Genomic DNA, 138,843 nt, shown 5'->3' with positions numbered 1-138,843 from the left:
CTGGTCGAAATTTCAATGTTCTGTGTTATTCAATTATTTGGCTTTGCACTATATTTTGTTCAGTTTTTGGTTCTGACACTCGGATCCTTGTGTGAAATAATCCTTCAGTGGTTGGACTATTGAGAGGGAAAGTTTCAATTAAAGTTCATCATTTTCTACTGATTCATGAAACTTGATCCTTGTGGGAAATATTCCTTACGCGTTTGGACTGTTGGGAGAAAGTTTTGATTTTTTCTTATTAAAGGTTTATCTTTTTTCTACTGATTCATAAAAAGTTTGGATTTTTTAATAAAAAAAAAAAGATAAGATAAACACAAGGAACTGCGAAAGATTACCCTTCTATAAAGCTTTAGCATTTTTGGTTATTAGTATTGAGTAAGTATTTGTCAGTTTCTCTGTATTGTTTCGTGTTCTTCAGCTTTCTTGTTTGAAACTCTGAATTTCTACTTCCTTGGCTTATTGCCTACCCCTTTTTTGTTTGGGTGTTGGAGACGGAAATACTGCTGACTTGACTGTGTTCCTTCTCCCTTCATGCAACTTACAAATTTGGAAACTTATAAAGAGCAGTTATTGCCCTTTAGTCCCAAACTTTTGGGTTTTATAAATTGAAAGCTAAAGGTGTGAAATTTCGACGAGGGAAGTTACGTCTTTGTTGGGCGTGTCTCTCTCCTGGTCATGTCTCATGTAAACGTGTTTTTCTTTTAGGTCACGTCCCACATGGGTATGTCTCATTTTGTTAGGTCACGTCCCATGTAGACATATTTGATTGTTATACTTGTGTAAATAATTTTAAAACGATTACGTTTACGTAATTATTTATTAAAAAAACAATATTTAAATTTTTTTTGCCCTTTCCTTTAAGTACCTAACTTGTTTATTACCGCATTTAACCCTTACTAGTGAATTACACCTAATGTTAATTATGATAAATCTTAAGCTAAATTGTTTTGTTAAATTATGGGGTGTCACAGTAGAATGACCCTTCTTTATTTTTATTTTTTTTACAATCACATCGTTACATCAACAACAGTATTGTACGTCACTAGTTAACAAAATAACTTGAAGGGGCGTTTGGTTGAGGAAATTTTTTTGGAATAGTAGGAAAATATAATAGATAGAGAAATAATTGGAAAGATAGATAAAGTGAGATAGATAAAAAAATGTAAAAAAAAGTTGTTTGGTGGAGAAAAATTTTACTGGGAAAATTATGTAACTTTATGAAATCAACAGTGCATTAAAAGCCAGATAACCGGTTTTTCAAAAAATCTCACCTTCAAATTGGGTTTCTAAACAGTGCGGATATCTATGTTTCTCATAAATCCAGACAAATTGGATATATGAGTTTTTGGTGAAAAACGTTGAAACAAACATGATGTTTCTAAAAGCCATACTTGAGAAAGATAGATATCCGCTAAAAAACTCCCAATCAAACACCACCGAATAGAGAATTGAATTAAGAATATGTAATTAATAAGTTGATGAATCAAAATGAATTAGTTAAAAAAAAAACAAGATCTTAAATTGATTCAAAATGAAATTGTAAGAATTACAAACTTAATTAAACATTCTAAGATAAGGCTAGTTTAAGATTTAGAAATCACCATATGCATATTTTGCGTTGTCCTTGACGGAATGAAGCTACCATGATATCATCTTTCCCTCAATGTGAGTTGAAAGTCAGGTCAAGATGCCTATAGGTTGCCATATAGTATTATAGGAAAATATTTGGTGAACATACTTTAAGAGCACATATCTTACATATGGAAATTATCATCATTGATACTGATTAATAAAAGGGATATAAGAGGGATGGAGAAATGAACAGTGATGATTGATTTTTGTGATGTATATGAGAAAAAAAAATAGTCTTTTTAAGTGAATAGGATTTATATTGATATTTTTAACATACTCACTCACTTAGAGTTATTGGACTTGAAATATGAATAATATGTCCTAAAAGCTTTGACATCACGTAATATAATTATTTCAACCCAATCAACACATTAATGATTTTATATTAATATAATGGAAAATACAACAATAATGTTATAGGATAAAAGAAAAGTTTCTAGCCGAGACAATAATAAATAGAGAGAAAGTGGATTGAGGAGAAAGTAAAATTAACTGATGGACCCTACCAATTTATTATCTCTGTAAAAAATTTGTTTTTTAATCGCGTAACATTATACATATAAAGCCCTAATATAATATTACCCAATATTATAAGGGTTAATGATTTATATATTGTACTTCTTTTTCTTTTTTTGGAAATAATATATATTGTAATTCTTGTTATATTAAAGTTCAGAAAATGTATCATCAATATATTAGTCAGCTAATAAGTTTGGGGGATATTGGGTGGTTGGGCTCTATGGACCTCGTTCAAAGATTATTTCAACTTTTAAAAATCCAAACCCTCAAGTAAAATTGATTACTAGATGTTTAAAAGCTTGGGTACTCATAGGTTTGGCTTAAATAAATTAAATTTGTGTAAAAAAAAAATAGATTTGACTTAGTCTGACCTGTTAATCTGTGCAGGCCTCAAATTATAAAAATAAAGCTTTTCTGCAAATATGTAAAAGTAAAGCTGGATAAAAAAATTACCTTCACCCCTATTCTTGTTCATCGGAACTCAATGGGGAGTGATTTATATATTATTTCTTATAACTTTAGAAAACGCTATCACAGGCTAGAGTAGTTTCATAGATTCCAGATAATTACACAATACAGGAGGTTGTATGATAAATATCAGCTGACATAGGATTCTTGTATATAATTCTTCCTAAATCCTGGTATTATTAAAGTGGGCGGAAAAGCTGATTTGGAAAGAAGATAAGAAACATCAGTAGTCGTCACAGTCCACTAATTTCTTGAAGCATCACTAAATAGAGTGGACTACTTTTTCTTTTTGGTAATACGTGTGGTGCTACTTTCACTATATATATTATAAGAGTATAAGGCCTCAACTGAATAATTGAAAACAACTTATTGAGTTCATATCTGACTAATAATTCTCAAGCATTTTAGTTTCAAATGTATACACAGGCATTTATGCAATATTGTGGTGTCAATAGTGGGAACACTTACCAAAATGTCACATTTTTTCAAAAAATTTATCTAAATATCACGCGAATAGTATTTTTTACCAGACTGTCACGTGTCATAATTCGTTACCACTGATAGCGAATTTCGTGGCCAATAATTTTGTGACACGTGGTCATATTGCAGACCAAATACGCTACCAGTAGTAACGAATTATGACACGTCAACTTTTTCCTGCGAAAGTATGCCACGTGTTAAAAAATCATCCGCGAACATAATTTGCTACACAGTGTAGCGAATTACGTCCTGTTTGACACGTGTTATTCTTGCTGGATGTGCTTTCTGACGTGGCATAATTCGCTACACAGTGTAACGAAACTTGCAAATAATTCGTTACACTGTGTAGCGAATTATCCCACGTGGCATTCTGGGAAAGTTACTGTTGGCGTGACAGTCTCGTAATTTTTTTGGCTAGGCGTGGCAAAATGATCTCCGTTCCTCAGTAGTGTGGAAATAACATTTTTTTAGCATTATTTAATAGATTTAATTTATGTAATTATGAACATTATCAAACTTATAATATCAAGATAGTATTAGATGACAATGCAAAAAGCCAATCTGTTTATTTTTGCGTAGATAGCAGAAAATAGCACAACAAAAAAGAAAGTGGACAATAAATGAAAGTAAAGCTGCGTTATCTTTCCGCTTTAATAAATTATCTTTAATATTTACCAATTAAATCGTTTAGTACCCCTATTATTATGAAAGTAAAGTAGTCCAATTTGTTTCAACCTTTCTGGTATATGAAAAAATGCATGCCCTCCAATTAATAATTGAGACGTTATCCGTTCTTTTACTTTAATCTTTCTCATTTCCATTTATCTTCACTTAGAAGTAACTGAAACTGATAAATCCCCCATTGGTTTCAGTTTGAGTTGTGGCTCTTAGACACACACACACACACTGACACACACACATAAAAAGATGTATGTAACTAGGCCTTTGTCTATGTACAGAAGATCACCAAGTACTCTTGAAATACCAACACCAGATGCTCCATATTCAGGTTATTTAGTCATCACAGATGAAGAAGCAGAAGCAGAAGACACGTGTTGTTGGCGTTTATGTAGGCGTAAGAAAGTTAAGAAACTACCTTTCCCTCAAGACAAATTCTTCTCAATAACTCATGCATCAGAGTATCAACAAACTTCAGACACCAAGGTTTGGTTTCTCCCTGTGCCTGATCAGCCTCTCTCTTCCAATCGCTACTATGTCATCAGAGCAAAAGGCAGAAACAAAGGGTATGTGCTTATAGGGTTCTTTCTAAATCTTTTGTGCTAACCATTTTTGCTATTATTATCTTATCTAACTAGTTATGTTTTAGATACAATATAAATATGTTCGAGATATAATAAAGTTATTGATCTACCTTCATCCAATTCTTACTTTTTGGCGGAATTGATTCGTGACACATTATCAAATCAAATGGTCTAAAGTTTGATACTCATTGCCTCCATTAAACTAATAAAAAATCGAATGCATTATTCACCCCTCAAGTCCAAATAGCCCTTGTGTTTAGAGATAATAATAAAACCATTCATAAGGGTCAAATAGTAAAGTTGGTTGTGGCTTTTGACATTATGTATAAGCTATGCAATATTCACATTTCAAACTCAAAACGAACCCTGTGTTTAGAGATAATAATAAATCCATGCATCTTGGGGTGCAGAGTTAGTTACAAAACTTTTCTTAATCACTTGTGATTTGACTATATATGAATTCAACTAGTCCCATTTGAACTTTTTAGATTATATGTCAAACTCAAATGCAACCACAACATTTGTTTGTGTACAATTTTTTTATGAGGAAAGTTTGTGCAAGTAAAATTTATCATCTTACAATGTCAGATAGCATGTGCTCTAATATGTATTTAATAGTCACAATGTTGGAATTGTTCTGATTTTGTAGGAAAGCATGCAAATGCTCAAGAGAAGGGGATATTATCAATTGCTGCTTCAGTGACATCTTGAATGACAAAAAGCCAAAGCCTTTCAGTCTAAAAGACTTGTACCAAATTTTCAAGATTCATAGCCACCAGAGTGGTGGATTTTTTGCTAAGTCAATTGCTCCTGATGGCATTCCTCCAACATTCCTAAGAAAAAAAGGATGGAGAGTTAGAATATCAGGCTCATATAGATCTTGCAGACTAAGTGAAGCTCTTGGTGTTGATGCTCCTCTTAGAGAACAGTTACCAGATTTTAATTTCCCTATCTCTAGAAAACGTTCACCTCCTGTGATTGTAGGAAAATGGTATTGTCCATTTATATTTGTAAGGGAAGGAACTAGACTTAAACACCAAATGAAGAAGTCCATGTTTTATAGCATGACACTTGAGCAAAAGTGGGAAGAGATTTACTCTTGTGGCAGTGATGAAAGTGAAGGGGATGTAGTGGTTGTGAATGTAAATGTGGAAAGAGAGGTGGTTTTGGTCTCAGGCATGGAAGCCACAAAGAATGGAAGAGTTGATTCTAATGGTTTCTTTTGGTTCAGAGCATATAATCCATATAATAAGAGAAGGGTTAATGTGGGCTTAAGTTCAGCAATTATTGAGCATATGAAATGGGTGCAAGAGGAAGGAGGAAGGACTCATGGTCATGGAAGAGAAAGGGTTGTAAGAGTAAGAGAAGAGGTAAGAAGCCAGGGTGAATGGCAGAGGTTTGGTTTTTATGTGTTAGTGGAGAGTTTCTGTTTGAGGACACTTGAAGGGAAATTATTGCTCAGATATGACTTTAGGCACACTCACAAGGTTAAATGCAAATGGGAGTAAGGACTATGCATTAATTACAGAAAAGTTTTTGGTGCTATTGTGTTCCTGCTCTACTCAAAGTGAATTAGTTGATTAATTGATAAATCTTTGAAGAAACCCAAAACTTCCCCATGCTTAAATTGTTTTTGTTTGTAGAGGAATTTATATGCTCACTTAAGATTTAGGACTATGCATGCATGTCTTGTGACCATTTATAAATTAGTGATAGTTGAGCACACTAGAAATTATCTTGGCCAAAAAAAAAAATCCTTTAACTTTATTCTGTGTATAATTTATCTCCTGAAATTTAATTATTGTAATTTATTCCAAAAATTTAGTATTGTTAAACCCAGTGTTGGTCAGTTTAACCAATGGCTTAGTTAAATAGCCAAGTAATTAGTTTGAATTGTTTTATGAAAATATTAGTTAAAAATACACAACTTAGTTTAAGTAGAAAAGATGATCTTACACTAAACATGTCAACCAAATGGAAAGAATTTTGGATAACTTAGTCCTGTTTAACTGTGTTATGTTTTTTTTTGTTTCCTAAAACTATTTTGTTTAATATTAAATAAAGTCTTTAATATTTCTATAGTGAATGTACTTATCTACATTCGTTCCCAAAACAATGTCATTTTGGGTTGAAAAATTAAAAAATTGTTATCAAAAAAAAAAAAATTTAAAAAATTATAATAAAAAAGACTATTATAATCCTGAAATAAATTATAATTACAAAAATACCTTAATTTCCGTCTTAAAATGACGTCGTTTTGAGCTCAATATAGATAAGTTATCTATAGAAAAAATAAATCCTTAAATGAAATGAGTGTGTTTTTTAATTTTTTGAAAGTTAAAAGTCAAATAACAAATTTTTTTTTTTTGGGAAACAGTCAAATAATAATTCTATCTTTGATTCTAAAAACTAAAAAGTTATATAATTTTTAAAATTATTTTTACAAAACAGATATTATTATAAGGATAGGTTATTGTTTCTGCCTACCTTAATTTACCTACCTCTCTCAATACCGTTAGATTATAATCTCATCTAATGGTAAAGATTTGTGAGATAAAATAAACTCTTTTATCTTCTTCTTTTTCTCCTTCCTCCCACTCCCTCTCTCTCTCCTCCCCTTTCTCTCTAGTATTGTAGAACTCACTCGACAGAGAATCAATACATAGGATCAAAAGGAAAATTTGCAAATGATTATAATAGTTTCTAATAAAAGATAATTTGTGGACGGCTAATTTGCAGTTTGCAGTTTGCAGTGATGTGTTTGGTAAACAAGTCTCATTATGTTCAATATATAATTAAATTCTCCATATATCGTGTATTATGCATTCATATTATTAAGGATCAGTTAGAATAAGAAAACTAGAAAACAATTGGTATGTGTTTCTCTATTTTCTGTCTTGGTGGTAAATAGAGAAAAAAGGGGAGGAGAGAGAAACGGTACAAGAGAGTGAGAAAAAAAGAAATAAAATGATTTATTTTATCCTGCAAATCTCCTCTGTTGGAAGAGATTATAATCTAATACTGTTAGGAGGGATAGCCAAAGATAGGCAGAATAACTTATCTCTATATTTTTTAAACAAGTATTAGCACAAGAAAGGCAATAGTTACGCTAGAGCTATAAAAAAAGGGTTGGTTATACAAAATCAGTTTACGCTTATTACAAATTATTGTTATTTACTATTAATTTAATTTTAATCTAATAATAAAGAAAATAATTATAAGAGGTTATAAAAAAATTGTAAGTATAATCTCTATCTTTATTTAATAAGTTTAAAATTTAATAATTAACTAAAATTAGTATCTAAGTTAATAACAAAATGTATGTATTCTTAAAATTTATAATATATATATATTATAATGTTTCTAAAAAATTACATATTTTATTAGGTCATATATGAATTATTTTAATTTTAATATTTCAAAAGTTTAATGATTAAAACTAATATAAATCAATAAGGGTTTTTATATATTTTAAATTCAATAATTAATTTTTAATAATATATAATGTTATTAATTACTTTTTCAGGTAGTTTTTTAAATTCAATAATTATTTATAATGCAAATTGTAAAATTCATTAATTACTTTTAACAATAATTGGTCAATTGCAACTTCAAGATAGCTTTATCTCTAGTGTTATGAAGGTGTCCGAATCCTAAGACTATTACTTTGTAGAAAGGGTGGGCAAAAGAATAAAAAAATTGAATTTAACTGTGAACCGGATCAAATTGCTATTAAAATATGTGGTTTTTGAAAATCAATTCATAAACCGAACTGATTTTAAAAAGTCAGTTCAAGAATCAAACCAGTTTTTAAAAACCAGTTCAAGAACCAAATCATTTTTGAACCGAACCAAATTGATTTCAAACTGAACCGAACCAAACCGTTTTATCTCTTTATTACTTTAATTTCTTTTCTTTTCTTTTCAGAAATGGTTCGACCCGAACTATTTTCATACCAAATTGAACCGGTTTCCAATCGATCTGAACTGAACTATTTTCAATCGAATCCGAACCGAACCGTTTAAACCATTTCGGTTCATTTCTTCAAAAAATTAAATCAATTCGACTCATGCACATCACTACTTTGTAGTATACATACATATTGAAATTGGATAATTTTACGTAAATTATAATTTCAATCTTAATTGTTAATTTAATTTATATTTAATGACCTTAATTTAATAGATATGTGAATTAATAGATGTAAATAAATTAATAATTAAAATTTAGTATAAACTTTTTTGTTTATATATTAGTGTAAGTTTATGCTGCCACTGAGAAAAAAAAATGAATCCAACCAATTTGACGAGTGATATATATATATATATATATATATATATATATATATATATATATATATATATATATATATATATATAGGGGAAAGTACTTCTTATGTGACTGCAGAAGGGAAAAAGTGCAGCAACACTTACTTTTATCAGGATACGCGTCTGAATCCTGGTTTTTTTTTTTCTTGATAGAATCCGCACGTGTATCCTAGTGTTAAAAATTTGCTGCAACTTTTCTCATCAGCAGTCACATGAGAAGCGACGGACCCATATATATATATATATATATATATATATATATATATATATATATATATATATATATATATATATAGAGATGAAATGCCATGTTATATGATATAACAACATTTTTTTACGCACACAATTGAGAAGAGAGATATGCAATTATTCTTATTCTGGTATAAAAATAACAAGTTTTATACTGAAAATTAACGGTTAAGATTTGGTGTAAAATTTATTATTATTACATCGGTGTGAGTTGATCTTCTTCTCTCTCTCTCTATCTATCTATCTAGGGGTGTGCAAAATAACCAAAAAACTGAACTGAACCATGAACCGAACCGCCCCTTAAAATAACCAGTTTTTAAAAACCAGTTCATGAACCGAACCGGTTTTTAAAGAACTAGTTCATGAACCGAACCGGTTTTTAGAACCAGTTTAAGAACCGAACCATTTTGAAACGAACCGAACTGTTTTCAAACCGAACCAAATTGATTTTTATAACTTTATTTTTTAAAATTTTAATTTTTTTTATTTTCAAAAGAGGGTCGACCCGAACCGGTTCCGTACCTAACCGTTTTCCACCGAACCGAACCACTTCCGAACCGAATCACTTTCGAACCGAACCATTTAAACCAATTCGGTTCGATTTTTCAAAAAAAACCGGTTCAATTGGACCCATGCACATCCCTATATTTATATATCTATCTATCTATATATATAGAGAGAGAGGTAAATGATTTCTTCAATCAATGGAGATAAGTTATCTCTAGTGAGCCCAAAATGACGTCGTTTTGGGACAAAAATCAAGGTGTTTTTTTAATTTTAATATAATGCAGGATTATATTAGTCTTTATCATTATAATATTTTAATCTTATAATCCCTAAACGACGTCGTTTTGAGCTTACTGGAGATAATTTTATCTCCAGTGACTGGAGAAATACTTTTCCATATATATATATATATATATAAGATTTATTGGGTATATTAATTAATTAACATAACTCAATAAATTTTAACCGTAAATATACTGAAATCAGCGAGTAAAATTTGGTATAAGATCTATTATTCTTACATTAATATAAATTAATCTTATCCTCTATATATATATAGCAACTATTCTCATGTTGCAGGATATGCGCCGAGCTTTTTACAAACTCAACTTTGCGTGAAATCCACAAATGAAAGGATTTTTTTATTTACCGTTAAAGGAGACATGCATTTTCCATATGTATAAGTTGTTGGAATGTATAAATATATCTTATGGATTATAAATAAGAAGTAAGTTGAGGAAGAAAAGAAAAAAGGGAAGTTGAAGGGGTGTGTGCATGGTAGTTTAAATTCCGATTTAAATATGCACTTTTACGATTTTACAATTTTTTTTAATCAAAATGACATACATTTTCCATATGTATAAGTTGTTGGAATATATAATAATATCCTATGGGTTATAAATAAGAAGTGGGTTGAGGAAGAAAAGAAAATAGGGAAGTTGGAGGAGTGTGTGCATGGTAGTTAAAATTCCGATTTAAATATGCACTTTTACGATTTTACAATTTTTTTTAATCAAAATGATTTCATCAAAATTCCAAACGCTTTTACGTTTTTATGATTTTTTTACGATTCTTTTACGTTACAATTTTACGTTTTACAATTTTGTATCCTCCTTCCTATTTTAGGTAAAATTTCGATTTTAACTACCATGGGTGTGTGGATCTAAGGAGTTTCTCACTGAACAACTAATAAGAGGTAAGAGGGTATATAAGCTCTCACCTCACACTCATAAATTGTCCCTTGGGCCACTACACTTTTTTGGAGGGGAGAGGAGCTAGGTGGCCTTTGGTCCACCACACACTCGTGCTGTTGTCGCCGTCCGCCCGTCCGTCCGGCTCAGCTCGGAGAAGATCAGTTCGATTCTTTTCGTCGATACTTTACATTTTGAACCGTATCGGTTCTTACTTTTCAGTTTGAACTGACGCGTTCATTCAATATTGAACCGAACCAGTCACTGGTTATGCCCGTTCACAGCCGTTAGTCACGACGATTCATCGTGACCAGTCAGTGTCTATATATAGACCCTGACCCCTTTAGAAATTTCATCTGATTTTCTGCAATGTTACTCTGCCGGATTTTTTCCTTAATCTGGTTTTGCATTCTCTTTACTCTGCAGCTTTGGAGACACTTTCTGTGAGTTCGGATTACTTCCACCATTCTCCATACTTCATTCATTCTTCTTCTGTATTATTGATATACTGTAAGTTTGTTCTTTGTTCTTACTATATCACTGTGTTCATGATTTATAATTTCATATGTCTTCTACACGGGTTCAAACCTCTTAGAGATTATTAATATCACCCACTGTCTATTAAACAACATAAGTATGGATTTGGATTCTCTTATGAAAAAATAGTCACATTGTCATGTTATTTAATCATGATCACTTATTTAACAATTATATATTTTTATCTCTCTTATCCCATTATCAATAAATGATGGAGAATGTTATATTTACAAACTTTTTATTTACAAACTAATATTACTGATCAGACTTAATATAATTTATAAATTTATAAAAAAAATTATCAATATAACCCTAATCATAAATAATTATAGGGGTTTGCATTTGTCATTTTTAAGATGACACAACAAACTTTTCTACACACAATATTTTGTGAGGCCCACACTTTTTGAAGAAAAAAAAAATTACGGCATGCAAAACGAATCTCTATAACATTACACAATCACTTTTTTTACAACATAACGGGACAGTGGGCAAAGTGCCACTGTTGGCAAAAAAAAACACCAAAATGCCACGTGGCATATTTCGCTACACTGTGTAGCGAAATATACCACGTCAGAACCAAAAATGTCACGTGTCAGACTGTGAGAATTTGAGAATTTTGCTACACAGTGTAGCGATATTCTCCCTGTCTGACACGTGGCATTTTTGGTTCTGTGCATTCTGACGCGGCATATTTCGCTACACAGTGTAGCGAAATATGCCACGTGGCATTTTGGCAAAATTTACTGTTAACGTAGCATTTTGGTATTTTTTTTTTTTCAAAAATAACACTTTAACCACTATTCCGAACATAACTCTTATAAAACTCATAATTATAATCAAATAACAATACAACACAATCACTTTTTCATAATACAAATTCATATAAGTATCAGTTTTTAGTCAAGGGAGCATTGAATGATTTTATCTTCCCAAGAACTCAGATATTTACGTTGATGTCCAAACGAGCGAGGAGCATCGACCTAATACTCTATATTGAGGTGAGCAAGTACAACTCTTGCTTATTTTAAAGTGAATACTGCCTCTAGCTTTCATGGTGAATATGGTAGTTGATGCTTGTTGGAGCCTTGGAGGACAACACCATAATGGTCCATGTTCGAATGCTGGTATAGTCCAAAAAAAAAATTTGAATAATGCCAAGTGCGCTTCACAAATGCATAAAAAAGTTAAGTGAAATAATTAATAAGTGGATGATAAGAGTTGTACAAATATAAAATAACAACAACGTTAATGTCTGCAAATAAAATTATTTTTAAAAAATATCTTTTGTTATATTTATACCTTATTTCTTTTATAAATATTAAATTTCACTACTCTAATAATTGTTTTAAAAGTTTTTATAAAATATATAGTCTAGTTAATGAAATTTCATAAAATTATAAAATTGAAATTTAATTTAATTTACGTTATTTTTTGTAAATAAATTTAAAATATAAGTTTAAGGTAAATTTTACTTTTTATAATTTTTGTTCACTTGAGTTTTGACACTTATAAGCTTGAGTATAGGTCTTTATAATTTTATATCCTTAATTTAAAGTTTCGATCTAAACCAAAACTTTAATAAATTAAATTATAAAAAACATTATTCCTAAAAAATAATCCTTTACTTTTATGAATAAAAATTACAGGTAGTTAAAATTGAAATAAATATTAAAAATTAAGATAAATACAATGAATGAAATCTAAATAATTGAAAAATACAAATGTACGGATCAAAATTTAAAAACTAAAAAATTTAAATATTATAATTTAAATATTAAATTATAAAATTAATGTCATTTTCCAATATTTTACGTAACTAATACAATTAATTTAAGCGTAATTTACCAAAACTTGTCAGGTGACACTAAGGGTGGTCAACTGCTCCATTGCACGGACACGCGATATTTTTTAAAAAATACGTGTCGGACATCGACACCAGTGGCGGAGCCACTTGAAAGGTAGGCACCACCTAATTTTTTAAAATGGTATAGATTTTCTTAAAAAAAAATTTGATACAGCCTTTATATTAGTTGGATCTTTAAAAACAATATAACTTTGGCACCATCTAATTCTATTGGCTGGATCTTTTCGCACTACCTAGCTTTTTTCTCTGGCTCCGCCACATTCGACACACTCCAACACGTTTCGACACGCATCCGACACGTGGTCAATGTTTTATGACAGGTGGTCAATGTTTTAGGACACGTGATCAATGCTCCGACACATTTTTTAGAGACGCGGTCAACTTTTTCCATCACGCAATCAACGCTCGGACATGCATCCAATATTTTTTTTTAAAGCTTAATTTTATTTTATTAACTAAACATAAAAAAATAATTTAAAAATCAATTTTTTTCTATTATGAAATTTGACATGAAAAATTAACAAGGCAAAAATTATTTTGATTTATATTTATATTATAAAATTTAGATATTTGATTGGTTATATGACTTATTATGGGTTGTTATATGTATTAAATATAAATTATATTATATATATTAAAAATATTATTTAATATCAAAATATGTCTCAACGTATCGAAATATGACATTTTTTAAAATTAACATATCAGCATGTCGTGTCGTGTCTCGTGTCAGTATCGGTGCAACATAGATTACCTATGTAATTTAGACTCGATTTAGTGTTAAGTGGCAAACTCAGAGAGTTGAGTCCTAGATGTACATTAATTTGGGCGTAACTTATCTTGAAATATTTAAATTACAATTTTTAAACTTTTTTCCCAAAATTTAAATAATTGAACATATAGCTACTGACAGAAAAAAAAGAATTAAAAATTCTATTCATCTTACCTAAAAAAAGAGAAACATTACATAAGCTAAAAAAAAGTCAAAGCCAGGGCTTCCCAACTAGTTTTTTGTTTTTAGTACAAACTACAAAGGAGTATTCATAGTCTGCATTTTCGTGGAAGGTACAAACTCTGCAACTCTTTCGGAATAGCTTTCCATGTTTTGAAGATCCAAACAGAAGACAAAAATGATTACTCATTGTATTTTCTCTGTTAATCCACTTCTGACTTCACCCTGCTTCCACTTTAAAGGTACTTTCCCTTAAATGACCATTTTTCCTTGTTCTTTTTTTATGTCTCATTATTAGCTGTTTTAATTAAATCAGTGCTAGAAACAGATGAAAAAGGGTATGTATAATTATATTCCCAAATATATATCTATGAAAAATTTTCATGAAGGGCAAAGACAAAGGGTTGAACCTCCTAAGCATGATTCTAAAAGTGGTTTAAATCATATGGTATCAGGGTGAATTATTATAACTCTAGAGCTGGTTTGAGTTATACACATTTCTTGGTTTTAATTAATTTACTTAGGCAAATCTTTTATCAATTCATTGCCTTTTTCATATAAAATGAGTTAATTGTTAAGTTGTATAACCAAATTGGTTTTGTGATTTTGTTTTTATATCTCATTGCTGATTTTACTTTCCTCAATTTAGTAGTATAGCTTGGTTATCACATTTTCTTGTTGGTTAACTTCAGTTGAAAAGCAATGGACTCAGGGATTTGCCTTGAATGTAAAGCCTATGCATGTGAGGCTTTCAAATGCCTGCACAGTGAGAGCAACTTTGGATGCGAGTAAATCAATTGAAATTCCCCACCAATGGTACAATATAATTGCAGATCTTCCAGTTAAACCACCTCCACCATTGCATCCTAAGACTTATGAACCAATCAAAGCAGAAGATTTGTCACCTCTTTTTCCTGATGAGTTAATTAAACAGGAAGTCACCAGTGACAGATTCATAAACATACCACATGAAGTTCTTGATGTCTACAGCCTTTGGCGCCCAACCCCTCTCATTAGGTTTGATTATCTACCGTTAAGTTATTTTATACGGGTATAAGTTACACTTTTGATCTTTGTAGTTGATCTCACTTATATCTAATGGCTCGAATTTATTAGTTATGTGAGCCGTTAGATACAAGTGGACTGATGGCTAAGATTGAGTATAAGACTACCGATGAAAGTTGATCCTCTCCCTATATATGTATATTTTCATATTTTTTGTCAGTTTGAACTGTAATTAGAAGATTCTTATATATCTCTGGTGAATTTAGAGCCAAGAGACTGGAAAAACTTCTTGACACACCTGCCAGAATTTACTACAAGTATGAAGGTGTAAGCCCAGCTGGATCACACAAACCTAACTCTGCTGTTCCACAAGCCTGGTATAATGTACAAGAAGGTGTCAAGAATGTTGTGACAGAAACTGGTGCTGGACAGTGGGGAAGTGCATTAGCCTTTGCATGCAGCATATTTGGCCTTGGTTGTGAGGTAGTGGACTATGAAGATTAAATTCATGAAGAATTTACCCAATTGACCTAATGGATTTGCTCATTGCTCAATCAAAGATGTCTTGAATTTTACTAACTTCTTGCTATTATTCTTACATTTAACTATGTGTCTAAACTAAGAAGTTATAATGCATGTCTGTTTACAGCTAATTAGAAAAAATTTAGTTGAAATTCCATCCAAGTAATTTTGTGTTCTGAAATAAGTCATCAAGTGATTGATCAATTCAAGACAATAATTAGAATTGTGCATATGATTTTATTCTAGCTCTGAAGCTATAAAAGCCATGAAACTATGATGTTTAGTTGAATAATTTGTGTAGGTGTGGCAAGTTCGTGCTTCTTATGATTCAAAACCATATAGAAGATTGATGATGCAGACATGGGGTGCAAAGGTACACCCATCTCCATCTATGATTACTGAGGCAGGCCAGAGAATGCTTCAAAAGGATCCATCAAGCCCAGGGAGTTTAGGCATTGCTATATCAGAAGCTGTTGAAGTTGCAGCAAAAAATCCTAATACCAAGTACTGCCTAGGGAGTGTACTCAATCATGTTTTACTCCACCAAAGTGTTATAGGAGAAGAGTGCCTCAAACAAATGGAAGCTATTGGAGAAACCCCAGATGTCATCATAGGATGTACTGGTGGTGGCTCCAACTTTGCAGGACTTAGTTTTCCATTCCTTAGAGAGAAACTAAATAAGAAAATTAACCCTGTTATAAGAGCAGTTGAACCTGCAGCATGTCCTTCATTAACAAAAGGAGCATATATATATGATTATGGTGACACAGCTGGGATGACTCCATTGATGAAAATGCATACACTTGGGCATAACTTTATTCCGGATCCAATTCATGCTGGTAATTAATTGTTATGCTGAGAGAGTTTATCTCTTCTTCTTTTTCGGTACACTATCTCTTATTTATTAGTGGTATGTTTTATATTAACATTTTTGCTTACTTGTAGGGGGTTTGCGTTACCATGGTATGGCACCATTGATCTCACATGTTTATGAGTTGGGTTTAATGGAAGCAATTGCAATTCCACAAAATGAATGTTTTCATGGTAATTCACATTTTCCTATGATTCATAACAATAAGCAAGTTTGGATACAATCATGCATTTTTTTCTTCTCTCTTATTTCACAAAAAGAGGGCAAGCATGATTACTGAAAAAGTTACTCCTTTGTGACTGAAAAGGTCACGGATTCGAATCCGGGAACTTGTATAAAAGCCACCTCACCCTCGCTAGTAGGGACTTAATGGAGAGTGGTTTCTTTTTTTCTCTATCTTCTTTTGCTTTTTATTTGACTTCATTGGTCGAACTTAATTAGTTCGACATAAAAGTGATGTTGATGGTTACAGGTGCGATACAGTTTGCAAGGTCTGAAGGGTTGATACCAGCTCCTGAACCAACTCATGCCATAGCTGCAACCATTAGGGAAGCTCTTCATTGTAGAGAGACAGGAGAGGCCAAGGTTATTCTGACAGCAATGTGTGGACATGGCCATTTTGATCTGCCAGCTTATGAGAAGTATTTGCAAGGTACTATGGTTGACCTTTTATTCTCAGAGGACAAGTTGAAAGCTTCATTGGCCAATGTTCCTCAAGTGACAACTTGAATTGTCCCATTTCTATTACAAAAGACTTTGAGGAACAAGGAAAGCATGTTAGTGTTTTCTTTTTAATTTCAAACGTATGGTTCTCTGAACACAACCATGTATCTGATTTTGTTTTAATAATTAAGATAGAGTTATCATCTGAAGATCGAATAAGGTACTCTTTAGATTGTGCAAATGATTAACTCTCTCTTACTCACACTTTAATTCCCAACTTGGTCATATTTAAGTTCTTAAAATCATAAAAACCAAATAAAAATTTAGAAATCTAAATTTGACTTTGAATGTATTATTTCTTCCTTTTTAGTGGGTCTCACCCACTTTTGATGTGTTGCAATTTGTTTCATGCAACATAAGAAAAATAAAACCCTTTGTTTTTTGTTGGTTTCGAACCGAGAACATGTGGATGGTAAGAACGACACCAAACCAACAAGCCACTCGAGAAAACAACAGCCCTTAGTACTAGAAGTATTATTTTATATTTTTGTACACAAGGGCTAAATGCTCTCCGTATTGATTTTATTTTCACGTTATTTTAATATTGTGATTATGTTGCTATTTGTAGTTGTTGCTTTTCTTTTCAAAAGGTGGAGTTGGTCATTTCATTATCTATTAGGGCTCATTTAGAGGTTGCTGATTTGTCTTTCCATCAATTAACCTTAAATTGGACCACAAGTATTAAGTGTGTGTTTGGATTCTCTCTTTTTTAAGCTAGAAACTACTTATAAGTATAAGTTATGCCAAACAAGTTTTAGGAAAAACTCTTATAACGCAAAGCTCTTTTTTTTATAACGAAGAAAAAAACTGAAAACTGAAAGCTTCTAGGAGGAGCTTTTTTTTAAGCTCTTATCTGTTTTTCTTGAATTGTGTGTTTTTTTTTTTAAATGAAGAGTGGTAAAGATAGAGAGAGATAATTTTCTTAAAATATGTGTTTTTAAGTAATTTTTAAGCTAAAATTTTTATGTGATTTTCAAACAGTTTTTAGCTTTTTCTTTTTAAGCTCTTTTTTTTAGTTTTAGCTTATAAGTAGCTTCTAGCTTAAAAATAAGAGGATCCAAACAGGCTCTAGTCTCGTTATCTTCTTTTTTTGGTAAATAGCCTCCTTATCTTTTAACCAGTACTGTGATAGGGTTTTTTTTTTTTGACCTAAAAAGCCCTCTCATGTCAAAAATATTAGACACCTCATGTTATTTTAATGCTTTTAATTAAAAACTTGGTTAAACTGTAAAGACTTATTGAAAATGTTTTATATATAGAGGAATCTTATTTGTCCAGTTTTAAGACCACTTTCTTATAAACCATCACCTGTAAAAATTAATGATGACGCTGAGGTGCAAGTAAATGAAATCTTCTTATTATTTGGTAAAAAAAAAATTCACCTGATTGGTCAATGAGCCTCCTTTTTCTAATAATTGTCGACTATTATTTATTTATTTTTCTGATCTTTTCCTTTGCAAGTTAACGAGTGTTATGTTATTATTTAACATTTAAAAAAAAACGATAACCCTAGAAAAAGTTCATTGAAATAAAAGGTATTTTAGAATACCTCTTATGTCTTAACTATAGCTTTACCATGATGGTGGTTTCGATCCGAGCACTGCAAAGATATAAGACTTGCTTTAATATTTTTCTGATTTGTATAACAAATATTATAAACGAGCGTTTGGTAGAAGAGAATTTTTTTTTACTCGAAAATATGATGAAATTTTTTTTTCCCGGTAATGATACGGAAAATTTGTTTGGCAGATCAAAATTTTTGCATGAATGTGATTTTTTTTTCTAATACTGTTTGATTGATTGTAAAATATTTGTGAAAATATGAACTAAAATTATAAAAAGTAATATCTTTTTTGGTCCTGAACATATTTTACGATATCCACTTTAGTCCCTAGCAAATAAAAAGGTCCATCGTGGTCCCTAAGAAATTCAAAATAGACCAATTTTAGTCCTTTTGAGGGCTAATATGAGCCTCTTTTGAATTTGTGAAGACCACGATTTTAACTAAATGAGTCTATTTTTAATTTCTTAGGGACCATGATGGACCTATTTATTTGTTAGAGATTAAAGCAAGCATCGTAAAATTATAAAAGGGTTAAACATCCGTCCTGTTACCGAAAAATCAAAATTTTGTCCACCTGATGTATCGATTTCTGTGCTTTCTTTTATTTTTAAAAACACGTGGGTCCATCTATTGTTTTGTAGTTTTACCCATTATAAAAATAGGCAGGTGTTCGTTTTTGTTCTGTGTCATGTAACGCTCATTTTATCTAAGCTATGTCTGTCTCTCTCCGTGTTCGTTTTTGTTTTTTTTTTCTTCATTTCCCATCACATCTCTCCATGGTCAGAAGCACAACAAATATCTTCAACTTGTACACAAGATAATTGCTGCCTATCTCCATTGCAGACGTTGATTGAGTGAGAGTGATCAATTAACAGTCATGACCACACTTGATTATCCACTACAGATGCTTGGGAAAAAGCATCAGCAGGCTTCAGATTTCTCCCAACCGATATTGAGGCAGAATCAGATCTAGATCTACTTTCGACCACAGAATTTACTATTTCTGAAAAACTTTTTGGAGCTAGGGCTTAACCCAGCCGCGTAGCCACATATAAAGTGGGTGTGATTTCACTCCGAACTAAATTTTAATAAATTGTATTTATTATATATAATTAATTATAATTTGGTTTAGATTAAAATTGTAATTTGGTTCGGGCTACAATTTATAATTTGATCCTATCTAAAATTTAAAATATTTTTTGTGAAAAATTTGGATAAGTTATATTAAGTTATGTGTTCAATTTTCAATTAGATAAAACAAAAAATACTTAATAAAATTATAACTCTTATTGGTGCTACCTCTCAAGTGCTCTATATTTAATATAATATTATGATATGAATTATGTAAAATTAAAAAAAAAAAAAAAAAACACATAATTTTTTTACCCGAACTCGAATTGTACCCCAGTGTCCACCACCGGCTTAACCCATCCTCCACATTCCGACTCCATCTTTTCTGCTTTGAACTCGAAGAGACACGAGATTTCATAATAGAACTAGATTGTGCCTTATCGAAAATCGCAGACAAGGAGTCTTCCATATGTTGATAAGAAGAGTGCTGCAATTGCATGCCATCACCAAGCAACAAACCCATCCCTTTCTCATCCTTTGAGGTGCTCATAGATTAAGGGTCTTCATCAATCGATTCAAACTGCGATGATTGAACCGAAAAAATGAAAAAATCAAAAATTGAATTAACTGAAAAATTGAAAAACAAAAAACCGCAAAATTTAATTGGATTGGATCGGTTTTTGGATGGCTTGGTGAAAACCGAATCAATCCAAACCGATCCAATTATTCCTCAATCTTACCAGTTACGTACTTGTGTCATTCCTCAATCATAGCCCAAAAATCATATAGCAAAATTTTAAATCCAAGACCTATTAACCCATCATGGTGGAGAAAGTGAGTTATGCTTCATCTATGTTATGTATTTTTTGGTAAGATACATAATATATTTTTATTATATAGGTTATTGTTGTACATCATCTCTTCTATATGATGAAAATTTGAGTTACTTTTTTTGTTGGAAATAAAAGATGATAATTTAACTTTTTGTTGTACAATGTTTCTAGATTGCAGAATAATCATCATACAAACTTTACAAAGCCGATGCATATAAAAGATATGTTATTTGTCAAATAATTATCATACAAATCTTAGACTTTTCAAAAAATCAAAAACCGATCCAATCCAAACCGAACAAAATTGGATCGGATCGGATTTGAAAAAAAATTCAAATCGAATGGATGATGATATGATTAAACCGAAGGGATTGGATCGGATAATTTTTACTTCCAAAATCAATCCAATCAAGACCGCGAACACCCAGATCCACAAGCAACCAAGTATTAGGAAATGGAAATGGAGAAGACGAAGAACAAATCGAGTTAGAGCACACGAAGAAGTGTTTACGTGCAAGATTTTTTCACACAACTCATATTGTATTCCAGGGCATTTTCGTCTGACAACCGATTTTTTCCTTTCCCAAACCGTGCGAAAAAAAATACCATGTGTGAGATGGTATTTTCATTTGAGAATCTGTAGTTAAAAATGAAATAATGGGAAAAAAAATCCCTCACCCCATTTTCCCAGAATTTCAAGCAAAATTCGCATACCAATCAACCCCTAAGGGACCAAAAGAAAATAAACTTCGAAGGGAAAAATCACAATAAACATATTTAATATTACTCATACTTAAATATTTGGTAAAACTTTAAAAATATCCCCGTAATTTTTTCTCAAAATCACTTATCCATTTCTCGAGATTTTTAATTATTTACACTCTTACCTAAAATTTCCTTATCACTTATCCTCTAAATTTGATTTTCAATCCAAAACTAAAGTTAACAAAGTTAATTTTCTTAAAAAATACAAAAACTACCCGTAAAAAAACAATAAAGAAGAAGCTAACTTTGTGGGTATTTGTATAAAGATTTACAACCTACACATGTGAAAGTTCAAAATTTGTTTTCACTCAAAAAATTTCATTCCATTAACTATTAAAAAGAGTAATCGGGAAAAATTTCAACTTGAAAATAACTATTGATTCACCACACACACACACAAAAATACACAAAATTCAAAATAAGTGTTGATTACGAAAAAGATCCAATTCACCGTAAAGAATGGGTTATGTTGTGCGAGAGTTTGCGTTTGGAGAGAAAGAAGGCAAAAGGGTCTTTAAAATCACAAACACAAAGGAAAGAAATCACATAACCACAAGTTTTAGACAAAGAAAGATACACCCAGATCTATGAAATCCAACACAACAATGCTTACAAATTTTTCTCCTCCTCCTATTTCGGAGTTGTTGTGTAGTGCTATGCTTTGCGTTCTCTCTCTTACTCTATAGAGATAAAGAAGAAGGCTACGACGCATCAGATGAAGATAAGGTGATGCAAGTCGCAGCCACGAGACATCAAGAGTTCCTCTACGTTGTATTTTTTGTTTTATTTTAAGGGTAATTGAGGTATTTTTCAAAAAAAGATTAATTCCGTTATTTTTGGATGAAAAATTAAGTTGAAGGATAAGTGATAAAGAAATTTTAATAGTACAAAGGATTCAAAATTTCAAGAAAAGGATAAATGATTCTGGAGAAAACTTACAGGATTTAAACATATTTTGCATCTTGTTCAACTAATTTTTCACTGACCAGTTCTGTATAAGTTATTTAACATTAATAAGATCGTAACGGTATGTGTTGAAGTTTTATGTTTTTTATAATATTGATGTCAACGTAAAAGCCATTATGGGAAATAAACTTGGGGCCAAATTTGTTTTCTTCATCCAATTAATAATATTTTTTCAATTTTTATATTTTGAAATTTTGAAAAGTTTTAGATTGACTTTAGTTTATTCTTTCAATTTTTGTTCTTGAATTTTTAGAGCTTTTTATGTCATTACCATCAACACTCAGATGATATAAATAAAATTAAAATATGAGAAAAATTTGATTGAATTCATATTAATTGATAGATAAATTGAATTGTTAAACATTACATTAGGCCTGTTTGTTTGATGAGACATCTTATAATTAGAATCCTACGGTGTTCTTTATCAAAAGAAAAAAAAAATCCTACGGTGTTAGGTAATAGGAGAGCGGAGAGCCTATGATAAGGGCAGATTTATTGCAAAATCGGGTAAGCGACTCTCTACATTTCAATCCAAAATCTAACATATTTTTAATGGGAAATCATGCTCTCATGTCACATAAGAGCATGATTTTTTTCTACACAAATTCGTTTTTCGTGTCAATTAATTTTCTTTTTCTTTTATAATATAAAATGTGGGACCCACATTTAATTTGTCTCTACTTTTTTTATCTCATGCAATTCTACAACATAAGAAAATATGAACCCATTTTTAATCAATGTAAAAGTTCATCCAAACGTATAGTATCATTGGCGAAGTTCTCATTCAATTGCCGCAGTTGATTACTTTTTGGATCCAAGGTAAAACTTTAAAAATGATCGATGTCTTTCTTTTTCTTGCAATTTGGAAACGCGTATATATATATATATATATATATATATATATATATATATATATATATATATATATATATATATATGGGTTAGGATCATTTTACACCAGTGTAAGTTACACTCTTAATCTTGTCCACTGATCCCATTTATATCTAAGGGCTCAAATTTTTTAGTAATGTGAGCCATTGGATACAAGTGAATCAATGGTCAAGATTGAGTGTAAGATTTCTAACTCTTACACCAGTGTAAGAATATCCTGCCCCTATATATATATATATATAGAGATAGGATCATTTGACACCGGTGTCAAATTTTAAGTTTGACACCTCATCTGAGAGCCGTTAGATTGAAAAAGATCAATGGTGTCACATGCTTATAAATCAGAGTCGTTGATCTTTTTCGATCTAACGACTCTCAGATGAGGTGTCAAACTTCAAATTTGACACCGGTGTCAAAGGATCCTGCCTCATATATATATATATATATATATATATATATATATATATATATATATATATGAAAATGTTTTTCTTATGTTGGTGAAATAAAATGATAAGAAAGACTCACAAATAATTAGAAAGAGAAAAAATAGAGGTGTGACCCACATTTGTTATGTGTGTATAGAAATTTGGTTTATCTCATATTGAATGAGATAAATATTATCCTATATATATATATATATATATATATATATATATATATAAGATTTACATTTCTGAAGCTGCTGTACGTGCAACAATCAAATACTTGACATATGTATACGTGAAAGCTATGTTACACCGACACGGGACACGACACTACGACACGTTAATTCTAAAAAATGTTAAATTTTGACACGTTAGTGCACGTTTTGATATTATATAATATTTTTAATTTATGTAGCGTATATTATATTTAATATTCAATAATTTAATAAAAAGATAAAACTAAACTTATAATACCAATCAATTTTGCAAAGAAACATAAGATGTCGCAAATATTTATATTAAACTCAATAAAATAGTAATCGTAATCCAACAAATCTAATAGTTAGAACTGAAAATGCAACGCAACGTAACCTTTAAACCTTTTTTGAGTCTTTGCAACGAGTATTAGAGTGTCGAGAAGTGTCGGACACGATACGTCAGAGATTTTGAAGTGTCGGTGCTTCATAGCGTGAAAACATTAAATACGGGGAATCATAACCATACAAAAGATGAAAGCATTAAATGTGAGGAATCATAACCATACACATGTCGTTGTTGTACGTAAAGCGGTTGTAGAAATAATTTTACCTATATATATATATATATATATATATATATATATATATATATATAGGGGGTTGAGTTTCTCCTGTTGCAGGAGAACTCACCCCCCGTTCCAGCACACACGCTACAGTATCACGTTATATTTTTATTTTATTTTATTTTACTTAAAGTGAGCCCCACATCAAAAATTTAATTGCAGCAGGAGATGTCAACTTTATATATGGGAAAAATATTTCTGCAGTTACTGCAAATAAGTTATCTGTATTTATTCCCAAAACGACGTCGTTTTGGTATTTAAATCTTAAAAAATTATAAATATAAAGACTATTATAACCCTGAAATAAATTAAAATTACAAAAATAACATGATTTCAACCCCAAAACGACGTCGTATTGGGCTTACTGCAGATAACTCATATGCAGTAACTGCAGAAAAAGCAAACCCTATATATATATATAGGGAAAACAAGTATCATGTTGTAGGACGATCCTCTTGTCATGCTATAGAGACAATCAGTGTGGGATCCACCATTTTAAAATAAAATAAAAAAAGAAAATACAGTACAAATATCGATGTATGTGTAGGAAACTAACTTTTGTCATGTAACATGACAAATGCAAAACCATATATATGTATATATATATATAGAGAGAGAGAGAGGCAGGATCCTTTGACACCGGTGTCAAATTTGAAATTTGACACCTCATCTGAGAGCCCTTGGATCTAAAAATATCAATAGTGTCACATGCTTACAAATCAAAGCTATTGATATTTTTTGATCCAACGGCTCTCAGATGAGGTGTCAAATTTTAAATTTGACACCGGTGTCAAAGGATCCTACCTCATATATATATATATAGGGAAAAGTATTTCTACAGCCACTTTAGATAAGGTTGTCTACAGCTACCCCTTTTTCACTAAGTACGACCGGTCGTACTTAGTTATAACAATAAAGCTGTTCTTTTTTTCTCTTTCCTTAGACATTGTCGGTTGACGTGACGGAGAGAGAAAATACAATTTTAATGTACGATCGGTCGTACTTAGTGAAAAAAGGGTAGCTGTAGACAACCTTATCTAAAGTGGCTGCAGAAATATTTTCCCTATATATATATATATATAGGGAAAAGTATTTTTTCGGTCAGATAAAGTTATCTTCAGTGAGCTCAAAACGACATCGTTTTGGGGTTATAAGATTAAAAAATTATAATGATAAAGACTAAAATAACCCCGCGGTATATTATAATTACAAAAACACTTTGATTTTCGCCCCAAAACGATGTCATTTTAGACTCACTGAAGATAACTTATCTTCATTGACCGGAGAAATCATTTACCCATATATATATATATATATATATATATATAGGGTTTAAGTTTTCTTATGTTGTAGGATTGTAGGAGATAAAAAAAGTAGAGAGAAATTAAATGTGGGTCCCATATTTTATATTAAAAAAGAAAAGAAAAATTAATTGGCACGGAAAACGAATTAGTGTAGGAAAATGATGTACTCTTATGTAGCATAAGAGTATTATTTCCCATATATATATATATATATATATATATATATATATATATATATATATATATATATCGAAAAATCTAAAATCCAGTCACTGGACTGTCCAGTGAGTGAATTTTGACTATATTCTCCTGCGAGAATATAGTGCAAAAATATTACAATGGTGTTCTGCAGGTCCATATATATATGGTTTAGTTAGTACATATTACATTGCAAAAACATTACATCAAGTCACTTGGTACTCACTAAACCCATATATATATTAAGCGGGTAAAGAATATTTTGAGCATTCTTGCTTGTTTCTCTTGTCAAGCCTTTTATGGTCAACCTTGTACATTTTAATACTATATATTCATATAAGATGGAGGGAGGACTAGTCTTACAGCAATGTCAATGACCGAATGCTATTCCAGTCCTAATGATTTTTCTTATTTTGGTCTATTCTAAATCCTTTTTTATGTTATTGTTGTATATGGCTAGTACTTCTTATATATAGATATTGACTCTTGTTAATAGATCAACAGAAATCATAATACTATCACGAGTATTGTTATTAGCCTCTGATTTATTTTATTTTTATTTTATTAAAATTTGGGCTTAGCCCATGAATAACCGTCGTTAGGGTTTCTAAATCCTATTTATATATTTTGTAAACTGATTCCTATTCTAAATCCAATTTAGGCTATAATACAAACCAAGCTGGACGTGCGTTGCGTTGGGTGAATAGGGTAAATTGCTATCTCAAATTTCTCTTCCCTTTCCCTTGTTTTTTCTATTTGTGTATGTCGATTTACAACAGTTGTTATATTATATGTTGTTGTAACTTTGGTCGTGTTCAGCTAAATTCGTAGGTTTATAATCATTCGATTGATACAGTTACAACTTTAAAATTTTAACCTCGAATTATATGCAGGGTGAAACGAAACAAACAATGGTGCAATATAACTTCAAGAAGATCACTGTGGTACCAAATGGGGAGAACTTAATTGACATAACCTTCTCTCGTACACAGCGTCAAACACCAACTGTTATACACAAAAGATGTGCAATTTCCAGGCTCCGTGAGTTTTACATGCACAAAGTGAAGCATACACAGCAGAATTTTCAAGAAAAACTCAAAACTATAATTGATGAGTTCCCTCAGCTTGATGATATCCACCCATTTTGTAGTGATCTCTTTCATGTGCTCTACAACAAGGATCACTACAAGCTTGCACTTGGACAAATCAATACTGCAATGAAGCATATTGGTAAGATTGGTAAAGACTATGTGAGATTAATAAAGTATGGTTACTCACAATATCGATGCAAGTGTTTAAAGGTTGCTGCTATTGGCCGCATGTGCACTGTGATTAAGACTAAGAGGGCGTTTGGTTGAGGAGAAATTTTTTGAATACTAGGGAAATATAATTGATAGGGAAATAGTTAGAAAGTGAGTTTGGTAGGAAAATGTAAAAAAAGTTGTTTGGTAGAAAAAAATTTACTGGGCAAATTAGATAAGATTTATAAAGTCTATGTTTGGTTTGAGGTAAAATATAGATGGGAAATAAGTTACAATTACGAAAATATATCTGTTTTTAAATTTTTTTTAATCACCTACCCTTTACTCTCTTTTTTCCAGTACAAAGCCATATATGTTGTCGGTGGTTAATGGGTCATCTAAGGGATCTCATTCAGCAACATCTCAAGCTCTCCATCATCATTCACGTTCTCTATCATCTCTTTCCCCATCTTAACACTTTCACACACCAAGAAGCCAACAAAGAAGTGAAAGAACAACAAAAATAAAGATGAAGAAAAAAAACAAAAGAAAATTCACAGCAGTCCAAGAATCAGAAAACCCATTTGAGATATTGATTCAATGAGACTGAAAAACAGAACCCCATGACAGATTACAACTCTTTAGCCATCTGGGTTAGGTTCAGAGGTTGCAAAAACTCAAAAAGTTGATTCCTTTGTGATGAGAATTCCAATTGCATTTGCATTTTCAGAAAATCATATTATTTGGGTTATGGTTATTGTTTGTGAGGAGTTGGTGAAGCATGCAAATATTGAAGATTCAAATGCTGTTTTGAGAACACTCAGCACTCGCCATTAAAGCTGGAGCAAGAAAATACAGTTAGAAGAGGGTAATTTTGGCATCTCCTTCATCATCTTTTTTTCATTTAGCTGGCTAACGTCAAATACCACATTGGATGTGGGATTTAAGCATAGTGTATTTCATCTGATTTTGCAAACAATCATCAATAGCTGGGTAAATTGGTTTGCTAGGAAAAAAACTTGATATCTTGTACCAAACATGGGTAGCACACAATCCCACTTTCAGTTGCCTGGCTATATTTTAAGAAAGCTCCAACCAAACGCTCCCTAAGAGCATTCGCCTAAGCTTGGTTTACTTAGAACATGTTAGACAACACATGGCGAGGCTTCCATCCATAGATCCAAACACAAGGACTATCTTGATTTGTGGGTACCCCAATGTTGGAAAAAGCTCATTCATGAACAAGATTACTAGAGCTGATGTGGATGTGCATCCTTATGCTTTCACTACAAAGTCTCTCTTTGTGGGTCACACAGATTATAAATATTTAAGGTACCAAGTTATTGACACACCAGGGATTTTGGATAGGCCTTTTGAAGATCGTAATGTTATTGAGATGTGTAGTATCACTGCTTTAGCACATTTGAGAGCTGCAATTTTGTTTTTCTTGGATATCTCTGGGTCTTGTGGATATAGTATTGCTCAGCAGTCAGCTTTATTTCATAGCATTAGGTCTTTGTTTATGAACAAGCCATTGATTATTGTGTGTAACAAGATTGATTTGCAACCACTGGAAGGGTTATCTGAGGAAGACATGAAGTTGGTCATGGAGATGAAAGGTGAAGCTTTGAAGACTGTAGTAGTTGGCAAAGAAGGGGGTAAGCCTACAAATGATGACAGTGTGTTGTTGACCATGAGTGCTTTGACAGAAGAAGGGGTAGCTGCAGTGAAAAATGCAGCATGTGAGAGGCTATTGGATCAGAGGGTGGAGAGTAAGATGAAGTCAAAAAAATTTGATAACTGCTTGAATAGGCTGCATGTTGCATTCCCAAAACACTGTGACCAGAATGATAGGCTGCCATGTATTCCTCCAGCAGTTTTAGAAGCTAAAGCTAAACAAGCAGCAGAGAAGGAAAAGAGAAAAACTGAAAAGGATATGGAGAATGAAAATGGTGGGGCAGGTGTATACTCAATGAACTTGAGAAAGATTTATATTTTTGCCAATGATGAATGGAAAGAAGATACACTGCCAGAAATTTTGGATGGACATAATGTGTATGATTTCATTAATCCTGATATTCTACATAGGATGGAAGAGTTGCAAAGAGAAGATGGGATAATAAGACAGACAGAAGCAGAAGATGATGATTTTGATTTAGATGGAACTGAATTGACTCAAGAAGAGCAAGAAGCTTTAGCTCAGATTAGGAAAAACAAAAGCTTGCTCATCTAACAGCACAGGATGAAAAAGAGCACTGCAGAGAGCAGACCAACTGTTCCAAGGAAATTCAACAAGGACAAGCAATTCACATCAGAAAGAATGAAAAGGAAGCTTTCATCTTTGGGGCTTGATCCCGAATTGGCAAGTAAGAGAATATGCAGTAAATCTGTCTCTAGGAGAGGTAGGAAAAGGGAAAGATCACCTGAAAGAAGAAGTGCTGATAATGGTGGAGATGGGATGGATATTGATGGTGACACATCTAATAAAAAGAAGCGTTTGAGTAGATCATTGTCACGGTCCAGGTCAGTGCCACGCTTACCTAATGAATTTGTGCTTGGAGAAGGCTTCAAGGACTCTGCTCAGAAGGACAAGGCAAGGAAACTTGCAAAAAATTCTGGGAAGAAGAGAAACAAGGATGCACGTAAAGGAGAAGCTGATAGAGTTATACCTAATCGGAAGTCTAAGCATTTGCTTGCTGGGAAGAGCTCCAATGGAAAATCTGATAGACGCTGAAATAGGTAATGTCTTTGCCTGTGTAACATGTCAGCACACACCAAAATTTTCATTACATATTGACATGATCATGCAGACTTTGGATGCTGATATATTGTCACATATGATTACTCAACTTAATTCATTAGTTGTTGATTTTCCTTTGCAGTAGTCCTTTAAGATATACCTAATTAAATATAAATGTTTGATATTAGAAGATAGTTTTCTGTATTAACAAACCACTCAGTGTCAGTAAAAGAAATTGTTTTTTCTGCAGGGGATGCTGATTTATGCTTTTCAGAAACATCTTTTGGGATTATTTTGGCTGCCAAGAATTTTGGTGTTTTATAGAAGTTGCTTTTTTTGCTGGAGTTTGAAGCATGGTTGATGGCACAAAGTTTACTTGGACACCTCTTTATTATTGTTCTTAAATTTGCCTTTCTGTTTGGTTGCAATTTTACAGTTTGCTTTGTTAGTCTTTGTTTATTTAATTGGATTTTGTATGAGTGGTAACATTGTTTGCTCGAAAACACTGAGGCATTTGTTTCACATGTTGCGACCACGAGTACAGGTTTGAAAGTTGATTTTTTTTCAAGTTTGATGGTTGTTTTAATTCAATTCTTTCAAGCATTCTCAATGTCGTTAATCACTTGCACAGTAGTGGTAACCTTGCCATAGCTTGGTGTGGGAATTCTTGTTATGTGTTTCCTATTAGAAATTTGCATACTTTTTATGTGGTCCTTTGGATCTTTCTTTCTCAACGTATTTGTTATGTTGCTGAATTTACAAAAATCTTCTTGTTTCTGCCTAGTTATCTTCAAGAAAGAGTTATTAGGCGTATTTGTTTTTCTCAACCTATTTGTTTCTCACCTATTTCCGCCTACAAATTTTTTGGATCGTATTTGTTATTAACATGAATAGCAAAATAGGCGAACTCAGTTCGGCCTGGCCCAATCCATTTTACAACCCGAAAAAAGAGGTTAGGTTAGGATTGGTTCAAAAAAAAAACGAGTCAAAAAACCCAACTCAACCCGACCAGAGCTGAGTTAGGGTTGGCTCGAAAAAATGGGAGGAAAAAAAAGTCTTTGTCACACTCATCCAATACATGTGGTGAGGAAACTAAGAAAATGGTTTTCATTTGATATTTACTATAAAGGAAAACACTTAATATAACCGCTGCTTATTAGCCACTAAATACGCTAAACATAGCACCCATGCATACTCAAGTTTCAAGTCCAACAAGACATAATGCTAACCAAATCAAGTTTCATGAGCACTAGATTCCCACGAAGAAAAGCAACCCAATATATGGGAAATACCATCATCATTTGCAAAACACAAACCAAAAAATGTTATATGCGTTTGGGATTTAGCCTTAGGTTTCTACTTTCTTAGAACAGATTTGGCCCCCTTATTATTCTTTTATATTTTTTTTAAAAATAAAAAAGGGATAACTCGTGAGCTGACAAGTTTGACCCGCGGGTTGATCGATTTTTTTCGAGCTGGATCGGGTTGTCAGCTCATTTTTACCAACCCAACCCGCCTCATTTTATATGGGTTACGACGGGTTGGCTCCTTTTTGTCATCCCTAGTTATTAACGATAATGATAGCAATTATACTTGGATATGTAATATTTTGGGTTTGAACATTGTTTCTTTATCTAAAAATGTCACCATTTATTATCATTTTGATTTCTTATGTTGTTATTATAATTATAATAATAAAGATTTAATTAGGTTCATATGCATTTGAGTGATGTATGAATATCCCTATGGTACAATTGACCAAGATATGTTCAATTGCAACATAAAGTATAGAAAACTTTTGAAGAAATTTCATTAATTAACAAAGTGATAATTGTTCGCATAAAACATTGCCACCTTGTTCTTTTTCTTTCAGGGCTGGGCTTCTCCTTCTGGGACTTACCTTTTTGTTCTCATAACCTTGCGCATTCGCTATTTTCATTTGCTCGAGTTCCAGATACTACTTTGATCGGGTTCTGAACTCCTCCAACATCATCATTGGATCTTTATAGACTGATTTCGCCAATCTAGATGATCCATCTAAACTGGCTACAATGAGGTGGACATGGATATTTTCCTGTAATTTCGGTACTTACAAGGCTGCATCTTTAAACCGGTTCATGTACCTCTGGAGTGTTTCTCCGGGTTGCTGTCGTATCTTTCCAAGCACGAACTCAGATTTTGGGTGTTTTTTGCTTGTTGCAAAATTCAGCAAGAACTTCTCTCTTCTCTCCAAATTCTTCAAAAGACCCAATCGAGTTTGCAGGCAAAGTTTAGAACAATGCCTGTGTAGCCCCAGTTAGAGTTGTAGCAAATATCTGGGATATGATCGGTTCATCAATTCCCCGGATATACATATCTGTGTCGAACGCATCTATATGGACCTAAGGGTCCTAGCTTCCATTATACTTCGACAGGTGTGCCGAATCAAATTCCTCAAGGAATGGAGCATTTAATATTTCTCCAGTAAAGGGGCTGTTATTGTACTGCCCTATACCGAACTTCCTTCTGTAAGCACCAGGCTCCACGCGCCCTCTGACAAGTTGGGCATCTTGATTATGATGTGCCCCATCCCTGTTTCTCTGCATATTCCCTCTTGTTGAAGCATTTTGTGCCAGAGGTTGCGTGTTCGCATTCTGGTTGTTCATTCCATGGCTTCCCAAGTTTGGGTCCACAATAGCTCCAGCGTTTTGCCTTCCCTGGTTTTCAGCTTCTGTAACCCGGATTTGATCATTCGGGTTGCGATCTGTTGCGATTACGGCAAGTATACCGATTGTTTCAAGTAATAAAGTGTGAGTAGAGTATCGTCCCACGAGGATTAATGCACCAAATATTATTCTCAATATTTCCTCTAATTTGGACAAATCAATTTGATTGTTGAGAATAATTTTTGATTTAAAATAAAAATAAAAGAACAAAAAAAATAATTGCAAGAACAATTAAAGAACATGCAAGAAAAGACATGAGTAAAGAATGTCAAAAACGGAAACTGCAGTTAGGAATTATTTCACCTCAGATTTTAATTCAATTATTAAATTATCTCAGATATTTCAGACAATTCATCTTCTAAAAAAATAGTTAGTTAAATCCTAATGTCTTAGTGACTTTAACCCTTTATTCTAATTAGAATCCTAATGTCTTAGTGATTCCTCTTAAAATAGGCATTACAATGAATTATAAAGTTTACTACTCAAGCAAGCCTATGTCTAGATCATTCAAGAATTGGTATTTTACCCCTGTCAGAATTAAAACCCCAATATGTCTATTATGAGCCCTAACCCTCAAATCCCTATAAGCACGATTAATTCATACAAGGATATAGAAATTCATGCAAGGTAAAACACATATAACTAAAACAATTTATTAAAGAAACCAAATTAAACCACAACTAGGATTCACGTCAGATCCATAATCCTAACTACAAAAGAAAATTAGCCAGACATAACTGGCTTAAACAAAACAAAGAAATAAAAAGAAGAAGAAATCACGAGGAAGAAGAAGAAAAGAAGAAGAATCAATGTTGCTCCATCTCCTTCAAGCTCATATCTCTCTCTCTAAAATCTCTAACTCTGGACTGTAGTGCTCTCTTCTCCTCTCCATATGCTTGCCTTCGTCGAATTGTGTCTCTGTGTTTCCAAGAGATGCCTTTTTATAGGGATGAAAACCATATCTTCTAATTTTCCATACTATCTTCAATGGAATCTTCACTATAATCTCTAATCATATCTTTGATCCAATCCTTCGAATCTTCCCCTTTTTATTTAATGGAAAACTTTCCTTAAAAATATTCAAACGAAGATTTGATAAGATCTTGAATGATTCAGAAATCGAAAGTAATCTACTTGATCTCTTCAATTTATCTCTTTATTGAGCTGAAATCTAGTACAAATATAAGAAATCTTATGAGTATATTATTGAAAATAAAATAACAATTTAATTATAATTCTCATGACTTTTAATTACTTTTAAATCAATTTCATGCTCATATTGATCCTTAATACATAATAAATTGGAGACTCATCACGATCCCCATCGCAGCCATTATCGTATCGGCCTTGGACCCTTTCTGATCCTGGTCTTCTCAGCCCCAATAACCGTTGCTCCAAGTCTTTCATCCTCCTCGCATTTTCCTCCTGAAATCTTCTCGCGGTTGGAGGTTGTTACGATTTTCCATATCTTCCATCCGTCACAAGATTGCGACGAATGCATTTTGGGCAAGGCGGGAATCAGGATCTGCATCCTATGTAATGCGGGAAGCAACGTCTGCCGGGTTTTTAGGAAGAGGGTTGTTCGGAGCTGGATCACCAACTTGGTTGCGAGGGGCTGACGTAGAGGCGGTGTCTGAAACACCCTCGCTTACATGGACCGCATCATAGTCCACCCTGTTTTTCGGTTGGTTCACCTCTTCCAGAACTGGATCCAGTGGATGAAAAAGACCACTGCAGAGAGCAGACCAACTGTTCCAAGGAAATTTAACAAGGGCAAGCAATTCACATCAGAAAGAATGAAAGGAAGCTTTCATCTTTGGGGCTTGATCCCGAATTGGCAAGTAAGAGAATATGCAGTAAATCTGTCTCTAGGAGAGGTAGGAAAAAGGAAAGATCACCTGAAAGAAGAAGTGCTGATAATGGTGGAGATGGGAAGGATATTGATGGTGACACATCACATAAAAAGAAGCGTTTGAGTAGATCATTGTCACGGTCCAGGTCAGTGCCACGCTTACCTAATGAATTTGTGCCTGGAGAAGGCTTCAAGGACTCTGCTCAGAAGGACAAGGCAAGGAAACTTGCAAAAAATTCTGGGAATAAGAGAAACAAGGATGCACGTAAAGGAGAAGCTGATAGAGTTATACCTAATCGGAAGTCTAAGCATTTGCTTGCTGGGAAGAGCTCCAATGAAAAATCTGATAGACGCTGAAATAGGTAATGTGCTTTGCCTGTGTAACATGTCAGCACACACCAAAATTTTCATTACATATTGACATGATCATGTAGACTTTGGATGCTGATATATTGTCACATATGATTACTCAACTTAATTCATTAGTTGTTGATTTTCCTTTTTTGCAGTAGTCCTTTAAGATATACCTAATTAAATATAAATGTTTGATATTAGAAGATAGTTTTCTGTATTAACAAGCCACTCAGTGTCAGTAAAAGAAATTGTTTTTTCTGCAGGGGATGCTGATTTATGCTTTTCAGAAACATCTTTTGAGATTATTTTGGCTGCCAAGAATTTTGCTGTTTTATAGAAGTTGCTTTTTTTGTTGGAGTTTGAAGCATGGTTGATGGCACAAAGTTTACTTGGACACCTCTTTATTATTGTTCTTAAATTTGCCTTTCTGTTTTGTTGCAATTTTACAGTTTGCTTTGTTAGTCTTTGTTTATTTAATTGGATTTTGTACGAGTGGTAATATTATTTGCTCGGAAACACTGAGGCATTTGTTTGAAAGTTGATTTTTTTCAAGTTTGATGGTTGTTTTAATTCAATTCTTTCAAGCATTCTCAATGTCGTTAATCACTTGCAGAGTAGTGGTACCCTTGCCATAGTTTGGTGTGGGAATTCTTGATATGTGTTTCCTATTAGAAATTTTCATACTTTTTTATGTGGTCCTTTGGATCTTTCTTTGATTTAAATTTTTTTTTTTTCTAAACGTATTTGTTATTGTTCCGGATGGCCCAAACACTGGTACAGCCCAGCTGGCCAGGCCCAATCCTGAGCCCCATCCCACGTCAGCCCTAGGGCTGACGTGGAGACGCGAGCCCTCCAACCTTACAGCATGTCCAAGGGATACACCGAAATGCCCTATCTCGGGATACTAACCACCAAAGGCGCCAGCCACAGGCACCCTAAAGGAAAAACTACCCTCTGCTCCGTGCTGACATCGCCAGACGCAGAAGGCGCAGCGCTGCCCAAAAGGCAGCGTCTAACACACCCAACACTGCTTTCATGGTTGTACATCCCAAGGAGGGTTGACCCCTCCTTACCAACCCGCTCCATATCCTCTATAAATAGCCCTCATGGGCACAACTTAAAGGTATCTTATGTATCGTAATACTGGCCATTTACTTTGAGTCTTATTGCTTAACTAAACATATCTATTGTCTTGCTATTGCTTGGCATAATACCTCTTAGCCTGGTTTGTACCTAAGCTAAGGGTATCTCCCATACAGTGACTCATCCCAAAAAGGGAACATAGTGGGCTTATAGATCCTTACGGTACATTGGCGCCGTCTGTGGGAAACTATAAACTTCTATTCCCATTCTCTTACCCAAAGGCCCATCTGACGGGTCATTTCCTCTAACTACCAAGTAAACACCAAACGCATTTTACAACTGAACATGGTGGTCACCAGAAGAACGGAGCACGCCAGGGCCACTACACCAGAAGGACACGTACAGACAATACAACCAAGCTCCCCGCCATCCATGCATTCAGCCCCAGCTGAGCAGACCGTTGGAGAGGCCCCACCTCTTGTACTGCAATCCGTTGGTCCACAGTTACCAATGACTGGCGCTAGGGTCGCCCTGCAGCATCATCAAGTACCCATGCACGAGATGCAGGGGGAAAATATAGTTCCAAACCAACCACCACCCCCTGGAGTTCATTTTGGAATGCCATTTCCAGCAGCCGTTCCATGAACTGCTCATCTCACCCAACCTCCACTACCAGCCCAAAGTCAACCACTGCCAGTATACAACGACCATTGTGTACCCATGATCGCCCCTTACCCGCCTAGGCCATACACGCATAACATGGCTATACCTTTTCAACTACCTCATCAAGCTGGTTTCCCGTTCCACGGCTACGCCATGCAGCCCCATAACGTAGTCGTTCCACAACCTTTGGCATCTTGTCCAAATCCCAATCAACAACCATATGGCGCTCAACAAGCCCCCCACCACGCCCCAACCCTTTCATACTCCGTGGAAGCCCCGCAAATGCCTCGACCACAACAAGGTCAACACATCAGAATAACGCCTGCTCAAACATCAGGGCATAACAAGCCTTTGACCGACAGCTTGCGACTAACTCCCATACCCCTCGGTTTCAAGGGTCCCTCTAACATCGCTACATACGTTGGCGATACGGATCCTTTCGAGTGGATTCAAAAATTCAAAGCAGCAATGACACTCCATGGTGAAACAAACCTACTCATGTGCAGAACTTTCCCAACGCTGTTGGGAGGGAGAGCTCTCACTTGGTACACCACCCTACCAACAGGCAGCATCGCATCATGGGACGATTTAGCAAGCAAGTTCCAGTCCCATTTTGCGACTAGTCGCCCCATGCCAAAATCCGTGCACACCCTTGAGAAGGTCCGACAGCTTTCTGGCGAGTCCCAATCATCAACTACTTGGCGGAGGGAGTTTTGCCCAACGATAAAAAAGAAGGCCAAAAGATAATACGACGATGCGCACATTTCTGCCTAATAAAAGGGCGATTGTATAAACGGGGATTCTCAACCCCACTCTTGAAATGTTTGATCCCTGATGACGTTCAATACATGATTGAAGAAATTCATGAAGGTATTAACGGCCACCTTTTAGGCGGTCACTCACTGGTAAAGAAAGCATTAAGAGCAGGGTTTTACTGGCTAACCATGGAGCATGACGCCCATGAACATGTCAAGAAATGCGAAAAATGCTAAAGATTTGCTGATATACACAGAGCGCCACCAGAAGAGTTGACGTCAATCACATCACCATGGCCTTTCTACAAATGGGGGATCGACATTATAGGCCCTTTCCCTATGGCGGCTGGCCTAGTCCAATGGCTGATTGTCGCCAATGACTACTTTACTAAATGGGTAGAGGCAGAACCCTTGGCCACCATCACGTCCCAAAAAGCAAGAAGGTTCTTTTGGAGAAGCATCGTCTACCGATTCGGTATTCTGGGAGAGGTCATTACTGATAACAGCAATCAGTTTACTGATACAAAGTTTCGTGAACTAATGAGCAGTCTGCAAATTCGACACCATTTTTTCGCTGTAGAACACCCTCAATCCAACGGATTAGTAGAGTCAGCCAACAAAATGCTGGGGAAAGGAATCAAGAAGAAGTTGGAAGCACACAAAGGAGCATGGTTAGAAAACCTTGACAACGTCCTGTGGGGGTACAGGACTACTGCCCAGTCTTCCACCAGAGAAACGCCCTTCAGGTTGACCTATGGTTCCGAAGCCAGTCCAAAGAAAAGTCAGCCACTTATTATAACAAGAAAGTCATTCCACGAGTTTTTGAGAAAAAAGATCTAGTTCTCAGAGGAGCGGACGTTGGAAACAAGAACGCCCGAGAAGGAAAGCTCGCCCCAAGCTGGGAAGGTCCCTACCGAATAGCAAACATATTGGGAAAAAGAGCTTACTCGCTCGAAACACTGGATGGGAAGGCGATCCCGAGGGCATGGAATGCAGACAAACTCAAGAAGTACTATAGTTAATTTGCCATGTAACATCACCTGCACTATTTTCCTTCCCTACGTTTTTGTCCCAATGGGTTTTACTAGGGTAGGTTTTTAATGAGGCAGGGTCCCGCATTTTTAATAAAATGGAAGCCAACATTAGCCTTCTATATTTTGTCAAAGTCAACAAACGGGATGGTTCTCACCCCCAGCCAACGCCCAACTAACGGGATGGTTCTCACCCCCGCCGCAGTTGGATTGGGATGGTTCTCACCCCCAGCCAATGCCCAACTAACGGGATGGTTCTCACTCCCGCCGCAGTTGGACTGGGATGGTTCTCACCCCCAGCCAACGCCCAACTAACGGGATGGTTCTCACCCCGCCGCAGTTGGACTGGGATGGTCCTCACCCCCAGCCAACGCCCAACTAACGGCATGGTTCTCACCCCGCCGCAGTTGGACTGGGATGGTCCTCACCCCCAGCCAACGCCCATTTAATTGGACAAAAAACAATATTGAAGAACAAAGCCTAAAAGCAAGAAAGGAAGTTCATCAACAAATACCAATTACTTGTCATTCATTAGAAGATCAAATTACAAGACTTTGGTTGACACACCAACCATTTCAAATTACACCAGGACTGTAAAGGGGGGGAGGGCCTAAGTCTATGTCTACAAATTTGCCTTGGCCGCCTCAACGCGTGGCGCCAGATCAGTTACACCCTCCTCCAAAGCTTGCGCACCCACCGCCTGCTCCACCGCGACCGATCGAGCAGCTTCTTCACCAGTCACCACGCCGGGATCAACCACATTCTCAATGACAGTATCTCCCTCCTGGGGTCCATCCTCACAATCCACATCAGAGGCTGGAAGCATCCCCCGCGCACCTTCATCATTGTCAGTCTTTGGCGCCTCCTCAATAACCCTGATGGTGTCACCATCAAGACGTTGAATAATCTTGCCATCCTCGACCTCATAATCAGGAGAAAATCCAGTCAGATCGGCGTCAGGATACCTAACAGAAACCTGCTTCAGGGCGTTGTCAAAAGAAAGGTACATCAAGTTTGCAAGAGCCTCCTCCAATTTCTCTACCTGTCCGGAGGCCTTCTTAAAGTCCCCATCTTTGGCGTGAAGGCACCCTTGAACGGCAAACAAGTCGGCGGCCAGCTTATCCTTCTCAACCTGGAGAGCCTCTTTCTCCTTTTTAGCATCTCCCAACAACTTATTGAGGCCATTTTTCTCATCAGACAGCTGCTTGACATCATCCTCTAACTTTTTCAGCCGCTCAGACAATGAGTTAATGGAGCTTTTCTTGTCAGCAACCTCCTTGCCAAGACGCCCAACGTCAGCAGTTAGACTTTCCATCTGTCGCCCAAACCCATCAAGGCGATTCTCCTGCAAAGAGCACTGCTCGCCGATAGCAAGGGCGATCTCCTGCATCCCCACGATACGACCAATAACCACTTGGGTACAGTCCATAATTTGCTTCCGATCCAGATGCAGAGAGGCCACCATCTTTGGACGACCAACGTTAGGAAATCCCCTAACAAGGTCCCCTTCTGACAAGGTTAAGGCCCTACTAACAGGAATTGCAGCATCAGGAGGGAAATCTTCAGCGCTAGAAGTCACGCGGGCCTAGTCGCCCTGGGATGAAGGTGGGTTGACCGCCTGGTCACTCCCGCAGGTGCTACCTTCTAACTGCCCGCCAGATGAAAGATCATGGCGTGCAGACTTCGAAGCTCGAGGCGGCGTTAAACTTGTGCACGCCCCTCGTTTCTGACCCGACGTCTCCAGGACAGGCGATCCGGATCCCAGACTTGATCCGCTCGTGGAGGAGTTACCGGCCACGCCCGTAGGTTCTTTAATTATAGGACGATTGGACCTCTTCCTCAGTTCTCCCGCGGGAATATCAGCAGCAGAACGAACTTTGGTCTTCTTGCACACGGTTTGTTGAGTTTTCCCCTTACCCGCATCCCTCAGAATAGGGTTGGGCCGAACGTGTGGAGCATCGCCCTGTTTGGCTTTCAGCCTCGCCGCCGCCTCGCATGCAAGCTTTAGCATCTCCGCTGCCATTGACCCAACTACAAGAATTAAAGGAACATTAGTGAAGCTGCATAAAGGAGGAGTCAAACTCAGAACGCCCCAAAAAAAAAAATACTCAGAACGCCACCACACCTCCATGACACAATACTTGCTTCGTGGGCTACCGATCCAAAATCCCTTTTACCTCCACAAACCAATCAACCACCTTTACCTCCTCAGGAGTCAAGCTCCCAAACGAAGAAGAATACTGACCAGCGGGTGTCTCGTAATGGGCCTTAGTCCAATACAGGGGAAACCGGCACTCTCTGCTCGCCGGATCAATAAAGAAAGGAAGCTCTCCCTCGCCCAACGTGGGTTCAATCCAAAAAAATGTGTGTTTCCAATTCTTGTACGAGTTGGCATACTGAGCAAATATCACTCCTACCGTAGTTCCCGCCTTTAACGACACCCATCCAGGTTTCTTCTTCGAGGGAGACACTTGGAAGAATTAAAAGAATAACCGAACAGAGTACCCCCATCCGAAGTACCGACATATGCTTTCAAAAACATGAACGAACGGCCAAGCGTTTGGATGCAACTGTGAAGGTGCAACCTGCAGGTGGGATAGCACTCTCATCTCAAAATCAATAAGCGGAAACCTCACTTTCTGGTCTGAAAAATGAGTCTTGTAAACCATGAAACGCCACCGTGACTTTGTCGCATTACTGGGCGCGTCACAAGCCCGTCGCTCCCTCGTAACAGCAAATGTCTGCCACTCCGCCTCATGAGCACCATTTTCAGTAAGTACAAAGCTCGGCTCAGAATTGTAGTGGTGACGCAAAGTGTCCTGGTCAGCATAACTTGATGACGAAGTAGCGATCTCCAGGTCAACCCATTCCCTTGCCTCGAGGCAATTTTTCGATTGATCAACCTCCATTAGTCAAGAAAGAATCCTACCTGGGAGTGATAAACACGCAGTCAATCCTCAATACTTCACCAAAGCCAAGAAGACCATTGCAAAGAGAAAAGAGATGCGGCCTCGCCCCACCCCCCACCTCTGTAATCACCAACGCCCTCCTTACTGATCACTACAAGAAAAAATAACTCGGACACAAACTACTTACCATCAGAATCAGAAGCTTCTGAAGAGCTCGAAGAATAGAAATCTGAGTAGCTTAAAGGAGAAGACCACCAAGCAGGCGGTATCTTATAAGGACCCAGGTCTTCGTGTATGGCGTCCCACACACCATACTTCACAAGGCGTCCATCTTAAGGATGAAACCTACAACCGGTTCTCCGTGGACTCGTCATATTTACGGCAATGAAAAGATGAAGAAAGACTGGGTATATGGCCCCAAGAGGTGCTCAAAGCAACACGGGAGTCAACAGTCGGAAGGGAAGGCTTTTAATAAAACTCTATGGGACGATTTTGTGGAAGACGGTTAATAGAAGACAAAGGTTGAACAAGTCGCCCTACCACCAGGGCAGAGCGCCGTGAAGCATGGCGGTAAGAACCATCCTTTCGTCCAACCGCACGAGCCGAAGACCCTGAACCGCGACGACGGGAAGGGCGAGTCCTAACTCCCTCACTGGGACCCCTAGACCGTCGTCCTCGAGTACTAGCTGGCTGACGCCCGCCAGACACAGAAGCATTCTCGCCTCCTGAATCCAGCCGCTTACCACGCGGTCGAGAACCTGATGCTTCACCCAAGTAGGGAAGCACGGGCCCTAAAGCCCGTTCTAGCAAGAGACTTTGAATCTCAGTTTCAGAGAAGCCCAGAAGCTCTGGAACCCTACCATGGGGAAAAATCTCCACCCCGGGGACCAAAGAACGGTAGGAGGGAAAACTGCTGCTCCCTCCACGCTTAGCAAGATATTCCTGCATAGCTGGCCCCACTGAACAGCCTTCGAAAGAGTCGAAAGCTTCATCAAACTCCTCCTCCTTAACCTCTACCCCTAACCCAGGAAGATCCATGGATTTTACCGTGCCCAGGAAAAGAAGAAAAAATGGTGTACCAAGAAGCACAAGAATATCAAAGGAGAAAGAGTGAGACACTATACCTGAGAAGTTATGCGAATAGTGAAGAAGCTTTAAGGTAAGGAAGAAGAAGCGCAGCGTAATAGAAGTATCAGTAGATCAATAACCAGCGTAAAGAAGACCTTCAAGAAAAAGCATGCCCCCCTTTTAAAGAAGAAAAGAGGGCAAGGTGGCACTCGCACGAATTACCCCTTGGTATTCCGACCGTCAGATGTCGTAACCGTCATTTAGCTGGCGGTTGTGATGAGGGGCAGGATGGTAATTTCAAGGTGATGCGACACCTTGCACGTCGCGTTAATGCACTGTGTCTCGAAATAATACAACTGCTTGTAATGATGGAGAGCCCATCATTACAACATGCACGAAAACCGAAGAGACACCCTCTGCGTCAGCAGGACGAAAGACCTGAAGTACCCCTGGAAGCGTGAAGGACAAAACCGTTGGCCTTCTAACACCAATCAGAGACGCCCAAAATCCCTGACTAGGCGACATCAGCCCAAGAACGCCCAGTAGTTACGACCAGGCACCAAAGCGGGTCAACTACGATGTTAGAGCGGCGACACCGCTCATGAATCTCCCAACAGGTAACACCCAAAGACAATAACTTGGCACCATCCAACGCATGCTACCAAGCTGGGGGGCTCCTGTTCCGGATGGCCCAAACACTGGTACAACCCAGCTGGCCAGGCCCAATCCTCAGCCCCATCCCACGTCAGCCCTTCGGGCTGACTTGGAGACGCGCACCCTTCAACCTTGCAGCATGTCCAAGGGATACACCGAAATGCCCTATCTCGGGATACTAACCACCAAAGGCGCCAGCCACAAGCACCCTAATGGGAAAACTACCCTCTGCTCCGTGCTGACATCGCCAGACGCATAAGACGAAGCGCTGCCCAAAAGGCAGCGCCTAACACGCCCAACACTGCTATCATGGTTGTACATCCCAAGGAGGGTTGACCCCTCCTTACCAACTCGCTCTATATCCTCTATAAATAGCCCCCATGGGCACAACTTAAAGGTATCTTATGTATCGTAATACTGCCCATTTATTTTTAGTCTTATTGCTTAACTAAACATATCTATTGTCTTGTTATTGCTTGGCATAATACCTCTTAGCCTGGTCTGTACCTAAGCTAAGGGTATCTCCCATACAGTGACTCATCCCAAAAAGGGAACATAGTGGGCTTATAGATCCTTACGGTACAGTTATGTTGCTGAATTTACAAAAATCTTCTTGTTTCTGCCTAGTTCATCTGCTATCTTCAAGAAAGAGTTATTAGGCGTATTTGTTTTTCTCAACGTATTTGTTTCTCACTTATTTTCGCCTACAAAATTTTTGGATCGTATTTGTTATTAACATGAATACCAAAATAGGCGAACCCAGTTTGGCCTGCCCAATCCATTTTGCAACCCGAAAAAAGAGGTTAGGTTAGGGTTGGTTAAAAAAAAAACGAGTCAAAAAACCCAACTCAACCCGACCAGAGCCGAGTTAAGGTTGGCTTGAAAAAATGGGAGGAAAAAAAAGTCTTTGTCACACTCATCCAATACATGTGGTGAGGAAACTAAGGAAATGATTTTCAATTGATATTTACTATAAAGGAAAACACTTAATATAACCGCTACTTATTAGCCACTAAATACGCTAAACATAGCACCTATGCATACTCAAGTTTCAAGTCCAACAAGACATAACGCTAACCAAATCAAGTTTCATGAGCATTAGATTCCCACGAAGAAAAGCAACCCAATATATGGGAAATACCATCATCATCTGCAAAACACAAACCAAAAAATGTTGTATGCGTCTGGGACTTAGCCTTTAGGTTTCTACTTTCTTAGAACAGATTTGGCCCCCTTATTATTCTTTTATATTTTTTTAATAAATAAAAAAGGGATAACTCGTGAGCTGACAAGTTTGACCCGCGGGTTGATCGATTTTTTTCGAGCTGGTTTGGGTTGTCAGCTCATTTTTACCAACCCAACCAGCCTTATTTTATGCGGGTTATGAGCCAACCCGACGGGTTGGCTCATTTTTGTCATCCCTAGTTATTAACGATAATGATAGTAATTATACTCGGATATGTAATATTTTGGGTTTGAACATTGTTTCTTTATCTAAAAATGTCACTATTTATTATCATTTTGATTTCTTATTTGTTATTATAATTATAATAATAAAGACTTAATTAGGTTCATATGCATTTAAGTGATGCATGAATATCCCTGTGGTACAATTGACCAAGATATGTTCAATTGCAACATAAAGTATAGAAAACTTTTGAAGAAATTTCATTAATTAACAAAGTGATAATTGTTCGCATAAAACAGTGCCACCTTGTTCTTTTTCTTTCAGGGCTGGGCTTCTCCTTCTGGGACTTACCTTTTTGTTCTCATCACCTTGCGCATTCGCTATTTCCATTTGCTCGAGTTCCAGATACTTCTTTGATCGGGTTCTGAACTCCTCCAACGTCCTCATTGGATCTTTATAGACTGATTTCGCCAGTCCAGATGATCCATCTAAACCGGCTACAATGAGGTGGACATGGATATTTTCCTGCAATTTCGGTACTTGCAAGGCTACATCTTTAAACTGGTTCATGTACCTCTAGAGTGTTTCTCCGGGTTGCTGTCGTATCTTTCCAAGCGCGAACTCAGATTTTGGGTGTTTTTTGCTTGTTGCAAAATTCAGCAAGAACGTCTCTCTTCTCTCCAAATTCTTCAAAAGACCCAATGGAGTTTGCAGGCAAAGTTGATAACCATGCATGTGTAGCCCTAGTTAGAGTTGTAGCAAATATCTGGGATATGATCGGTTCATCAATTCCCCGGATATACATATTTGTGTCGAACGCATCTATATGGACCTGAGGGTCCAAGCTTCCATTATACTTCGGCTGGTGTGCGGAATCAAATTCCTCAAGGAATGGAGCATTTAATACTTCGCCAGTAAAGGGGCTGTTATTGTACTACCCCATACTGTACTTCCTTTTGTAAGCACCGGGCTCCACGCGCCCTCTGACAAGTTGGGCATCTTGATTATGATGTTCCCCATCCCTGTTTCTCTGCATATTCTCTCTTGTTGAAGCATTCTGTGCCAGAGGTTGTGTGTTCGCATTCTGGTTGTTCATTCCATGGCTTCCCAAGTTTGGGTCCACAATAGCTCCAGCGTTTTGCCTTCCTTGGTTTTTAGCTTCTGTAACCCGGATTTGATTATTCAGGTTGCGATTACGGCAAGTATACCGATCGTTTCAAGTAATAAAGTGTGAGTAGAGTATCGTCCCATGAGGATTAATGCACCAAATACTATTCTCAATATTCCCTCTAATTTGGACAAATCAATTTGAATGTTGAGAATAATTTTTGAATTAAAATAAAAATAAAAATAAAAGAACAAAAAAAAATTTGCAATAACAATTAAAGAACATGCAAGAATAATTAAGAACGCAAGAAAAGATATGAGTAAAGAATGTCAAAAACGGAAACTGCAGTTAGGAATTATTTCACCTCAGATCCTCCTAGAGTTGTTTAATTTAATTCAATTATTAAATTATCTCAGATATTTCAGACAATTCATCTTCTAAAAAAATAGTTTGTTAAATCCTAATGTCTTATTGACTTTAACTCTTTATTCTAAGGGTGTGCATGACAACCTTCCCAGAATGAGTTTTTTTTTTAATTTCTGTTTTCGGGAACAAAAATGGATGAGAATTGTGTTTGACAAAATCAGTTTATTTTTTTGTTCCCGGGATGAACCGGTTTTTTTTTATGCTGGGGAACAAAAAAAAGAATTCAAAAATTTTCTGCTTTTCTAATTCTGGGCACAAAATTAGAATCAGTTTTCTAATTCATCTTGCAAGGAGTATGCGCATTTTGTCCCTGATTTAGATATGGAGAATATTGCTGATGTACAGAGCACTAGCCTTTGTCCCTGAACCGAGTTCTTATTCCTTCAAATTCTTCTCTGCCTTCTCTCCCTCGCCCCTCCCTGTCTTATTCACATTGGCCTTCTCTGGTGTGAAACCAGAATACTCCCCCACATTCAGCATGTGGCAGCTGTCCATGCTGTTACTGATAGCCCACTTTCCCATAATCAACTTCTCTCTTGGCTCTTTCTCTACAGCTAGCAAATTCCCTCCAATTTCCTCATTCCCTTGCTTCCTTTCTTTCATACGCACGCAGCGCACTATCCTCCATCCCCTACTTTTTGTATTATATAGGCGAATGGTAAGAGGGCAAGTCTTGGAGTAAGGGCAATATTATTCTTTTATCACTGAAAGGTTATGGGTTCAAATTTGGAAAAGTCTCTTTGCAAATATGCAAGGGTAAGACTGCATATAATTCTCAGAATGAAAAAAAAAATTGTGTTAACAAACGTAATTTTGATTCTCGGAATAAAAATAAAATACATTAACAAACGTAATTTTGATTCTCAGAACTCTTCCAAGGCACAGAAATAAAAAAGAATCATTTTTTTTTCAGAAACAGTGCCAGGAATTAGAATAGTTGTCATGCGTAGCCTAATTAGAATCCTAATGTCTTAGTGATTCCTCTTAAAATAGGCATTACAATGAATTATAAAGTCTACTACTCAAGCAAGCCTATGTCTAGATCATGCAAGAATTGGTTTTTACCCCTGTCAGAATTAAAACCCAAATATGTCTATTGTGAGCCTTAACCCTCAAATCCCTATAAGAGTGATTAATTCATACAAGGATATAGAAATTCATGCAAGGTAAAACACATATAACTAAAACAATTTATTAAAGAAACCAAATTAAACCACAACTAGGATTCACGTCAGATCCATAATCCTAACTACAAAAGAAAATTAGTCAGACATAACTGGCTTAAACAAAACAAAGAAATAAAAAGAATAAGAAATCATGAGGAAGAAGAAGAAAAGAAGAAGAATCAATGTTGCTCCATCTTCTTCAAGCTCATATCTCTCTCTGAAATCTCCAACTCTGGACTCCGGTGTTCTCTTCTCCTCTCCATATGCTTGCCTTCGTCGAATTGTGTCTATGTGTTTCCAAGAGATGCCTTTTTATAGGGATGAAAACCATATCTTCTAATTTTGCATACTATCTTTAATGGAATCTTCATTATAATCTCTAATTATATCTTTGATCCAATCCTTCAAATCTTCCCCTTTTTATTTAATGGAAAACTTTCCTTAAAAATATTCAAACGAAGATTTGATAAGATCTTGAATGATTCAGAAATCGAAAGTAATCTACTTGATCTCTTCAATTTATCTCTTTATTGAGCTGAAATTTAGTACAAAATATGAGAAATCTTATATTGAAAATAAAATAACAATTTAATTATAATTCTCATGACTTTTAATTACTTTTAAATCAATTTCATGCTCATATTGATCCTTAATACATAATAAATTGGAGACTAATCACGATCCCCATCGCAACCATTATCATATCGGGCTTGGACCCTTTCTGATCCTGGTCTTCTCAGCCCCAATAACCGTTGCTCCAAGTCTTTCATCCCCCTCGCATTTTCCTCCTGAAATCTTCTCGCCGTTGGAGGTTGTTACGATTTTCCATATCTTCCATCCGTCACAAGATTGCGACGAATGCGTTTTGGGCAAGGCGGGAATCAGGATCTGCATCCTATGTAATGCGGGCAGCAACGTCTGCCAGGTTTTGAGGAAGATGGTTGTTCGGAGCTGGATCAGCAACTTGGTTGCGAGGGGCTGGCATAGAGGCGGTGTCTGAAACACCCTCACTTACATGGACCGCATCATAGTCCACCTCGTTTTTTGGTTGGTTTTGAGGTTGGTTCACCTCTTCCAGAACTGGATCCAGTGGTTGGTTAAAAGGCTGCAGCTGCTGGCTATTGCTCCTTGTACGGACTGCCATCTCTAGTCAGATTTGCTGAATCATCGAGTTTTGTCGTAAATTCCCCACAGACGGCGCCAATGTTTTGTCTTGGAGACAGAGATATCTAGCCCAATGGACTAGTACGTTGATCTTGGATCTAGTGCCCTCTCCAAGGTATCTATGGAGAAGATACCCTCGAGTCAAGCAGATCACTGTGCACAGTAAGACGATAACGGATTTGCCAAATAGGGTGTGAGCATGCGCACAGTGATAACATAACAGTAAAAGAGAGAGCGTAACATACTTGTAAGTTTTACCTCTTATTTATAGGGTCTACGTGTGGGTAGTAGATTGTGAACCTTTAATGCCTTTGATGAGTGCCCAGGCCCATTCGTCATGCTGTCGTATTAGGATTGGTATCCTTGATGGATATCCTTCCATAGTTATGCTTGATTTAAATCTGAGATTATCCCTTGTTGGGTCTGCCAATCAATGAGTCACCTATATGGGTCCATAACAGAACCAATTCAATCCAAAAGATTAAACTGTTGGGTGAAGCTATATTCACGGTTTTATATATCTATAATGGAATGGAAGAAATGGATATATATTCTACAATCCTTTATGTGTTTTCTTTGTAATAAGCAAACCATTGGTCTTTCTTTCTTTGTTGCCTTTGGACTCCCTTTTTTGGTAGAAGATATATAGATGCTCTTGCTTTTAATATAATAGTTATGAAGACAGAAAATTCAAAATCCCTAGTCCTGTATAATAATTTATAATATGTCCATATATGAAAGTTTTATTCTTATATAATAAAATAAAATCTTTACTCTAAAGAGTGAGATAATTTTTTATTGTATTTTTCTTAAGACACATGAACTCGTTGTTGTTTAATATTTTTTAGGGATTTTAAAATTTTTAATTAAAATTATATTAAATTTCTTATTATGTTATATTAGTATTTTAAGTTTTTAAAATCATACAAACCAAATAAAGATCAAGGAATCTTTATGTTTTTTCACCTGATTGGTAAATGGGTCTCCTTTGCTAACTATTGTGTACTGTTATGTTATGTATTATGTTAACATTTCATATTTTAAAAAACTAAATAATAACGAAAAGCCAAAAATAAAATAAAATAAGAAGTAATTGAAAAAGAGAGGTATTTCAGAATACCTCTATTTGTCTGGAAGGTCACAATAGTTCTTTCGCTGGTATCGAACCGAGTTGTTGCATGATATAAGAAATACTCCAAACCAACAAGCAACTCGGGACACCAGCAACACTTTGTACTACAAAATTATATTTAACTTGTTACTAATTTGAAAATCAGGGAATGTTTGTTTGGTATGATATATAAAGCCTGATAGTATAAGCTTATATTATACGTTATGACATTTTTAGTTATTTGGTGTGACCATCGTATAGTATAAGCTTATACAGCAGGATCCATTTATACATCAAAATGATGTATAACTTAATCAGGCCTAGGAGGATAGGATTATGACTGATAAGGGGTTGATCTATTAACAAATGTAACTCTCAAGAATTAATATATTATTTTAATATTAGTATATTAAAATAAAAAATAATTTTTCAATATATAATTTTTTAAAATATTAGAGATTTTTATTTTTATAAAAATTAATATATTTTTTGGACACACTGATTAACATATTTTTATAAAAAATAATATCATCTGATATATTTAGAAGAATTATGTAAATTTATTGTTAAAAGGTATTTTTGACAAAAATATTTATTTTTAACCTATTTATTATTATACATTGTATTACCAAATATTCGATGATATTATCTTATACAATATCATGTCAAACGCTGAATAGTATTAAAATTTAATCAGGTCTTATATAATCATATCTTATATTATCAGGTCTTATACAATAATATCTTATATTATCAGGTCTTATACAATCAAGTCTTATCCTATAATATGTATAAAAAAATACTCATAGTAATTAGCCCCTTAGTTGGATATTGAGATTACTACCTCTGTTTCATAATGCTACAGTTTGAAAATGAAAATGAGGATTCATGAGTTGATATGCGGTGGGAAATTAATAAGTTGTTCAAGATGCCAGCTAAACCAAATATTTGAAATAGTATCGTTCGACTCAATAAGGAAAAATATTTATCATTTTAAGTGAAATTATTGTGTTTTAATGTATATTTGATGGTTCTTTGTATGTAAAAAATATTTGTTATTTTAAATGATATAACTTTATATTTTATAAGTGAAACTACCATATTTTATTGATTTTTTACCTTCTTTTTTTTACTATCCTCTATCTTTCTCTCTACTCCTAATTTTGAAGAGGAGAGAATATAAAATAGAAAAATATTTATCATTTTAAATAGGCTTTAATATTTATACAATGAATGTAGATAAGTTATTTACATTCACTTCCAAAACAATGTCATTTTGGGTTAAAAAATAAAAAATTATAATGAAAAAGACTATTATAACCCCGAAATAAATTATAATTACAAAAATACTTTGATTTTCGTCCCAAAATGATGTCATTTGGGCTCAATGTAGATAAATTATCTACATTGACTGCAAAAAAGTGAACTCTTTTAAATAACACAACTTTATATCATTTTAAGTGAAACAATTGTGTTTTGATAATTTTTTATCTTTTTTTCTTTCAGAATACTCTCTTTTTCTTTCTTTTCCTAATTTTGTGGAGAAGAAAGAATATAAAAAACAATTAAATATACACCAAAATAGTCGTTTACTTAAAATGACATAAATTTATATTATTCAAAGTGACAAACACTTTTTCCATATAAAAAAAGCTAATATTTTTTGCATCTGATGTAGAAAACAATTTCTGTCTCAGACACAAAATTCTCTTTCTCTCTCTTCCAATTTGGTGTTTGAGGTAAAAAAAAATTGTTTGCATCAGATGCATAAATCATTAGCTCTATAAAAAAATTACCAAATATGTAAAAAACACAATAATTTTACATAAAATGACAAACATTTCCCCTTCTTTTAATGTGACTCGATTCATAACCTAATTCCATTTTTAAGAATTTTTTTCGCACGTGTTATTTTTTTTTTAGCTATTCTGAAGATTTCATTGTTCGTTGTGATATTTAAAAATGGGAGAATATAAGACATAGCATTACTTTAAGGGAAATATAAGTCTTAAGTTGTTGCAGAAAGTTATCTTATGTTGTACACCCATCAAATCCTGTACCAGCTTTTGCCTTTTCTTTATTCTTTTTAAATTATGGACCTCATATATTTGTCTCAGCCACATAAGAGTACTATCTTCACTAACATGAGATTAGTAACTCCCTTACTTTAAAGTTTAAACTTAATGAAAACGTGATATACGAATTATGTATGGTGGGTCCAGGAAAAGTCCGTGGTGGGAGACCACCACCAATGGGCTAAGTGGATCAAATACACCAAGTGGGTCCGATACCACATCTTAACTCAAAACCATAAGGCATTGGGTTCATAGGTCCTTCCACTTATATACTCTTCACTTAGCTCATTACCAACCAATGTGGAACTCATCACACTTGAATTTCTCAACAATCTCCCCTTCAAGTGTGAAACTCATCATTGATATGCTCCCCCTCAACCGAGTACCCCAGGGCCCAAGTACTCAACCCACTTCCTAGCCAATCACTAGGCTAGCTCGAGTCCAACCCGGCTCTGATACCACTGTCAGGCGGGTCCAGGGGGAGTCCGTGTCGGAAGACCACCACTAATGGGCTAAGTGGATCAAATACACCAAGTGAGTCCGACACCATATCTTAACCCAAAACCTTAAGGCATTGGTTCATGGGCCATTCCACTTATATACTCTTCACTTAGCTCATTACCAACTAATGTCAGACTCATCACACTTGAATATCTCAACAATTAGGGGTATGTTAGAGAATAATATAACCATTAAAAAGGCCCTCACCCAACACCTTAAGGTTTTGGGTTGAAGTGATTCTTTACATGGTATCAGAGTCTCGGTGTACTGGGTTCGATCCTCACCGCCTCCCACCTCTAGTGGAATTTCTTTCTTCGCACATGTAGGTGGGCTTGTGCATTGTCACCCTTCAAGCGGAGTGGGCTCTCATATGAGGGGACATGTTGAGATATATAAAACCATTAATGTAGCCTCACCCAATAACTTAAGCTTTTTGGGTTGAATTAGTTCTTTACATGGTATCAAAGTAAAGGAAAGGAAATGTCTCGGTTCGATCCCCACATGCCATCTTTTGGAGAGGTTCAAATATCTTTATCCCTTTACCCACCCCGCACTCCGGATTAGTCGCATAGTCGGCTCAAAAAGTCGAAGCTTGTGGGGATACCAGGAGAGCCAACTTGCCTAAAAGAGATAATTAGGATTGTGTTAACTAAAAAATAAAAAAGAAGTAATAATATAAGTTGTCAAATTAAATTTAAGATATTATTTAATAATTTTGACTAAATCATATTTTGCCTGACACATTTTTACTAACCTCGTCTAATAAACATTCCTTTCGTTAGTGATGCTCATCAACCGATTCAAATCACGGTGACTAAACCAAAAAATCAATAACCAAATTAATTGAAAACCTAACAACCAAAAAAAAAAAAAATCGAATTATTCGATTTGGTTGGTGAAAACTGATCCAATGTATTTTGTATTTATTATTTTCAAAAGATGGTGACTTAGAATCTTGTTGTTTTGTAGGCTTGAAATTTTGTTATTTTGTAGACTTGGAATCTTGAATGTTATTGATAATAAACTATCTTGTTTGAGTTTTTTTTATTGTTTATTAATCTATTTTAACTCTTCATCAGTTTTATGACTTGAATTTTCCAGTGGTTTGTAACTTTGAATCGCTTTATTTTGATATAGCTAGCTATGAAACACATACTCGCCTTTTATCAGAAAAAATGCATGTCGGACACGTGTCGAACATCGATACGTTTTGACATGTGGTCAATGTTTTAAGACACGTTGACTATCCGACATGCTATTTTGACCGTGTCTGACACGGTCAAGTAGCAAAAATGTAAATTTTTTGAAATCAGTCACCACCGCCAAGCATTCCATTGTCGTTGCCGTTCCAAGAGTGCTTCAATCTTCTTCCTCGGGCTGTTCTTCGTCTTCCTCACGTCGCCCTCGGCCTCCCTTCATTTTTAACTTGCAGTTGGAGATCCACAACTTCAGTCTCTGCTTTCCACTTCGCTGCCCCTTCTTGCTGGTTTGGTGATGAGCTCTTGTTCTTGTTATTTTTTACGGCAGCTGCAACTTCTCAATCAATACAAGAATTTAGGGTTTTATTTTAATTTGAGATTGGGTTGGCATTGGACCATTATAGTGTGAGCTAAAAAGTGAATTTCAACTACCAAAAAGAAAATTGAATGTCAATTTTAATTCTTACCTTCCATTAATATACTTTTATCGATTTTTCAAATGAATAACATGTAAAATAATATATATATATATATATATATATATATTATATAAATTTGTGCAACAACAGCTTTTATTTAAATATGTATTTCACTTATTTAAAATATAAAACATAATAAATCATTTTTATATTTGAATAAAATGGGATTATAATTAAAATATATATTTTTATGAAAATAAAACTAAATTATTGAATATTAAATATAATATATACTACATAAATTAAAAGTATTATTTGATTAAAACGTATCCTAATGTGTCGAAATTCATATTTTTTTAGAATTAACATGTCGAAGTGATGTGTCGTGTCACATGTCGCGTGTCAGTATCGATGCAACATTGATAGCTAGTGATTTCTATGACTGAAATTTTAGGCTTTTTAAAAAACCAAAAATCGATATAATCCAATTCAATCCGAATAAAATTGGATTGAATTTAAAAAAATCAAAGCCAAATAAATGATTAAATAATTAAATGAGATTAGATCAAATAATTTTTATTTCAAAATTAATCTAATCCAGACCGCAAAATCAATGAGTAGTTTTTCATATTCAAATATGTTATTAGGATAGAATATTGTTACTATCAAATAATATTACTATCAATATCACTACTATATTTTAACCATTAATTTTGTCATTTAACAGTTGTTATTCATGTCAAATTAATAATTAATTAATAAATTTAATTTATTAAAATAATAACTGCAGATTGAGAAAAGTAAATAATTAAGATATAATAATAATATTGATAATAATATTATTTAGTAATAACAATGTTCATTCCCTGTCTTGTTATTGTGTTAACGTTAACAAACTCTCCGCTAGTGTAACAGTAGACCTCCCGTTTCATCTTTTTCGCCATTTTGGGGATATATGATTATCCACTTACTTTTCCCACCCCAAGTCACGTGACCAAATTTGAAAAACAAGGTAAGAACACGTGCCTCCCTGATTTGAACCTAAACGAAAACAAGGAGCACTCAAACCCAAAAAAAAACCCATTCTTGTGTTCAGTTCTTCTTCTTCTTCTTATTTGTTCTCTCTCTTTCTCTGAAAATCATCAACGTTACGAAGTGTTCGCCATGGAAGCGATACTCATAGATTGTGCGCAGAAGAGTCTTCGCCATTTCATGCACTCCAACGCCATCTTCATCTCACAGCGTCTCTGTGCTCAGTTTCCCTCTGAGGTGTTTATTTTCTTCACTTCCCTTATCATCTCTTCGTTTTCCTACACTAACACTGCACTCTCTCCCTGTTTGGTTCCTCAGAAAATCCGAGAAAACCTAAATGGAAAATAAAATTAACTGGTTCAAACTACGAGCTCGAGCAACTGCCACTTTTTTTTTTTTAACTTTTCTTCTTTGTTTTCCTCATGCTTTTTCGATACTTCCTATGCATCGAGATCGGTGATTTTCGCTTAGGTTATCAGAAGCTATTCGATTCAATTCCTGTACTGAAATTTCGAGATAAGAGTGTTGGTTGCTTTGGCAAGATTTAGATTCGGTTTTATTTTCACATTATTTTAATTATGTGATTATGTTGGGGTTTGAAGTTTCTTTGTGTTAGAGAATAAAATGAACCATTAAATAAAACCTTTGAACGGCTTAAGCTTTTGGGTTGAATTGGTTCTTTCTAAAGAACCAATTCAACCCAAAAACTTAAGTTATTGGGTGAGGCTACATTAATGGTTTTATATATTTCAACATGCTCCCTCACAAGAGAGCTCATTGGGCTTGAAGTGTGGACAATGCACAGCCCATCTATCTGTGCTAAGAAAGAAATTCCACTAGAAAGAAAGTGGGGGGCGATGAGGATCGAACCCGGGACACGAAGCTCTGATACCATGTAAAGAACCAGTTCAACTCAAAAGCTTAAGCTATTGGGTGAGGCTACATTAATGGTTTTATATATTTCAACGCTTTCTATAGTATCAGAGCTTTAGTGACAATAAGGTCATGAGTTCGATCCTCACCACCCTCACTTGTAGAGATTAAATTGTTGGGTCCAATCCAAACTTGTGAATGTTTACAGAGAGGAAGATAGAAACAAAGTTTTCACATGGAAGGTGATGTGAAATTTCAACCCTTATTGCCCAAGCCATAGTGTAAGCCAACACTTATACCTTTAATTTATTCATAAGTTGCAGCAAATGAGAATTAGTCTTGTTTGTCTGATCTTATTGAATTGACATGTCTCCTTTGTGCCTGAGATACATGATTTTGGATGTGCCTAACCAAGAATTTTGTGTCCTTATAACGCTGTTAATTATTACTTCTTGTTCATGAACTTTATTTGGCTATATTTTTATTCAGTGTCACTTGCTGAAGACATCTTTTGCGCTCTCTTAACTTAGTGTTTGGTAATTATTTTTTGTTTTGTACAGACAAATTTGCAATTGTTAGCTGGCTGTTACTTGCAAAGTAACCAACCTTATTCTGCATACCATATCTTAAAGGGTACGTTTCTTGCAATATTTATTATGTCTCGAACAGTTTCAGAGTTGCATTCTTATTATTTTTAAATATCACTGTTCCTTTTTCTGTTTAAGAGGGCTTCACCTGGAGCAGTGATAAAGCTTCTCTATTGTGACTGAAAGATCATAGGTTCAAATATGAAAAATAGTCTCTTTGTAAATATGTTAGGATAAGGCTGTGGACAAAGATTGTCCTCACTAGTCGGGATTTAATGGGGATTGGTTTACTATTCCTTTCCTGTTTCATTAATTGACTTTTAATAGTTCCCCCCCCATTTCTTGCTATTATCTTGCAGTATGAATTCTTATTATATCTCTCTTGTTATTTTTCTTCTTTGTTTCTTGAAGGAACTCAAATGGCTCAATCCCGGTACTTGTTTGCAATATCATGCTTTCATATGGATCTTCTTAGGGAAGCCGAAGGAGCATTATGTCCTGCTAGTGAGCCTGGTGCAGAGGTATAAAGCACAATTTAGAATGTGATTAATGTTATCTCCCGATTATAAAATTTATAAAAATATGTCGGTAGCAATATTTTATTTCCCAAACAATTTTAAATTGTTTATATTTCTTGTTCTGTTTAATTTCTATACCAGTTTGCTATTATTAATTCACTTATCACATAAGTTCTGACATGCCCTTCTGTTTTAAGTTGCTTTTTGTTACAACTCGTTGTGGCATTTTTCTGGGAGAGGTGAATGACTTCTTAAGTTTGTTGCTTTTTTTACTGTGTAGGTTCCAAATGGTGCAGCTGGTCATTATCTATTAGGGCTCATTTACAGGTTGCTGATCAGTCTTCCCATCAATGACCAAAATCTCCTTTAAGTACTTGGTTAAATTAACTAGTCTAATTTGGCTAAATCACATCATACTTATATAATAACACTTAACAATAACATCAAATTAGACATAATCAGAAGTGTTTTTATTTTTACCTCTTAGTAGAACGTACAAGAAGATTAGGAGAGTTCTAGTTATATGACCATTGCAAGAAATATTAAAAAGTTGTGGGGAAGTTTTCTGGTTTTTGTAAACTATCTTCTTTGCTAAGGATGGACTACTACAAAAAGTATCAGTAGAAAATTGCAAAAGGCATATTGTTGATGCTTGACACAGTTTAAGTAGACAGTAAGGTGTGATTTCAACCCTTAATTATTGTAACCAGTTCTATACAAAATATTTATTGCATAAGGCATATTATTGACTTACTTTAAGTAGACAATAAGGTGTGATTTCAACCCTTAAATTTTGTAACCAGCTCTATACAATATATATACACGTAAATTGTTCTTATTTATTATTTATTTTTACTTAATTTGTTCTTTCTTTTGTATGGGTTCATCGACTCCAACCTAAACTAGTTTGGGATGAAGGTGATGTCATTGTTGTTGTCATTGTTCTGTACAATTTATTTTTGCTAAGAAGCCAAAGCTAAAAAACTGTTTGGATTGATATTGCTCAAGACTTTTGCACAGGATTCTATAAGATAATGAGTTGTATATATCACTTTTCTCTATTAGCACATCCCTTTTTTAAATGTCTTGCATATCTACCTGTGCCCTCACAGACTTGGTGTCATTTGGTGGTTGATTCCCATTAAGCATTTCGTTGTTCTATGAAGATTTGGTCCTTCGTGTTCCTGGGACTGATTTCCATTGAATTATCTTTAAATATCTGTCTTTGCTTTAACTTGTAATTTACTTCATACTCTTTCATATCCACGTTCATCCTTCTATATTCCCTTGAGTTACTATTCTGCCTTTTCAGGTACACTGACAGAAGGAAAAGTGCCATACATCATTTTAAGCAGGCACTATCAATGGATCCTCTGATGTGGGCTGCATATGAGGAACTGTGCATATTAGGTCTGTGAGATGAATTCACTAGATTCCCAAAGCTCATCTGGCATACTTGATGTACCAATTGGTGAAACCTAGTATAAGGGACTGCTTGCTAAGTTGTTAAATTGTGTGTTTCCCCATTTGGATGAGGTTGTTTATAGTTTTGATGAGATAAGGAATCTGGTTAAAGCAAAGGAAACATGTTACACCTTGTATGATTTGAAAATAATACACCTATGATTTAAGCATTTTAGTTTCAGTAACTGAGCATCAGTCATAGTTTTATTGTGGTTTGCCCATAACCGGTGATATATAAATAATTTGACAATAATGAGCACTAGAAAAAATACTTGTTTTTTTATTAAAGTGCTTATGGTTCTACCAAATATTGAAATTGTCATATTACTCAATAAAAGCTGAAGTATGCCAGTTAGCGATGCAAATTTAGACTTAGAGTAATTAAATGGTTGTTTCGCTTTTGTTTTCTAAAATATGTTGTTGTCATCATAATCATCGTTGTACTGTTTTCTGAATATTTAAGGTGCTGCTGAAGAAGCAACTGCAGTTTTTGATGAAGCAGCTGCTTTTTGCATACAAAAGCAATACCTAAATTGCTCAATCTCTCACTACCCACATTCGTCAGCTGAAGATTGTAATGTAGTTGCCGCCAGACACTGTGTCTCTGAAGATGTGAGTCCAAGGCAACTCAGACAAATGCAGGGCCTAAAGGATATTGCCGAAAATCATCATGGAACATCTATGTTAGGAGGAACTGCTGGTCAAACTATTAATAGTTGTCCATCTATTGTGTCATTTTATAACACCCCATCTCCGATGGCCACACAGGTAACTGTAATTTTATATTGTGAAGGCCTATTAATGTTCATTAAAAAATTGTGGAATGCTAAACTATAGACTGAGTTATAGTTTCCACAAATTTGAGTATGGCCAGCAGGATTCAGAAATATATATAAAGGCATCGTATTTTTCCTTAAAATGATAATGCAGGTTCCTTGGTCAACTAGATGTGTTTGATGTCCATTTTTCTTTTCAAATGAATGACATGATCTGTTCTCCTCTTTTGCAGTTGTCAGGTGTTGCTCCACCCCCTTTGTGTAGAAATATGCTGCCTAATGGCCCAAATTTGAGTACAGTTGTTGGTGACAGTTCTCCTAAGTCAACAGTGAACTCTACTCTTCAAGCCCCTATTCAAGCCCCTCGAAGAAAGTTTGTGGGTGAAGGAAAGTTACGGAAGGTCGGTTCTATTTTTCTGCCTCTATTTGAATCACGTTACCTTATCTGGCATTTTTCTGTATATGGGTGTTGATTTCATTAAGTTGCTTAATCTAAAGTACAAGATGACAATTTTCAATACATTTTTCTTTCAGCAGTAGTGATGTTGATTTATCCAATTTGTTATTAATATCAAAACTGCCAATCTTTAGTCAAGCATTGAGCCGGGAGAGCCTTTCATTATAGGAATGACAGTTTATTCTGACAACATTATTGGACCTCAATTTTGTTCCCATCTAGTCATGACTTTATGGGCATCTGGATTTACCTTTTCAATTCATGTTACCATTGATTCTCATTGAATATGTATGTAATATAGTTAATTTTCTGCATCTCTGCTCAGCTAAAGTTTATTTTGCATTCAGGTCTTTCTGGGTTTTTATGTACTTGTGGGCACTATAGTGCCATGCATTCTAAGATGAACTTTTAAATGTATTTTCCATATTATGATGTGAATTATTGACCATTTGTTCTGTTGATTAACTGAATATTTTGAGGGTATTTTTTGCATGATTGTAATAAATATGTATTCTGGTTGAGTGCTTGACTTTTCAGACCTTTTGATATTATGTTCTTTTATTTTTCACCATTCATTTTTCTTTCTAAATATATATTTTTTCAGATTTCGGGTAGATTATTTTCTGATTCTGGTCCTCGACGTAGTTCAAGACTCTCTAGTGAAGGAGTTGTAAATGCAAATGCTAATGCAACAGTTGTATCTGGAAATGGAACTAGTAACTCTTATAGGGGAGGGTCAAAGCTTAACCCTATGGCATTTCGTACCATGACGGTTCGTAAGGGACAGTCATGGGCCAATGAAAACATTGATGAAGGTAATGGATCTTTATATATCTCACTACTTGATTTTATCAATTTATTCTTGTATATGGAAACAATTCCCTTTCTTAAATAATTTTGGTGCAGTGTTAGGTAAGTCATTTATTCACTTTTGCAAGTTGCATCCAAGCTGATGATGTTAGATTTCTTTTGTGAATTGTCTTCTATTCTATTGCCTTTGATATCTGTATTTAAATTGGTGATGCTTGATAGAAATATGAATCTACTGCCAGGTGCTAATCTAATATGTTGAACTCTAATAAGCTGAAGGGTTTGTGTATCCATTAATGGTTATGGTTCACACATTTTCTTAAAGTGATTATTGTTTAAAATTTTCTGTTACAATATTTAATGATTTCTCATTTCTTTATTTTTAGGGATCCATAATTATGTCCCAGATGATTCTCGTTTAAATATTACATCAACAACTTCTTGTTCATCTCCTGCCATTGAAGCTAAATCTTATGAACAAGAAGCAACAACATTTCAAGTTGGTGGGCAAGTAAAATGTTCTTCTGAAGTCATCAGTGGAGCTTCAGAAATACTGACCCTTCTAAGAGTTATTGGTGAAGGCTATAGACTTGCCTGCTTGTATGGGTGCCAGGTATTAATTGGATATTTCTGGAGAAAATCCAGATGTGGTTTATATCATTTATTAATGTAATTCTAATTAGAGATATGGAAATGGAAAAATAAAATGAGGAATATACCTTGTCCTCAGTTGCATTTTGTTTTTTAATATCTGTTTATGGTGGAGCAGGATGCACTGGATACCTATCTGAAGCTTCCACAGAAACACTACAATACTGGCTGGGTCCTTTCTCAGGTGATTTTTGGTGGCTCTGCTTGCATTCTCTGACCTTTCATTGTAATTCTTGGTACATAAGCATGGATTTATAGATATACTACATTCAGGCTTATGATACTATATTCCGATATTTTTTTGGCTGCAACTAGAAATCTTTTTCTTTATTGTGCTTAGCTTTTTTTTTCTTTGTTTTGAAGGATATCTTATCCCTCCCCCCCCAAAAACCAAAACCAAAAAAAAACAAAAAAAAAACTAGTTGTACTTCTCCACTTTTCTGTCTAATAAAATAGCAGTTAAATGAAATCTCTACATTTAACTGTCACTCTACCCATTTTGTAACTATAATCTTTTAATATATTTGTTACACTCCATAAGATGTCAAGAAATAACAACTTTGACAGCTTTGGATGAGACTATGAATAAAAGAAAGTACATCAAGACAAAGAAAAAAAAAAACTAAGGGCTAAATAAAATTTCCGATCCTAAATTAGAATTTAGTCCAAGGCAAGTTGGCTTGTTCTTTGTCCATGTCATGCAGGGGTTGTGTTAAAGATATAAATTGTGCCTCCATCTTAAAGCTCGAGCTTTTTGGAAAGTCAGTCTGGGACAATAAGAAAGTTGGAGAGAACAAGGATGTCTGAAACTGTGACCCATAAAGTATAGAAATACCATTTTGGTGTTGTGTTTGTCAGATACATCTCTGACACAGACACTTATGACACACTGATGAGACGTGTACATGCCCAGTTTAATTTTTTTTTTCCTGGCGACGCAACTTGGACGTGGCCATTTAAAATTTGACTTTTGTTGTTTTGGATGTACTTGTTCATGGCTAGTTCTACTATGAGACTTAAGGGCCATTTTCTTGAATTTTTTGAGGTTTTAAATTGACTTCTTATAGCTAACCTGGCCAAATTTGGTCTGCGGACTTTTTCACTGTAAAAGCTGGTTCTTTTTGTATGCCATTGGATTCTTTGATGGTGGTCTTTATGCTGGAGATCCCCACGGATGCATCACATTAACTATTTGTCATCTTACTTGAATATGTTTTAATGCAGGTTGGAAAAGCATACTTTGAATTAGTTGATTATTTAGAAGCTGAACGGGCCTTTAGTATTGCTCGTCAAATATCACCTTATAGTTTGGAAGGAATGGATATATACTCAACAGTCCTTTATGTGAGTTAACATATATTTTCTTTATAAAAAGCAAACCATTTGTCTTTCTTTCTTTGTTGCCTTTGGGACTCACATTTTTGGTCGATTCAACTAGTAAAATCTCTTGATAGAAGAACATTACCCTAATCAACTATGTTTTGATATCCTTGTTCTTGGCTCCTAGCCTAAAACTGCTCCTGGAATATGTTTGAGGCTCTGATTTCTCTGATGCTGCCCACTATTTCTGTAAAAGGATTCTTTTTTGATGGTTGTCATCAACAAATTACAAATGAACCCTGAACATTCATATGTGGCAATAACTTTTTAACGCTATGTCCTAGTATTTCTTTAGCTTCCTGCTCCCACAAAGTTTAAAATTTTAAATGCATGCCTGCATGTTTACTGCTTGACCAAACGGCTACTTTATCTATGGTGCAGCATTTAAAGGATGATATGAAGCTAAGTTACCTGGCGCAGGAACTGATTTCAACTGATCGCCTAGCTCCTCAATCTTGGTAGGTATACATTGAACTTTCTTGTAATTATTTGGTGTGCTGACTTTCATTTTTTCTGACTGAAATTTCTTCCCTTAATAAGTCATTTTTACGTAGTCTTTCTTCATTTTGCCGGAAGCTCAAAACTGCATATTTTCCTGTGTGTGTGTGCGTGCATGCACTGTGAGCCTAGCTGTGTCATGTTTTAAAAAAAAGAGCATTTTCTTTCGGCTGTGATAGTGATATTTGACATATTATTACCTATATCCTGTCTACTACATATGAAGTACAGGATCTTCCATAGAACATTTGTGTATATTTTGGCGAACTCCAGTTATCTGCTTGCGAAGCCTTTCATAAATATGCTGATGATAATATTATCTTGCTATTCAAGCACCACTGGAATCTTTTGGAAAATTAGAGCTTTAGAGTCTATTTTTCTTTTCTCCCCCCCCCCCCCCCCTCCCCCAATTGTATTTGGCTGTCCAATTCTTAATTACTATCATTTATACTGGTTTATCATTTCTATCGAATTCTGTGGCAGGTGTGCCATGGGTAATTGCTACAGCCTGCAGAAAGATCATGAAACTGCATTGAAGAATTTTCAACGAGCTGTTCAACTGAATCCCAGATTTGCATATGCACACACGCTTTGTGGACATGAGTATGATCATTGACCTTTTTTATGATCCAAATGCGCCCATGTTTTCAGCAACTTTTTATGGTCTTGTAATTCATTGCTACTTGCAGGCACGTTGCACTAGAAGATTTTGAAAATGGGATTAAGTGCTACCAGAGTGCACTCAGGGTTGATGCAAGGCATTATAATGCCTGGTATGGACTTGGAATGATATATCTTCGCCAAGAGAAGTTTGAGTTCTCTGAACATCATTTCCGTATGGCTTTCCAAATCAACCCACGATCTTCTGTTATATTGTCATACCTGGGAACTGCTTTGCATTCTTTAAAGGTTTATCTCTCGCTGCATTAATTGTAGTAGTACAAATACAAACTAGAACTGCATTAGTCTTTTGCTTGTGTTTTGTATTCAGGGTTCTGAAATTTTGCTTCTATGAGTTGTCAGAGAAGTGAGGAAGCATTGACCATAATGGAGAAGGCTATTTTAGCAGATAAGAAAAATCCACTTCCCATGTATCAAAAGGCCAACATACTCATTAGCCTGGAAAATTTTGTCGAGGCTCTGGAAGTCCTGGAGGAGCTTAAGGAGCATGCTCCCTGCGAAAGTAGTGTCTATGCTTTGATGGGCAATGTCTATAAGAGGCGTAACATGCATGAGAGAGCAATGCTTCATTATGGTATTGCTTTGGATTTGAAACCATCTGCAACAGATGCTGCTGTCATTAAGGTGATTGGCTTACAACAGAAATCTTTTTGCTCTAAGCTCATAAAGTTTTTACAGTTAACTAATCTTTCTGCTATCTGGTTGGTTTGGTGAATGTTCAATTACTTTGTAACTTTTTAGATTATTGACGACCACTTTAGAAGACAATAAAACTTCTGGTTGTAGTCATTTATTTATTTATTTTTCCTGTGTGATTTGGAGCTTCTTATTCTTTTCTATCAGGCTGCCGTTGAGAAATTGCATATACCCGATGAGTTAGAAGACTACGTCTGAAGTGCAAGATTTGAATATTTGTTCATAATGATTTGCTTTCGGCTAATTGTGTATAAAAGCACACAAATGCTTGAGGAGTATCCATTGGTGGAGCCATGATCTCTAGAAATGACTTAAAGTTTTGTAGGATATTGACATAGGATTAGAGCAAATGATGCAACAGAGGTACCCAGAAGCTCCTATACTTGTACAAATAGTTGTTTTAGGGAAAACTACGTGTATCATTAGTTTATCCATTCATTTATTCATATATCAGAGCTTTATTCTGTCAGATCTAGTCAAAATTGTTAGAAGTGTCAAATGCCTCATTTCTTGTTCATTTTCAGATTTCAACTTCGATTCTCTCATATGATGCTGAACTTCATCTCTGCAAATTCTTTCTTTTCTTTTCTTGTATCAGTTTCACTTTAAAAATAGCAAAATATGGGGGCTTAAACTGACCAGGGCAACCAAATGGGATTATCTTTTTTGACATTTAAGCTCATTATATGAAGTAGCGTTTGGAATAATTTATTTTAAAATTAAATAAATGGCAATTCTTTAAAATATTTTTTGTAAAAAAATGTCTCACAAAAAGTGCTCAAACATTTGGGAAAATAGCTACAGATGCCCGTGCTTTTATTATGTTAATTATAAAGGTAGTAATTTAAATAAAATCTTTATAACAATTTATCATTTATCTTTGTATAAAAAATAGGGTTCATTTTTTCTAAACTGAATACAGATAAGTTATCTCTATTGAATTAAAAATGATGTTGTTTTGAGGCAAAAATTAAGGTATTTTTATAATTATAATTTATTTCAGGGTTATAGCAGTCTTTATTATTACAATTTTTTAATCTTTCAATCAAAACAATATCGTTTTAGGAGTGAATATAGATAATTTATCTGTATTCACTCCATAAATGTTAAAGCCTAAAAGATAAGGTAAAAATGTTTGTCCTTCTAAAGAATGATCATTTTAGTTAAAATTAATATTTTTTATTTAAAATTTAAATTAAAAAAAGGAATCACTTTCTCTCTTATAATTTTTATTATGTATCTTTTTCTCTCAAGCATACAATTCTACGTACTTTAAAAAGTACAAGCACTGAACCCAAAAAATAAAGGAAAAATTTCACTTTCATTTCTTGTCTTTATTATACAAAATAGTAAATTATTAATAGTATTAAAATATCCCTAATTAGAAACAAAAGTTTAAAGAATTATATAAATTCAGTACTAAAAACCATTTGATATTTGAAATATTGAAAGGATTGATATTATATGAAAATATCAAATAACATGTTTAAGTTTATGCTATAGTATATAAATTTTTTATAAGAACAAAATCTACAAATAATAAAATAATTTAGTTTTTACTCTAATATATGAATATTTTATAAGAATTTTATTTGGCCATAGGAAATGAGATTTGGTCTTATTATGAGTCTTTTTGGATCCTCTCTTTTTTAAACTAAAAACAACTTATAAGCTAAAGCTAAAAAAAACCTAAAAATTGTTTGGTAAATTATAAAGATAGACAAAAAATGGCTGCTGGGAGATTTAGTCCTTTAGGGCTTTTTCACCTTTTTACCCCTTATTAATTAATTAATAACCATTTTGCCCCTGATTCGAAACTATTTATCAATCTGCTCCTCTTTAGTCGACTACCTTGCATTTTTAATCGACTAAATGACCAAAACAGACAAAAAATGGCTGCTGGGAGATTTAGTCGACTAAATCTTCATATTTTACAAAAAAAAAATAAGTCAGTATGATTTTAATCGATTAAGTAGAGAGATTTAGTCGATTAAATCTCCCAACAACCGTTTAGTCGATTAAAAATGCAAGGTAGTCGATTAAAGAGGGGCAGATTGGTAGATAGTTTCGAATCAGGGGCAAAATGGTTATTAATTAATTAATAAGGGGCAAAAGGGTGAAAAAGCCAGATTTTTAGTTTAAAAGCACATATTTCAAGAAAACTATCTTTCTCTCTATCTTTATAACTCTTCATATAAAAAAAAGAGTTTTTCATTATAAGAGCTTTTCTCAAAACCTGTTTGACCTAACTTTTATAAGTAGCTTATAGCTTAAAAAAAAGAGGATCCAAACAAGCACTATGTCTAACCTAACCAAATCTATTTCTTTCGATCATTTAATGGATAAAAATCTCAAAACAGTGCTTACATGTAAATTAGGGTTTATTGTTTTTTATGTTGTAGGATATAATTTTATTTCCTATACATGTATAAAAATGTGTAGGATTCATATTTTTTCTTTCTCTCTTCTCTTTATATGAGACTCACACATTTTTATATGTATGTAGAAGATAAAATTTATTTTTTAAAATATGAGAAACATAAAACCCTACAAATTAATAACAAAGGAATGTTTTTAATATTCAATTTGAATATTTGAGATAAACTACTCAAATCTCTCGCCATTAAATCACACCTTTGATATAATTTAATTCTACCAATTGATTTAACCATTATGAACACTTTTGGTCAAAGTTTTAATTATTAAGGTCCTGCACATGTATAAGTTCCTATTACAAATAGTTGGGCTTTTGGATTGTATCAATGCATTTTTTCTAGAAATTCCACCTGTTTAATTTTTTGGTTAAACGTATTACCAAACTAATACTAGTCTACGCATATGATTGTGCACCTATCAGATATGCGTTTTGTGCACCGACACAAATTTTCACTCATCACTGTACATGACTTTATTTTTTTTTTTGTATGTTATCGTTTTTTGTTCATACTTCCTCTACCACTTGCTAATATAAGTGTTGGAAATAATATTGTAAATATATATTTTTCTTATTAGTATTTAGGTTAAGTCTAAGTTAAGCTCATTAGGTTTCTATATATATATTGTACACACTTAAACCTATTCAATATACAGATTATTTCACAAGTTCTTTCGTCTCTTGTTATTCAATATGGTGTCTAGAGCCTAATGAGAGGAATCCTGATTCTTTTTTTTTTTTCTTTTCCGGTGAACCCACTTTTCATCGTCTTTTCAATTTTTTTTTTCCAGATATTGTCTCCTTGTCAATTTCCAGAGATCTCCTTTGTTCTAGGATCGTCTGTGCATTGTTGTTGAACCGTTTTCTTCGCGAACCACCGCCAAACAACCTTAACCATTGCTCCTCCGTCGTTGACCACCACCGTCTGATAGCTTTTTTCGGTGAGCCACCTACCGTTGTGCTCGTTTCGATCGTGTGCTGTCGTTTGTCCAGGTCTCGTCCAAAAAAGGTCTCTTACGTGCTCTCATGCGCGGGCCAAAGCCGCGCACATGGTCTTTTGTTGGGCTGTGCGTGAAGGCGCATGGCACATCCTTTCCAGCAGCGACGGAATGGGTTTTTCTTGTCTCTCCACGATGTTTCTGGATCTAGTCCTGTTTTGGTGTTTCGACATTGTTTTTGGTGACTCATAGATCCTACCCCTACCAGTTAGTCTTGTGATCTGTCTTTTTTATTTTCTGATCTTTCTTTTGTTGGGTGATTATGGATTCCCCTACCTCTTTTATTCTTGGGTCTTTGGCTGCTCCCAAGTCGAAGTCTATTATTTTTTTCAATTATATCCTTGCTCCGCTGAGTGTGGATAAATTGGATGGCTCGAACCAGGACTTTTGGTCGTTAGATTTGCGACTTTGGTTGGATGGGAAGAATTATACATCCTATCTCACTACTAAGGCTGACTCTATTGTGGATAATGAGATCACACGATGGAATATGATTGATGCTCAGTTGTGCAGTCTCATTAAAACTACTCTTCATCTTTCAATTAAGCAGATTTTTCGACCTATAAATACTTGTGAAGCTATCTGGAGTCCGGCAAAGGCATTGTACACCAATGATACACAACGACTTTATGGTGTGTGTCAGAAATTGATGACTACTTTGCCCCTCGGGAGTTCAATTATCCTATGTCTGAGTATTTGGGAAAAGCTCAGAGTTTGCTTCATGATCTCAATTAACTTCTGCCCCTTACTGGTGCTGCTACTAAGGAGCGGGAACATCGTAATACCCTTTTATATTGTTCATTTTAAATGGTTTACCTTCCTATTTGTCTACCAATCAGGATCAAATTTTGGGGTCTGCTACAGTTCCTACACTAGATTCTGTGATGTCTACCTTGCTTAGGACTCCATCTAAGCCCTCTACATCATCAGCACCTCCTATAACCCATGTACCTCCGGTTGACACCGTTGACTCATTTACCCTTGCTGTTTAGGGTTATGGTCGTGGACATAAACCCTCTAAATGAAAGTTACTATGCACTCATTGTCATCAGACCAATCATATTGTTGACCGTTGTTGGAAGCTTTATGGCAAGCCACCTCAGCCTCCTCGAATTGCTCATGTTGCTCAGGCTACCTCTAGTGCTCCTGCTTTAGGGTTACCTTCCGCTACGTAACCTCCTGCCATTCTTCTTAATGAATTCTTGACTTAATGGTCTGAGAAGCAAACATTTGGTTTTACTACCTCCATTGCTCCCATTAGTAATTCTTTTGCCGGGATCTCTTAGTTACACTCTCTAAGCCCTTAGACTCTTGATTTTGAGGCTTTTGATCACATTTTCTGGTAATAAGTCCTTATTCACTCTTTTTTGTACCACTAGTTCATTTCCTACTATTACTGTGGCCAATGGGTCTCTAGTCCAATCCTATGGGATCGGCACGATTTTTCTTTTACCTCATTTATCTCTAGATCATGTTCTCTATATTCCATATTCTCCCTTTAACTTACTTTCTATTAGTCATTTGAGAAAATTCATTGATTGTGTTGTTTCCTTTACTAAAACCTTTGTCATCTTTCAGAATCGGAGTTCGGGGAAAAGGAGATTACCAAAGGATGTGAGTCTCATGGCCTCTATCAACTTTTCCTTCTTCTTTAGCCTGCTCCACCGAGGATTCTCCTCTCACCATACATGCTCATTTAGGTCATCCAAGTCATGTCAAGCTTCAGAAGATGGTTCCATATTTATCGTCTCTTTCTAGTTTAAATTGTGAATCTTGTCAGTTTGGAAAACATACTCATAGTAGGTTCCCAAGTTGTCTTAGTCGTCAAGCTTTGTCCCCATTTTTTGTGGTCCACTCTGATATTTGGGGAACAAGTAGTCATCCTTCTACTTTAGGGTTTAAGTATTTTGTTACTTTCATTGCTTAAGGCCAAAGTTTATGTAGGGGTTTATCTTATCACTATCGCATGCTTTAGGCTTTCAAACAAATGATAAGGTGCACTCCATTAATAAAAGGAAAAGGTCTCATAACACCCTTATAGTAACCAGAAATGACCAAAGTCATTTTCAACAACAAAAATGCCAAACTTCTTTCATCAACATCGAATAAAAAGCAAACAATAATTTCACACGAACTAAAATAGAATGGCGACAAAATTTATAACATGTGAACTAAAAATATATAAAAATCATGTTGATTATGATCGGTACAAACCGGGTTTCGTATATCTTGCTGGGTCACCGAGACTCGGTCGAGTTGATCGGTCCAAACCGAGGTGATTGCATGACTGATCCAAATGACCATTAGAACCGGGGAACCCACCGGGTCACCAAGACCCGGGTCGACTCGACCGGTCCGAGAGGGGTATTAAAACACTTCTACCAACCTTTCCAGTTACTACCAATTTTTTACAAAGCTTATAAGTCATTTAAGACAATGTTTGGATCTTTCTTTTTTTAAGGTAGAAGCTACTTTTAAGCTAAAAGTAAAAAAAAGAACTAAAAAAAAGCTAAAAGCTATTTGGTGACAATATAAAATTTTTAGCTTAAAAATACATATTTCAAGAAAAGCTCCTTCTCTCTAACAAAATTGAAGAAAAGCTAACAAAAGCTTCATTATAAAAAAGGAAGAGATTTTTTTTTAAATTTGTTTCGCATAAAAATAAGATAATCCAAATATTCAGTAAATGTCAATGTGGCTTTTAAATTATAGAGTAAATATTTTTTTTGGTCCTCAGCAAATTTCACGATACCCGCTTTAGTCCCTAGCAAATAAAAAGATCCATCGTAGTCCCTAAGAAATTCAAAATGGACCCATTTTAGTCCTTTTAAGGACTGATATGGGTCTTTTTTGAATTTTTTAGGACCACGATTTCAACTAAATGAGTCCATTTTGAATTTCTTAGGGACCACGATGAGCCTTTTTATTTGCTAAGAACTAAAGCAGGCATCGTGAAATTTGCTGAGGACCAAAAATGGTATTTAATCTAAATTATATGATACAATACAATGATACCACTGGAAGCTTTAGTATTGAGTTTTTAACAATTACAAATATTTTCTGTATAGAATTTGTTATGATTTAAAATATTTCATATTATGTAAGTATTGAATGTACATTCACCATTGAAAGAATAAATCACTAACTATCAAAATAAAAAAAAGAAAAATGTGTGTTATTTTAAATGATACACCTTACATTCTTTTACTATTTTTTTTTTGTATCTTTACATTCTTTTACTCTCACAAAGTGGTGAGATTCACATATTTAAAATTTTTCTCCATAATTTATTTCTTCCTTTTACTTAAAATAACACAATTTTCTGTCATTTAAAATGATATATACTTTTTCCATAAAAAAAATCTAAAACAAAAGAATCTACTAAATAAAATATAATTAATTTATTATTATTATTTATAAATTTTTATTTATAAATTATCCTAATAATATTTATAATTTGTAAGAGTTTATAAAAATAAAATTACGTAAATATAACCAGCTCTGTCGTAAAAGCGACTCTCACTTTATCATATTGCTTTGGACGCTGTCATTTCCCCAATTCCATTCAGCGATCATCGTGTTAGGGTTTTTCTTTTATTTCTTCACACTTCGCACTTCACGCTCACAACTTTGTCTCTATAACTGGTGCAGTTAAGGTACGATATTTTTTATTATTTTTTTGTTCTTGTTATTGAAAATTTATTTAGATTTTGTTTAATGATTTTGCCAAATCTTGCTTTCAAAATGAGAATTGTAATGCTAGGGTATTGATTCTTGATGAATTGTTCTCAGAGTTTTTAGGTCACCAATTAGGTTTAGGTCGACAACAAGAACATGGGGAGTAAAGGTAGAATACCATTACCCCCTCCACATATGAGGCGTCCTCTTCCTGGGACAGGCATGTTGCATCCCGAGGTCTTGGGCCACGGGATGCACCCTCTGCCGGGCCGAGGCCCTGGCCCATTCCCGCCGTTCGATCTAATGCCGGCACCGGAAGTTTTGGAGCAGAAGCTGGCTGCCCAGCATGTGGAGATGCAGCGGCTGGCTACCGAGAACCACAGGCTTGCTGCCACCCAAGGAACATTGAGGCAGGAGCTTGCCGCGGCGCAGCACGAGTTGCAGGTGCTGCACGCACAGATTGGCGCTGTGAGGGCTGAGAGGGAGCAGCAGATGCGGGGCTTGGCGGATAAGATTGCCAAGATGGAATCCGAGCTGCAGGCCACCGAGCCACTTAAGCTTGAACTGCAGCAGGCGCAGGGCGAGGCGAGGAACTTGGTTGTGTCTAGGGAGGAGCTTGTTTCTAAGGCTCAGCAGTTGAGTCAGGAGCTTCAGAGGACGCATGCGGATGTTCAGCAGATTCCGGCTCTTATGTCGGAACTTGAGTGCCTCAGGCAGGAATATCAGCATTGCAGGTAATCTTTTGCTTTGGTTTTAGGTCTGATGGGAATAATTATGATTGTCACTTCCAGCTTAAGTTGTTGTGGATTTGAAAAAAAAATTGATTTTTCATTATCCCTAAGGATATGAACTTGTAAGCATTAATTGTAGAACTCAAGAAGAGTACCCCTTTAGGTCAAAGAGTTTGTTTGAATTGTAGTACATGATAGGATTGATACAATGTCGTGCTGGCTGCTTTATTGAAATGAACCGTTCGTTTGTTGATTTCAAATTCATAAACAGGAAATAGGAGGATTAGTATTTTAGTTTTTTTAATAATAGCCCTAGTGTTATTTTTTACCTGAATAATTTTGAAATGATTTTCCCACAGTTTTTCTACATAAAGAGATTGTAAAGAAAGGAGGATTGTAGGAAAAGGTAAATATCAGTGTACCAGTTAGGAAGAATTGTGATGATACCAAGACCTATAGATGTTGTGTCATATCACAAAATAACAAAAAATTATAAACTTTCTCGTTTCTTTAAAATCCTGGTGTGCCCACTTTCATAGGGATAGAGACATTCCTTTATATGTGGGGATTTTCATGAAGTTATGAGAGGTTTTCTTTGGTCTGGAGTAGGAGAGAAGAGACCACTTGATTAGATGGGAGATTCGTTGTAAGCCTCAGTTAGATTAGAGGGACTCTTGTTAATTGGGTTTTTGAAAAATGTGCGTTTGGCCAGTAAATGGTTGTTGCATATTTATGTACGGACAGTCCCATTTTGGTCTCTGGTAAATAGAGCAAGTAAGTTTTGGACTCGAACAGGTGGGCTATGTTGCACCGACATCGACACAGGACACGATACGACATTCCGACACATTAATTCTAAAAAATGTTAGATTTTGACACGTTAGGACACATTTTGATATTAAATAATATTTTTAATTTATGTAGCGTATATTATATTAATTTTCAATAATTTAACAAAAAAATGAAGCTAAACTTATAATACCCATCAATTTTGAAAATAAACATAAGATATACCAAATATTTATATTAAACTTAATAAAATGATAATCATTATCCAACAAATCTAATTGTTAGAACTAAAAACGCAATGCAACGCAAACTTTGAACCCTTTTTCGAGTCTCTGCAATGCGTGTTAGAGTGTCGGGAAGTGTCGGACACAACACGTCAGAATTTTTGAAGTGTCGGTGCATCATAGCAGGTGGGTGACTGTCTGGCAGTCTCTGCTTCTCACTCAAGCCCCCTGGAATTTTATTTCTAAGGGGTATTTTCTCTTTTTCAATTAGTTTCTTTTAGAGTAGGTAAGGTTTTAGGAGGATCATTGGGTGAAGAAGGAAATTCTTTTACGAGGCCTTTCCTTGCCTTTATTAGCTTTAAAATTTGCATTAACTCCCTGTCCAACATTTTGATTGTTGTTTTAAGTTTTAACACTTATATTCCTTCCTGGAATTTCCATTTTTGTTGAACCCTATATGACTGAGACTTTTGAATTTTATTTTGATTTGCTCTTGCATGACTTGTTTCTTTTGTTATCTATTCTGAGTATTGGAGAGTTTAGATTCTACATTTCTACTGGAGTTGATTCTGGGATAAATAAAAAATGCCATAAAAAATTATGAGGAAGGTTATATTTAAAATCTCTTTCCTTGCAACCTCTTACAACCATTTCCGTTATTGTTACATCAAAAGTATATCAACGGTAATAAAATGACATATGAGAGCCGTTGGTTTCATAACAAAATGGTTATAAAAGGTTGTAAGAAAAATGAGGTTGTAAGTGTACCCTGCCTAAAAAAATTATTTATCCCGCAACTAAGGAAGTAAGGAGAAGAGAACAAAGCACCATGAAAATACAAGCATTTCACTTGAACAAAAAGCACCACAGGGCTGAAAAAGCAGCATGCCACCATAATGTTTTCTTCTTGGCTTGAAACCTCTGTCATGACTTCCAATTCACCCAATGAACCTTCGTTTAATCCCTTGATTCACCAAAAAAACCTAAAACCTAATCCATTAGCTCTTTTCTTTCTTACTGTTCTACACCATGCTATTATAGTGTCAGTCATGTCCCTGATAATCTGTTCTGACTTCCAATCATGCAGGGCCACTTTTGAATATGAAAAAAAATTATACAATGATCACCTTGAGTCACTTCAAGGTATGGAAAAGAACTACATTTCTATGTCTAGAGAAGTGGAAAAACTCCGTGCAGAGCTTACAAACACTGCTAATGTTGATAAAAAAAGTAGTACGTATCTCCTCCTGTTACCTGTTTTCCCTGTCAGAGGAGAGCCTTGGTCTTAAATTTTTTATTTTTTATGGATTAATGGAATGCAATAAAATGCAGGTGTGCCTTACGGTGGCACCCCTGGAACTAATGAGAATGAGGCGTCTGGTCTTCCTTTGGGAAAAAATACATATGAGGATGGTTATCCTGTTGCCCAGGTGTGTGCACCCCATGTGTGATGTTCTTTTAATTTTTTGTGGGAGTGCTACATTCTAGTCTACTGTCTAATGGGTGATTTTTTTTGTTCTTCTGCTTATTCCAACTTGATATGATTTTCTTACAAGACTAATGCTTAACATTAGTTTGATTTTGTATCCAATAACCGGGAGAATACCTGAAAAGGACATACTTCGATACGATTTCTGTAAGATATTGTTACTCATTAGTCTGTAAAAATCAGCATTCTTGCAGTGCCAATTTAAATATAACAGAAGTGTTGGTTACTTTGACTAATAATTTTAATATCTATAAAAGGGTCATGGTTGTTGCCTTGATTTCCATGACAAAGATTTGTTGAACTATGCATGTATCTGGAGAGAAAGTTGGACTTATTCAGAAGTGCTATAGTCGGGCTGTTGATGTTGTGGTCAACTTTTTTACGTGCATCTTCTAAAACATAGTCAAAGAAATATTTTTAGTGTAATGTAACAAAAAAAGGGAAAAGTATAACTGAAGGTTATCAATTAGAATTTTAGCAGGGTCTACGTGTTCTTTGGTTGATTCTGATTATAAGGAAGTCCAAATCAGTTGTCCATTTTTAATCTACCCTCTTTAATTTGTCTCCCATGATAATAAATGTCCGTCCTTTATTTTGTTTGCAGGGACGTGGTTTCCTCTCTGCTGCCAGTGGTGGTGGTGCAGCCGGTGCTACAACTGCTGCTGGAGCTCAACCTGGTGCAGTTTCTGCAAGCACTGGTTATAATGCTCCGAGAGGGCCTGGTTATGATGCATCTGCTGGGCCTGCGTATGATGCTCAAAGGGCGGGTACTTACGATGCACAGAGGTTGACTGGTTACGATGCAGTTAGAGGATCTGCTTATGATTCACAGAGAGGAGCAGTTTTTGATGCTCAAAGAACTGGTTATGATCCACAGAGAGGAACTGGTTATGATCTGCAGAGATCTCAAGGTTATGAAATGCATAGAGGACCTGGTTATGATGCATCAAGAGCAAGTGGCTATGATGCACAGTCAAGAGGTGCTGTTGGTCCTCATGGACAAGCTCCTCCGGGGAACAATATGCCTTATGGGTCTACAACACCACCTACTCGCGGTGGAGGTGGATACGAGGCTCTGCCTCGAGGAGCAAACCCTGTCAGGAGATGAGCTTAAGATGACATTTGCCAGTTGGGGAATGGATTCTTTCATCTTATTTTAACATGATGTGAAAAATATCAGTCATTTATTTATAGATCAATGGTCAGCAATTAAAATGACTTTTTTTTTTCCATGTTAGGAATTTTGTCATTAAAATCGTGACCGTTGATTCTTTAATGAATGATTGAGGTTTTTTACGTTACATGGTCATGACTCATGTTAAAACAAGACACGAGAATCCATTCCCTCCGTCATATATTGATGATTCTCAAATCTATTTATAGTTTGTGTCATTCAAATCTTAATGTTTGGAATCTCAAAGATTTTTGATGGGCTTTTGGAAATTTGTTTTTGTCCAGTGTTACCTGAAAGTACATATCTCTCTTGACCATATTTCTCTGTAATGTGTATGGTGGGACTGTAGAGTTAGTAGCCTTTGAGAGATATATACATTCTTTCAGCTTTGAGATGAGGTTGGCAACATAAGACAATCAAGGTCATGTAATACTGTTTTGGCAATTCCAAAGTACGTCTCCCTTCAAACTTAGTCAAGTAAAATTTTGATTATATGATAATTAATTTAATCATTTGATGTATTGAAATATCAAGTGGGATTTTTGAAAGATATATATATGCAACTTATAGTAAAATAACTATTTTTAAAATCCACTTGAAAAAAGGTGGTGTTTGGTTGGAGGATTTTTGTAGGATGCATGGGGAAGTGAGGGAGGACATTCAATAATACCATGTTTGGTAGCACTTAAAAAAAAATGCTGGGGAAATTTTTTGTGTGTAATCTTAAACCAAATTCTCAAAGAAAAATCCCATCCAGTGGGTGGTATTGAGATTTTGCAGGGTAAATGAAAAATTTGATACTAAAATTGTGTCAATATTCTCGGTAAAAATTTTGACCTACCAAATAACTTTTTTTAATTTTTCTATCAAACTCATTTTTCTACCACTTCCCTAGTAATTACATTTTCCCAATATTCAAAAAATTTCTCACCAACCAAACGTCCCCTTGAAATATTTTTATAATCCTAGTAACAAAACCTATAGTTCGATAAACGGATTGGGGCCTCTGGCTGCTATGGTTATTTCATTATCTGGCGGTTTTAGGCAAATGAGTGTATGTTTTTATGTTATAATATAGGGTTATGTTTATCTCATTTTATATGAGATAAATAACTTTTTTACACACACAAAAAGAGGTTGGGTCCCATAACTCTTTTTTCTCTCTCCTCTTACCTGTGAGTCCTACTTATACTTTTATTTCTACAACATGAGATAACTTTTTTCCTACAACATAAAAAAAATATATCCCTATAATATATGCACTAATTATTTTTTATGCTTCATATTTTATTATTTAATAAATTTTTTCATTAATTAAAGTTGTTGGCATTTCAAACTCAGTGAAATTTTGTTATCTTTATATTCAAGGATATAGTATGCATAGTAAATGTAAATAAAGAATTTGATTCTTAAAAATATTATGAAAAATTGAGTTTTTAATGTTTATCTTATTAATAATACAGATATCTTAATTACATTGCATAAGAAGTTTTTTAAGGGATAAAAATTGAGATAAACTACAGTTTTGTTAAACAAATTTCAAGTATTACTTTAAATTTTTGTAAGCATTTTTTTCATATCAAAAAAATCCTTGAAAACATAATTTTTTGTATTTATTATTATTAAAGATTATTTCAATTTAGTTAATATTTATGTTTTATAATATATAAATATATAAATATTTTTATGTTATATAAAGTTAAAATTTTATATCAAAACACAGTTACATTTATCATAATAATTTAAATAAAAATGTACTGCTTATTTAACAATCTCTTAGCATAGCAGTATAGCACAGATAATTTTAAATAGGTTTGGGTTATTTTTTGACCCGTTAATAATTGAGCCGTATCATGCTCCGAAAGTTTAACCCGCCGTAATGTTTATCCTATTAATAATACAGATATCTTAATTACATTGCATAAGAAGTTTTTTAAGGGATAAAAATTGAGATAAACTACAGTTTTGTTAAACAAATTTCAAGTATTACTTTTAAATTTTGTAAGCAATTTTTTTCATATTAAAAAAAATCCTTGAAAACGTAATTTTTTGTATTTACTATCATTAAAGATTATTTCAACTTAGATAATATTTATGCTTTATAATATATAAATATATTAATATTTTTATGTTATATAAAGTTAAAATTGTATATCAAAAAACAGTTACATTTATCATAATAATTTAAATAAACATGTACTGCTTATTTAACAATCTCTTAGCATAGCAGTGTAGCACAAATAATTCTAAATAGGTTTGGATTATTTTCTGACCCGTTAATAATTGAGTCTGCTCCGAAAATTTAACCCTCCCTATAATGCGCACATATAAATACAAGTTCCTTGTTGCGTTTCATTTCTGAAATTCAAAATTTTGTATTTTCCCGCCAACGCTTTCTCTACGATCGGAAGTGCCATGGAAGCAGAATCCCACGGTCTCTCTCTAACACTTTGTCTCTCTTCTTAGGGTTTCATTCTGATGTAAAGATCACCAAGAAAATGATTATAATTCTTCTTCCTTTTTCCTTATCACTTAGCGAATTTAATTTCTCTGACTAAAATCTTCGAGCTAGGGTTTCATTCAATCCGATTTAAGCTAAATTTAGTTTCGATTTTGTCTGAATTCTCCACTGTTCTATGTTTCCCTAAGCACGATGCTGATGCCGTGTTCTTACTGAACCTACAGCTTGTCCAGTTCAAGGTATGGAGCGTGTGGTGGCAACAGTGAGCGGGTACCATGGCTCGGAGCGGTTCAATCTCATCAAGCTGATTTCACATGTCGGGGCCAATTATGTTGGTGCTATGTCGAAATCAATCACGCACCTGGTGAGTTTTTGTTTGTGAGCTTGATTAGTGGTGGATTGCGGTTGGGTCAAAATGTGTGTGCTTAAGAAGATGTATTTTTTTGTCTCTCTATTGTTAAAGGAGAACAAATGTGGAAGTGAGTTTGGCTGAAGGGTTACAAAATGTGTTGTAGATTATAAGCCTTATGTTCTGTTTGAATAAACTGTTTGAAAGTTGTTTGTTTTGAGTTTGAGTGAATAGGTGTGTTGGAAGTTTGAAGGAAGGAAATATGATATTGCCCGAAAGTTCAGAATACTTATAGTCAACCACCGATGGATTGAAGACTGCATAAAGGAACGAAGACGTGTCCCTGAGGATTCTTATCTCTTGCAAAGGTGATTTTTGTTTTCTTGCACCCTTAATGCATTACTATATCAGAGTGGCAGAGTGTATTGGATTTTATAAAATTATGGCTTTTTGAAAGAAAAAGATAACAACGGATAAATTAACTTTTCTCAGCATCCAACATCATGCTCGAAGAATTAAAATGACCATAAAAATCCTTTAACTGATCAACTTGATATGGAAAGTTTTGCTTTAAACCGTATCATAGCTTAATTTGTCACTTTACTATTTTAGAGATATAAAATCATTTAGAAGCCTCGACCTAACAACTTAAACTTTTTAGAAGAACTGGTCGTTGACATAATTGATCCTTGTGTGAAACAGCTTAAATGGTACTAGAGCTACAACTTTGAGAAAGTTGGTCCTTGACAGTTTGATGTCCAATTTTCTGGATATTTTATGTTATTTAATGGGCTTCTTTGCATTGGACTGTGGAGTTTGCTGAAGTTTGTGTTCTAGTTTCTAAAGTTTGGCATAATTGATCCCATTAACCGGTAAGACAATTATTGTGTTTGAAAAAATCTTGTGTGAAACAACTTTGTTGTGTAGGAGTTCATGTTATTGGTACTTCCCTTCACTATAATTTGACATGCAGTAACATTCGGATAATGCTTTTTAAGTTCACTAATTTTTATTATTCATATTATTCAGTGGACATGAAGTAGGGCCATTGTTACTGGAAGTTCCAGTCAGTGTTCAAACAAGTAGCTTGATAAAGAATAGAGTGGTTAGCAACAGGTTATATGATATTAGTTCTGAAAAGCAAAATACCGACTTCAGTCCCGGAGCTTCTGAAAATTCTGTTTCGAAAGATCTTTGTTTAATGACAAAGGTAACAATAGCCTCTCTGCTCTCTCTGTTCTCCACTTGCTCTCTTTCAATCTTTATCATGTACATTCTAAGTGTTTGTAAGCATATTCTGAATCATAATATGTTGATTCCTTCTGAATGGAGCGCAACTTTCATAATGTGATATACGTGGTGTCATTAACACTCATGTTAACAGTTGATGCCATCAACTTAAATTAATTTTCATTTAAGCACCATAGGTGTTCCACTTAAATCTAATGTTTTTCTTATGGTATCAGGTCAGGTTTCTTATAGCATTTCTTGGTAATGTTTATTGCTTGAAGCATTAAAAAAGTACTTCTCGGCAATAACCATTAATGGTTCTGTGGCGGTGGGATGGGATAGTTTTCTTCTAGTGCTTTGATTCATCATCAAAATTGCATATATGTTGTGACTTTTCTGATGTTTTGACATCAATGGTTTAAAAACTTTGTTGGCAATATCTCTTATGACCATACAAACTTGAATGAATCTGTGTTTGCTGCATGCATGAATGCTTCCTTCACAAATACTTTGCTACACAATTTATTTTCCCCATAAAGTGTTCAAAAGGGAAAATTCCAGATTCTTAACTTTGTGAGGATAAGGGTGAGAGTGGATTGTATGTGTAACATCCCCGTCTCGAGCCGGTTCAATTAACATACATATGATACAAACAGAAACAGCGGAAGACTTAACTTAGGAAAATATGAGCTAACTTTTTCTTTTTCTTTTTAAATTCTCATTCGTCGTAAACGAAAATCGGACAGAGTTTCCTCTATAAATCAGACAACTGGGGATTTTCCAATCCCACTCAGAAGCATTTCCTGATAAACAGTTTATACAAATATAATCAAATGCCCATCCATGGGCGCATGCATAACTTGGCTCAGTGCCACTATATCTAACAGCATGCAATCCAACACGTATACATATCTGAATACTACATATTCATATAACGTTCCTGAATACTCAAATGTACATGCATCAAACTGACAGACATGTACAAAACATATACAGGCCATATACAGAATAAAGGATCAATGTCATGTTCCATCAAAGGCGGAAATACAAAACGACATGAATATACTTCCAAAAGGTAGTAGCCTACGGCCACTCAAAATCCGATCCGTCAACTGCCTCAGCCATGTGTCGCGTCCCTGCCTAGTGAGGACTCACCGGGAATCTGGGCACCTGAAAATATGTCCCCAACGAGGGGTGAGATTACAAATCTCAATAAGCTCCAGGTTTATAGAGAATTCTCCATACCCCTGGCTCACTCCTGCATGAAAGTCAGATACAGAGTATACAAATACAACATATAACATATATCATAACAGAACAGAGCATATATCCATATCATATCAGAGATGTGGGCCGTCATTCCCAAGGGAGGACCCCAAGCGGAAATCAACGCACATGTTCCCGAGGGAGGACCCCAAAGCGGAACCAGACATATCAGAGGCGTACACCATCAGTCCCGAGGGAGGACCCCAAAGCGGACATCCGGGTACTATACAATCAATGGCCAGAGATTGTTACAGAAATCATATTACAGAAGTCATATCAGAGCAAAACATATCATGTTATCAAATAACTCTATATGAATGCATCTATACAAAGCATCTAAATCACAGTCATACAGTCCAACCATAGTTCACTAACCATGGTGGAGCACTCAAGCAGGAAAAAAACTCCTTAAACATAGAGCTTACCTCTTGAAGCTTTACCAATACCTTTACTTGTTGCACAAGTTACTTATATATCTTCAAGAGATTCTGATTCCTTTTTAGTCCCTAGGTACACCTAGAGCAAGAATCCACAAATACCAATTAATAAAATGCCATCATGCCTAGCTTTCACATAAGGCATACATTTTATCGCTTCTTTTCATTTCTTTGCATTTTTGCCAATCCTATGCCAATACACAAGTCTAGACCTCTTTATAACCGTTGGTGTTCTTTAATTTAATCATCCATTCCCTTACGAATTTCCAACATAAATCATAGCATTTTACTTTAAAGGACCGTGGGCCTAAAATTAGGAAATCAATATATTTTTCCATGATTTCTTTTCAAACCATTTCACTTCATGACTTATCATTTTCATACTTTGAAACACACATATTTTATTAAAATAAAATATGACAACATCTTTCCCTAAACACCCTATATGTCGACTTCTTTAAGGGAATTTCCAAGGATCCTTCTCTTTTACAATACATTTTCCTCACTTAATTTAACAACTACACGTACATAAATATATAATATATACCAAGTTCCTATTTAATTTTTGGGAATCTCAAGCTCTTTAAATCCTTCAAGGCCGAAACATCAAGGGTATGTTTCAAAGGATTTTCTTTCAAATTTAACATTCTTACTAACTCATCAAATTTCCTCTTATTCAAGCACATTAAACCTTCCCAATACATACAATAAATCTTTGCGCATCACCCCTAATTACCCTATCAAGGCCGAAATCTAGGGTATGTCACCATGGGATTTTTTTCCAATTTTTATACATGTTCATATGCTTATTCCATATTCCTATATCCAACACATCATCAATCCATCATCAATTCAAATTTTAAACTAATTTATTTCACACCAACACATGCTCACAATTTCTATGACACAAACCATCAAAATAACATCATGGAAACAAAGGTTTCTTACCATTAATCAACTTACCAAAGCCTAGAAAGCAACCTCCAAGCCAAGCTCCATCAAAAACTCACTTTTTCCACCTTGGATGAATAGTGCACGAAAATGAGATGACCAGTATCTCTCTCCACACACGAAATCAGCTCAAACGGAGGGGTGGAATAGCTTCCTTGGACGATTTCCTATGAGATTGGTATATTGGGTGGAAGATTTGGTGGCTTAACCATGGAGAAATCAAAGAAGGAAGAAGACAACCCCAAACCCTTCCCCCATGGCTGCAGATCGGTTTTGAGAGTGAGGAGAGGAGAGAGAAACTGATTTGGAAGTGAGACTTAAGTGACTTAAGAAGGTGAGCACATGTGGCCTTTTACCCGGGTATTTTCTTTCGCGTATTTTCACTTAAACTAACCCGGAACTAATTCAAAGCTACAAATATATTTTTATTTTTCTAAAATCATTTATATTACTTTTTAATTCTTACACAACAATATTCATAATTCACAGTATGATTTTTGCACCGTTTTTGACGAAATGCATTGTGAATCACTAATTGTACTTCATTTACTTATGAAACTTAAACTTATAAACTTATCATTTTCTTGGGCCTATATTGACTTGCTTGGCATATATTGGACTTTCTTATTCTTATTTCATCAATTATTTGTTTCTGGGCTCTACCGGTTGCTTAAACAGCAGTACAAAATACCCGGTAGAAACACTATTCACGAGATTTTCACGGAAAGTGCCAGACTATACAATTTTTCGTTCTGAACTCATATTTGTCGTCAGAATTATCAAATTATGTTCCTAAAATTATTTTGCTCATTTAAGCTATACCGGTTAATTCACAAAACTGTAAATTCTCCGGCAGAACGCACTGTTCATAACATAGTCATGATTACAGTCAAAATACTCGAAATCGCTCACTGAATCTTATTATGGCATTTAAATCCTTAAATTAAATCTCTAACTAAGATTTACCAGTTAGGGTCATTATAGTATGCAGACTTACTTTTGTATTTTTGCAAAGAGATTGTTTTCCATATTCAAACCTTTAGCCAGAAGGTCACAAAGGAGTGCTGCCCTAAGGCTCGCCCTCTTTCCATAAAGTTTTCAATGAAAGAAAAATGTGTCATATGCTTGACTTAAGTATGGATAGTAGAAATTGCTTTTAAGAATCTAATGCAACACACATGACAATATAAACTAGCTGATAATCTGAAAGAGCTCTTTGACTTTGCAGGGTCTTTAAATTACTTGCATGTACGATACTCTTGAATATAGCTTTATTATTAAATGCATTGCATGTGAATTTTAGGTACAATTCTTAAAATGAAAGTGAAAATTGTTTTAAACATATCAATATAGGGGTTACAAAATCCTTGTGATGCATTGTATTATATAGGTAGATGAAGTAAATGAAAAATGAATTAAGTTTCTGTTCTTTTTGAATGCCTGGTAAACTTAATTTATCTGCATTTTCCATTTCTTAAGCATGAGGAGTCAAGTTCGTATTCATCTAGACTGTCAAGGAAAGGAAAAGAAAATAAATTCAATGGTAATGGAGCTGGTACTGTGGATGGACGTTCTCGCAAAGGAAGAAGGCTTGTGAAAAGTATTGTTGATAAAGAGGTGTTGGAGCCTTCAATTTTGGATTTAAGCCCTGAGAACCACCTTAGCAGAACGGATAGACTACATACAGATGGTGCAGCTACCTCAAGCCTTTCTGGTGGTGTCAATAATAAAAATATTCTAGAAAATAGAGAAGGCCCAGATGCTGGATTATATAATCAATGTAGAACTATCGATGGAGGTTCAGATGGCATTGAACAGATCAGAGATTCAACATTGTTTGTAGAAGATCCCCTTCCTATGGCACAAACATCAATAGATTTATGTTCCAGTGCTGAAGAGTTCACAGTTGGTGATCACGTTGATAATGTTACTAGTTCACCTACTACAAAAGAGTTGTCGTGTGTTATATGTTTCACGGATTTCAGCTCAACAAGGGGGATTCTACCGTGTGGGCATCGGTTTTGTTTTCCATGCATCCAGACTTGGGTTGATCATACGGTATGTCTCTTCTTATCTTTTATCTGCCATTCTTATAATTAAAAAGCCTATTCATTAATTAGTATGATTTTGACAAGAAACTTGAAGTGCACCACCCCAAAAGCTAGTTTAAAAGGCGGGAGTGCTCAATGCCTTATAAACTCCACATTAGTTGCCCATACAACCAAGGTGGGACTCCAAGTCCCATACCTTGCAAATGAGATTGTAACAGATTCTCTTTTGCATGTTTTTCTTTCAATAGATTTCAAAGTTGCTCTCTCTCTCTCTATTTTTTTTTTTAATTCTAGTTTAAAAATGTAATTTAACTTTCATTCAACCAATAATAATTTATCTTCTGATTTCGCATTGGAATTTGAGGCGCCATCTAATTGACATTGTTGCGCCTTATTTTCTTAGTTAAAACAACCCCTCTCAACTTTGAAGCTGTTTCCAAAAGGTTTGAATTGTTTTAGTGTGCTACTACGCTATCATATTTAGTCAAATTGCTGCTTAAATTTTCTTTGCAAAGTTGATGGCACATGGCATTCACTCAACTTTTTTTTACGTATTAAATTATACCAGCTCTTGCACAAAATTTACCATTCACATAACTTCCAAATAAAGGTTGAATGGGTCGGAATCTTTTACAATTCATCCTCTTCTGTTTAAAGAGACACAATGGTTAATCTTTTTTAGGTAAATATATAACAGTAATCTGACATGTGAAGAATTAATCTAAATTTTTTGTATTGATAATTTTGTAGTATGGATAATGAATAAAAGTGGTAAATAGATCCAGTGATTAGTTGTGTGGTTACAATAAATAAAACATGGGCTTCTCAGTTCTCATTCTAATATATCTCCAACAGTTAAAGGATGTTTTCACATTTTAGAGTTTTTTTTTTTTTTTTTTTAATGTTTATTTCCCCACCTAGTGGTAAAAGGATTTTGTAGTATTTATTTTATTTTACTTTTCTCATGCAATAGCTTGTGGTTTTCATCCGGGATGTTGAATGGATTATGTAGAAATGTTTTTCTTGTTTAGCTTTAATCTCTAACGTCAGTTGAATGTTTCTTTCATTCTCATTATTGCTAATAAATATTTATAGGCTTCAAAGGGAAAAATATCAACCTGCCCTTTGTGCAAGGCGAGTTTTATAATGATCAAGAAAATTGAGCATGCAGCCACAACTGATCAAAAAGTATTCTCCCAGACAATCCCATGTGAGAATTCAGCCTCAGATATTTTTATCCCCATGGATATAGAACTACCTGATAATAGCTTTGAGGTATGCTTATCCTTTAAACTAGATTAATTGTTGTGCTACGTAGGGTGTTATTTTCTTTTAATTTTCATATTAGTTGACATATGAATAGTTTTTTTCTTATATGAAAATATTATTTTTTCTTTGAAATTATAATTTTTTCCTATTTACTTCAAATATATGTGTATTATATTTTTTTATTATTATTTATTTTTCCTTAGTATATTCTTACTTTTATATGGGTTCATCAACTGCTGATCCCAACTATTTTGGAATTTGGATAAATGTAATGTTACATGTTTCATATTAGTTGAAATCAAATAGTACCATGGTGCTTGGAGCCTTGGAGTAATTTATAGAGGGAATGTGTGCTTCAAACAACTAAAAGAGACCATAAAAGAAATGAAAATATAGAAAAGAGGAAAGAAGTTGCTAGAGATACACAGAGGGAATACTATGAAGGGTGTTTGTTTAAGGAGTAAGATTTAGAATGAGAAGCTGCCTTATATTTGCAAGATTGGTTGCTGGCTTGGTGATTATAAAATAGTGTTTTACATTGTGGCATGTTTATATTCCTGACAGACAGACTTCTATAAAAAAAATGGAGTGTATGCCTGTCTTTTTAATAGAGTGATCTAGAGGTATTTAATATGACCCTCATATGCTCTTATGCCTAAATTGGACAGTTCATGTATATCTTGTAGTTTGATTGGTAGTGCTACTACCATATGGTGGAAGTGATTATGCCCGAAAAAGATAATAAAACACGAGCTGGCAACTTCTGCTTTACTGAAAGGAACTTTTTTGTGTGGCTTTCATTGATTTATCTTGCCCGTTATGAATTCTTGTTTGTGTGATAAACCAATATTCTCACTAGCAGCCTTATAATATCTTAAGCATGATCTGGTAGTAATGTAGGGTTTCTCTTTAAATAATCATTTTTGCTGAATTTTGTCTTTGTTAGGTAGGCCATGGTCCCCCTGATCCGAGAAGCTTATAACTTGTGTAATATTGAAATTTAATGGGTTATTACTTATTAGCGTGATTGAATATGTTGATAATGCATATAAGAATCCAGTAAAAGATACTGAAATGGCATAATTTGCTTTCATTGATTTGTGAATGGCTAATTTTGTGATGATTCCACTAAATATTCCCATCCTTATAGCTGCTTTGCACTACTCTCCACTGAGAATGAAGGGAGCATCTGCTACTCTTCAATTTTGAGTTTATCAAATATCTACCACTTCTCACACCAAAAAAAATAAAAAAAATCTACCACTTGAAATCTTACGAAAAAGTATATTCTATTATGGAGATCGTGTCGAAAATTGCAAAATAAATCTGCGAAGAACTGTTGGCATGTTGCAGAGTTTGGGCATCTATATTAGAATGATTTTGCGTACTGGATTTTCTTCAACCATGTACTTTTGATAACATGTTCAAATAATTCATTATTGTCCACATTTTGACCGGAACTTTTTGCATATTTTAATATTGGGTTCCATTTTTCTTTGAAAATAATTATCTTTTTGCAAAAAATAAAATAAAATAACTATGTACTAAGAGTAGTACATAATTATAATGGTAAAATTATTTTTTCTCTTTCTGTCACGTTAACCAAAACAATGTTTGAGGGGAGAAAAAAAAACGGAAAAGAGAAAATAAAATAAAATTTAATACTGTAACTAAATATTACTATATATATTTTTGTTTTTGTTTTTTTTTTCTTTCTTTTAAGAGAGATTTTCTTTTGAGAATGATTTCCGTTTAATAATTTGTGCTACTTTGTGGTTTGTCTTTTGCTTATACAGTCCTCACAGGCAGGTGCTTGTGTAGTTTGCCGTGGTCGGGAACCTGAGGATCTCCTTGAGAGTTGCGATGTTTGCCGGACTCGAAGAATCCATTCATATTGCATGGACCCTCCTTTACGACCCTGGACATGCACTCACTGCAAAGAACTTCGGATTCTTTATCGTAATCACTCATATTAATTAGTACGCGTCTTTTTATCCATTATAAAACTCATGGAACTCCTTCCTATGAAATGCTGTTCTTAAATCATCGTGTAATGAAATTCATTGTGATAATTATATGGTGATTCACATCTCAACTTTGGATAGTGTTAAATAGAACGAAATTTATTTATGACACTAAAATTTGAATTTATTAATAATCTCTTCATTTAACTTTTTTCATTTTTTGTAAATGAATAAAGAAATTTCGGTGGTCGAATTTTGGGTCCTCCGGTTCTGCTTCTACCAACCAAAGCCATCAATAGCAACACAGCACGCTAGTGACTCAACACCCGGAACTCGAATAAATTTTTATTATATTAGATGAATTGTATTTTTTCAATTATTTTGTGATACGTGGATAAAAAATATCACATTATTCGAAGATGACGGGAGCAGCTGCCGCCGCCGACCATAAATAGTTTTCTTGTGATTCGGAAAAAATAAATAAATTTAATAACACTTTACATAATTTCAAACTAATTATTATTAGCTTCATTAACTTCACTTCGGTTCTCGACTTAGGAAGAAGTCACATGAACGCTGGGCTTCAAGCGGTGGGGAAGCAAATTCAGCAAAATCACCGGCAGCCTTCAATGTGATAAATGAAAAGTAGTTCAACCATTTGTCCGTGTGTGGAGGAAAAGAGGAAAAGTGGAGTTCATCTGTTTTCATAAGAGATAAAATGAATTTTTTTTTACAGAAATATTATTATACACATGATTTTGATCCAATAATACAAAAAAATCATAAAATATTATAAGAAAAAATAATTGAAGTATAATCTTTCTTATATTTTATGTTTTATAACGAAAAAGTGTTATAGTATAAATTTTTATTTTTATATATCCCTATATTTATGAGAGAGATTATATTTATAATCTTGTTCGCTCAAAATTTTTTACAATCAAATCTTAATTGAATTTTTCGTTAATTTGATAGTTATAATTTTTTTGATTTCTATCAATCTTAATTATTGATTTTTATAAATTTGACGGTTATAATTATTAAAAATTAATAATTAATTAATAAATATGATCAAATAAATTATAATCATCAGATTGACAGAAATTAATTATTAAAATTTGGAGAAAGTTATATTTACAAATTTTTTGTTTATATATTTTTACAAATGATACACTAAGTATGACCGGTCATACTTCAATCAAGAATGTATGACCAGTTAGTGTAAATTGTAAAAAAAATTTGTAAACGGATTCTTCTCCTTAAAATTTAGTTATAAGAGATTATAAGATAAAAGAGATTGTAAATATAATATTTATTATATTTATATATATTCTGAGAATAAAATATGTCTTTGGGTGACAGATATATAAACGTTGTTTCTTTCTTTTAGAGTTCAGTTGCCGCGCAGGCAATATTTATTTATTGGGTTTATTTTTTCTACGGTTAATGTAGATATCTATAATGATCCTAAAATGATGTCGTTTTGAGATAGAAATAAAGATATTTTTGTAATTATAATTTATTTCAGAGTTATAATAATATTTTTTATTATAATTTTTTAATTTTTCAATCTAAAACAATGTTATTTTGAAAACAAATGTAAATAACGAATCTACCTTAATTTTAAAAACGTTAAAGTCTTATTTATTTTGTCTTTTTCAACAGTATTCTAAAGTTTTGTTACAAGTAAGCCATTCGAATTTGTCTTTTAATTCTTGGAATTTGGAATGGAAAGAATCAAAGAAAACGAAAGGCGAATTGCTTGGTAAAATTACATTGGTGCACATAATTAAGGTCATTCATTGCTTTTCAAAACAGGACATAGAATGAAAACAATGAACAATAATGACATGTCTAACATCATAGGAGAGAAGGAAATAACGAGGAGATTTTTTTTTCTTCTTTTAGAAATTCAGTCTATATATCTTATGTATAGTAAATTAACATATTCCTATTTTAAATTAAAACAACGGTTCATAGCACAAAAAATTATACAGCTGTCTTACACGTTAGTGTATACCTTGTATAAAAGAATTTATATGATGAGGACAAGAGAAAATCATAAATTTATAAAATATTTAAGTTGAATCATGGCTGTAAAAAGCAAAGAACCTCAAGCAAACAATACTCAATCAGGACCGAAAACAAATCAGTGAAAACTTATACGAGTTAAGTAAAGATAATAAGCGAAAAGTTTTATAAATTATTTAAATTCATTTTTAATTAATATAATAAGATTGTTGTTAAAATCTCGATTTATCATTACGATTTTACGTTTTTATCATTTTTTTTCCATCAAAACGATTTTACTAATATTCCAAATGCTTTTACGTTTTTTTTATGATTTTTTTACATTACGATTTTTTAATCTCCTCTCGATTTTACTTAAAATCTAGATTTTTACAACATTAAATAAGACTTTATTATTTATATTTGAATATTTAATATTCACCCTGTGATACCAATTATCACTTCCAAGTATTAAGCCCATCTAAATCATTAACTCTAACACCACTTATTAGGTGATTAAGGAGAGTAAAACTAAATGAAACCCCCATGAATGAACTAAGTAGCAACAAAATTAAAATAATAAACATATTATTAATTATTATATTCATAATCACCCTTTGTTTTCCTTTGTTTAGGTTACTTTACACACATTATAAAGATCAAAACTGCTTCCATTTCCTCTATCCTCTTTCCTTCCTCTTCAATCCCTTTATCTTTCTCCATCCCTTCCACAATGAAGTTCCAAAATATTAAGCTTCTCTTTGAGAACAAATGCGCAAAAAAAATCATCTCAAAAGTAACTATACCAGCAATCTTTGCCATACTCTTGTTTACCATCACCCCATTATCTTATCCTTTGTTTGGTTTCTCTTCACTCTTGAACATCAACAAATCTAAGCTGCAATCCTCTGCATATGATGATCATTTGAATGAAGCAACAAGCTTTCCCTCAACAACTGTCAACAAGTGTGACATTTTCAATGGGGAATGGATACCAAATCCAAAGGCACCATATTACACAAACAGAACATGTTGGGCAATTCATGAGCACCAAAATTGCATGAAATATGGAAGACCTGACTCTGAGTTCATGAAATGGAGGTGGAAACCAAATGAGTGTGAACTCCCAATATTCAACCCCTTTCAGTTCCTAGAAATTGTTAGGGGAAAATCTATGGCTTTTGTTGGAGACTCAGTTGGAAGAAATCAGATGCAGTCTATGATATGCCTCTTATCAAGGGTAAGTCTCTTCTAGCTTCTTCAAGATTGCTCTGGCTCAACAATTATTATTATTATTATTAGTTTTTTTTTTTTTTTTCACTTGCTTTTGTTTTTTTCTTTTCTCTCTTTAATTTATGATATCATTTATCTTTGCTTTGGTGGTACGTTATTCTGTAATCTATACGTGGGACTTCACACTGCTAGCTAGTGAAAACTCATCATTATGCTTCTCAATTAAGCTTATAGAATAATGAAGAGATAGTCATCAATAAGGTTCAAACTACCACATTATTTAACTAGTAAGCCTTAATTTCAATACTCATGAAATATAGTTAATTAAATATTGAGTTTAATCTAACGGCTCGTTTGATGGACATGATAGGATAATAATAGGATATGATATGGGGCTAATAAGTCTATATCATGTCCTGTGTTTGATGAGCACCTGATTAGCAATATGATAAGATTATGTAGAAGGAGAAAGGAGAAAGAAAAAAGAAAATATAATGCAATAAATACAAATATATTGGGTAGTGTGAGGATATATTAGGTATTCAATATTAGTATCTTATCCTGTTGAATCCTAACCGAGCTCCCCATAGGATAAGAAATCATGTATTGGATAGGATAAAATGAGACAATAGAATAAGTTAATCATATCCTATTGATCCACTAAACAAAAGATAAAAATAAGATATGATAAGTTATCTTATCCTATCTTTTTTATCAGGTGCTCTAAACAGGTCCTAAATCTCGTTTTTCCAAATCCAAGGCCCATTATGTGATTCAAGGATTGGGTAATCAATTATCATATAGAATTGAAACAAATAATCGTCAAGCATCGAATATAGGATACCATGTCCTATGTTCCTAACCAAGCCACATGAAACGTAGACAAGTCAGTGTTTTTTTTTTTTTATATGACATGCCATCTGTTTTTGATTTTCTTTACTTTTGAGTTCCCAGCAAAAATCAGTGTTTATGAATTAGTGCATAAAAAAGGGTCACTAAAAATTATACCTTAATTCACAACACTTGTGCCATTAGCTTATGCATTAAGCTGCTCTAAAAGTGACTCAGTCAATGATGGTATTGGTAGTAGTTCTTTACATTTTATTAGCCTCTTTTTTAGATGACATGACTACTTTGAAGTGGTAATGTCACCTAAACCAGCCCTTATGTCTACAATAAATATTGAATCCTAACAAAACCAATGAAGTAAAACTTGTTGAGATGTCACAATTAGAAGAGATAGACTAGGAACAAAAAATTGCCAAAACTCTTAAACACGCTCCTTTTATGATTGTAGGCTCTCTTCAATATAATTTTATTTATATTTTCTTTGACATATCAACCAACTTAGCATGCGATAGCAACATTGATAAGGATATATGTTGGCTAGTAACTCAGCTTGATTAGACTCAGGTCGGTGAGATTAATAAAATCTTAAATAAAAGTTTTTTTAATTTTTAATTAACATTAATCATTAAGAAAAAAAAGTACAGGGAAACCTAAAAGTCAGTTGTTGAAGGTAGGAAAATATCTGATGCTTACTGTTGTTTGATAATTCAATTACTTTATTTCCTTTGGGCTTAAGTTGTTGTTTGTGTGTGAGCTTTGATTAATTGGTTGTGGAAGCCAAGATGAGAAAACCTGATGGGTCCCCCCCCCTTTTTTTTTTGGTAAACTGATGGGTCCCCTTAATTATTTAAGCAGATAGCTAATGCTAAGAAATTGAATAACGTGATAATATATACACAGTCAAATAAAAAATTATGTTAATATCAAATTCATATAATAATATGGGTTCGTTTTTTCTGCAATTACTGCAGATAAATTATCTGCAGTAAGTTCAATACGACATCGTTTTAGAAGTAAATACAAATAACTTATCTGCAGTAACTGCAGAAATATTTTTCTATAATAATATAATTAGATTAGTGTTTATCATATTGTAGGAGATAATTTTATCTCCTACACAAACTTAAGTCTATATATTTTTTTTATCTCTTCTCTTCACATGATCTCACATATTTTTATGTGTATGTAGAAGATAAAATTATCTCTTATAATATGAGAAACATAAATCTCATACATTATTTATCAAATTCCTTGTCCTTAGCGTGAGAATTAACAAATGTTTATTATAGCTGGCTATAGGCTGGAACCTTCAGGTTTGTAACATGCAATATTTAAGCAGGGAACAAGAAAGCTTGATTAAATAGTAATAGAGGCAAATTGTAATTATTATAAAGGTTATGTTACTTATAAAATTATTTGAAATAAAGGTTATGTTGATCAATCGTAAGTCTTCTTAACTTCTCAGGTGGAATGGCCCATAGATGTATCATACAAAGCAGATAACTATTTCATGCGATGGAAGTATCCTAGCTACAACTTCACCATTGCCACTTTTTGGACACCCCATTTGGTCAGAGCCAAAGAAGCAGATTCAGATGGTCCAAGCCACACTGGCCTATTTAACCTTTACCTTGATGAGTTTGATGAGAAATGGACAACCCAAATTGAAGAGTTTGACTATGTCATTCTCAATGGAGGGCATTGGTTCTTTAGGCCAATGGTTTTCTATGAGAAACAAAAAATAGTTGGATGCCATTATTGCATCTTAAAAAATGTCACTGACTTAACCATGTACTATGGCTATAGAAAGGCTTTTAGGACAGCATTTAAGGCCATCAATAGTTTAAAAAACTTTAAGGGAATAACATTTCTTAGAACATTTGCACCATCTCATTTTGAGAATGGGTTGTGGAATCAAGGTGGGAATTGTGTGAGAATAAAGCCATTTAGGAGTAATGAGACACAATTAGTAGGCACCAATTTGGAGTTATATATGATCCAATTAGAGGAGTTCAAAATTGCTGAGAAGGAAGGCAGAAAGAAGGGTTTGAAATTCAGGTTGCTTGATACAACACAAGCAATGTTATTGAGACCAGATGGTCACCCAAGTAGATATGGGCATTGGCCACATGAGAAAGTGACACTCTATAATGATTGTGTGCATTGGTGCTTGCCAGGGCCCATAGACACATGGAGTGATTTCCTGCTAGAAATGTTGAAGACGGAGAGGTTTCATTTGCACACAAATTGACAAATCAATTTGATTTATATATATCAATTATATACCTATTTTTTCTTGTAAACTACCATTGGCATTTTTTTTTTTGTAATTTTATAAAGATTAAATTTGTTATGTTGTAACAAAATTGAAGATTTTTCTTGTTCAAAAGTTTATATTTTTTTATTTACTTTTTACAATGATATTATGATAACTTTAACTAGGGAAACCTAATGATATAACATACTAATTTTTGAATCATTGACCAAAGTGATATACTACTTTAAAAAAATTATTAAAATAATATAATTTGAAAACTATTTACTTAAGTAGTATTTGAGATCTTTTGATTATGCGAGTCTAAAAAATATAACACCAGTCAATCATACAGTGATAACACGTAAAAATTCCCTTTGAGAGAAGCTAGTCCACTATAATGTGAATGTTCTTGACTCGAACATGGTTGTCTCCCGTAAATGATATTTATGGTTTACCAAAAAAAATTTACATCACTTTGATAAAATTTTTAATTATATTATTTTGATTTTTAAATAATATATGTGATTTTAATCAATCAATCCTAATTTTTTTGAGATAAATAAGGGTGTTAACAACAACAACAATAATAATATAATAACTAGTTATTTACCCGTGCGATGCCCGGGGGAAGAAGAACGAAATTATTGTCGGCTGTCGTTGGTTAATAATTGCACCGATAAATCAACACCTTCATCTTGCTATGAAGCTCTGAATGGTACAATAGTGGAAGTATAAACTCGAAAGAACAAAAAACAAAAAAGCAAACCTGGTACTTGTGAAACATCTCAAATAAAGAAGATTTGTCTTGCTATTTTGTGCTATTTTTGAACTTGAATAGCTTAATGCAAATTTTAAATAAAAATTTTAAATAAAAATTTTAAATAAAATTTTGTAGGACAAAACATGTAATTGTATCATGTAACGATGGCATGAATATGGGGTGTCATTGTTGTTAGGCGAATCCAGGGGGAAGTTCGTGGTGGGGGACCACCACCAATGAGCTAAGCGGATCAAATACACCAAGTGGGTCCGACACCACATCTCAACCTAAAACCTTAAGGCATTGGGTTCATGGATCCTTCCACTTATATACTCTTCACTTAGCCTATTACCAACCAATGTGGGACTCATCCCACTTGAATACTCCAACAATCTCCCCCTCAAGTGTGAAACCCACCATTGATTTGCTCCCCCTCAACCGAGTACCCTAGAGGCTCAAGTACTCAACCCGCCTCCTAACCAATCACCAGACTAGCTCGAGCCCAACCCGACTCTGATACTAGAGTCAGGCGGGTCTAGGGGGAAGCTCGTGGCGGGGGACCACCACCAATGAGCTAAGCGGATCAAATACACCAAGTGAGTTTGACACCACATCTCAACCCAAAACCTTAAGGCATTGGGTTCATGGGTCATTCCACTTATATACTCTTCACTTAGCCTATTACCAACCAATGTGAGACACTTGAAAGAAAAGGGTATTTGAAATATTATTGAATTGTGTATAATCTGTACAAAGGGTTCTCTATTTATAGAGAATACTTGACCTAATTTTGACCTAATGGGCTTGGCCCAATACAACAAATAAATGACTAAATAATAACTAAATAAATGACTAAATAATAACTAAATAATAATTATTTACAACACTCCCCCTCAAGCTGAGGAATAGATATTTATCATTCCCAGCTTGCTAGTAAGTTCTTGAAATCTGTCTGAAGGAAGCCCCTTTGTTAATAGATCAGCTAATTGACGCCCAGTGGGAATGTATGGAGTGGTAATCAACCCGCTATCAAGTTTCTCTTTGATGAAATGGCGGTCGACCTCAATATGTTTAGTCCGATCATGTTGAACTGGATTATGAGCTATACAAATAGCGGACTTATTATCACATAGCAGCTTCATAGGTCCCTCACATTTTATTTTGAGATCATCAAGTACAATTTTCAGCCACAGTAACTCACAAATGCCTTGAGCCATAGCTCGAAATTCAACTTTTGCACTTGATCTGACAACCACATCTTGTTTCTTACTTCTCCATGTCACCAAGTTACCGCAAAGAAACATGCAATAACCAGTGGTAGAACGACGGTCAGTCACGGATCCAGCATAATCAGCATCTGTGTAGACTTCTAAAGATAGATTGCCATCACGTCGGAATAACAATCCTTTACCAGGAGTACCTTTAAGATACTGAAGAATTCTCTCTACTGCCTGCATGTGTTTTTCCTTTGGATCGTGCATAAACTGACTGACAACACTAACAACATAAGCTAGGTCTGGTCTAGTATGGGCCAGATATATCAATTTCCCAACTAGCCGTTGGTATTGTCCTTTATCAACTGGAGGACTCTCTTCTTCATAGCCCATCTTGTGATTCTGCTCAATAGGAGTATTAGAGGGTTTACACCCGAGCTTTCCTGCTTTTTTGAGAAGATCCAAAACATATTTCCTCTGGCTGATAAAAATTCCTTTGCTTGAATGAGCTACTTCTATCCCTAGAAAATATCTCAGTTTCTCAAGGTCTTTGATTTCAAACTCAGAGGCAAGCCGTGTTTGCAGAATCTGTCTCTCCACAAAATCATCACCTGTGATAATAATATCATCAACATATACAAGGAGCACAGTAAGCTTCCCATTTTGGGAGTGCTTGAAGAAAAGAGTGTGATCTCCTTGACTCTGTCTGTATCCTAAGGTCATCATAACCTTAGTAAACCTTCCAAACCAAGCACGAGGTGACTGCTTCAATCCATACAAGGCCTTTTTTAATCTACAAACTTTATTTTCCCCCTTCACAGAATCAAAACCAGGCGGGATTTCCATGTAGACTTCTTCTTCTAACTCACCATTGAGGAAAGCATTTTTCACATCAAATTGATTTATATCCCAATTGTAACGGGCAGCAAGGGATAACAAGATTCTTACTGTATTCATCTTTGCAACTGGAGCAAAGGTTTCTTCATAATCAATGCCATAGGTTTGAGTGTAACCTTTGGCCACTAATCGAGCCTTGTATCTCTCAAGAGTGCCATCAGAATTATATTTCAGGGCATAAACCCATCTGCACCCTACTGTTTTCTTTCCGTTGGGTCTATCAATAACCTCTCATGTTTTATTTTTCTCCAAAGCATTCATCTCCTCTTGCATGGCTTGAGCCCAATTCCTATCTTTCAAGGCTTCATGTACTGATTTTGGGATTGCAATAGAGTCTAGTGCTGAAACAAAGCTTTTGTGCTGCACAGAAAGATTAGCAGAGGAAACAAAATGGGAGATAGGGTATTGAGTACAAGAGGGACAGGAGGGACAAGATTTCTTGGGACAAGCTCTTTTTCCTTTTCTAAGAGCAATGGGTAAATCATCAGAATCAGTAGTAATGAGTAAGTCATCAGAAGTATTAACATCATGATCAGAAATATGAGATTCAGGACTTACCAGTGGTTCAGACGATTGAGGTTGCTTCTGAGACAATGTGGGTTGTTTCCTTCTTTCAGGTGTCATAACCTTCCGTATCTCTGGTGTACTTGATGTATCAATCACAGGAGAATCAGTCACAGGAGGATTACTCACAAGAGGATTAGACACAGGAGGAACAGACACAGGAGGATCAGACACAGGAGGAGGATACACTGACACAGGTGAAAGAGTAGACACTGAAGTTTCAAAGAAGGAAGGTGATGAGTCTTCTGGTGAATTATTCTCCCCCTGAAGATGAGGACCTTGGAAAAAGGACTCAGATTCCTGAAATGTAACATCCATAGAAACAAAAAATTTCCGACTTCCAGGGTGATAGCACTTATAGCCCTTCTTATCAGGAGCATATCCAAGGAAGACACATTTAAGAGCCCTAGGATCCAACTTACTGCGATGCTGTTTATGAATATGAACAAAGACAACACACCCAAACACTCGAGGAGGAAGACTTTGCAAAATTGGAACAGAAGGAAAAAAAGAAGTCATGGAGTGAATAGGACTTACATGATCGAGAACCCGAGTGGGTAGACGATTGATCAAGAACGCTGCAGTAAGAATGGCATCTCCCCAATAGCATTTGGGTACATGTGTTTGAAACAGTAAGGCACGAGCAACTTCAAGAAGGTGACGATTTTTCCTTTCAGCAACCCCATTTTGTTGAGGGGTGTCTACACAAGTAAGTTCATGAATCATACCTTGATTTTGTATAAATTGGGAAAAAGAGTGATTGACATATTCAGTACCATTATCTGTCCTTAGTCTTTTGATTTTTTTACAAAATTGAGTCTCAATCATTTTATAAAATTGAAAGAACAGTTGTGGTACCTCAGACTTTTCACGCATTAAGTAAACCCAAGTTACACGAGTGCAATCATCAATAAAAGAAACAAGCCATTTATTTTCAGAAGAATGAGGGACCTTAGAAGGACCCCAAACATCAGAATGAATAAGATCAAAAGGTTCAACACTCTTAGTAATACTAGAAGGAAAAGACACACGATGATGCTTAGCAAATTCACAAACATCACAATGAAAAGACTCAACAGACTTAGACAAAAACAATGACGGAAATAAAGATTTGAGTAAACTAAATGGAGGATGACCCAAACGCTTATGATGCAGCCAAATTAAAGAATCAGCAGTTGATTGACCATGAGACATGAAGGTGTGATCTGTTACTTTATTTGTGGGAGATTGTGACACCAGATAGTACAGCCCACCTTGCTCTTTAGCAATACCAATCGTCTTCCCCGTGGCGAGATCCTGAAAAACACAATGGGTAGGGAAGAAGGTTACAATACAATTCAAATCTTTTGTAATTTTGTGAATAGAAAGAAGATTCGTGGAGAGTTTAGGAACATGAAGAACATCCTTAAGATGTAAGGACTGCTGTAAGTTTATGTCACCAGAACCCGCAACTGATGTATGTGAGCCATCAGCTATGGATATTGTATGAGTTCCAATGGTAGGATGATAAGAAATAAAGGAGCCAGCACAACAAGCCATATGATCAGTAGCACCAGAATCAACAACCCAAGAATGTTTAAAATCATTACATGAGGAAATGAAAGAATGAGTTTTGGAGCTCATACCAGTCATAGCCAAAGCACTAGTATCAGATGGCTTACTCAGATAATCAAGAATGGTTCGGAGTCGTTCCAACTCATTTGGACGAAATGCAGATTGGGTCTCATTAGGTGCAGGGGTTATTTCAGAAGAAGTAAAATGCGCTTGACCACGCATCCTTGCCATCTTTTCTAAGACAATTTGCTTTCCATAAAGGCGAAAGCATAAATCATTGATATGACCTATTCTTTTACAATAAGAACACCATCGGTTATCTCTCTTAGGTCTACAAGAGGTACCATCATAAAATTTTAAAAAAGAACTCATTTGAGAAGAGGCCATACTGCACAGAAAATGGTTAAAGAAAAGCTCCAAGAAGCCAAAAAATCACAAATAAATACCAAACGATGTCCGATCAAAGAGAGGATCATAGATCCAGAAAGAGGATGAGGAGAAGATCAGAAAACTTTTTGGCCGGAGCTGGAAAAAGTGTCCAAAACGCGATGAACAGTAGCGGCCTTGTGTTGTTTTGGGAAGATCCGGTCGTCAAACGATTATAACACGTTCGTAAGCTGATAGATCAGAGAAAAAGGATTTGAAAACTGGTCCTCTTGGTCCAAAAGGTCCACCGGAAAATTTTTCCGGTGGCGGCTAATGGCGGCAAGAGGCTAAGAAAGAAGGTTTCTATTTTAACGGAGGTAATTGCAGAAGCAGAGCCCTCTGGATCGAGAGCTCTGATACCAACTTGAAAGAAAAGGGTATTTGAAATATTATTGAATTGTGTATAATCTGTACAAAGGGTTATCTATTTATAGAGAATACTTAACCTAATTTTGACCTAATGGGCTTGGCCCAATACAACAAATAAATGACTAAATAATAACTAAATAATAATTATTTACAAGAGAGACTCATCACACTTGAGTAGTCCAACAATTGTGTTGATTAATCATTAACCACAACAACTCTAAGGAATAATAAAAAGCATGTTTTGGTCCATTGTTTCTTCTGACTATTCAGCGTGTTCAAAAATCTGGGTAGTTTTGTTTCTCGATGCATAAAATAATGCATTCAGTAATCATCTGCAATCTCATGCATCAAGCCACTCCTTCATCAAAACATATCCCAATCTTTCACAATTGCAAAAAGGAAACCATAATATAATTAAACGAGCAGGCACATCCTGTTTAAATGCAAGCACTTGATCATTATTTATTTGAATGACTTTTCACAGCCTAACATCATGAAGATGTTCAGAGATTTACATTTCTTCAGCAAGGAAAATCTGAATTGCACATTTAAACAAATAAGAATCCCGTGCAATATTACGAAAATCCTTACAGGTTTGCTGGACATTGTAGATGTCACTGACGGTTTGAGCTTCAACCCTTGCAAAAATCTCGAATAAAAATATCGTTAGGCATAGTTTTGAGGGACTCATTTCTGTTGAAGAAGTTGATTCATCCATTGAACTAATGTAGAAGTTTTTTTTGTTAAAATCCAAAAAAGATGTTAAAATTATTCATATGAGAAAATGCTTGCACTGATTATATAATATGTTGCCATTCGGATTACGGGGTACCTCACCATATAATCATAAATAGCTTTTAAACTCAATATGGGTAATATCTACACTTGGTGACTTATCTCGGTAATCATAAATGACACATGAAATTGGTACCTCACCATATAATCATAAATAACTTAAAACAAACTTACCCAGTACCACCTTTCAGAGAGGTTTAAAGCCTTAATCCTGGACCCGCCCCGAATCGGATTAGTTGCGAAGCAATGAACCGATTGGAATATTTAAAAAAAAAAGAAGAAGTTGTGTAACGTCAATCCCAAACGCTTCACACATAAATGTATACTTATGTTTTTTCAAAGATTCTTTTTAAGAGTTTAATAATGACTTTAAAAGTTCCCAAGAAATTGTTAAATATCGAATATGTTTACTACAAAACAGAGTTCAACAGCAGCAAAAAATAAAGTCATTATTCAACCTCATCAGTCACAGTGCATCATGTTTCTGTCTTAAACCTCATCCCTCACTGTTCTATCACTCTATACCAAGAAGAATATTTGTTGCACGCACAAGCAAAAAATTTTCCCTTGCAATGCAAAGAAAATCCTTACAACTTTGTTTGATGTTGCATATGTCATGGATGTTATGAGCTGCCACCCTTGCAAAAATCTCTAATAATAACTCGTCTGGAAGAGTTTCGAGTGACTCATGCCTCTGCTTCTCAACCCTTTCCCGCTTTGTTGAAGATGATTCAGCCATTGACTCAATGTCGAAAGTCAAGACAAACCATGTTTTGCAATTTTTCTATGCCATAAGTTAATAAAGGCTTCTATATAAAAGGAACATTTATACTCCACATTGGGAACTAAATCATTAATTATAACCATCAACCCTAAAATACAATTTGATTTCATTAAGATGACGACTTATCGTTTCTAATGCAGAAATATAGAGGCTTGCAAGGTATGGAGTTAAAGTATATCGACCTTCTCGAAATGTGTTTTAAAAAAAAAAGTTTCACGAAAGACAAACGCGGATATGTTAAACTTCAAAGAGACTAAAGCTACAAAACTAAACCTTTTTTTGAAGTCGACAACTTTTGGTACATTGGAATCCAAGAAAATCCTTGTCGTATACTTTGTATTTGTTATTCCAATTTTACCTATATAATTTAGAAGACGATAAAGTGGGAAACATAGAGAGACAATTAGAGTATGACACTATTAAAAAAAATCAACAAATATAAAAAAATACCCTTAAAACTTTTTATCCTTGCAAGCTGGACTATTATCACGTTCTGAGCAGACTGATTATTTGCCAAGAACGATTGCGCTTCATCCACATATTGTTCCCACAAAGTGCACTCAAGCTTGTGACCCCTATTTGTTAGAAGAGATTGCATAAATTACTTTAATTTAACGAAATGGAACTTAACAAATAACCAATAAATATTCTACAGATATAAAATAAATATCAGAAATTGTCAAGTTCTAACATAACCATTTTTATTTTCCTACCGGAGACTACATGCTCACGAACTTCCCCAATTCCTGATAGTAAACCGATGACGTCTACAGAACAAAGAAACTGGACAAATGATAATCTTATCATCACCGATCCATACGAAAAAAAACACCAAGATGAAAAATATATTACCCACTAAATAAGGAGAGTCTGGCGATTCTTTTTCAATAATGTCAAAATCAACAAAATCGAATCCATTGGCAGGAATAGTTGCATCAACAGTGGATTTAACATCCGTCTTCAAGTTGAAAGATAGACGATAACCATGCCTGGTTGGCCTGAAATTATCATTGTTTAACCCAACTCCAATTTTTTTATTATAAAATATACTTCTCCTTCACGAATTTTTTTTCGCACTTGTAAAGAACCTTTGACAGTAGCATAGATCCTTCCACCCTACAAAACATAAGCATCAACATATTCGACAAAAATCAAATCAAATGACAACAGAGATGCAAAAACAAATCGAAAAGCACTACCTGTTCATCCAACAAAACCATCTCAACATTGTCATCAAAATCCTTTGTCTGAAAATTAGGAACCTTCCAAGTCCTAACCACCTTAACCTTAATCCTCCACTTATCCTTGGTAGGATTAAGATCCTTGATCAAATCATATTTTGAGTACATATCGATTTGCATATAAGATAACACAGAAGAAAACATATAGGGGCAATTATTGGATTAAAAATAGAAAGAAGATGACCACCAAATGAAAATATATAGTGAGAGGAATCCTATTTATACAGGAATAGGAAGTGTACAGGTCACTATTATTATTTTTTATATATTAAAAACTATTTTTTAAAGGTTCGAATAATTAATACCATTCACAACAACCAATGTAGAAAGTAATAGGATATTAATACACATGCATGCAAACAATAAATGATGATGATGCCAATTTGAAATTTGAATTAATCTGAAATTGATTTTTGAATTATTTTATTAAAATGGAAAAATAAAATTACTAAAAGAAGAAACATTTTAAATTGCCTCAAGTGTGAACACAAAGTTGAAATTGAAGGAGAGAGCGACACATCATCATACTTGCAAATGATGTTTATTACTTTTATATATTAATAGATTTGGAACACATTGGATCCTACTTACCACTTAAATTAATTGTCGTTAATTGGTGTAAAAAAAACCTTTTAAATTTGACTGCTTGCATGTTTTATGGTTTTGATCAATATACTTTGTAACTGAAATTTATTGATAGTAACATAACATTTCTCTAGGTTGCTAAACTAGTGTTTGTTAATTTGATTGTTGGATAGATATAAGAAAAAACTCCAATTTTACCTTTTAAAATTTAGCAAGAGATAGATATAATAACCCTAATTACATGAATTTTAAATTAGAGGGTTATGATGAGGACCTTATGGTCATAAATAGAATGAGAATGAAATTCTAAGAATTTGGATACCCATATTGAGGGTATTCCAGTCAGGTGAATTTTCATCTGCTGTTTTTGACTGCTGACGCAGTAATAGACTGTAGAATAGCTCCAGTACAATGAATTTAAGTTAGAGAGCTATCCTAATGATATGAATATCATAAATGATGTAAGCATAAGATTTGATGAAGTTTGATACCTATATTGAGGGTATTCTGAACAGTTGAGTTTTCAGCTGTTGTTTAGAATAGCTCCAATCTAGCAAATTTGAGTTAGAGAGATAATCTAATGATATAAACATCATGAATGAGGTTAGTATATGAAATGGTGAAGATTGATACCCATATTGGGGTACTTCTGAAAAGTCACTTTTGTCGGATATTTTGTGCTGCTGTAGCAGCAACCGGTAGAATCTCGGAATGGAAAAAATATGAAATAATGGAATGAAAGCCTAATATATGCCTAACAAGTAATAATTAGACCAAAAATGTTAAAGTTAAGAAGATTATGAAATATGGGTATAGTTAAGAACACCGTTAAAGACTATAGTGCAATTAAACAGCTGTAAGTGGATCTGTGAACTACTAATCAAATTAAGTTAGTTAGAGTCTTGGGTGTTTTCGGGTAAAAATTTGATAACAGTTCAAAGAAAAATTACATCGGGTGTCACTAAATGACAGAAAGCCACTTAATGACATAACATAAACCCTAAAAACATAAGGGACCCTTCCCCTCATTTCTGATCAGGACCCTAGCATCCCCTTCTCTCTCTAAGTTTGATTTTTCAAATTTTCTCCACATTTTCTCTAAGATTCCACCACCAAAACTCCATCCAATCACCAAACACTCTTCACAAAACTTGTTCCCCTCATCCTCTTCTTCAAGAACATACCATTTTTGTTCTTGAAAGCCAAAATTTCGTGGTGCATACCCCTCCATATAGCAGCATTTTCTTGGTTTTTTCAAGCCATGGTGTTGGTGCTTTGAGTTCTCTTTGAAGAACCTCACTTTGGTGCCTACTTCCCTAAGTTCTAGTGTAAGTTTTCTTCTTGAAAAATCCCACCTTTATGTTGTGTTCTTGATTTCTAACCATAAGTTTTCTTAAAGGTATGTTCTTTGTGGAAAGAAAGCATGCTTGCTTGAGAAAGATGGGAGCTTGAAGCATTGGAGCTCATTTGAAGATGTAAGCATGAAACTTTGAAAAAATGGTGACAAAAATCCCACCACCACCATCTAAACAATTCAGCCATCATGAGTTCTTAAGGGGGTTGATGTGTTTGATTGATAAAAATTGGTTCTTGAGGTGTGTGGACAATCATGAGTAGGACCAAGGAGAAAGGTTAAAAATGCAACATTTAAGCTTAAAAATGCTAATCTAGATTAAGGAATGGATTTAAACTCTAATGACTCTATTATATCAAATCTGTCCTAAATAGTATAATTAGAGTTTTATGTTTAAAATTTAATTAAATGATGGATTAGTGGACTAATTAAGTGTAGTACTTAATTAACTAAAGAAAAGGTAAAGTTAACAAGTTAAAAACCTAGTTTGTATAACCTAAACAATTTGGCCACCTAAGGATCAATTAGGGTTAGTATGTTAAATATTGATTTATGACCTAATTAGGATACTAATCTAGGGTTTAAGTGAAGTGGACCTTGCATAATGTATTAATTAACTATAAAAAAACCCTAAAATGGACCTAATGAGGGTTTAGAAACACTAATTATGTAATTAGTGAACCTAATGAACTAAGACCTAATGTGACTATGTGAGAATGCATAAGTGACCTAATAATAGAAAAATCCTAAAATTAAAGTGACTTAGAGTTTCTAACCAAAGATAATTACGATTTGCTAATTAAACACACTTGGGGTTAAATGACCAATTTTTAGGCTAAATTTGGGAGAGCATATCTCCCTCCACAGAGGTCCTATATGGATGTGCCATACATTATTTTGAAGCTTGAGATTTCAGCTATGTAGTGTCAAAATTTGATACCATTTGAAGATGTGTAGCATTCTGTAGGTGCGATTGAGTAGAGACTTCCTAGGGAGGCCATGTGTAGGGGTTGTAGGTGGCGGCATCTTCCACGAATTGTTTCTCCCTTAGTTATTACTCAAATTAGGCTCATGATATATAAAATTAAAGCTGAATGTGTATAGTTTTCTGTATAAAAATTTGAGAGCAATTGGTTTAGTAGATTTTCCATAATCGCTAAAATCGTGAGGGATGTCTGGGGCTCTGTTTGGAGTTGGCAGGCAGTTTTGTTAGTCCAACTTCAAACGGTGATAACCGGAGCTAGAAAACTCCAAATGAGGCATGTGATACCTTGTTGGAAATTTAATTGAGTCTAGATTAACATAATAAAATATGAGAATGTTATAACAAGTGGGTTGCACACAGTGACTAGAAAACAAAAACATGTACAGTTATAGGAAAACCGTAAAAGTGAGATTTAGGTTAAGTGAGTTTATGGGAACCCTTAGTAACTTATAATAAGTAATGTTCAAGGTTATGAATGACATATATTGATGATAAATGTTTTGGTTAGTTGTAAGCTAAGTGGAAAATTCCTTAATCTAAGAGAATTCATTAATGGACTAAGTGTCTAATGAGTATTGTGGACTTAGTGAACAATTCTTTATGCACTAAAAACATGTAATTAAGTAATAAATGGTCTAGACTTGTAATGGGCATATTTATGGCATATAAGTATAAAATGTGGAATCATTAAGTGATTTAGTATTAATGATGTAAATGATTCCTGCTCTAGGTTTGCCTAGAGGACTTGACACTTGAGGATTTATTGGAGCATACGTGTTTTACTGTTGGACTTGGGCTTGTGATAAGCTCAGTGAGGTAAGGTCCTAGTTCTGGTTTCTCCTCTCTCTTGTGGCCCCACCATGATGGTGGGAATTATGGTTGTATTGTATGAAAGTACGTGGTATGATATATATGTGCATTCATTCACATTCATATAGATGTTATGTGATTCTTGATGTTATGATGATGGACTGATGATATATGTGTATTCATTCACATTCACATTCATGTAGGCTGCCTATGACTTGACTCTGGGAGCTATTTCATACTGCGGTTGTGTTGACTGTCTATGGCTTGACCCTGGAGTCATATAGGTGTAACCGTCTGACTTTGACCCTGAGGTTACAACAAGTTGAAGAAATTCGGTGCAAGTAAATTTGACGTTAGTGATGTCCTCAATTGAATGAGAGGCCACCTTTTTGAAACAGTTTTATAAAACAGTTTTCCATGTCACACATCACCATATTTGAATTCCATTGCAGAAAATAGCGTTAATTTAATATATCAAAATTAGTTAGAATATGGACATCACATAATATACACAGTGCTTGAAGTAAACATAGTCAAACATCACAAAATGATAAGAACGTTCAAAAAAATGTTACTTAAACAAAAAACATTGCGACTGTTGAGTGATCATTACAACAAATTTTGGGTGAACAAATTATTTTCGAGACACAAAACAATCTTCCTCAGCCACAGTTGCCCAATCTATTGGGTATTCTCATCTGCATCAAATCTATTTAAAAGAAAAAAAATCAATTATGAGTACATTCAAGATAAGAACAATGATCATTTTTTTCCTTTTGTAAGAATAAAACTACAAATATAAATTAGAAACTACATAACTCTTTTTCAAGCTTTATTTTTTTCGTAGTTCGAACAGCTGAACAATTAAATTCCTTAGCAATGGAATCATGAGAATTAATCACCGGAGTCAACACAGTCAGAGAAATATCACCAACGTCAGTACTATCACAGGTCTGACTCTCAACATCCTATGTTATCAAAATAAAAATGGTACGTCAAGTAATTATGAAAATATATTTTTTATAACATCAATTTAAATTCAAATAATGGGTTACCGCAGCCTTTTCTGGTTCTGATGATACAATTTCATTTTTGCGAGCATTATCAAAATTTGCTTCATCCTGTGATATACAACAACCAACAACAGTCAAAAAAATGAATAAGAAAACAGGATATCTCAGACAAATAAATCAGCAGCGTACATTTGGGTCGATCAGAGACTTAAGGAATGCTGTAATTATTTCTTCACTAATACAAATCTCAGAAACTTGATATTTTGACTCACTGTATGAGTTCAAATCTTTTTGCTTCACATTAATTTTAAATAGAATTGACTTCTCATTCAGAACTTTTAGTTCTTCTGGAAATTGTTCCAAATCCGCACCATTAAAAAAATTAAAAATTAAGCAAGAAAAAAGCAGGACACAAAATGTTATGTGTGCAAAAAAATGTTAATATATATATATATATATATATATATATATATGTTCATTATTCTACAAGAAGGATAATACAAACCCTCTTGAAATGGAGCTCGCGTAGTTCACCAGCACTCATTCGCAACAAAGAAACACAGTCTCGATCAAACAGAAGAAATGAAGCAGAATCTGTGTTATCCACAACTCTGACTTGAACACTAAATCTATTGTTTTGCAAAATTGTATATCAGCAACACATATTAAGGCATCGGATTAAAGACAATTTATAAACCAAGAGCAATATATTACCTTGAATAATAATCTTCCCAATGTTTATGGCAGTTCTTATAGTACCACTTCTCAAAATCCTCACAAACAGAAAATTGACATTTCTTGCAAGACTTGTACCACCAGTTGTATTTGCTCTTAGAGGATTTTATAGTCCCATACGTGATGCACGTCGTAACCTTAAATACAGCCATTGCAGGTAAAAAGGAAACATTATCAATACAGACTTGATATAGATCAACAAAAGCATCAAACATACCTCAATATTTACCTCACCACAAAGCTTCACATCACTGATAGACTTTCTTTTAGTCTCCTTAAGAAAATCATTTTCAAAGAATATGAGGGCTGAGTAGACAACTGAGTCAACCTCAGACTACTTTCCACACCATCAGCCGAAAGACTATAAAGCAAAAATTTATAACACTATAAGTGAATAACCCGAATAATCGTGACACATAAGTTCAAGAATAATAAACACATCATTTTTTAAACTCAACGATCTCTGGCACCTTCGAATTCATGACAATCCTTGTTGTATATTTTGTATTCGTTAACCCAATCTTACCTATCGAATAAAAAAAATCGAATAAAAACAGAATACAGAAGCTAAAAATCAAATATCGTTTTGTTTGGAAAAAACATACCCCTAAAACATTTTATCCTTCCCAGTTGAACTATTATGACATTATGAGGAGTGTCGCTGTTTTCCAAAAAAGATTGCACCTCATCCACATAATGCTCCCACAAAGTGTACTCCAGCTTGTGACCCCTACACACCAGTTGCATCAAGAACAACGTTACACACGGAACACATAAGTTAATAGAGCGGCAACAAAATTATTTTATTTTACTCTAACATTTTAAATACCTCTAGTTGTGAAGTTCCAACACAACCATTTTGGTTTTCCTACCGGAAACTACACGTTCAAAAACTTCCCCAATACCTGAGACTAAACCAATCACGTCTACAAAACAAAGAGGGCAACAATGAGTTCGTCATAAAAAATGCAACAATTAAATAATGAACAACAATAAGGAAAATATATTACCCACTCAATAAGGAGAGTAAGATGATTCTTTCTCAATGATGTCATAATCAACAAAATCAAATCCACTCGCAAAAATATTAGAATCGACAATCGATTTAACATCAGTCCTCAAGTTGAAAGACAAACGATATTGATGCTTGGTTGGCCAGAAAATATCGCTATTGAATCTAACTCAATTTTTTTTTTTTTTATAAAATAGCACCCTCCTTCATGGATTTTCTTCCGCACCTGCAAAGAATCTTTCATAGTGGCATGGATCCTACCACCCTACAAAAAGCGCAACCAAAGTACATCAATAACGCTAACTAAAATGATCAGAACAAAGACGGAAGATTTTAAAATATTTAAAAAACGCAGACAACGACCTGTTCATCCAATAAAACCATTTCAACATTGTCGTCAAAATCTTTACGTTGAAAGTTAGGAACTTTCCAAGCCCGAACTACCTTAATCTTAATCCTTCAATCCTCCTTGGTAGGATTAACATCCTTCAAAAAATCATATTGTTTGGGAAGAAGAAAAAAAAGAAAAGCAAGAAGCGATTTTGCTGAGAAAGTAATTCTCAAAAAGCTGATATTTGGCAGTAGCAAAAAAAGAAAAAATCGACAGAAGCAACAAAGGAAAAATCCTCCCCAAGCTTTCCTATTTTAAACATGAAAGCAGATGTATTTTTTAAATTTTTTAACAAATCCAATGCAGAAAGTAGTTCAACATTAAATGAGTTGCCTGCCACCATTCAGAATTTAAAAATCAAATTTAAAATTTAAAATTTAAATTCAAATTTGAAAATGAAGATTTAAGAAAGTAGTGAGATATTATTAATTTGGAAATTCCAATGTAGAAAGTAGAGGTACATTAAATGAGCTGTCTGCCACCAACAATTGTTAATATATCTTCTCTATTGATTTAAATTACAAATTCAATTTTCTTCTTTATTTTTCTATTTACTGATTTTTACCAAAGAAGGAAAGGTTTTAAATATTTTGTAGTGTGAACACAAAGCTGAAAGTGAAGGAGAAAGCGACACGTAAGCAAACTTGCCAAAGAATGACATTCCTTTGGAATATAAGATTGGCACATTTATGACTAGTTCTCCGTAGGGCTGTGCATGGGTCAGGTCGGGTCAGGTTTTTGTCCGACTCAACCCAACTTGGTTTTTATAGGTCAGGTATTTTGACCCGCCCCGCTTTAATTTGATCCAAGTCAGGTCTGACTTGGATTGGATTTTGTTGAACTAGTTCAGAACCAGTTTGGATCTGACCTGACTTGGTTTCTGAAGTGGGTTTGACTTGGTTTCTGAACTGGGTCAAATCTGACCTGACCCGTTTTTGACTTGGTTTTCTCACAAAATTTTGTCGAAATTTTTACGTTGCAAAAGACGGAAATTTCGTCACAAAATTATTTTTTCGTCGAAATTTTTACAAAAAAATAAAATCTCTATTGAAATTTAGTTTCCGTCAACAATTTTGACGAAAATGATTTCTTCCATCAAATGTTTTAAACGAAAAAAGAATTTTGTCAAAAAATTTAACGGAATGTTTTTCGTTCAAAATTTCGATGGGAATGTGTTCTGACGAAAATTTTGACGAAAATTATTTCGAGGGAAATGTTTCATTTGAAACTTTCGACGAAATTTAGATTCTCTAAAGAATTTTGACAGAATATTTTTTTCGTCAAAATGTTTTTTTTGTCAAAAAAATTTACGGAATTTTTTTTATAGAAATGTGTTTCGTGGAAATTTTTGATGGAAATTTTTTATCAAAAAACTTGACGAAAATATTTAGTTGAAAATTTTCGATGGAAATGTGTTTCGCTAAAAATTTCGACGAAAATTTTTTTTTGTCAAAAAATTTAACGAAAATTTTTTCGTCGCAAACTTTCGCCGAAATTTGAAATCTGTAAAGAATTTTGATGAATATTTTTGCCGTCGAAATTTTTTGCAGTCAAAATTTTTTGATGACGAAAATATTTCCGACGAAAACTTTCGCCAAAATTAGAAATCTGTAAAGAATTTTGATGAAATTTTTTGCCGTCAAATTTTTTTGATGACGAAAATATTTCTGTCGAAAACTGTCGCCGATTTTTGAAATCTGTAAAGAATTTTGATGAAATTTTTTGCCGTTAAAATTTTTTTATGACGAAAATGTTTCCGTGGAAAACTTTCGCTAAAATTTGAATTCTGTAAAGAATTTTGATGAAATTTTGTGCCGTCAAAATTTTTTAATGACGAAAATATTTTCGTCGAAAACTTTCGCCGAAATTTGAAATCTGTAAAGAATTTTGATGAAATTTTTTGCCGTCAAAATTTTTTGATGACGAAAATGTTTCCGTCGAAAACTTTCGCAGAAATTTGAAATCTGTAAAATTTTTATGAAAATATTTTTCATAAAAAATTTTGACGTAATTGTTTTACGTTAAAACTTTTCTTTTAATGTAATTGTGATTTTTTTTTTTACATAATGGGTATGGGTCAAGTTTTGGGTCAGTGGGTCAATATTAAAACGAGTCAGGTCTAAAACTGACCCAAATAAAAGTGGGTCAGTATTTAAACCAGATCAAAAAATATGGGTATTTATGGGTCGAGTCAAGGTCGGATCAAGGGCAGGGCAAGTGAACCAGTTTTTTTGCACAGCCCTAGTTCTCCGTAATTGGTTTTTGGCACTGCATAAACGTTGTTGCAATATTTTTAGGCTCATTGATATTTTACGTTAATTGAGATTTTGATTAAAGCTTAACTTATAAGAATTAATATTTACTCCATTTGACGGTGCTATTGGATCATTTTATTGAATATAAGGGAGTAAAGCTATTGTATAATTTGGAATTAATTGCATGTGGCAAAAAAAAGTTAAATTGTATAATAGATTTTGAACCCATGACTGAAGGTTAATATTTATGCACCATGTGAATTAAATTAGGCAAATTTTTATGTCATGTATTATAATGATTTGATTGCCTGTATTAATTAATGTTTCCTTATACATACAATATTGAGATGAAGAATTTGAGTATTTTGGTATTATTGCCTATGGTTCGAAGCAATCATTTGGGTTTGGAAATTAGTGTCAAGTGATACATATATTTTATTTAATTAGGGATTAGCCTCAGCACCCTTAATTATTTCAATTATATATTAAGAGTCTTTGGATCACATAAATGATGTGACATTAGTTGTAATTCATCATGCAAATATAATAAAAATTCTTGTGTGTTAAATTTTTGAAAATTAAATGTGATGCCTTTATGTAGAAATTATGGAGATATATAATTTATAAACTTTATGTGCCCAAAGGGGATACAGTTTAGACAATTAAAATTTTCTCCTTCTTAAGCATAATTAGTATTTTTTGTCTTATACTTTAATGTTAAATGCTGATTTTTTTTGGCAATATTTGTTTGATTGACAAATGCAATATGATTTTTAGAAACACATGTTGTAAAGTGTTTCGTGTTGTGGGGATTGTTATTGATCTATTATCTTGAATTATTATATGTTAATTGCCTGACCAAAGGAGGTTGTTATATATAATAATTTGAAAAATTGCATGAAGAAATTATTGAAAGGATACATGATTTAAAAGTATTTATTTGCCCAAAGGGGATAAATTATTTTTAAATTGCACATGATATTATGGAGAAATATGTATAATTTAAAAGTTTTTCTGCTCGAGGGGATGAATTTTTATAATTGTATGTAATTCTCCTTGTTTAAATCTTGATGTGATGGAAAATATTTGAATATTATATACCCTGCCAAAATGAGGGTTTCTGATATATAAATGATTTTGTTGTTGCCCAAATTTGAACTTGTTGCATTGTGTATGTCAATCAATTATTTTTGCCATTAACAACAACCATGCCATGGTTGTGTTATTGACTATGTAAAATTATAAGAAATGAAGATATATAATTTATAGAATATTTTTTTATTTATTTTTTTGAGTTTTATGCTTGTGCTTGAACTGTTTATGTGCAAAGTTTTTTTTCTTCTTCATAATGTATATGTTTTTAAATTCATGATCAGTGAGGGTGTTACACCTTCTTGTGGAATGCATCATGATTTTGGGCAAGATTTGTAAGAGTTCTATGAATAACTATAGGTGATTATCACTAGAGTTGGATTGATTTTTGTTAGTCATGGAAATTTCTTTGTAAATTTGAGAATGTTTCTGGTTATTTCATCCAATTTCTTGCCTAAAGAGGGTTATTGTGTGTATTAATTGGAAGCTTGTTGTAATAATGTTATTGAGGGTGCATTGGTCTAGGTGATTTGTCTGCTCAAAGGGGACATATCTCTGAAGCCAGTCTATGCTCATTGATTGATTCATCAGAGGTTTAGACCTTGGCTTAAACCTTGGTATGTGCATTCTGCCCAAAGGGGAATGTACTATTTTGTTGACCTCATTGTAATAACTCGCCTTGATTAAAGTTGTATTTTTTTCCTATTGTTTATTTTGATGCATTCATTTTGCCTAAACAGTGAATTTTTTGTTAATTCCTTTGAATTAATTTAAATATATTTGACCAGTGAATCTACTTGAAAGTAAGTGGGAATAGATATATTTTCTTAGTACTTTATGTAGATGACATTTTATTTTTCAGTAAGATGTTGATTTACTGAATGAAATAAAAGCTTTTTATCTAAAAGCTTTGTTAGAAAATACCTTGAACCAGCTTCCTTTGTATATAGAACATGAGTACTTTAAATTCTTTTGATTCCTTTGTATATAGAACGAGGCTTTCTTTTGAGCGTTTTAGATTCTTTTGATTCCCTTGACTAGTGGGAGTTATATCCAATTTGTTTTTCTGGTCATGCAAACTGATGACGATTTTGTGACTTTTGTTTGAATTTTAATAATTGATGATCATCATTATAGTTATTTCTCATGTCGACTGAGAAATATATGTATCAATATTATCTTTAAGCATGTTGTGAGCTTAAAGATGATTGGATGTCACAAATTTTGAGATCTCATGTTGGTTTATTTAACCTGAGCAATTTCATGTAATTTGGAAATTGCGCTAATTCAATTTCATGTTGTTAAGAAATTGGATTGAAAAGGCAATTTCACGTCGTTTAGATATTGTGGTAATGCAATTTCATGTTGTTGAGAAATTGCATTATGGAGTGTAATTTCATGTTGCTTGGAAATTGTACTAATGTAATTTCATGTTATTGAGAAATTACATTGAGAACCGATAAGAATTAGTGTGTTATATTGCTGATCATATTTCTGCACTAATTCTTACTACACTACTAGGCCCATGATTCATGAAGATGTAATGCTTATTGTATGAGAGTATGCAACATATGCTATGATATCTTTGGTATATTGACCGTCATGTTCCTATTATAAGGTTACGTTGGATATAATTGTGTTGAGATGCTGGAATTGGAATATTGTTTTTCAAAATCCTGGCCACTTAAAATGATTTTTAGTCATTAATCCGATAGAGTCCTTTTAAAAATAAAGTTATTTTCAAAAATATATCAAATTGATTAATATAGCCCAAGTGAGAGAATGTTGGAAAATTTTGTTTATGTGGGTAATATTAATTAATTAGTTTTGTGTTTTAAAATTAATCGGGTTAATGAATATTCCAATTCTATTATTTGGTTAGTCCATTGTGATCATGTTGAGTTGGGCTTATGATATATGTTGGTATTGGACCTAGTTGAGCAGCAATGTAAGCTTTAGTGTTACCTTGGTTTTCCGTGATGGGTGAATCCAGTGGATACAAACTCTTTTCAAGGTATTTGGCTAGGTCCCTTCTCTAGCCTATTTATATTGGAGAAAAGCCCCATGAGCTATCATGCTCCTATCGCATTGAGACTGCCACTTTCGGAATAGGCATAGAGAGGAAGATCCTGACATGTAGTCCTTTATTTCCTCCGGTTTTGTGATGGTCCAACAAGGTACACACAATCCCAACTTCAATTTCATATTGTTTGGTATTTTATAGTCATATACATGATCTAGGAATTATAAATCTTTAATATTCTCCCAAAGAACAAAATAGTAAAAAAGTGACACCAAGCCACATTGTTTAGAACTGATTTGCATCTCCATCTTTCATTTTCTTGGATCAACATTTTCGGTTTAACATTGTGTGGGTGCTACATCGCATCAAGGAAACGTAATCAGCTAATTGTGTGGTAGCAATTCATTACCAGCTTCAAAATCAAATTAAATAGCTAATTAAAGCTCCTCTATCAAGTCTTCCCCACATTAAAATTGTTATAATATATATGCTTTCCATTAAAGAAATTGAGATGAATATGTTAGAGACATATAATATAAAATCATTAAAAGCTCATTATTTACAAGCTTAATTTTTTTGGTTGATTCTTTACATGATATATGAGCTTATATGACCAAGAGATTACGAGTTTGATTTTCACAGCCCCTCACTTATTAATGAAATTGAGTTAGCATAATATAAAATAAAAAAGGGTCTATGCAATATTCATGTTTCAAGTTCAAATGGTTCTTACGTAAGAGAAGATATTAAAAAAATATAATATAAAATTATTAAAAGTCCATCACTTACGAACTTAATCTTTTGAGTTGAATTGATTCTTTATATAATCTTTTAGCATCTTTTGGGATACAGAAGCCTCGAACATATATGAATCAGAATGACATGTGTCAAAGCTACATAACATAACGTGAAATGTGAAAATCGGGGAAACATAACATAACTTCACTGCCAAGTGAAGCCAAGGGCCAACACAGATAGTTATTGAGAGTTTTATGAGATTCAGAGTTGAATCACAATCATTTCATGAGAAATTACCACTACAAGATGACTCAAATCTGAAGTGTTCAATAGTCCAATGATTGCTGGTGGAATTAGTTGAAAACTTTTCAAAACTAGTAAACAAATTCATGAGCAATGACTCCAAAAGCTTAAATTCCATTGACTATGCATATGGCTACGTTTTTTTTTTTTTTTTTTTTTTTTTCTGTTTCCTAAGGTATCCTCTAACCGACAGCCGAAGACTAATCCTTTCGAGGCGGGAGATCACATTAAGTGGGTAAACCTCTCCCAACAAAGCTTTTTTCATACGCACGGCCAGGGATCGAACCCCTGTCAGCATGCTTAAGGAACCCAATTATCTACCAACTGTGCTAGGCTTTGTTGGTTATGGCTAAGTTTTAACTTAGGAGTAATCTCTTCTTTTCATTTCTTTAAAAATATAAGTATTATCACTTTTTGTTGTTGTTGAGAAAGTAGTATTCTCACTTTCATACTCTAAGGATTGGTAATATTAATTTAGTCTTGATATTAATTTGATCATTCAAAAAATGACATGGATTTAATTTTTTTACAAAACAACGTTATCAATTCAGTCTTCTAAATTTTGTGATTTATATAGTAAGATAATTTTATTGTAACTTTTTATAATTGAAAAATTAAATTGATATCAAAATTTTTAAAAGAACAAAATGATAACACTTAGCGTGAGTCGATAGTAAAAAAATGGTAATTTGCAGGAAGTTTTATACAGAAATTGTTGTCTAAATTTTTTTCAACTATCAATTTTTATATTACTTAGAATTCTTTTTTTTAAATTTTACTACAAAATACTTTTTTTTTGGTTTCCTATCATGATAGTCAGAGTTTATTTTTTGTGTTTCTTTATGAAAAATAATTTTTAATTACAATATAAGCTTAAAATATTTACAATAATTAGATGAATTTTTTTTTAAAAATAAATACCTAAAAAATAATTTTAATCACTTTTATTTTCAGAAGTTAGAAATAGTAGTTAAAAAAAATCTAAAAATATATATCATAATTTTTTTTTTCAAAGTTTATCTAAATTTACCTTTAATAAATTTTCCATTTCATTTAAACTTATTAGATAATAGTAATAAATTTCACACTAACAATATATTAAGTGGTGACAACTGTTCTTTATCCTATCATATTATTGTTTATTATTATTGGATTCAATTATTTGTAGCTAATAGTCAAGCTTAGCTTGATTTCTTATCTTTAAATAATTAATATAGAAAACTGATGTCTTAACCACCTAGCTCTGGACACTGTTTTGGACTGCTGTCGAACCTTTCAAAATACCCCACCACGAGAAAAGTTAGTCTAAACGGTATTCCCAGAAATGATGTCGAATTGAATTAAGTGATACATCAATAAAGAACTTTATCTTAAACACCAACGAAAAGGATTATTTAAACAAAGATATTAATTTTGTTACAAAATAATCTAATGATGTTTATTTAGAAAGGTAACAAAGTGAATTTGATCAACAAAGAAAAATAATAATAATTTGTATAAATATTCTTTTTAGATACCAACCAGTGTCTGAAATCCTAATGAATTTGACTAATTCAATTTCGGGTTTAAATCTCTAAACTCTCCCCAAGCATTGTATAAGGCATTTACCACCGAGAGACCAATACATGTATTTCTTTAGATGATTAAATCACGATATTTATTGTATTATCTAAATTATTACTATTATTATTAAATGTTCAACTAATTTATAACACTTGTAGTTGTAGGGCTTAAAGATGCTTCAATAATTAAGGAATGCCATCTAAAATATGAAAGAATACCTACATTGAAGATATTGTGAAAAGAAAATTGAACCAACTAATTTGTTGGCGTTTTGGATATGTTTTAATGCAAAAAACATATACAAACAAATTGCTATAATGCTAAATATAAATGGTATGTTGGCTTTAAGATGTTTCACTCTCATCAACTTATATTTTATTCCACTTCCTTCCAAACTTTGCCAACTTCAGGTAACATTCTTAGGAACCCACCATTTGGACATAGTTTCTAAAAGAAATTCAACATGATTGGACCTTCACATGTCTTTAAATTATCTATTTTAAATTTTATTTGCTTTTAGGCTGCAAATATCGAACAAAAATACCTCTTGAAACTTAACAAGCTGTCGGCAATATTCTTATCCCCTCAACCACTACTTCCTTCCAAACTTTACAAATATAGGTCTCATGTGCTTTTGCTTTGAACAATGATAGAGTCACAACATTTGAATACAAAGGAACACAAACTGTTCTCTCATGCAAAGGAACTCAATGATAGGTAATATTTTGATTTGCTCTCAATCTTACAACACAATAATTAGTTGTGGATGTAGCATTAATCATTTGATAAATAATATGTAATCCAACAATGTACCAATAGTATTTTGTTTTTATTTCAGTCTTTTGACACAATCATTAATATTTTTTACAACTAATTATGCTATGATAATACAAATTCATTAAAATTAGACAATAATTGTGCAGTGATAGAAACTGGTTTTATTTCAGTCTTTTGGTTTTCTCTTGCAAAAGGAACTTATACACTAGGATTTCATCAGCTGGTTTTTAACATCATTTTTTTTTTTCTTTTGGGTTTTCCTTTTTTACTTTTTAGCATCTTTTATTAATCAGACTTAGTTGTTGATGATTTGGCCTGCAGTCACAAAATATCATTCTCCTTGTACATACATATTAAAAAAAGAGTAAAGCTACTTTTGGGTCCCTGACAAAAAACACGGTCTCTACTTTAGTCTGTTAAAAAAAAAAAGAAAAAATTTAGTCCTGAAGTCTCTAAGAAATTCAAAGTGGACCCATTTAGTTGAAATCGTGGTCCCTTACAAATTCAAAAAAAGACCCACATTAGTTCCTCAAAAGGAATAAATTGGGTCCACTTTGAATTTCGTAAGGACCTGACGACTAATTTTTTTTTTGTAAGAGACTAAGTGAAGACCGTATTTTTGGATAGGAACCCAAAATGAGTTCTACTTTTAAAAAAAGTGTGCATAAGCAAGCATGTATATATATAAAAAAAAAAAAAAACAGATGTGCATAAGCAAGCATATGCACCATTGTTTATGCAAATCTAGAAGCAGAACATAGTCAGAGGTTTATAGCTCATAGTTTAAAAAAGAAGCAATTTCCCCTTTTACAACTAAAACATTGAAGGTGGGAATAGTAAAAGAAAGTCAGAGCGTTTTTAAAAGAACATTTATTGCTTTTTCCACAATGTACATGTGAGAATATGATTATAAATAATGACGTTTTAACAAGGCTGCATGAATTGTCATGCCGGTGGTGATTTAGCTATAATATGCTAAGACCTTGAGAAAATTTAGTCTTAACTAAATTTAAACTTGAAAGGGTTATCCGAACCATACATTATAGCAAAAGCTTATATTTATATAAGCTATTGAGCAAAGTTTTTGATTCAGAGTTTAGCTCAGCCATGAAGTTTCGGGCCAATGAAGTTTTCAATGGGAAGTACACAACACGAAACACTACCAAAAGTTTTGTCCTTGTACCATTCACTCTTCTTATCATCACGCTTCCTCTTTATCTTACAAGAAACTCATACGAATCAATTCCAGAGATATCTGCTGTCAGCAACTTGAACAACAGCACAGAAATAAAACAATGTGACATCTTTTCTGGAAAATGGATTCCTTACCCTGAAGGGCCTTATTACAACAATGAAACTTGTAATTTGATAATAGATCAGCAAAACTGCATGAAGTTTGGGAGACCTGACAAAGAGTACCTCCATTGGAGGTGGAAACCAGAGGAATGTGAGCTTCCTCTTTTTGATGCAACCCAGTTCTTAAAGCTTGTGAGAGGAAAGAAGATGGCCTTTGTTGGTGACTCGGTGGGAAGAAACCAGATGCAGTCTTTGTTGTGCCTCCTAAATCATGTAAGTGATTAATTTACACTTTGTTCATTTTTTTATTTTTTGGCCTTTTTAAGATAATGAAAATGGCAAATCTCGGTATACAAAGCTCCCTGACTTGCAGAGATAGGATAAAGGTCTTACTGTTATATTTTTTATTTAAAGAGACTGTTTTTCAGATTCAAACCCGTGACCTTATGATCACGCAGAGCAACTTTACTATTACTTCAAGGCTAGCCATATGCCTTTTTTAATAAAATAGAAGCTAAAAATTTCTACCATAACTCCATCTATTCATTGAGAAATATTTCCATGAGCCAGGCTCATAGAATGTGTTAATGGTCCCTCTCACATGCAGAGGGCAAAAAAGAAAAATAAAAGAAAAAACAGGGATAAAATGGTCAATTTTTTTTTTAATTGTGTGTGGGAGTACGGAAAAATAAAATGGGCCGGGATCATGTTAACTTTTTCCCTATTCATTACCACTCAATCTACCCCATGTCTTAATTCTTAGCTAATCATTCACTAGTTATGAAAGAAAGTTTTGTTACATGCTTGTGGTTTAATCTTTCAGGTGTCACAACCTGAGGACATTTCTGCTAGATATTCATCGGATGTGACATATTTCAAACGGTATTTCTTTGCTGATTATAGTTTTACCCTTGCAACACTATGGTCTCCTTATTTTGTGAGGGCAGGTGATGCTGACAGCAATGGACATTCTTACAACAGCATCATGAAACTGTATCTAGATGAGGTAGATGAAGCTTGGGCTAGCCAAGTTGAAAATTTTGACATTGTGATAATCTCAGCAGGACATTGGTTCTTTAGACCTTTATTATTCTATGAAAATGATCAACTTGTTGGATGCAACAAGTGTGGAATGGAGAATGTCACAGATCTTGCTCACTACTATGGATACAAGAAGGCCTTCAGGACTGCATTTAGAACTATCACAAATCTTAGAAGATTTAAAGGGGTCACATTTTTTAGGACATTCTCTCCATCACACTTTGAAAATGGGGAATGGAATAAAGGAGGGAATTGTGTGAGGACAAAGCCATTTACCAAGGAAGAAATGAAGTTGGATGGGTATATTCTTGAGACATATCTGACACAAGTGAGGGAATTTAAAGAAGCACAAAAGAAAGCAAGAAAGAGGGGTTTGAAATTTTTGATGCTAGACACAACTGAGATTATGTTGCTTAGACCTGATGGACATCCCAACAACTATGGACATTCTAAGAACAATAATGTGACATTGAATGACTGTGTTCACTGGTGCTTGCCAGGTCCTGTTGACACATGGAATGAGTTTTTCCTCTATATGTTGAATATACAAAGTGAGACATATTATGCTTCAAAGCTAAAGAGAGTTTTTTAGAACATTAAATTTACCATGTTAACCACGTGAAATATATTGTTTATTATTTATTTTTTTGGGTTTATAAAGAATATTGTATTTTTTGCCTGGTCTCCCTGAATCTATTTATATACTCAAGATAATTAAATATAGAATGTATATGCCAAGAAATTTGTGGATTTATATATTGTTTGATTTGTTGTCACATTTTGATTCTCAAGTTGGTCAATTTTCACTTAAGGCCCAAGAAGTTAAATAGTCTAACAAAATGTAAGTAGGAAATGCTCATGTGAGAGTTCAACTGTGACAAGGTTTGGACTTTGGTCAAATTTTGTAAGTCAAATGCATTTAACTTCGAGAATTTTAAGGGACGTGCTTTACAATTTCATCTTGATTTGATACAAAATTGCACATTCTTCTGCTCTATATCTTAATATTTTTATTTATTTAATTTAATTTTAGCTAGTTTTACTTGAATTTTTAATGTTTTTACATTCATTATATATTGTATGGTTTTGTTTGAATTTTCAGGTGTAATTCAAATCCAAAAAATAAAAAATAAAATCATTGAGATAATCAAGTAATTTTTATCCTTAACAGAAAATGAGGTGGAGAACTAAAAAAACTAGAACATTAAATAAACAGAAAAATATTTCTCCAGTTAATGTAGATAAGTTATCTGCATTTACTTTCAAAACGACATCGTTTTGGGATTGAAAGATTAAAAAGTTATAATTATAAAAACTATAATAATCCTAAAATAAATTAAAATTATAAAAATACTATGATTTTCACCTCAAAATGACGTCGTATTGGACTTACTGCAGATAACTAATCTGCAGTAACTGCAAAAAAAACGAACCCTTAAATAAAATAAAAAAAAAGACTACTAGACCTAATCCATAAAAAAGAAGAGAAGAGAAAGAGAGCCCTTATCATCGAAAAATTACTGTATAAGAGAAGCATGCATCTAGAGTAAAGAAGGAAGCTATGAGCACATCTTTGGTACTGCGGGAGTATCTACTCCCTAACTAAAAATGGGAAACAATGGGATGTAAGTGTCAAAACCATACAAAAGTGGGTAAAATGGAAAAAAATGATTATATTATTTTTTATCAAATTTAATAAAAGATATACCCAACCTTCATTATTACAAAAGTACTGAAAATATTTTTGGGAGCTACGAAGAAGGATATCAAACTTAATCTCCTTCTATCTTTTCCATTTTGAAATCCCTTATGTTGTATTTTGATTTTTTTTTTTTTTATTCTGACTAGAAAAGTAACTCATCAATGAATAGGTGATTGTACCTATTTCTTTCCACAGTTAATGGAAGATTTTTTATTCTTAATTCAATTATAACACTTCTATGTTGTGGGTACATAGATCTAAGATATTTGGGTGAGATTGAAAGATGAAACATCATAACCTCTGTTAATTAAACCTGAATTTAGACCTAGAAATAGTTTAACCTTTGACGATTAATGAAATGTCAAGTATCTTAATGAATTTCAATTAACGAAGTACCTACGAGAGTTATTTAAATACTAATATGTTCTTTTGAATTCGAGATGGATTTGAAGGGTAATAAATTATCAAAATCTTAAGAATTTTCAATTAACTAGTACACCCTGGAGTTGTTATTATTTTAATTCTTACATGTTCTTTTGTACTCGAGAGGAATTCGGATTTCCTTGAGATAATTTATCTTCAAAAACAATATCAACCTTAATAAGGATGAATCAAATATGGTTACAATTAGTTGTAGCAAAACTTCATTCCGAATGTTTGATTGATTGAATTTCTTCCATTAAATTTCATTGCCAGTTTCTTTGATTACACACTCAGATTTGCTTAATTTGCTTCTTAATTTAATTTGCTCTTATTTCCTATTTAATTGTTGGAATCAGTATTTTTCTAGAAAATAATTTTATCTCCTAAACACAAGAAAAATATGTGAGACTCATATTTTCTTTTTCTTTCTATTCTCTTTACATAAGCTCACATGGACCTCACACACTTTTATGTATGTGTAAGAGATAAAATTATCTCCTACAATATAAAAAAACATTAATCCCTTAATTGTTAGCCTAAATAATTAAAGTCGCATTAATTTGGTAATGGTACAATCTGTGAGCAATAAACGGCTCATCATTTTATTACTCTTTCACAACCATACACTTGTGTCAAAAGAGCAACCCCAACTATCGCGAGCAAGAACTAGTCACACAAAGTCTGTGAGAAAATCTCGTAAAACAAATGCGACAAAATAGCGGAGAGTCTTGGGACTTTGCATAAGTTAGTATGATCGCACATTTATTAGGATATAGGCATTAACTGATCCTGATGAAGACATTAAAATATAGATAAGAAAATTGTGATTCCCAGATCTCTAAGCAAAGATTTAAAGTATGATAGATAAACAATTTTATGGTGCCAGAATGACAATATTGACCTAGATGTGACTTTTCCTTGGGGTCATGATTAATTTCATGAGACAGAACCATGACATATACACCGAGATGTTACCGCTCCTAATATAAAACTGGCTGTCGATTTATGAATATGTAAATTTAAAGATTCGGATATTCTGGGTGCCAATGCTCTCTCAACAATAATAGGGATCGGAAGGAGAGTCAGTTCCAAGTTTTAGGTTATTGAGGAAGAATAGGAGCCAATTGGCAGTTGAAAGGAACCCAAATCACTTCAGGCTAGACTTTTGGGGTAAAAGACACTTAATCCAAGATCACTGGAGAACAACAATGATCACTTGAACTAGATGCTTCTTTTTTTGAAGCCATATGTTCTTTATATAGTGCACTTTCGGCTGTAACAATTTTCTTGTACTTATTTTTCCTTGATTTCCAAACATTCATCAAACTTCAAAGCATGAATGAGAATTAATTTCTGCACAAACTTCTTTACATATACACGAGATATTTAATAAGTACAATCAAAGGTTAAAAAACATGAACATTGAAAAGTAACATTATCATATTAATATGTCAATGCTGGTCAAAATGATATCCTGAAAAATACCAGTATGTGTAAAGCAAAAATATAAAGCACAAACGCCGACCTGAGTAGCATAAGCCTCTGCTGGCTTTCAGTTCTGCCAGCAGAATGGTAAGGAAGCCTCTGAGGACCATCTTGATCTGATAACTTATCATAGGAGCTTTTAACAAACCGATTCCTAGCAGCATTCACCTCTGAATTGCTGCTTTCCAGTCGTCGCCAAAGTCCATTCAATCTTTGCAACTCCATCTCTTTCATATGAATTTCGCTGAGTAGGTCCTCAGCTTGTGCCTGAAAGCAAGAGAGTCAGACAATTTATTAGACTCTTCTGTAGAAGGAAACTAGATACCAAGAAGCCACATGCAAACATTAGAACTAAGACAAAAAAGAAAAGAAACAAATTGTTCCAATATTGGCAGTGTTAAGGTAGTGTGGATGAAAGAACCAACCAGCAATTGCCAAAAATAGAGTTTATCCCCCTAGAAAACAAAGAATAAAACCGTTTTTTCAAAACACAAACAGTATCCTATATGAGCATAAACTACGAAGCATAAAAAGGACCTGTTTAACTGCTAGTTGCTCAATTAGACCGTGAAGCTGTTTATCCAATGTCTTCTCTCTTTGCGCTGCACAACAAGAATGTCTTAAAGTTAAAACAGTACGTGCAAGATGCTTCTTAAGTGTACAGAATTACTGGCAGAATTAACACAACAAAAACAATGATAAAATTACATTTAGGCCCTATTAAGCTACGTGTTGGTGGAACAGGATTGAAGTCTCCCCAACTAGGTTATTTCTTTTTCCACTTTTTGATAATAGAAGAATTCATTCATATAGAAGAGCACAAACAGGAACATCAGATATCTTCCTAAAGCTACAATAAAAACAACAGAGGAAGTAAAGATAAAAGAAAATACATCAAATCAAAGAGCAACCTTATTCCCTTTGTATGTCCAACCAAGAAACACCCTTGAAAAAACCCAACCAGACTTTTTATTAGCATTTTGAACAATATTATTACATCGCAAAACCAAAGGTGGAGCTCGTATGAGAACTGGTTTAACTACCCTAACTATGGCGGAATATTTTCACGATGTCAATGAACAAGATGTACTTCTATTTATCGACAATATCTTCCACTTGGTCCAAGCAGGATCCGAAGTATCGACAAGATGTAACCACATTAGCAGAAATTCGTTAAGAAAAAAGGTTAAAAGTTTTCAAAATTCATATTCAATAACACAATCAAATGCTTGAGGATACCCAACATAGAAGAAATCGCCTAACCCAGACCTACATTGAATTTTTTATGGCATCATCAAGGTGAACTTAAATCTAACCATACCAAGAAGTTTGGTAGGACTATGTGGTACCCTGCATACATAACTATGTTTTGCAACATTTTCTACTAGAAAGAAATTTCTCTTTTCACAGTGTGGTCAGTTCAAAGGCACCAAAGGGTGCACAACCTATGTACACAGCTATATGTTTGTTATAATACTTCTATAATCCTATATATATTTGGATCTCGAGCAGTGGCAAAACACTATAACTGCATATAAAGATTGCCCTCACCCCTGTTCCTATATATAAATATAAAGATTACCTCGATCAAGTTCAGTTCAATGACAATGAAAAATAGGGCAAGGAATAAAAAGAAATTAATAACACAAAACAAAAAACAAGGGACAGCATCATGCTCTTTTGATAAAAAATATAAATTAATACAAATTGAAACAAAAATAAATAAAAGAAAAGAAAAAGAACAAAACCTGGGGAGGGCTGTTTAAGTGAATTTTCCTGCACTTGTCCCCATTTCTTCTCCAACTCTCGCACAGTATCCTCCATTGAACTCTGAAACCAAAAATAAAGGTTTATTAATTTTGATAAAAATATCTCAAAATAAATAAATAAATAATAATACGTTACATTTAACGACACAACGAACCAAATCTTTCTTCTTCTTTTCCAATTCGTCAAGCATAGCAGATTTCAACGCTTCTGCATCCCCCGCATCTGATCCACCTTTAGGATTCATCTTCGCTTCTTCATCCCAACCGTCAGATATCCAAGATCGCAACCGCACACTGTCCACGTCAGCTTTCAGTTTCTTTTCAGTTTCGTCCATCTCCTCCAACTTGCTCTTCAGCAACTCAGCCTCTTGCAATTTTTCCTTAATCTTGTTCTGGCAATTCGAGATCGCGTTCTCGAATGCAGCGTTTTCTTCCTTCAGCGTCACCTCTCTCAGTTGGGCCTGAAAAAAAGCCCAATTGTTGATAATGATGAATGAAGATTGGTGTTGCTTACTGTGTATAAAAAGAGAACGGAATGGAATGGAACCTGTTGGCGAGTGGCGGAGTGAGAGTTCAATTGGAGAGCGAGTGCGGCGTTGGAAGCGACGGAGTGCGCGTGGAGATGAGGGAGGCTTTGAGAGATGTCTTGTGGAGGTAATCTCAGACGTAGATCGTGGATCGAACGGCGCAGAGACGCTGCCTTCTGATCGAGTTCCACAACGTACTTTTGCTCATCATCAGAAAACATGATTGGGATCGAAATCGGATCTGATTCGTCTACTCCTCCGCCGCCACCCACCACGTCCGCCGCCCATGCTAGTAACCCCGCCATGGTACACACAATTTCTCCCTCTCCCTCTGTGTTTTTATTAATTTTCAACTATCTCATTTTATAATTCTATTTTGGTAAATTTGTACAAAGCCTTTTATCATTTGATTATGAACTGCTTTTATTTATGGATTAATATTTCAACTTTTTATTGCATTTTTTTTTTCTGTTATACTCGTATAAAAATGATTTAATTTTATTAATTTTTTTTTATAATAGAATTTATATGGCAGATAATAAACATTAATTTCAAGCTCGTGTACTAGTTTGAGTAGTTTTAAATGGAATTTTGTAATTTCAGAGTTATAAATGAGTTTTTGAGGTTCTAAAAACTTTTTAATTAAGGCGACTCTTCCTATGTAATTTGAGTACTTCTTATGATGTTAAATTTGGGTGTGTTAGGAATAGTGCATTTTGTTCTTTGTAAAGTCTCTTCTTCTTCTTTTTATTGCTTTTGTTAAGGTCATAGAATGAGCTTGGATTATTATTTGCATGGTAGTATTCATTTCTATTATGTTGTATTAGACATTTTCATCCTTTTATGGATTAATAGTGTTTGTTTTTAACTTCAATTTTTGCTTATGCTTATATAATTTCATGTTATAAAAAAAATGGCTCATATATGCTAATTCGTTTCCAATGAACTTTGTAATTGGATATCAATATTAAAATGTTTTCAGCGAAGCAATTTCTTGGGTTTGAAATAAGCGATAGGTTTTCCCTCGTTACGAAAAATGAAACGATTTTTCGACGTGACTAATGAATTGCATCAATTTACCCGTTGTATTTCTATAAAAACCGATTTAGATTCTTGCTTTTAAGGCAACAAAATTGGGAACAAGGTCTTCTTTTTCGAGGATATATAGAACTGTCTTTTTGAATAAAATTGGCTGATATATCCAAAAAAAAATAAAGACAATAAATTACTCAAAGTTAAAACACAACTTTTACAAGGGCCATATCAATAATGTGTTAACAAAAAAAATGCTAGTATTCCTTTGTTTAACCATTACTAAAGAAAGGATCCAAAATTTAAAATATTATAATGAATTCTGATTAATTTAGTGCATAATTATAATACAAAATGTATGTACAGGAATTTTCCCATATCTAAATGGTGAGTTTGAACAAAATAGGTTATTTAGCGTATCATGTTTTATAATAGATATATTTTTAGATTTTATTTTATTTTTTATCTCCATAAAAACCATAAAGTGTGATTAGAAAACACTTTTACCATTGCTAGTGATTTTCAGAATATACCTTTTTATAAAATTTACACAAATTTAAAATTGGAAAAATTGATTGTCACTTTTTTAAAACAATTAATTGTCATTTTAAATTATATGACTTTTATTTTAGGTCTCTATGCTCTTATTTATACGGAGGAAAGAAAATATTAAAAATATTAAATATATATTAAAATGACATAATTTCATTTAAAATAATATAAAATTATGTCCTTTAAAATAATAAACATTTTCCCTTTAAAATAAAAAAAAAGTGACTAAAAAAACAAATAGACAACCGTATAATTTTGAAGAAATGCTTATGATTAAATAAATAAATTTCTTCTCTTTCTATCAAACAGGCCAAGGATTTGAAACAACAATTGTTCAATAATCTAGATCTATAAGCGAGCAAAAATATTTAGAATTTTCTCCACTTTCCATATACATTTTCTCTACTTTCCATATATATATATATATATATATTAAGACATTTCTGTTTCGAAAAATGGTAATGAGCTAGTGTATCTCTGTACAAGTCCACGGATGATATATTGTCATATTCTTACTTCATATATATTTTTACCAATTAGGTAGAATAAATACTCTTTTTCATATCCTATCACCAACAAAAATATAATAACACTTAAAAAAAAGTCATGTATGAAAAAAAAAAAAAACAGAACAAGGGTTGCATTATTCTCGTTATATAATGACAGTTTCTGATGCTCTCTTTGCACTTCGGTGCCAGTTTGTGTTCATCTTTGTTATATAACGAATTCTTATTCCCCTCAGCCTTGATCTCTATCTTTATGTGAGTGAATATCATCAGAACATGGAAACAATATGGAACTCTCATACGCTTGAAGTTACATAGTGTTAGGATGGACCTCTTTTAGTTGTTTGGTCCTTCAGTTTCTACCCCCAAGTTTTCTTGAACTTTAGGAAAAGGTATTCACAAACAATAACATATTGAATAATATATGGACAATTATGCTAGTAATTGACACTTCGTTATCATTCACAAAAATTTTAGAAAGCTAAATTTTCCATCCACATTAGACTCATCATTCTTTTCAAATAACCCTTGTTCAATCATTCACAAAAAGTGTTGATGTTGATCAGACTAATCATTGTGCTGTAAAATACAGGCAGTTACAAACAGAATTGAATTTGAAACCCATTTACAACTACACAATACAATACATAGACAACAAATAATTAGTGTTATCAACTACATAGACAACAAATAATCCAAGTCAATCCTTTGAGTAGGATCATGAGGATCAAAGTCCAAGTCCAAGTCTTCATTTAAGATTGAGTCTATTGAGCTGAAAGCATAACTGCCATCCTGGCTTTGGTCAGCCAACCCCTGAAATGGCACAATACTACTTGTTTGCCTAGGACTATTTGTAACTCCTTGCTGCTTGGAAATGGCCAACCCCATAAACTATGGCTGCTTGGAATTGAAGTTGACCATTGGTTGAGTTGTTTATGTTCTGTGCATGACCCAATTGAAGAGTTGCCGAAGAAGGCAACTCTGGCACATTCAGAGCAGCAAGAGTGTCCAATCTATTAATCATCCCACCAGGTGAAGATGATCTAAAAGGACTGACATTATTAACTTGCTGGGTTGCCTTAGAGCTGATTCTTTTCAGACGGAGTCTATATTTCTGCAGCAATTGCAAAAACAAATAAAGTTAAACAAATAAAGTTCTATGAATGAAAAGATTTGGTTTTATGAAATTTAAGGAGAAAGGAAAAGAAAAAAATACCTGCAGATGGCTGGCCACATGTGCCCTAGTAAGATGCTTCTCAGCCTTCATCATTTGAAGAATTTTTCTAGGCACAGCCTCTGCAATCAAAAGAACATACAAATGTGTCAGACTTCATTAACAATAATGCCATGACATCTACTCCAATGCACTTCAGATTAGGAAGAGTATTTGAGAAAGTATTCAAAATAATGTTGAACAAAAAAATACAGCAATTGGAAAAATACAGCAAACATATACTTTTGCAATATCAGCACATAATCAAACATTTTCAAGAAAAAAAGAAAAGAAAAGAAAAGAAAAGAAAGGGCAGAAGTACCATACCTAGGTATTGACACCTTTGTAGGAGTGTTACCAAACAATACAGGCTGGTTGGGTCATCATCTACTTGCATCCCATCTCCCATATTCATCCTCATCTTCTTCCATCTTCTCAGCTTCATCCTCATCTTCATCCTCTTCCATCTTCTCAGCTTCATCCTCATCTTCATCCTCTTCCATCAAGAAAAGGAAAGGAAAGAACACAGTCGAATATCAGCAAGAAATATCAGCAAGAAACCCACATGCTCAATCTTTTCAAGCAAGAAATATCAGCACATAATCAAACATTTTCAAGAAAAAAAGAAAAGAAAAGAAAAGAAAAGAAAGGGCAAAGTACCATACCTAGGTATTGACACCTTTGTAGGAGTGTTGCCAAACAATACAGGCTGGTTGGGTCATCTCCCATTGCATCCCATCTCCCATTGCATCCCATCTCCCATATTCATCCTCATCTTCTTCCATCATCTCATCTTCATCCTCTTCCATCTTCTCAGCTTCATCCTCTTCCACTTGCATCCCATCTCCCATATTCATCCTCATCTTCTTCCATCATCTCAGCTTCATCCTCATCTTCATCCTCTTCCATCTTCTCAGCTTCATCCTCATCTTCATCCTCTTCTACTTGCATCCCATCTCCCATTGCATCCCATCTCCCATATTCATCCTCATCTTCTTCCATCATCTCAGCTTCATCCTCATCTTCATCCTCTTCCATCTTCTCAGCTTCATCCTCATCTTCATCCTCTTCTACTTGCATCCCATCTCCCATTGCATCCCATCTCCCATATTCATCCTCATCTTCTTCCATCATCTCAGCTTCATCCTCATCTTCATCCTCTTCCATCTTCTCAGCTTCATCCTCATCTTCTTCCATCTTCTCAGCTTTTTCATCATCTTCAACATGATGAAAAACCAACATGTTATCATTCCAATCGAAACCATAGATATTTAAAAAATAAATAAAATAGAAAACCCACATATCTAAATATATCCAATGTTAGTTTTGTTAAATAAAACACCAACTGAAAAAATTAACAAACTCAACTAGACAAAATCAAATTTACAAAATTAAAAAAAAAAACCAGTTAATAGTCCAGTAATATGACGTCTGGGCAGACAAAAACAAAAGCATACAATCGAACATCCACAGTTATCAAGAAAAAAAAAGAAACGAAATCAAAAGAAAAGAAAAGCAAGAACATAATGGAAAAGCCACACCCTCAATATTGCCAGAATAATAAAGAAAAAGAAAGAAAGAAACATATATTTCATATGGTATTGACAAGCAACTGTTGACAAGCCACACCCTCAATCTTCTATTTTCAAGAAAAAAAAAGAAACATACTGTATTTTCAAGAAAAGAAAAAAGAAAAGAAAAACGAAATCAAAAGAAAAGAAAAGCATGAACATAATGGAAAAACCACACCCTCAATATTGCCAGAATAATAAAGAAAAAGAAAGAAAGAAACATATATTTCATATGGTATTGACAAGCAACTGTTGACAAGCCACACCCTCAATCTTCTATTTTCAAGAAAAAAAAAGAAACATACTATATTTTCAAGAAAAGAAAAAAGAAAAGAAAAAAGAAATCAAAAGAAAAGAAAAGCAAGAACATAATGGAAAAGCCACACCCTCAATATTGCCAGAATAATAAAGAAAAAGAAAGAAAGAAACATATATATTTCGTATGGTATTGACAAGCAACTGTTTACAAGCCACACCCTCAATCTTCTATTTTCAAGAAAAAAAAAGAAACATACTGTATTTTCAAGAAAATAAAAAAGAAAAGAAAAAAGAACACAATCGAATATCAGCAAGAAATATCAGCAAGAATATGATGTCTGGGCAGACAGAAACAAAAGCATACAATCGAACATCCACAGTTATCAAGAAAAAAAAAGAAACGAAATCAAAAGAAAAGAAAAGCAAGAACATAATGGAAAAGCCACACCCTCAATATTGCCAGAAGAATAAAGAAAAAGAAAGAAAGAAACATATATATTTCGTATGGTATTGACAAGCAACTGTTGACAAGCCACACCCTCAATCTTCTATTTTCAAGAATAAAAAAAGAAACATATTGTATTTTCAAGAAAAGAAAAAAGAAATCAAAAGAAAAGAAATGCAAGAACATAATGGAAAAGCCACACCCTCAATATTGCCAGAATAATAAAGAAAAAGAAAGAAAGAAACATATATTTCGTATGGTATTGACAAGCAACTGTTGACAAGCCACACCCTCAATCTTCTATTTTCAAGAAAAAAAAAGAAACATACTGTATTTTCAAGAAAAGAAAAAAGGAAAGAAAAAAGAACACAGTCGAATATCAGCAAGAAATATCAGCAAGAAACCCACATACTCAATCTTTTCAAGCAAGAAATATCAGCACATAATCAAACATTTTCAAGAAAAAAAGAAAAGAAAAGAGAAGAAAAGAAAGGGCAGAAGTAACATACCTAGGTATTGACACCTTTGTAGGAGTGTTGCCAAACAATACAGGCTGGTTGGGTAATCATCTACTTGCATCCCATCTCCCATATTCACCAATTCCATTGTCTCGATAAAACAATCCAAGAACAAGAGAAAGAAACAAGCAAGAACAAGAGAAAGAAACTAGGAAACCCAAAGAAACCAAGAAAACTTTAAGGAGTGAAAACAGAGAAAGAAACCCTAAGAAAACCTTAAGAAGGAGTGAAAACAGAGAAAGAAACCCTTTAATTTATATTTTTTGGCGGCAAAACTATGATGACCGTTGTATTTTCTTAACTCTTAACTCGTAAGTTATTTCCGTCCCTCTGAAGTTCTAATTTAGCTACTCTTAAAATTTATTATATTTACTAATTTATATTAGCTAATGTATATACTTATTAAAAAATATATGTGTGGATGGACAGCTGAGAAATATATATTCTATTATAAGGAAATAAAATTCATTTTAATTATTAAAAATATGAGACATGATTGGGTTGAGAAAAAATTGATCACAATATATATATATAATTCATTATAGTTTGACTAATTACTTTGATTAATTTAATAAAAAAACCCGCGATTCACATTAAAATAAATATAATCATAATAATATTTATTAAAAAATTGGATTTACTACATGCTAACATCTTTTAAACAAGAGTAATAGAAGAAAGCTTGAGAAGAAGCATTTACAAAGACCTTAAAGAAACTTTGGTTATTGATACCACCATTTAGAAAAAATTCTAGGGATCTGCAGGGAAAATGACTTAGATAGGAAAGTTTTAAAAAAGTTGTTTGGTTGGGCAAAATTTTACCAGGATAATTGAATGAAATTTCTGAATGTGTGTTTGGTTGAAGATAAAATATTGATGGGAAAACTTAACGAAATTACAAAAATATCCTTACAAAAACATGGTTTTGACCTTCTGCTCATCTCTTATTAGCTTCTATGATATGCTTTTCAGACTGATGCTCTTGTTAGCTTGCTTCCATTAATTGGATCTTCAAATGTCTGTTACCTTTTATATAAATTTTCCCTATTTATAGATGTTTGGGTTTTAATATCTTCAAAAGTTTCAATATAGGTTCTTTAACTTTGTTGGATCCAGGAATTGGAGCGGTGACAGACACATTGAACCAAACAAGAATGTTTCATTGGGTGTTCTTATGGTAACCATCCTATCAGTATGGTAACTGTAGCATCAGAAGCCTTGCGATAGTTCTGGTTAGTATGTTTCATCCTTAACAACAAGAACCAAACAAGATGGAGGGGTAAAGTTGTCATGCTTTTCTTTCCATTTTCACTTACCCGCTTTCTCACAACAATTCGACCTTCACAACCGGCTTCATCAACAGTGTTTATATCCAACTTTTACACGTTCTCATGGATTGCTACCTAAACCTCATTGACGGGCAACTGAGAAGAAAAGCCTGAACCAAACGTGGAGAACGATGAATCCCACATCCACTTCCCCAGGATAATATTGAGAAATCCCCAACCAAACACTACCCAAGGGGCAAGAAAGAATAAGCTAGCTTTCAATAAAATAATGTAACAGAGGGTTCTGTGTAATGGGGTAGGTGGTGATGGTGGTTCGGTGAACTGAACTATAATTGTTTAAAATTAAAAAAAAATGATATACTATTTAATATGTTTAGAATTTCAAAAAAAATATATTAATATTCTTCATCTTTCAATCTTTATTAATAACTTAATCATTTTTGGAAAGAAAAAAAGCTTCAAAATTCCATAAGAAGCCAAGTTTTTGAGAAAGGTGAAAGAGAGAGACACGTAGGTTAAGAGATAGAAAGGTAGGGGAAGTGGAAAAGCTCAGGACAGGAGAGAAGCAAGGAACCAAATCACAACATTAGGTGCTCTGAGGAGGATCTGATCTCTGATCAACAGAACAGTAGTCTAGCATCTCTCCTATTCCCCAAATAAAGTAACACAAACAAACAGAGCAATTAAACTTTCATCTTATTAAGAAATTTTTCAAATTCATTTATTTATTTATTTTCTTCTCTTTAAATTAATCACACACTAAACTTAAACAACTATTAATTAAGCTCCTCTTATATACTTTTTAAAAGCAGGGGCAAACTAATAATACACTGAGTGAACTGAAACTGAGCTTCAAAGATTAATGAAGCTACAAAAAACTTAACACTACAAACACAAGAGAGTCCAGCAGATACAATGAACCATAGAGTACAAATTTATTAATGAGGATTTAAGAAAAAATAAAGGTATGGAGTATGGGAAGTTACCTTTATTTCCTCAGCACTCAGCAGCAAGTATTATTGAGAAGAATATCTCAGTGTCGGGTGCCATCAAGAGGACTAGCTCAGAAATGCCTCTGTTGAGTGTGTTGGTCGCTGAAACAAAAACAAAGAAAACGCAATAAAACTATTTTGAAATGGTAGAACCAATGAAATGAAATAAGAGCAGAGGCGAAAGAGAGTAGTGATAAAAATACCTTCATCCATCAGCTCAGCACCCTTTTTGAGTTGAGCTGCTGCTTGTACTTGGCAGCTTAGCTTGTTGAACAAGATCGATCTTCAACAGTATTGCTATTGTGAGTTGAGCTGAGCAGAGCATCGGCCAAAGGTAAGAAAGAAAGAAAGAAAGCTTAAAGAAAACATTCAAGTCAGATTCAATGAATTGTTCAGAAGGAAGGGATGATAACGAAAAGGTAAACATTTTTGTGATTTGATTGAAGGGTGAGAACTAAGAAGAGAAGAAAAGGGGGCTAGGAACTAGGATTTTTCTTTCGTGGAGAATATAAGACAAGAGAGAGGAATGAAAGAAAGAGTGAGTGTTAATAAATTTCATCCCGCCCAATTTTTTCATAGATGAAAATTGTATCTGAGACTAAGAAGAGAATGCTATCTTTGTTTCCCAAGTGAAGTGAAGTGGACAGATTCACAGATACACTTTTTAATTTTAGTTGTAGCTTTGAAGTGTTATTAAGTTTTTTATTTTTTTTTTGTCTTCGGTCTATTTTATTTTTTTTTATTTAAACTTTTTTCATTTTTTTTATTTTTAGTTTCGTTTTAAGTTTATAATATATTTGATTTTTTTTTTCTCAATTTATTTTCTTTTTTTATTCCAACATATTTGGTTTTTTTTCTTCTTATTTTTGTTTTTTTTTTTACTTATAGTCTTTTATGTAAACATTTTAAGTTTTCATCTCATTTTTTGTTTCTCTTTTTGTCCACGATTTTTTTTTTTTTTGAGAAAGGTAAAATAGATAAATTAATTAAATTTATAACGAAATGGGTTTGGATGGATAAAAATAAGTATTTTTTTTTAAAAAAAAAGGGATAAGTGATTCAAATTAAAACCGTAAGGATTATTTGAAACTTTTCTATAAAAATAATAATAAGATTTATTATTATTATTAAGTTCAAATGGGTGTTTCTTATATGAATCCCAAATGGTGTTAAAATTAAGATCAAGCAAAAAAAAATTTAATTTTTTTTTATAGTGAGATTAATGTGGTGGTGTTTCATCAATTTTGCAGCTTTACGCAGCTAAATGAAGCAGAAGGCACTAAAAGAGTGTGATCAATTCACAGCAAAATATGCTCAATGTGCTTCGGGGAGAACACTGTCAGTTGTTTGGCATTGTCGCGAACAAGCTAAAGAATTGAATGATTGTCTTCATCAATTGTAAGCTAAAGCTATGTTATGAGATTAATCATTGATTCCTTTGATTCAATTATTGGATTGTTTTAAGGAAAACAAGAAAAATGAGATTTGATTTCTAGACAAGTTAAATGCATCTGTTTGTACTAATATATGTATCATCATTTCCCACTGGTGATAACCATTGGCTGTTCATCATATTCTCCTTGTATTGCCTGTGCATCTTAAGGTGTTGCTCAGAATTTTTTATATAATAGTTGTGAATTTAAATTTGTAAAGTGTTTCAGTAGGGTTTATCAGTTTTAGTTTATGTTTGTCATGAATCAACTCTCCCAAAAATTTAAGTTGTTAGGCAAAAGCATATAAATGGTTTATATTATATATCTAACATACTCCCTCATCCAAGAACCCTTTAGGCTTGAACATGAATAATGCACAACCTTAGGCTGAAATTCAACTTGTTTATCAGAAGAATAGGGGCAGCAATGACTGAATTCTAGGCCACTTGTTCATAGAGATCTTAATACCATGTCATAAACCAACTCTCCCAAAAGTTTAAAATATTAGGTGAAAGTACTTGAATGGTTTTATATTACATTTCCAACAATATTAAGGGAAAATAAATCAAGTCCCTCTCAGGATTAGTGATAAACGCAAGCAAATCCTGAAGGAGAATCGACAAAGTAAGTCTTGCCCTGTTGAAGAAAAAGGCAGAGTTTTGATTGTCTTTTAAAATTAGAGTAGACCCTCAATTTGGTCCTCCGAAGATTAGAGTGTCGCCACACCAGTCCTACAAAAAGTTTTGTCACCAAATTAGTTTCTTATAGAGTAAAATGTTACCATATTAGTCCTCAAAATATTTTTTCTAGTTGTGTACACGTTAATAAGTTCTGTTCATTGGTTTGGTTGTAATTGCAATAAAATTCTGCAGCATTGGAGATCCAGAAAATAAGAAGCTTCTAGCTAACTATATATATATATATATATATATATATATATATATATATATATATATATAGATTCTTGTATACTATGAATAAAATTCTATTTAATCAATAGCCTTTTGTAAAATGATAAAGGCCTAACCTCCTAATAACAATTATGCCATATATGAGGTCCTAAAGGCAGAGTGACAGTTTGTTGAGGAATTCAACTTTTATTTGACAGTATTGCAGTGCATTGTAAACTTAATCAGTTCCACCTGTTAATGTGACTGAGATAAGGTGTTTTCCAGATTTACTTGTTTGATATATTTACTAATATGTAATTATGTATCAGCCCAACTATTAGCAGAAGTCATTTAGATTTCATTTCTGGTATGCAGATATGGTGGCCAATGTTGTCATGCCATCTGTTTATCTGAGTTTAACCGAGGATATTTCTGAACCTTCTATTTATTCTCTTGCTCAGACAATATATGTAAAGGTTCACCTTAATTTGTGGTTAGAGGAATTACATAGGGAAGACTTCTTGCCAATTGGAAGAGTGATACAATAACGGGGATTATTCACCTTTATTTTGAAAAATAGTATTGTACACTCATACAATGCATCGATGCGTCATGGAATATCTGCATGTTAAATCTTTCTATCCACTAGCTATTTGTAAAAAGAACAAAAATGCTGCATTTTGGACCATTTCTTAGTGGTACAAAATAATGATAATGATATTGATAATTATGAATTATCTTTATTTTCAAATTGACCATACAGCTAACATTAGGTACAATATAACTACCTAGTTACTACTAATTCGCAGCTTAAGAAGAAGCTTTTGTGATAAAGTAATTTCACAAAAATGCGAAGGGATGGATAGATTACCTCATAATGAGTGTCTATGGTTTAAGATTATGTGCCGGGGTGGATTGCCAACTGAAATTCCAATCTTATAGTGATATTGTAGTCCATGCGAAGATCTTTACATGGCAATCTTAGCCTGATTACATGACAATCTAAGCCTGACTTGGTTCACATAATTTATGCAAGCCAATGTGCTAGGTTGCGTAAATAGTATGTACTCTCTTTTTCTTTTGTTTGTTTCATCTTTAGTAATTTTGAAATCATAGAAACGCAAAAGTTGGAGGGCGAGCCTTGGAGCAGCGGGAAGATTACTCCTTGTAACCAGAAGGTTACTAGTTCGAGTATGGGAAACAATCTCTTTGCAAAAATGCAAGGGAAAAGATTACTCCTCTAACATACTATGCTGTCTATGTCCCTTTTGTGCTACAGTCTTATGTTTTGATAATTCACCATTGTAAAATTCAGTTCCTTATAATATGTGCTTGAACTTGATTTTACATTTTTTGAAATTTAATACAATAAGTATGCTTCTGGAGCCAGTAAAATTCAGATGACCCCTTATTCAAAAGCCCTTTGGAGTTTGGACTCAAAGTGTGGACAAAGTACATTACTTGTGCTGAAACTCACTTTAATTATTAACAACAAAGGAGCTAGGAATGAACTCTTGAGTCCTAATCACTTGGTCGCTATAATATCCCAAACTTAAGCATTTAATTGATTAATTTTAATTAAATAATTAAGCATGTTTTAGTGAGTAAAATTAAGTAAAAGACTTAATTAAATGAATCTGAGTCACTTAGAGTTAAAAAGTGTACTCAGTGAAAATTAAGGGGTATAAATGGGTACTGGCGAAAGTACCCAAAATATAAAAATAAAAATAGTAATATTCCTAGAATAATATTCCAGACTTTTGGGTAAAGTTTGGTAATTAATGGAGTTGAATAGATAGACGAACCAATA

At 33.9% G+C, this 138,843-nt stretch overlaps 8 protein-coding genes, 2 long non-coding RNA genes and 1 pseudogene across 12 annotated transcripts; 8 read left to right on the top strand and 3 right to left on the bottom strand.

The window, feature by feature from the left end:
- Positions 1 to 3,998: 3,998 nt before the first annotated feature.
- On the top strand, positions 3,999 to 6,098 carry LOC133298386 (uncharacterized). Its single transcript, XM_061497654.1, has 2 exons — positions 3,999 to 4,343; positions 5,011 to 6,098. The coding sequence occupies exons 1-2, from the start codon at positions 4,027 to 4,029 to the stop codon at positions 5,867 to 5,869; spliced, it is 1,176 nt and encodes a 391-aa protein (XP_061353638.1). The 5' UTR covers positions 3,999 to 4,026; the 3' UTR covers positions 5,870 to 6,098.
- Positions 6,099 to 14,097: 7,999 nt separating this feature from the next.
- On the top strand, positions 14,098 to 17,241 carry LOC133298383 (uncharacterized). Of its 2 annotated transcripts, none has more exons than XM_061497650.1 (6): positions 14,098 to 14,233; positions 14,684 to 15,008; positions 15,263 to 15,479; positions 15,820 to 16,357; positions 16,464 to 16,562; positions 16,862 to 17,241. In XM_061497650.1, the coding sequence occupies exons 1-6, from the start codon at positions 14,170 to 14,172 to the stop codon at positions 17,116 to 17,118; spliced, it is 1,500 nt and encodes a 499-aa protein (XP_061353634.1). In that variant the 5' UTR covers positions 14,098 to 14,169; the 3' UTR covers positions 17,119 to 17,241. The 2 variants fall into 2 exon arrangements, with proteins under 2 accessions (XP_061353634.1, XP_061353635.1); XM_061497651.1 differs by having other exon boundaries at positions 14,127 to 14,233; positions 14,704 to 15,008.
- A 9,598-nt stretch (positions 17,242 to 26,839) lies between these two features.
- On the top strand, positions 26,840 to 29,927 carry LOC133298391 (nucleolar GTP-binding protein 1-like; annotated as a pseudogene).
- Positions 29,928 to 54,685: 24,758 nt separating this feature from the next.
- On the top strand, positions 54,686 to 64,471 carry LOC133298380 (cell division cycle protein 27 homolog B-like). The gene is made up of 16 exons (XM_061497646.1): positions 54,686 to 54,853; positions 56,050 to 56,122; positions 56,488 to 56,597; positions 56,875 to 56,921; positions 57,907 to 58,004; positions 58,522 to 58,826; positions 59,068 to 59,235; positions 59,896 to 60,106; positions 60,488 to 60,714; positions 60,871 to 60,936; positions 61,977 to 62,096; positions 62,514 to 62,590; positions 63,114 to 63,233; positions 63,320 to 63,539; positions 63,654 to 63,935; positions 64,155 to 64,471. The coding sequence occupies exons 1-16, from the start codon at positions 54,749 to 54,751 to the stop codon at positions 64,203 to 64,205; spliced, it is 2,280 nt and encodes a 759-aa protein (XP_061353630.1). The 5' UTR covers positions 54,686 to 54,748; the 3' UTR covers positions 64,206 to 64,471.
- Positions 64,472 to 70,976: 6,505 nt separating this feature from the next.
- LOC133298381 (protein FLX-like 2) lies at positions 70,977 to 75,974 on the top strand. The gene is made up of 5 exons (XM_061497647.1): positions 70,977 to 71,095; positions 71,232 to 71,851; positions 73,949 to 74,094; positions 74,194 to 74,291; positions 74,955 to 75,974. Exons 2-5 carry the CDS (start codon positions 71,274 to 71,276, stop codon positions 75,456 to 75,458), a joined length of 1,326 nt encoding a protein of 441 aa, XP_061353631.1. The 5' UTR covers positions 70,977 to 71,095; positions 71,232 to 71,273; the 3' UTR covers positions 75,459 to 75,974.
- A 2,246-nt stretch (positions 75,975 to 78,220) lies between these two features.
- On the top strand, positions 78,221 to 87,514 carry LOC133298376 (uncharacterized). Its single transcript, XM_061497643.1, has 6 exons — positions 78,221 to 78,349; positions 78,569 to 78,702; positions 79,364 to 79,544; positions 83,698 to 84,276; positions 85,365 to 85,544; positions 87,335 to 87,514. Exons 1-6 carry the CDS (start codon positions 78,227 to 78,229, stop codon positions 87,512 to 87,514), a joined length of 1,377 nt encoding a protein of 458 aa, XP_061353627.1. The 5' UTR covers positions 78,221 to 78,226.
- LOC133298389 (uncharacterized) lies at positions 80,372 to 82,491 on the bottom strand. 2 transcript variants are annotated; one of them, XR_009749792.1, is made up of 3 exons: positions 82,216 to 82,491; positions 81,256 to 81,346; positions 80,372 to 80,734 (listed from the first exon to the last, which is right to left on the bottom strand). It is a non-coding gene; the product is annotated as an uncharacterized LOC133298389 (long non-coding RNA). The 2 variants fall into 2 exon arrangements; XR_009749793.1 differs by having other exon boundaries at positions 82,231 to 82,491.
- A 2,731-nt stretch (positions 87,515 to 90,245) lies between the features above and the next one.
- Positions 90,246 to 93,853, top strand: LOC133298382 (protein trichome birefringence-like 19). The gene is made up of 2 exons (XM_061497648.1): positions 90,246 to 90,752; positions 93,060 to 93,853. Exons 1-2 carry the CDS (start codon positions 90,246 to 90,248, stop codon positions 93,843 to 93,845), a joined length of 1,293 nt encoding a protein of 430 aa, XP_061353632.1. The 3' UTR covers positions 93,846 to 93,853.
- A 6,271-nt stretch (positions 93,854 to 100,124) lies between these two features.
- LOC133298387 (uncharacterized) lies at positions 100,125 to 102,629 on the bottom strand. Its single transcript, XR_009749791.1, has 4 exons — positions 102,414 to 102,629; positions 102,067 to 102,330; positions 101,928 to 101,981; positions 100,125 to 101,789 (listed from the first exon to the last, which is right to left on the bottom strand). It is a non-coding gene; the product is annotated as an uncharacterized LOC133298387 (long non-coding RNA).
- A 16,569-nt stretch (positions 102,630 to 119,198) lies between these two features.
- Positions 119,199 to 121,020, top strand: LOC133298388 (protein trichome birefringence-like 19). The gene is made up of 2 exons (XM_061497655.1): positions 119,199 to 119,660; positions 120,211 to 121,020. Exons 1-2 carry the CDS (start codon positions 119,199 to 119,201, stop codon positions 121,018 to 121,020), a joined length of 1,272 nt encoding a protein of 423 aa, XP_061353639.1.
- A 2,894-nt stretch (positions 121,021 to 123,914) lies between these two features.
- LOC133298385 (sporulation-specific protein 15) lies at positions 123,915 to 126,682 on the bottom strand. Its single transcript, XM_061497653.1, has 5 exons — positions 126,355 to 126,682; positions 125,963 to 126,268; positions 125,787 to 125,868; positions 124,576 to 124,640; positions 123,915 to 124,305 (listed from the first exon to the last, which is right to left on the bottom strand). The coding sequence occupies exons 1-5, from the start codon at positions 126,637 to 126,639 to the stop codon at positions 124,015 to 124,017; spliced, it is 1,029 nt and encodes a 342-aa protein (XP_061353637.1). The 5' UTR covers positions 126,640 to 126,682; the 3' UTR covers positions 123,915 to 124,014.
- Positions 126,683 to 138,843: the final 12,161 nt, after the last annotated feature.

This window comes from Gastrolobium bilobum, unplaced genomic scaffold (assembly GCF_033153095.1).
Source record: "Gastrolobium bilobum isolate Gb01-03AN ecotype WA unplaced genomic scaffold, APGP_CSIRO_Gbil_v1 utg34958, whole genome shotgun sequence".
Classification (NCBI taxonomy): Eukaryota; Viridiplantae; Streptophyta; class Magnoliopsida; order Fabales; family Fabaceae; genus Gastrolobium; species Gastrolobium bilobum.
The sequence above is the reverse complement of the archived record's forward strand: the minus strand, read 5'-3'. Positions and strand labels throughout refer to the sequence as shown.

Excerpts from the sequence above, each read along its gene's own strand:
- LOC133298386 (XM_061497654.1), top strand. The coding sequence starts at position 4,027 with ATGTATGTAACTAGGCCTTTGTCTATGTACAGAAGATCACCAAGTACT. Across the intron at positions 4,344-5,010 it reads GCAAAAGGCAGAAACAAAGG|GAAAGCATGCAAATGCTCAA; the intron begins GTATGTGCTTAT and ends CTGATTTTGTAG.
- LOC133298383 (XM_061497650.1), top strand. The coding sequence starts at position 14,170 with ATGATTACTCATTGTATTTTCTCTGTTAATCCACTTCTGACTTCACCC. Across the intron at positions 15,480-15,819 it reads TATTTGGCCTTGGTTGTGAG|GTGTGGCAAGTTCGTGCTTC; the intron begins GTAGTGGACTAT and ends TAATTTGTGTAG. Across the intron at positions 16,358-16,463 it reads TCCGGATCCAATTCATGCTG|GGGGTTTGCGTTACCATGGT; the intron begins GTAATTAATTGT and ends GCTTACTTGTAG.
- LOC133298380 (XM_061497646.1), top strand. The coding sequence starts at position 54,749 with ATGGAAGCGATACTCATAGATTGTGCGCAGAAGAGTCTTCGCCATTTC. Across the intron at positions 56,922-57,906 it reads CTATTAGGGCTCATTTACAG|GTACACTGACAGAAGGAAAA; the intron begins GTTGCTGATCAG and ends CTGCCTTTTCAG. Across the intron at positions 62,097-62,513 it reads TATACTCAACAGTCCTTTAT|CATTTAAAGGATGATATGAA; the intron begins GTGAGTTAACAT and ends TCTATGGTGCAG.
- LOC133298381 (XM_061497647.1), top strand. The coding sequence starts at position 71,274 with ATGGGGAGTAAAGGTAGAATACCATTACCCCCTCCACATATGAGGCGT. Across the intron at positions 71,852-73,948 it reads CAGGAATATCAGCATTGCAG|GGCCACTTTTGAATATGAAA; the intron begins GTAATCTTTTGC and ends CCAATCATGCAG. Across the intron at positions 74,292-74,954 it reads ATGGTTATCCTGTTGCCCAG|GGACGTGGTTTCCTCTCTGC; the intron begins GTGTGTGCACCC and ends TTTTGTTTGCAG.
- LOC133298376 (XM_061497643.1), top strand. The coding sequence starts at position 78,227 with ATGGAGCGTGTGGTGGCAACAGTGAGCGGGTACCATGGCTCGGAGCGG. Across the intron at positions 78,703-79,363 it reads GATTCTTATCTCTTGCAAAG|TGGACATGAAGTAGGGCCAT; the intron begins GTGATTTTTGTT and ends CATATTATTCAG. Across the intron at positions 85,545-87,334 it reads TACCTGATAATAGCTTTGAG|TCCTCACAGGCAGGTGCTTG; the intron begins GTATGCTTATCC and ends TTGCTTATACAG.
- LOC133298382 (XM_061497648.1), top strand. The coding sequence starts at position 90,246 with ATGAAGTTCCAAAATATTAAGCTTCTCTTTGAGAACAAATGCGCAAAA. Across the intron at positions 90,753-93,059 it reads TGATATGCCTCTTATCAAGG|GTGGAATGGCCCATAGATGT; the intron begins GTAAGTCTCTTC and ends TTAACTTCTCAG.
- LOC133298388 (XM_061497655.1), top strand. The coding sequence starts at position 119,199 with ATGAAGTTTCGGGCCAATGAAGTTTTCAATGGGAAGTACACAACACGA. Across the intron at positions 119,661-120,210 it reads TGTTGTGCCTCCTAAATCAT|GTGTCACAACCTGAGGACAT; the intron begins GTAAGTGATTAA and ends TTAATCTTTCAG.
- LOC133298385 (XM_061497653.1), bottom strand. The coding sequence starts at position 126,639 with ATGGCGGGGTTACTAGCATGGGCGGCGGACGTGGTGGGTGGCGGCGGA. Across the intron at positions 125,869-125,962 it reads AAAAGAAGAAGAAAGATTTG|AGTTCAATGGAGGATACTGT; the intron begins GTTCGTTGTGTC and ends TTTTGGTTTCAG. Across the intron at positions 124,306-124,575 it reads AGCAACTAGCAGTTAAACAG|GCACAAGCTGAGGACCTACT; the intron begins GTCCTTTTTATG and ends TCTTGCTTTCAG.